This window comes from Malaclemys terrapin, chromosome 4, assembly GCF_027887155.1.
Source record: "Malaclemys terrapin pileata isolate rMalTer1 chromosome 4, rMalTer1.hap1, whole genome shotgun sequence".
Classification (NCBI taxonomy): Eukaryota; Metazoa; Chordata; order Testudines; family Emydidae; genus Malaclemys; species Malaclemys terrapin.
Window position 1 is genome coordinate 73,994,053 of NC_071508.1, and position 134,037 is coordinate 74,128,089.

At 44.2% G+C, this 134,037-nt stretch overlaps 2 protein-coding genes across 8 annotated transcripts; one reads left to right on the forward strand and one right to left on the reverse strand.

The window, feature by feature from the left end:
- Positions 1 to 6,317: 6,317 nt before the first annotated feature.
- PRR5L (proline rich 5 like) lies at positions 6,318 to 76,165 on the forward strand. 6 transcript variants are annotated; one of them, XM_054025132.1, is made up of 10 exons: positions 11,563 to 11,577; positions 11,786 to 12,195; positions 30,225 to 30,528; positions 31,239 to 31,319; positions 36,703 to 36,751; positions 50,055 to 50,112; positions 56,182 to 56,273; positions 59,022 to 59,162; positions 60,943 to 61,069; positions 75,217 to 76,165. In XM_054025132.1, exons 3-10 carry the CDS (start codon positions 30,359 to 30,361, stop codon positions 75,597 to 75,599), a joined length of 1,101 nt encoding a protein of 366 aa, XP_053881107.1. In that variant the 5' UTR covers positions 11,563 to 11,577; positions 11,786 to 12,195; positions 30,225 to 30,358; the 3' UTR covers positions 75,600 to 76,165. The 6 variants fall into 6 exon arrangements, with proteins under 6 accessions (XP_053881110.1, XP_053881111.1, XP_053881106.1 ...); XM_054025135.1 differs by lacking the exons at positions 11,563 to 11,577; positions 11,786 to 12,195 and adding an exon at positions 6,318 to 6,689; XM_054025131.1 differs by having other exon boundaries at positions 11,550 to 12,195.
- Positions 76,166 to 98,032: 21,867 nt separating this feature from the next.
- Positions 98,033 to 127,569, reverse strand: TRAF6 (TNF receptor associated factor 6). 2 transcript variants are annotated; one of them, XM_054027495.1, is made up of 7 exons: positions 127,487 to 127,569; positions 113,730 to 114,060; positions 103,560 to 103,710; positions 102,665 to 102,823; positions 101,422 to 101,493; positions 100,113 to 100,190; positions 98,033 to 99,158 (listed from the first exon to the last, which is right to left on the reverse strand). In XM_054027495.1, exons 2-7 carry the CDS (start codon positions 114,029 to 114,031, stop codon positions 98,277 to 98,279), a joined length of 1,644 nt encoding a protein of 547 aa, XP_053883470.1. In that variant the 5' UTR covers positions 114,032 to 114,060; positions 127,487 to 127,569; the 3' UTR covers positions 98,033 to 98,276. The 2 variants fall into 2 exon arrangements, with proteins under 2 accessions (XP_053883470.1, XP_053883468.1); XM_054027493.1 differs by lacking the exon at positions 127,487 to 127,569 and adding an exon at positions 117,064 to 117,084.
- Positions 127,570 to 134,037: the final 6,468 nt, after the last annotated feature.

Genomic DNA, 134,037 nt, shown 5'->3' on the forward strand with positions numbered 1-134,037 from the left:
CACGCCGCAGGCCAGACACCAGTCCCCGAGCCTTGGCGCCTCCCCCGGGGCTGGAGCCACGAATGCCGGCTTGATGATGTGCCCCTGCAGCCCCTAGGCAAGGGGCGTTCAGGGAATCTTGACGTGCTGCTCCCGCCCCCAGCACCATCTCCGCAGCTCCCATTGGCCGGACACTCCCAGAGTCCACACCCCGAACCTCCTGCTGCACCCCAACCCCCTGTCCCATCCCTGGCCCCACCTGAGAGCCCACTCCCCCAGCTGGAGCTGCAACCCCCTCCCGCACTCCAAAACTCCACGGACCCCACAAAATCCAATAGCCCCGGGCCCACAGGAGAGTTAATCCGGCCCTGGCAGGAAGGGGTATGGTGTGCGGGTTCTAGGAGGGAGTTTGGGTGTGGGGTGCAGGCTCTGGGCTGGGGAACTGGGTTGGGGTACGGGAGGGGGTGAGGGGGTGCAGGCTCCAGCTGGGCGGTGCTTACCTAGGGCGGCTCCCGAAAGCGACTGGCACATCTCTCTGGCAGCAGCTCCTAGGCGGGAAGGACAGGGGATCTTTGTACGCTGCCGCTGCCCACAGGCACCACCCCCAGAGTTCCCATTGGTCACAGATCCCGGCCAATGGGAGCTGTGGAGTCAGCGCTCAGGGCGGGGGAAGCTTGTGGAGACCTCCAAGCCCCACCCAGGGGCCATAGGGACATGCCGGCCGCTTTTGGGATCGGCATGGAGCCAGGGCAGGCGAGGAGCCTGCCTTAGCCCCGCTGCGCCACCGGACTTTTAGCGCCTAAAATCTCCCGGTTTGGCTTCAGTAGCCTCTTGGAGGATTGGCCACCCTAGTTCTGATCCTGGCTTGGACATTGATTCTCCCTGTCCCTTTGGTCAACTCACTTAAAGCTACATTTTTAAAAAGTGGGTACCTCAGTTTTTGGGTGTCCAACATGTGCCTCATTTTCAGAAGCATTGCACACCTAGAAATCTAGTTTGCAGTCAGCAGGAACTGCAAGCATTCTGACAATCAGAACTCAAGCATCTCAGATTGGGCATCCAAAATCTAAGGGCACTAAAAATCAGAGGACATCTTGTAAAACAAAGACCTTAACCTTTCTGCCTTTGTTTGCCCACCAATACAATGGTGATCGTAATCCTACCTCACAGAGAAGTTATTAAAGTTAATGGAAAGCATTATAAATCCTAAATTTACCAAAATATACATAAAACCCTCCTGCAGATGAGGCAGTAGAATTCCACCTATTTGGACAACAGTCCCTTGCAAAACACTTCCCAAATTTTGGCTAATAGGAATAGACTCCAATACAAGCACCCCCTGCTCTGCTTCTCCTGCCACAGGAGCCAGAGGAGCAAATTCTTCAGGTTGGACTTTGGGGGCAGTCAGAGGATAAAAGAAAGGAGTCAGTTATGTTTGAGGGGAATGGAGGTGGAGAAAAATTGTTTCACAGGTGCTCCCAAAACTACTAAGACCAGCTCTGCTCCCTGCCAGTGCTGGATAGTTCTTCAATGTATACGGCCTGTATTCAGCTACTTCTGGAAATATGATCTGTGTGATAAGCTGGAACTGAGTCAATGCCCTAGACTAGGGAACAGGATACAGGAGGACTTTATTACGACTTGGGTTTCCTGGAGGGAAGTCCAGTCAAAGAGGTGGCTTGCATTCTCCCCGGGGCTATTGTTCATTCAGACTTGGACCCTGGCCTTTTCTGTTTATTTATCCAGACTGAGCATCTCCTTGCATGCCAGTCCTCCTGTATACAGTAAACAATGGCAGCTCATTGTAGTGGTAATAAATGCAGCAGTAGCTATGACCTTCCTCCTCTTCCTAGGATCATCTGATAATCTGAGTTCCCTCTGCCCTCTTCCTGCTTGTTGCCAGGGTCAGGCAAGAACACAATAATATGTATTTTCTAGAATTTCATTCCTGGTCTGAACAACTAGATATAGGCACTTTCACCAGTAGAAAAAGCTGTGGTTAACTTGAAATTTTGTTTGTTTTTGTTCAAAGTCCCATTTTCACTTGCTCCTGCCTTTCTCGAAGATTCTCCTTTGGGGTTGGAATTTGCCATACTTGTCTCTGCGATTTGTGTTTGTGTGTGTGAAAGAAAAGTTTGAGGACGATCCTGTTGATTGTTTTTGAAATACAAATGTGAGTATGGGGTACAGGGGAGAGACACGGTGGACCAGATCCTGAGCTGGTATAAATCAGTGTAGCTCCATTGGCTTTTGTGCTCAGTGATGTAAATGGAGGTGCACCGATTTATACTAGCTTGGGACCAGGCCCTTCTCCCCCACTTAAAAAAGGAAAAGAAAAAAAAATCTGACTCTCTTTTAGACACCATGCAGATAACTCCAAATTGGCTGAGCTTTGCAATGCCAACCTGTGAATGGCAGTTTCCCTCAGCAAAGTGTCTGCACTTTGCAAAGTTTTAAAAAACAAGACTGGAGAAATAACAGGAATAGACATCTGAAAATATTTCACCTGGTCTGCACAGTAAGTAGAATGTGCGGATGTGGCCAGTCCTTGTACATACACAGCTCAGAAAGCACATACAATTAAATAGCAATTAATCCCTCCTTAAGAGTCTATTTTGCCATGGTGCCTACAGAACCCAGACTGCTGATAACAGGAAGGGAAGTGACAGTGGTGCCTGTTCCTCTTTCCCTTTATAAAAAATCCAATACATGTAGCTAACTAAAGCTGTGCTAAATCCTCACCATATTCATTTTTTGTATGTTTTAGCCTCATCTTCTACCCTTGGTCTGGTTGCATCTTTAGACTGAAAGCCCTTCAGGGCAAGGGTTTTCCCTTTTCTATGTTTGCACTGTGATCTCAGTCCAACTGTGACCACTCTCATACTATACATATTTAATAATAATAACCATAGTGGCTGAGATGGAAGTGCTGGGCTTTCAGTTGCTTGTAAGGATTTTTTCAGTTGCTTGTAAGGATTTTTAAATAAAGGGGATACGGTACAAGGGTGTCTCACACATATGTACGTTAGAACGCCTCATGCCCTCCCAATCCCCATGTGTATATATATACACACACTGTAACTTCTCCTTCCCCGACCCACTTTAATCTTCTGGTTTCTTTGAGTATTATTTCCCTCCCTCCTTCTCCATTTTGCTCTAAACCAAAGAAATTCCGTGAAACAAACAAACACAAAATCCAACCAAAAATAACCTATGCTAATGCAATAGTCATCAGGAAACACTTAGCTGAGAATGAACTCTCACCTTACCTTAACTTTGTCCCCTTTGTGCTTAGGTATCATTATATGGTCTTTAATTTGCAACATGTTGTGTATAATACTGAATGTCTTTGGCTTCAAGCTTCTAGGATCCATTCCTTCAGGATGCTGTGGATTATTTTCTCAACCCTTCGGCAAGAAAAGGTTTCTCTACATGGGGAAATTGCCCAGCAGAACTATACCGGTGTAATTATACCACTGTAGCGGTATGACTATAATTCCCTGTGTGGACATTCTATTCTGGAATAAAAGTTACTTTTTTGGTACCGCTTAAACTGTTTCTAATGTGACATGAGTTATAATGAAAAAAACTCTCACGTGTGCACGTGGGGGAGTTGTACTGGCATAGCTATAGTGGTATAATATTAATGCTATAGTTCCTCTGGTCAGTTTCCCCATTTAGGCACGCCTTAAGCAGCTGAGGTTTTCCTCTCTCTCATCCTAGCCACTCCCTGGTGAGGAAGAGTTGAGAGTTCTGAAAACCACTGAAGAGCAGACTAGGGAAAGTACAACTATGATTCCTTTTTAGTTTCAAAAAGTACAGTGACTATGGATGTCTGTAGCAATCACAGAACCCCTTTGGGCCTGATTTACAGATGTTAGTGCCTGAGTCACAGTGCCAGTTCTGCATGGGCATATTAGCATGTAAGTGACTAGACAGAAAGGAGTAATGGCAGCTGCCAGCTAGTCTGCAGGAATTTCTATGCTGCTAAATCTGTTGTAATTGTCCTGGTGTTAGCAACCATAATTTAGACAGGGCCTAAGCTAAGGCGAGGGGGTTGTGCTTCTGATGTACCTAGTGGATGTTTTATCCCAGTGTGGGGCTGGTAATTTCAGATAGCTGGTTATATTTTATTGTGCTTCCTCCTGGTAAAGAACACCTAATCATTTCTGCGAGGCGAGGCTAATTTGTCAAGGTGGGATGCCAGCTGTGCTGCTTGTGCAATGAGATAACAAAATGGGAAACTTGCTTAGAGTGGGAAATAAAGGTCTGCTAGTCATCCTGCTTGTGGTATGAAGCCCAGATAGGCTCACGGCTGTCTCCCATTCCTCGCTGAACATAAATCCGTTAGAGGCACTATGATATTTTCCAGTATGACACACTATTTGTTATTGTCTCTGACTAAACCAAAGTTTTCATGCTGCTCAGCTCAGGAAGCGACCAGGCCTGTGCACTGCATCCTCACCACTTTGCCAGCCTCAACGGGCCCTGAAAATAGCATTAAACAAAGACCAATGGTTTCTATTAGACTTTTTAATGAAGAAGCCTTGGGTTCCGGATGTGGCGATCTACCCCCAATGACAAAATAACTATTTTCAATATGCTTACATTTCAGGAACATAGAGATTCATTTCACACACACAAGCATAGCAGCCGTTGCATAGTCAGAAAGGCCTGTGCAGACCTGTGAAGGGAATGCAAATGAATCACAGTGAGACATGGAGTGAGGGAAGGTGTCTTAAGAGCTGTTCCTAAATGATGGGGCTGTTATAAAGAACTCTGTATAACACCCAGTGTGACATTCATTCACTAATCAGAGTCATCCAGCTCCCAGTGAGTCACTTGTTCCACTCCTCTGGAAACATGTCTCATACTGTATCCAAAACCACTTGACTTGTTCATATAGTTTTAAAAGGAACGGACAAACCATAGTGACCAAAAGTTGTTGCCGTCTGAGAGCTGATCCATGAAATGAGTTAACAGACCTCAGTACAGTTGCTAGTTGATGGGAGTCTACATCACAAAAATCACCCCACTACAGTATGCACTTGGCAGTCTCTGTGGAGCAGCATCGCCTTGGCTGGATCCTAAACAATCCTCTTGCTCTTAGAGGTGATCCCTCTATGTCAGGTTGAGGCACAGAGTGGGGAAGGCTGCACAGCTGTTAACTGTGCCTTTTCTTGAGCCTCCTTGAACCAGCCCTGGATTAATTAAAAAGATAAATTAAGAAAAAAAATTAAAAAGAACAAAATAAAGTGCAAAAGGCCAAGAACTCCATAGTACCATTTCCAAATATGCAAGATACAAGAAAAGAAGATGGGACACACTTTTTCAGTGGTTCTCAAACTTATTTGATTGCACCCCCCTTCTTTGTGTCTGTAGTTTATGTCTTCCTCCCCCCCCCGGCATACAAGTTCATATACCAGTTAAAGAAAAATCAACCTGCAAACTCTCACTAAATATTAAAAACGGTAAGGCATTGATTCAAACAGAGCCAACAATCCATTGTAATAAGAGTAAAAGCAAAACTGCGATTGTGGTCAATGCTTCCAAATTAAATGTGCACACTGCGTCGTAGCAAACAGATTAACGTTGAGAGGGCAATGACTTTGTATAATGCTATGCAAGATTAACAGAAATCTGTCAAAATGCACAGCGCCATGTAGAGTCAAATGCACAGCGCTCTCTGAGGACCTGATATGTCCGGATGAATCAGCTTTGCTAGTTATTCATTGCTATGGGTAAAATGTGCACAGTAGGGTTTTTTTCCTCTCCCCTAAAGCTTCTCAGGCCTCCCCAGAATACATTTCATGCCCACCCCCCAGTTTGAGAACCTCTGCTTTACATCATCGTGTTAGGGCCTGGCCTGGCTAAAAGTGCTTTATGAGCCACTGTAAACAATTATCAGCCACTGATGGAGAGGCACTGGGAAGAGTGTGGATGCTACATGCCAACTTTATGAGACAACGGGGGTAAGAGAGAGTGTGTGTATGTGATGGGCCACTCATCGAGTGAGTACAGAAGGCCTGTTAGGTGCAGTCACACTTAGAACAAGGTACAAGTCTCGGTGTTCTTGTTCTACAGTCTGGTGTGGAGTGGCGCTATGGCAACCCAGCCTTGAAAGAAGCATGTCTACATGGAGCAGCTCCTGTCCAGGGTTGGATTTAGGGACAGGTGACTGCCCTGGGTGCTGGGCTTGGGGTGTGCTGGGCTTGGGGTGCTCTTTTTATTGTTAGCGACAAAGGGGAACATAGAATATTTGAAGTAAAATGTTTCAGGTATTCTGTATGTGGATCCATTTTTTACTAATCTCCTAGAATGTTCTGGGCCTTCGTAGAATCTCGTGGAAACTTCCAGACTTTCCGAGAACTACATTTTCCTCCAACCTCCTAGAATGTTGTCAGCCACGCCCTTGTGGGTATTTAAGTGGTGGTGCGTCACCCATCAGTCAGTGAGATATAAGGACGAACTGAAATGAAGTGAGAGCCCAACTGTGACATGAAGAGAAGAAATAGGGGGATCCTCGCACTGAATCCAAGAGCTCTCTTCATGCCTTGTGGCTGCTATTCCTTCAACTGGTTGTGTCAGATGCATCATCATCTTCTTTAGATTCAGTATCCTCTTCGGAGTACTGCAAAGGATATGCTTCCTGTTTTCAGCATCAGATGCAAGATCCTATAGACAGTGGTACAAATTTGACTGTGAAGCTGGTAAGTGACACTCATTATTTTATTACTTGAAAATGCCATTGGCCAGTCTTTGGATCTCTCTGACGCTGTGCTTCAGTTCGCAAGGGCAAAGGCAACAAAAATGACCTTTTTAACTAAAGGACTAACATTCTAAGGCTGTCATCTACTGTAACACTATTTAATACTGGTCCATCCAATGCTGGTGCACAGTTCAATTTCTTGATGTTAGTACATTTCAGTTATTCTTAAAATTAAAAAGTTTCTATAAGCTTAGAGGAAACAATTTTTTTTATTTGTTTATATATGCCATGAATAATCACAGATTTACAGATCCTAGCATGCAAATTTATCATCTTATATGACAGGAATAAAATATGCATGCTGAGTGGAAAGAACGAACAATTTGTGGCTGTGAATGTTTGTCCATGTTCTTAGGAGCTTAACAGTATCATTTCCAGCAAAAGTCTGCATGAGGACAGTGTGTTGCATTGTTTTTTTTTTTTTTACTATGATTTCTGGTGTGACTGTAGAATATTGTACACAAACACTTCTTTGGTCCTTTTTTCTCTTTAGATTTTCCCTCCCAGAGGGCTAGGCTATTTGCCTTCTCTCTTACAGGTTTGCTTCAGACATGCCAAACAGTGTCCTAAAGAGGAGAAAGACTTAGAACCACAGGAGTTTGAGGGATTTTCCATCTCTATGGAAGATCAGTTAGCCCACACACACCATCAGCCAATGCAGAATTGTGCCTAGACACAGATAATCTAGTGCTATGCTCAGTCTCATTTTAATTGTCCCAAGCAATAGGGCTTCCAGAGTGACTATTCTACAGTGTAACAGATTTATTTCATAGCCAAAAGACTTTTAATGGTACTCATCCTAAATTTTATTTTGCTTAATTTCAGTCCCTTATACCATTACTCCTAATTATACCCCTTTGTGCCTCCCTAAATAGTTCTCCTTTCTCCTTGGTGTTTTACACCTCAGATAGTTGTAGACTCTTATTTTGTCCCCCTAGCACGTCTAGCCATATTTAGATCTTAGGTCTTTACTCACAGGGCAGAGTTTCCAAAACCTTGGTAATTTTTGTTGCTATTCTATGAGCAACCCTATACTTTCTGATAATGGGGTGCCTAGAATTGAATGCAGTATTTCAGATCTGTTTGCATCAGGGCTATATAGAAAGGTACCATTATCTCTGTCTCTGTGACTTATGCAGCTCAAAATTGCATAGGTCTTTTTGCTGTCATCTCACATTAGAAGCATGTCTAATGCCCTGTCCACTCTCCAGCTACTTTAGGTCTTGTTCAGCATTACCACTTCTCAGAATCTTCCCGCCCCCTGAATATCTGTGATTCAGAGGATCTCTCACCAGATATAATACAGCCACACTTTTCCATGTGGAATCGCATTTTGTTTCTTGAGTTTTGACTTGCCAAGCTAACAGGATAACACAAACACAGTCAACACTTTCAGATGGCACTCAGGACTTGAACACCACTGCTCCCTTTTGCCAGAAGGCACCTTTAAGCAGCAGTAAATTACATATATCTAAGAGGTGAGTAACTGAGGCATAAAGTGGTGATATGATTTGCACAAAGTCACACAGCAAATCAGTGTCTGAGCCAGGAACAATATTCAGAATTCCTGACTCCTTATTCATTGCTCTAGCTATTAGCTGTGTAGGCAGAGCTACAGTGTGGTCTAACTTCTGGGAAGCGTGTGATACAGAAGACAGGTAGGATCAAATATCCATGATAAAGTTATGCAATGTGCTGCATCCACATGGATTCACTCTTTCACCCGACTGAAAATATAAAATATATTATAAGCCAAACCAATAAAAGGTCATGTTTTTTAGTGACACCTCTTGTGGGTTTGCCCTCTTTAGAACAGCCTGTGTGAGAGCAGGACATCTGAGTGGGTGAGGGCTGCAGTGCTATAACAATCTTGCTGTGGGGAGGACATGTGGTAAAAAACAACAACAAGGTATTGCTGCAGCAATTTCATGCATAGCTGTTCAATATGTAAATGGAAGTGATAACATCTTTGGTGATGCTGATTTGCGTGTTCTTCAATTCTTTTAATGATGCTTTAATCAGATCCTACAGGGAGTAAACTCCTCTGTCCCACAGTCCGTTTGCAATGTGCTGTTTGATCAGGTGCTAAGTATTGTCGTTTTCAGATGATTGCTTTTCTGAGTGGTGTAAGGAGTTTCCATCAGGAACAATCTTGCTGTAGTTTTTCATGACTAAAAGAACAGGAGTACTTGTGGCACCTTAGAGACTAAGAAATTTATTAGAGCATAAGCTTTCGTGGGCTATAGCCCACGTCTTCGGCTGTAGCCCACAAAAGCTTATGCTCTAATAAATTTGTTAATCTCTAAGGTGCCACAAGTACTCCTGTTCTTTTTGCAGATACAGACTAACATGGCTGCTACTCTGAAATTTTTCATGACTGAAGCTCAAAGTCAAAATGAAGCTGCTAAAATCATCTTCCTTGCCCGTTAAACTGACCACAGCACCTCACTCTTTAAATCTTTCCACTGGCTCTCCCTGACACACTATTAAGTTTACATTTCCTGTCCTCCCCTTCAAGGTCTTTCACATCTTTAACCCTCCCTTCTTGTCTCATATCACATTGCAATCTCATTGCCTCCACTCCACTAACAAAGGCAGGCCCCCGGGACTGAATTAAGGCATTTGGGGGTCCCAGGCACACCATGACAAAGGGATCCCTTGTGGCCCCACCCCCAACTTGGAACGGAAGTCACAGGGTGCCCTCCCATCTTTCCTGGAGAGGCATGGACAGCAATAATGGGGTGCTTTTCCTCCCCAGGAGAGCCAGCAGGGACTCTCTTTGACCCCCTCTCCTCCAAAGAGGCAGAGCTGGCAGCAGAGGGTCTCCTCAGTCCTTAACACAGTATATCTGCTTGGTGGCTGGAGTGGGATGATCTACAACCCATCCTGGACAATGATCCCTCACTTTCACAGACCTTGGGAGGCAGGCCAGTCCTCGCCCACAGACAACCCGCCAACATTAAGCATATTCTCACCAGCAACCACACACCGCACCATAACAACTCTAACTCAGGAACCAACCCATGCAACAAACCTCGATGCCAACTCTGCCCACATATCTACACCAGCAACACCATCACAGGACCTAACCAGATCAACTACAACATCACCGGCTCATTCACCTGCACGTCCACCAATGTTATATATGCCATCATATGCCAGCAATGCCCCTCTGCTATGTACATTGGCCAAACTGGTCAGTCACTACGCAAGAGGATAAATGTACACAAGTCAGATATCAGGAATGGCAATATACAAAAACCTGTAGGAGAACACTTCAACCTCCCTGGCCACACAATAGCAGATGTTAAGGTAGCCATCTTACAGCAAAAAAACTTCAGGACCAGACTCCAAAGAGAAACTGCTGAGCTCCAGTTTATTTGCAAATTTGACACCATCAGATCAGGATTAAACAAAGACTGTGAATGGCTTTCCAACTACAGAAGCAGTTTCTCCTCCCTTGGTGTTCACACCTCAACTGCTAGCAGAGCATCTCACCCTCCCTGATTGAACTAACCTCGTTATCTCCATACTGATTTATACCTGCCTCTGGAGATTTCCATTACTTGCATCTGAAGAAGTGAGGTTCTTACCCACAAAAGCTTATGCTCCCACTACTTCTGTTAGTCTTAAAGGTGCCACAGGACCCTCTGTTACTTTTTACAGATTCAGACTAACATGGCTACCCCTCTGATACTTAACTTTTAATAGGTAAACCGAGGCATAGAGCTATTAGAAGCCCATTCCTGAAGCCACTGAAAGTCAATGGCCCCAAGAGACTTGCTCCGAGGATGCACGCGGCATGGACGTTTGTGCATTGGGCTTGTGCTAGCTTAGCCCATTGTAGGATCAAAGCTCAAGTCAGCTGCATAGATGTGACCAGAAGGCACTGAAAGGCAGTAGTCCTAACCTCCAGTCCTGTTGGTCACAAGTGTGCAGGTCAGGTACAGGTTACTTAACAGAAGCAGAACTCTCCTAATGTGTAAGCAAGACGTGTGTGTGTGTGTGTGGTGTTTTTTTTTTTTTTTTTTTTTTTTTTAAACAGACTTTGGGCTTGATCCTGCAAACACATCAGCACCCGAGTAACTTGAATCACCTGGGTAGCTCCACAGAGGTCAGTGCGACTGTTTCTGTGCGGAAAAGCGACTCAGGCATGTGTATGCAGGGCAGGGGTCTGTGGCTTTTCGGAGGCGCTGCAGGACTCTGGCTGCACGTGAATAGCATTTCAGCAGCGTCCTGCCCAACACCGACTGACAATTACTACCGCTAAACAGAACAAACTGCAAGGAAACCTGCCGCCACCGGAAAACCGTAGAGAAAGCTGGAAAACAAACCAACTCAAACCACCTATTGCGCACTGGCTTTCCATTTCTAAGGCAGTCCAGCTGCGTAATGTCCTAGATGCGCCTCAGTTACTTCGTCTCTCACTCCGTAATTAGTGTCCGAGGCAAATTCCTGCCAGCCTTTCCCCTAGGCGTGCAACGCATTTGGGCTCAGACCCTGCCACGCTCTCAATGCTGACTCCGTGGAAAGTTGGGAGAGAAGCTCTCTCTTGAAGTGAGATTCGTTGTTCTGTTGAAAGCATCCAAGATCTGATCATATTAAGGAACCGCCTCCTGCCCCCCTCTTAAAGTCACAAAGCCATAATATTTTGCCTTTCAGTTTCCCCCTCGTGGCGTGCTGTGCTTATCTAAACTCCCACCCACCGGAGGCTGGATGCAATTTCAACACATTGCTGCCAATTAAATGCAGCATTTCAAAAATGTTTGTATTTAGCAACAGAAAGCCAGTGACCAGCTCCTTGGCAGTCCAGGCAGGCACTGTTAAGGGTGAGCTTTAACTGTGCAGACTCACACATCCCGTGCACGGTGCCCCTCATTCAAATCTTTGGTCCCCTCCCTCCCCTTAAAATTTCCTCCGATCGGCTTTGTTACACTTGAATGTCTAGCATGAGCTGTGCCGGAGGCAGAGGTGCTCCAGGAGGAGGAGGCATGTGAAGCTGTTGCATCCTTTTCTCTCTCTTCTTTTTCTTTAAAGGCTAAAGAACTTAAACTTCCTGAAATTGTTGAATAGAAGCGGAGCGGACTTTTCTTCTTCCCCCAAGAGCTGGAAAGTGACTAACAGTTCAAGGAAGGCTCCAAAGCCGAGAGAGATCAGCAGCACACTTCCTTTAGGGGACTCCCTCGACTTTCCCTCTCCCCCATTTGTCTCTCCGGGGAGGAGCCAGCGAAAGGCACATTGTAAAAATAAAAACTGGACCGGAGCCAGCAAGTGTAAAATTCTAAGTGGTATTGGTCAGATCGTGGCGGATAAAGTAGAAACTCCTTCACTTCGTGATGTGAAAAGTCTCAGGAGAGAGCTGAAACATTTCTAGCAGCGGTGGGTTGTTTCATCTCATTTCCTTCTCCAAAATCCGCGATGCAGCCCTAACTTAACATAAAAAGGGGGTGAGTGTAAAATACACTTTCTTTTTTGTCTTTACACTGGCAATCTAAGGTGGTGGGGAATGCATTGTAGTTTAGCGTAATGCAAAGAGGGGAGGGGAGACCTCTGAGGAGCTGCAGCAGCAAATGGCAATCATGTAGATTTCGGATCAGAGTGTCAGCATTTGTCTTGTTTGAACAGGAGATAATCGCAAGGTTGTTGCCATTAAAACGGCCTCTGGTGTGTTAACAAGATGTTTATCTTGAGAGAGAGTTTGCAACAATAACAAAAAAGTTTGGGCTGTGTCTGATCTTCTATAAGAACCGTGTGCTTTATATTTTAGGCTGACACTTTCAGCTCGTTGGGTTGTTTTTGTCCAGTTGTTAATGATTATAGAGGCATGGGATGCACTGACAGCCAGAGCCTGCTTGATTCAAAACAAAACAAAAAAACTCAGCAAGTTCTCCATTAACATAAATAAATAAAAATAGAATCTCCGGGCTTTTGATATCTTTGAAGAGCGTTGCCAGTGTAGACTAGCTCTGAGTCATCCCGAAAACAAAATGCCTCATTCTATCCCTTCCCCTCAGGAGACACAATAATTCTGAAACTGGGGGTGGGAAAAAGAGAATATTCTCTGCCTTTTTCGGTTTGCTAAATGAATTTAATTAGAACGTAGCCTGTTGCAAAGAGACTGAAGCCATGTAACTGTCAGTGAGCCTGTCCCAAAAGGCAGAGCAGAGAAGAGAGATCCATCCCTCTTTAACACCCCCTCCCCATCTTGTCTCAGTAGTTGTGTAAAGTTCATTTGTCTGGCTGTTTTGTGAATGAAAATGGAAAGTTTCTTGTTCCCTAATAACTGCTCAGGGTCTCTGTGTACTGGGAGATTTTTGTACCTGACTGTTTTTAATAGACAAAATGTTAATAAAAACCGAGGAGTCCGGTGGCACCTTAAAGACTAACAGATTTATTTGGGCATAAGCTTTTGTGGGTAAAAAAACCCACTTCTTCAGATGCATAGAGTGAAAATTACAGGTGCAGGCATAAATATACTGGCACATGACTGTTAATATTTTCACCGGAGTTCCTATTAGTAGAAAGAATCCCAATACCCTTCTTTCCCCTGTTCTCTGAAATGTCCCAGCACTTGCAACTCTTGTCACTTGCCGGGGCTGGGCAGAAATGCGAATGTGCATATGCAGGTTTTGGGGGTGATTCAGTTTATAACTGTCTATACTCTTTTTGCTGGCCTTCTAGACATATGAGCTCTGTCCCTCGATTTTGTGTATTTTTGTTTGTCAGCAACAAGTTCTGAACATATTTGTAGACAACACTGTAATTCTGTGGTATGAAAGGTTTCAGTTATGCTGAAGTCACCAGTGTCTGTGGTTCAACACATAATATCTGTTTACAGTGTGTGTATGTATGTTTAGAGTATATAGACAGTTATGACTTCAGCTAGGTTGCATAAATTCAGCACAGAAATTGATCTACAATCTTTCTTTTCCTAGCATAAAAGTCATAGAGAAACTGTATCACAGGCCACAGTGGCATAACCTACTTCTTGGTTAGTTTCATGTCTTCATAGTTCTAATATTTATTCAAGATTTTTCCCTAAAAATCCCCAGACATTCTAATAGCTTTACAAACTATGTCAATTCTGCTCTCTTTACCCATGTGAGTAACTTCATTAGCCTTGTCTATGTACAAAAATGACCTGTGACTGCTCACACACATTATCAATCGGTGCAGCTAAATATGTGCAGTGCTGAACGTAATCTGTCCTGGTCTGCAGTTGCAGTTAAACCATTTCAGCACCAATTCAGCTGTGTCTGTCATCAGTAGTGTGAAACTTCTCATAATACAGACAGTGTTACTGATTTCTGTGTGAGCAGAATTTGTTCCACAACATGTCAGTGCAGCCATCTCTGGGGTGGACCGCACCAATCATTTAAAGGAGTGCACAAGAATAGTATAAAAACAATAATAAATAATATAATAAAAAAAAAAAGGCCATTCAAATAGTTTGGGACTCACAGGAAGAAATACTTTTATCCAAGTGTTTTGGCAGGGGGAATTTAGTTAAGCAGAATGCATTTACCTTTGCTGTAATTTCCCCAGGACAAGGTGGTTAAATCTTCCTTAAATCTTAGACGTCACCTGAAAAGTGACATGGGCTCAATTTTGCAAACCTCATTAATTTATTTCTCTCTTCCCCAAACCATTTAGTTTTTCTAGTGGCTTGATTTTATGTATTAAAGCCCACTTTGGGGGTAGTGTTGGCTGCAGGTTTTAGGGGCTGGATCTCTTTCTCTTCTTCTATCCCAGACTTTACTTTCGTCCTATCTCTTTCAGAAGAGCCTTGTGCTGTCTTTACATATTGCATCTGCCATTTAAAATCAGAAGGAATAGCTTGGCCTTATTAAAATTAATGTGGGAAATCTTACCCATTTCCTGTCCTGACTACTGTAAATGAGGATTCCAGGTGAAGTTTTTATAGACACATTTGTATGAGACTATTAAAATGCTTGTGTGGTGAAACATGTTTTACAGATGTTAATATAGTTTTACTGATCTTTTTTATTGGAAGGGAACTACGTAAAATGTCATATGTATATATTTTTCCTGTTTTATTACCCTCACCACAATGTTATCATGATGTCTGGAGCAAAGAGTATCTTAGACCAGTCTCCAAAGTGGGGTGCGCGCAGTTTTTTTTTTTTTTTTTGCTTCTGCAGTTCGGGTGGGAGTCCGAGTTTTTATCTATTTATTTGCTTCGGCGCAGTGCTCAAATTTTTTTTACTGATGGGGTGCGCGATCAAAAAAGTTTGGAGACCACTGTCTTAGACAATAACTGTAAGGATACCAGTGATAAATATTTTAACAAATCCATGGTCACCTACAATTTCATGGTTGTTGCTATGTTGCTCCCCATGGCTGCTTGGAACCTCAGTAACAGTAGTGATAGAACTATGATCTTCTGCTTCATGAGCATAGGACCCTATTATGGGAACTAAAGGAGAATGTTGCCAGCATAGGGCAACAGGTCACACAGTTCTACGGTTTTAAATTCATTTCCATTAGAGTCCAGTGGTACGTGCAGCCACACACCAGCTCTTCCATTATACGTCATAGGGTATGTACATTTGAGGATATGAAAAATGGCAGTAGATTTTAAGATGGAAATAGAGATTTCATTAGATCTTTATTTCTTTTAATCTAGTAAGGAAGAATATCTAAAAGCACTTTTATTGATAGTGTTTGGGCTCAGTTTCCCTGATTTAACACCATTCATAAATTCTAAGACCATTATTATCTAGTCTGACCTCTTGTGTAATGCAAGCCATAGAACCTCACCCAATAATTCCTGCCTCAAACCCATACCTTCTGATTGAGCTGTAGCACGTCTCTTAGAAAGGTATTCATAATTTCTTCTCTGAGTGAATATGTCTAGGGTACTACATTTTGTATGAAGAAGGTAAATCAGGTTCTCCCATTTACTTTCTCATAATTCAAGAAAAAGGGGACTTCAGATGTAATGCTTTTTTGTTACACAACCCATAATTAACACGTGTCACTCACTGCCAACAGGATGTCATTGTGGCTAAGATCTCACTAGGATTGAAAAAGGGATTAGATGTGCATATAGCTAAGCAATAATGCATTTATAGTATGCTCAGGTTACAAGCCAATCACTAATTGATGGGGTTAGGAAGAAACTTCCCCACAGGCAGATTATTCCATAATTGTACAGTGTGGGAGTTTCTGGCACTTTTGTTTGAAGTGGCTGGTTCTGGCCACTGTCAGAGACAGGACACACTTGGCTAGATGGATTTGATCCAATATGGCAATCCCTGTATTCCTATTCTTCTGCCCATCAATGATGAAAACTTTCATTTCAAAATAGTTTAACTTGGGGATACTGTGGTGGATTTTTTTAAAAGAACTCTTGATACATCAACAAGCAACAAAGCACATTAGAAAGCCTTCTTTCACTCTATACAAGCAAATAAAACTGGAATGTGGATATTTACAGTGTTATTGACAGCTAGCATGGATATCATAATTGTACTCGCCCTTCAAGATAAAGGCTCCTCTAAGCAGTTTTGTGTATAATCCATGAATTGGTTACAATGTCCGTTCAGATGAGTTCAAAGACTCACAAGGTTCATTTTCAAAACTGAAGGACCCAGCAATAAAAAGCTGTGTTGCCATCACTCACAATATTTGGTGTTTTTCTTAAAGTCCCAGCTCCCAGGAAATCTCAGCTTCCATTTAAAAAAAAAATGTCTAGCTCCTATAGTTGTAAGGAAAAACAATTTGAAAACAAGAACCAAGTCTATCTCTAAGGCTCAGAAACCAGACGGCAAGGAAAAGAACTCAAAATCTATGAATTTTTTAAAACCTTTTGGATTTTAAGTCAGTCACATGATTTTGGGAGGCTTGACTCATGATTTTTGAACATTTAGAGTTGACAGTACTGTTAACCACAAAAGTATGACGTTGTTGTCTACACTAGATTTATTGTCTTAACATTTACCACTGGTGAGACTACAAATGTAGATTTTACACATTAAGAAAACATGTACTGTGATCCTGTTCTAGTGTTTGTCTAATGGAGGTTAACAGCCTACTACTGATGCAAGCTGAGAGGTCACCTTTAGTTCAGATGGTAGAGGTCTGTGTTGAAAGTCTTCACATCAAACAAACCCTGTTAAAAAGCCATAGGGAAGGTTGTTATGTAAACAGGCCTTGTACAGCCACTGGTGTTCTTAATGGGCACGTTTTCTAACCCAGGGATAGACAACTGATGGTGAAAACACTGGTGGCTGGTCTGTTCAGGTTCTCCCACTGTTGTTACTAATGGTGGAGCTGCAAAGGTGGGAAATGCTAAGGAAGTGTCCAGTGCAGAAAAGGTTTAATTTTGCTAGATCACTTCTACTTATTGTATGGATGGACCCTAAAAGATTTGTGGTTATTTAAATTGGACTAAGTCATGTCTAAAGAGATCTTGCGTTCTTTCTAATTAGCATCTCATAAGCGATAAAATATGTAATTAAATTTAAACTGACATGGCTTGCTTGCTTTCACCTGTGATGTGGGATTTCTCCATATGCAGAGCAAAGCTCTTCTAATCTTCACAAACTATTCTGTGTGACTGGGACAGTACACTTGTCTGAATTAATACATTTACATGCTTCCTGGAGTTTTGCTGCAGACGTTACTAGTACCATTGGAGAGAGACTGAAAACAGGATACAACAGTTGAAAGTTCATGTTGGTTTTTGAATACATAAATGTACTAGTTATTCCTCCGGCCAGCTAAGGCCCAAATCATGCAAAAAATTTAGGCCCTGTCTACGCTAGAAAGTGTTGTTGCTTACTCATGGTGCATGAAAAATCCACACCCTGGAGAGAGAGAGCTATGCTGACCTAACCCCTGGTATAGACAACACTAGATTGATAGCTGAATTCTTCCGTTGATCTAGCTACCACCTCTCAGGGAGGAGGACTCCTACGCTGACAGGAGAACCCCTCCCATCAGTGTAGGTACTGTCTTCACTGATGTGCTACAGTGCCACAACTGCAGCGCTGCAGCCGTGCCACATTTGAAGTGTCAACAAGCCCTATGTCTTCACTACCAAAAAAAAAAAAGTGTGATTTTGCAGGGAAATAGCTGGAGTTAGATATCTCACGGTAAAATTCTAGTGGAGACAAGGTATAAAACAGTTCCCTCTATGGGTTTTCAGCAAGGTTTGAAGTGAAGACCTTCAGCACAGACCTCTACCATTTGAGTTAAAGTTAACCCCTTAGCATGTACCTTGTAAAGTTAAACCCCTTATCAGTAAGCAATTATCCTTCACTGTACAAGCTCTAGAGAGGGACCATGGCACAGCTTTTGTCAGTGTTTTAAATCTACACTAGCACTCTCACCAGTGGTAAATTTTAAGAAAATAAACCTACTGTAGAGAAGGCCTTACTTCTATGGTTAGTAGTATTGCCAACCAAAAGCATTCAAAAATCATGAATCAGGCCCTTAAAAAGCATGAGATTAACTTGCTGTAGTTAGTCATGGTCAGCACCACCAGGGGGTTATCTTGACTAGCTACACTGTGATGGGAGAACCTCAGATGTTTGGATGCTGCTAAGCTTGCTGCTTGGCAAAGCTATGAGCAGTGGAGGCACTAAAGCTCTCTATCTGCAGACTCAGACAGCATTGGATTGGGTCATGGTTAAAAGGTTACATTAGCCAGAACAGGGGTTCTCCAACTGGGGGTCGGGACCCCTCAGGGGATGACGAGCTGTCAGCCTCCACCCCCAAACCTCACTTTACCTCCAGCATTTATAATGGTGTTATAAATTAAAACACTTTTTTATATATTTAAGGGGAGTGGCACTGAGAGGCTTGCTATTGTGAAAGGGGTCACCAGTACAAAAGTTTGAGAACCACTGAGCTAAAATGTTCTTTTTAAATGAAATCTTTCAATTCTGCAAAAAATGATGGTTTAGCACTCCATGTTTCTCTATTCTCCCCTTCCCCCAATCAGGAAAAGGTTCTTGCTTGTCCCTGACAAATGGTGTGTAGTTTTCTTAAGGCCTGGTACTGGATCTGTATTATTTCAGTTTTAAAATTTGGTTGTATCTTTTTGCCTAAGGTTGTAATCAGTCTCGTATTGTGGTGGTTGCTTAGCGGGAAATCTAGTTTGTCTTAATCTAGATTAAATCAATTCACTTCTCTTAAAGTCTGTAATTCAAAAGTGCTTTTAATTTCAGGCAGATCTGCTATGTGACTATATGGATGAGTTGTTCTTCTCTAGCACTTTCCACCCAAGCATTTTAAAGTGTTCTACAAACATTTTAAGCCTCTTGTCACCCATAAAAGGTAGGCATTATTTCCCCCATTTTTCAAATGGAGAAACTGAAGCACAGGAGTTAAGTAACTTGCCAAAGATCAGACAGGAAATCTGTGGTAGAGACAGAAATAGAACCTAGTTCTCTTGGTTGCTAATCCAGTGCCTTAATTACAACATAATTCTTTCTCTGTATGCTCTGGAGCATGATCTGATCTCTTTGGCTCAAAACTAAACTAACTGGTCATAAAGAAGTTCAGCCTTTTATTTTCTTAGAATTTTCATAAGGAATTTTAGTGCTCGTAGCACATGCGTGACATACACCTATTTCACACCATAGGTTCCAAAGACACCTCTATGGTGTCAGAAATAGAGTGCCTCTTTTCAAACCGTGGTGGGCTACGTGCAAAGATTTTCTAATGCTTCGGTTCAGACTGTTCCTACCACCCCCACCAAGTGTCTTGGTTGGAGTTTCAGGTTGATTCAGCCTCAACAGCTCAAAGCAAAAGTCACTTGAAACCACTGAGTTTCTTGGTAAATTTTGCATGGTTTTGCTGTCAAACCATTCATGGGGCCCAGGTTTGAGAGAACTTTCACTGAATCTGTTTAGAGGCTATAATGAAATCTTTCACCATGGAAGTTTCCTGGCAAACACTGGAGAGATGGTTGCATCCAGCGGGTTGGGAGACCTGGACTCCATTGCTACCTCTGCTGCTCACTCATCTGAGGGAGTCACTCTAGGGCTCTGTAATTGCATTCCCTCATCTGTAAAATGATATCATGATTCTTGCCCTCCTTTGTAAGCACTTCGGGATCCTTGTGGAGTGCTAAGGATGAACACGTCACAAAGCTGTCTGGATCCCTTGTGATCTTTCATGAGATTATTTACCAAAATGAAAGAGGGGTTGCAAAGCACGATATGTTGGAAGGGCTCGTGTGAGGGGTTCAAGTACATGCCAAGACTGCGTTTTGAACTTGTCACTACTCCCATCCACAATCGCATCACTGCTCTTAGATCAGGGTGAGATGGTGGGAGATATAAGCAGAGGTACATGTTTTCCTCTGTGTTATAATTTGGAGATGTCGTCAGCCTTAAGTTAGTTGAGCTTCCGGGCTTTAGTCCAACTAAACATGGCCGCCTTTCACATTCTTTAATCATTAATTTTTGGTATTTAATTATAGTACATGTGTTTTGTCTGGGTCATGAAGCATGTGCTTTGTGTTTCTTGGCTGGCTATTCCTGCATTCTTCTCTGTCTTTTGCTCTGAAGTCCAGCCGGCCCAGTGTAGCACGTAGTGTTTTAGTCTTCTGTATTCCCCTAGCTGGGAGCCTGAGACTTCTAAAATTTTTGGTTCTGAGGAATGGTGAAGCAGCAAGTTCAGTCTTCTTGTTGGGGGCAGCAGAGGGGAGGAGCTGGAGGCGGGGAATCCTGGTCATATCACCCCTCCTACTTGCAGCTGTGAAATTGCATGCAGAAGTTGTTGCTCTGGCACTTTGGAAAGGAGATGCGTATGTATGTACATGTTCGCGTTCTTGACCAAAGGTAAGGGACCTACAACAACATGCATTAAAAGGGGAGTCTGATATTGTCATTTTGTAGGTCTTGAACTTGGATATTTTCTTATATAGTTGTTTTACTACTGCTGTACCACTGGCAAGACACTAACTTCACGAGCACCTAAACCAATTCTTACATACAATCCAGTTCTCTCTCCCCTCCCCCAGTAATTTTGTTTTTCAGCGTACAGATAATTTTGTGAGCATGTTTGTTTTAAGCAAATGATGAGTAGAAGCTTCAGTCCTCACCGTCCAATTTGCTTGTGTTAGTTTTTGGGGGCTTTTATTGCTGTTAAATAACTTTCTAGGAGAAATCAGAACTAACCTAGAGGAGGAGATGTCAGTTACGTGGGTCGGGTGGTGTTAGTACAGTACAAATATTTTCAAACAAAATAGTGGCAAGTGTGGCTTGTGATTAGGGATATCATCTGGCTATCTTTTTTTTTTTTTTTTTTTAATTTGAGAGGGAAGTGACAGCATTTTTTTTTTTTTTTTTTTGAGTGGCAGGTTTTAAATTTTATTTTGTTATATTAGAGTAAAAATGTTCGTTAGCTTAGGTTTGGTATCAAAGCCTGCACTTAAAAAGCTGATTTTGACAAACTGAAAACAGTGAATCTCTTTCTAAAAATAATGATTTGTTATAGCAGCAGTTGCCTGTTTTCATTATGTTGTTTCATTCAGGGTCTACGCTTGTAAAATATCTAGCTGCAATTTGGGTTAGTGGGGGTGCAGTGGAGTGGTGGCATTAGCTCCAGCACCTCCATGGGGGAAGTGATGTTAATACTCGTCCGGTTGAAGTTTACTGCTTTGCAAATTGGCTTGCAACCAGCATTGCAAACTTGAGCCATTGACTTTGCAGTGGTACAGCAACACCGGCAAATAGTGCCGGTAAGATGGCAGCTGGCCATGAGGAATATTTTCTTCCCCCTCATGTTTAATCCTGTTCCGATTTTGTGGAATAGAAACAGGATGAGCCCTAACATAGTCCTTTACTTAGTCTAATGTCTTTAACTACATTCGTTAATTCCTTGAACTAAACTTTCTACTCACAGAATTTACACGCTATACTGGTTTTACCAGCATAGTTGGTGACTAAGGGTATGCCTACATTGGCAGACTTACATCGCTGGCAGTTACATCGCCACTCAGAGAGTGCTGAAGGGAAACCGTTGTTGTGTGTTCCCACTGTCAGCTGTCTGCGCAATAGCAAGTTCACACTTGCAGCGGTATTCAGAGTGGTGCACTCTGGGCAGCTATCCCACAGAGCATCTCTTCCTCTTCTGCCGTTAAGAGTTGTGGGAAGGCAGAGGAGGTCACGGGGCATCCTGGGTCCTGTCCCAATGCCCTGTGATGCATTGCTTCGCATCTCAGCAATCCCTGTGCTTCCGTCCGCATTTGGCGCCATCTTTCAACAGTTTGTGTTCTGCACGCCCTGCCTCTTCAGTCTGTAGGAATGGATCCTGTACTGCTGACCAATATGCTGCTCGCTCTCACTAATACGTCATGAGTGGCAGTGGAGTTATTCCTTAAACTACAAAGGCAAGAGGAGTTCGACATTGATCTTGCCACGCGTAGTAGCTACGACACAATATTGCTTGTGGCATTCACGGAGGTGCTGATCACAGTGGAACGCCGCTTTAGCGCTTGGGAAACAAGCACTGAGTGGTAGGATCACATCATGATGCATGTCTGGGATGACAAGCAGTGGCTGCAGAACTTTCGGATGAGGAAAGCCGCATTCATGGGAGTGTGTGATGAGCTCGCCCCAGCCCTGCGGTGCAAAGACACGAGAATGAGAGCTGCCCTGAAATTGGAGAAGCGCAAGGCGATTGCACTGTGGAAGCTGGCTACTCCAGATTGGTACCGATCGGTTGCTAACCAGTTCGGAGTGGGAAAGTCAACCGTTGGACTTGTGTTGATGGAAGTGTGCAGGGCCATTAATCGCATCCTGCTTTGAAAGACCGTAATTCTAGGCAACATGTGTGACATTGTGGATGGCTTTGCACAAATGGGCTTCCCTAACTGGGGAGGAGCGATAGATGGCACACACATTTCAATTCTGGCACCAGACTACCTAGCCATCGAGTACATTAATCTGAAGGGGTATTTCTTGATGAATAATAGAGCCGGAGCATAAGAATAGTATGGCTTTAAAAAATGCATGTATGGAAATATGTAGAAAGGCCAGTTGTGGTTAAGCTGATGGTTAACTTACCAGGGGCCTCCTCTCCTGTTTTCGCTTTGCTAAGCTCTGACAGCTGTGACTGGCTAGCCTCCTCCGGGGTAGAGAAGAGCTCCTGGCTGCATGCATCTCTGACCTCTGAGTCGTCCTCTGCCCCTCCACATCCTCATCCAAGATTTCCTTCTCCAGGCTCGTTCCACTCTCGACTAACATGCGAGCCACCGAAGTATCCATAGTAGCCTTCGCAGTGGAGGTGGGGTCGCCACTGAGTATTGCGTCCAGCTCTTTGTAGAACTGGCAGCTCGTGGGCACAGCACCAGAGCAGCAGTTTGCCTCCCATGCCTTGTGGTAGGCGTTCTGCAGCTTCTTCACTTTGACCCTGCACTGCAGTGTGTCCCAGTCCTGGCCCCTTTCTGTCATGCATCCTGAAATCTGTCCATAGGTATCATAATTCCTACGGCTGGAGCACAGCTGTGACTGCACTGCCTCCTCTCCCCAAATGCCAATGAGGTTCAGCAGCTCGGCATTGTTCCAAGCGGGGGGTTGCCTGGTGCATGGAGCAGGCATGGTCATCTGGAAAGAAGCACAGAGACCACTGCATGCATCACCGAGCAAACAGGAAGGGGACTTTCAAAATTCCAAAGGAATTTATGGGGTGGGGATGACAGTTGGTCACCTGAGGGCAGGGCAGTAGAGTTCAATCCGATGACTAGAGAGGCGAGAACAGATCTTGTAGGACACCTCCCGGAGGCCAATCGCTGTGCTGTAATCGACCAGGGTGTCTACACTGGCACCGGAGCGCTGTAGCCCTGGAGCAGAAAGCTGTACGCCTCTCATCGGTGTTTTTTTTTTTTCCCCCTAGTGCTGCAACTACGCAGTTTCTGCACACTAAGTGGCTTGGCAGTGTGTACAGCTCGGGATTTACAACGCAGAAAGCTGCTTTACTACGCAGAAACTTGGTAGTGTAGACAAGACCTAACTGGGACTTTAGGAATAAAGAGATAAAGTTCTAATATGCATGAGAAGCTGTTGACTCTTGATGCTGAGAATTTGACAATCTTATCCGAGGGGTGTATTCAAACTTGTAGTGTGACCCTGCAAACCCTTCTCTCATTCTTGGACTGTGAGCTCTTAGGAGCATGGGCTGTGTTTGGTCAGTGTTTGGAAACTAGTCTATACTGAGCACTAGAGTAAATAAATAATGAGTAATCCTTATTCCCAGGAGAAGTCCTATTGAAGGCAATAGGACTGCTTACATGAATAATGGTTTACAGGATTAGATCCTTGCCTTGCTTTTTAAGAGGCTGATCCAAAGCCCTTTGAAATCAATGGTTAGATTGCCATTACTTTCAATGGGCTTCGGATCAGGTCCTGAAGTCACTATGAACCCGATTTTAAAAGGTATTTAGGTGCCGAAAGAGAAAGAGAGAGAGGCACATAGTGGGGTTTTCAAAGGCACCTAGGTGCCTAACTCCCATAGGCACTTATGTGCTTTTGAAAATCTGTCTTTAGGCACCTAAATACCTTGGTTCAATGGGCCTAATTCCAATCCCATGGAAGTCAGTGGGAAGACTCCCATTGACTTTGAAGTTTCTACTTTCACCTATCTTTGAATTAGCTAAAATAATTTCTGATCAGAGCCTGTTGTTTTAGAGTGGGGTTTTGTTAATTATGTGATTTTTGGGGGGGAGAGGGGTGGGCATAGGGATTAAAACCTTAATTGACTTGGTTTAAATTCATTCTTCCTTCTCTCACTCTACCCCTCCAAAAATCAAACTCACATGATGTTTCCTTGAGGAAACTGAGCAACTGGAAAAACAAATGGAAATTGGATTTCTGCCTTAAGGGTAGCAGGCACTATCTGCGCTCACTTTAAAAACACCACAAGTGAGCCCTGGTCGACACTACAGACTGTCAGTATAACTATGTTGCTCAGGGGCATGGAAAATCATGCAGCTATTCCAATCTAACTACCCGTGTAGACAATGCTATGTTGGTGAGAGGGCTTCTCCTGTCAACACAGCTGCCGCCTTTCTGGGAGGTGAAGTACCGACGCTGATGGCAGCTGCACTGGGGCAGCGCTGTAAGTGTAGACAAGCCCTTACGTTCATGCGCATGCCCACATCGTTTTGATGAACTGAAGGGCACTGAGATAGAATTTTGTGGAATATCTGCCTTTGTCAGTGTGGCCCTGAAGTAAATAATGTAAAGAAATGTGATTCAGAAGGAATCGTGACTGGATTGTATCATCTGAACACACATCATTTCATTGATCACGTGTTTTGTTAAATATTTACTGGGCTTGAAAAAGAAGCAGCTAACAAAATTCCAGCCTGGTTCTTTCTGCACCATTTTGTATCTATTTAGGTTGGCTAAGTGGGGTGGAGCTGTGTTTTTACTGAGGGAAGCAATTCATGGAATTATAAAGCTGGCACAGTGGGAAATCCCTTTTGAAATTATTATTTTTCCTAGATTTTTATGCAAGAGTCCTAAAAGTTTCTGGTCTATGTTATTTTTTCCAGTTGCATGAATTTTAAATCCCATTTTAAGTGTGCCTTACAATAATATCTGTGTTGCTTTGGCGCTACCTCTTGAGTCTAACTGTAGCCCCCTCCTCCCCTTTTCTCTGTGGCTAGATTGAGGAGGGCTGTGAAGGTTTTGTTGGGTGAAGAATGCTCATTTGATTTTTCCTTCTGCATCTGGTTTAAAGTTGCTTCTTGGCTTGTGGCGTCTTGGTGTGAATTTACTTTTGGTCTTGACAAATACAAGCGGTGCCAGTTATCCTATTGCAAGCCTTTCTGTCCCTTGTGCTACTGCAACGCCTGCCTCCACTGGCAGCCATCCAACACCCATGCTGCCTTTCCAAAGGAACTTGATTCCAGTGCATATTGGACCCTGCTGCCCTGGATCTGCAGAAAAAATACCAGGGAAAAGTAAAAATAATCCAAGACACAAACGGTCTTTTCTCTTGTTATTTAAATGTTTTTTTTTTTTATCAACGCTGCATCATCTAGAAGATGCATATTCTTGAAGTGCTGCCAACTTTCTCCCTTTGTCACCCCGTCTTTGGTATTCCTGAAGTTCCAACAAGGAGCAAGTCTTTTTGCTGATCTTTCTTCTCTTCCAGGCAGCCAGATGTATTTTGCCTGTTGCAGGGACACCTTTGGCTAAAATCTTTTTATAATGAATTCTTTGGTGGTTTTCATAACTATCAGGAGATAAACAATTTATAAACTAGCATTGGTCCCTTAATTTGACTGTCGGTGAGGCTATTTCTTACCTAATTTTTGGAAATATTAGCTTCCAACAGACATGTGTCTGTACATGTGTTTCCTATTGCCCTGTTTGGAATCTCTAATGGAAGTGTTTTCTGAAATGTAACATATTGCAGATGGATAACATTGCTTCATTGTCAGGTTATGCATATTCTCCAGTTTAGAAATCTGGTGCCCAATCATGCATTGTTTGTGCACTTAAAGACCACAAAACTCTGTGGGCTATCTTGAGTGTGTATCAACTACAGATCTGCTTTGTTTGGGCTTCAAAGGCTTTTTGGCAGACAGATATTAAGCTTATAATTAGGGATGAGTGAATCAGTTTGGGTGTGGGCCTGTGGGATTGGGGTGGGGAGAAGACAACAATAAAACATCTCCTTGAACTTTGACAAGCTTCATATCTGAAAAACATCCAACATAATTAAGTAGATTGGGTGGAGGATCATGTTGCCAAAGAAGACAATGACTAAATTACCATGAAGAGGGCGCTACTTGGTTGCATCTAGAGGTGTTTCACAGCACTGAACCATGTGCTTGTACTGGGATAGGTTGCAATGCTGCTGCCCAGTGCTATATGTGGCCTAGAGTTCCTGAACTTGTGTCTCCAGAGCGTGACATCTTTCATGAGCACTAATAAAAGGCAGTATTGCCTAGCAGCTAGAGCACTAGACTGGGACTTGGGAGGCTTAGGCTCTATTTCCAGCTCTGCCATTGGCCTGCTGGATGACCGTAGGCAAGTCACTTTACTTCTCTATGCCTCAGTTTCCCATCTGTAAAATGGGGAAATGATACTTCCCTCCTTTTGTAAAGCATTTTGAGATCTATGGATGAAAAGTGCTATATAAGGCTGGGTGGCATTATTATTATAGTCACATGAAACATTTTACAGGCATGGAGAGGAAAAAGCTTGGACAGGACTCAGTGAAGAGAAGTAGGAGGGGGGGATACCTTTTGCTGAAATCTTTTTTAATCTAATTGATTCTTTAAGCGTTTTCATACCAAACAGAGGAAAAAGAGTTATAAACTTGTCATACTCAGCATTTTGTTACACACTGTGGCATTCCTGGTAGCCAAAATAGCTGGAATATCATGAAGACTCCTTACAAGACTATAACTATATTAATGCCTCTCTAACCACAAAACAGGGCCAATCCCCAGACAGATTTTTGCCCCAGATACCTAAATGCCCCACTCAAGGATTGAACTCACAACCCTGGGTTTAGTAGACCAGTGCTCAAACCACTGAGCTATCCCAGGTCTGCAAAATTTAATCTTGATCTATCAACAGAATGTTGTCTTGTGAGCATTCTCTTTTCTCCTGCTTTTTGGGGTCTGAAAATAACAAGAGTAGACTGTAGGATGGGGAAAATAGGCTCCCACAGTTTTTGACACTTCCATTTGGAGCCAGGCAACACACTGGCTAATTGTGTTTTGATGCCCTCTAGTGACTGGTGCACGTAAAGGATAATAGCCTACTATTCTTACTAGCTAATACTTGCTGCTTTAACTTAAATGGAAGAGGCTTGTGTCTTTGGGTTCTGAAGCAATGGAATGACTTCAGTGGATTTTGGATCAGGCCCTTAGTGCTAAAGGTCTCAGGTTCAGTTCCTGCTGATGACCTGTAATTAGGATTGTTGCACAGGAATTGAAGATGTGCATGAAAGTATGATTTGGCAGAGGGGAGTATTCATCTTTTATACACAGACCAGAACATGAAGTATCTGTCTGTGTGACTTACAAAAGCTTAAGGAAACCAATATGTAAATTGCAATGAGCAAGAGTGAGCACATTCTTTAGTAAGAGCCATTCAAGAAATCTGTTGGAGGGCCCTGCAAGATTCTGCAGCTGTAGCTGTGGAATTTGCTGCAGAACCCATTTCCTCCTACAAATTTATGCTCCAGAATCTAAGCTTTCATTTTAAGAAAAGTTTTAGCCCTCTTAACTGCAATTAAGAATATGAACCTAATGCATTTTTTAAGGGCCGGCACAGTTGTCTTAACTATGGTTCTGTACACTGCCTTGTGACATAGTGTGGCAGTGCCTGTACCTGGTGTAAAATAATGCTTATACTGCACTGCATCAGCACTGAAAAATGCATACACATATCTTGTATGTATATCCTGAATTAATAACTCTGAGAGGTGTGAACTTACCCTTATTCATTTCAATAGGCTGTTTTAACTCTGAAACCTAAAGATGATACATGTCAACACTTAACTATCTCACTGCTAATCTTTTAGGCAGAAGCATCCAGCTAACTTACTTATTCCAAACCTTTGTTCTAAATGTTAAATCTTTGTTTCCAAAAGAGCTGACTTCCCTGTACCCAGCTACCCAAACTTTCAGCTTCTCCCTTGGCAACTTCTACAATGTGGCTGGACATTTTCAGTACCAAAATCTGTAGTGCACTTAAATGTCAGGACAGTGTAAAACACGTGGAATTTAATATGACACAGTTGTGATACTGTCTTAATCGTATTATTCATTTTCATACTTAACTTATAAAACCTCCATATTTTTAACTGAAATATAGTGGATGCAGAATCTCCAGTCTACCACCCCAAAGCCCCATTGAGCATCTATGTAGAATTTAGGCTCATCTTGCAGCAGATTAACTGGGGTTTTGCATCATTTAAAGGTGCAGTGCCAAGAAAAAATATGAATTGGAACATCACTGCTGTGTGCCACAGAGCTCTTATCAGTTAGAGCTCTTATCCAAACTGTATTGAACCTGTACAAAGGATCTGGGTGAAGCTTCGGACAGAGGCGTATAGACTTTAAGTTCTTTGGGGTGATGACTATTTATTAGTGTCTCGTATAGCACTGAGAACATTCTTGGTGCTTAACAAGAATGAGGTTCAAGTCTTGTTATTTTCTTTAAAATGATTCACCAATCTGTAGTCATAACACAATGTTCTGATACCCTAGTAGTGAATGGCATCTCTGTGGGAAAAAATGCAGTGGTGAGGAGTAACCATGCCTAAGTCAGTCAGGCTCTTTAGTTGTCATAGATTCTGGGGCTTCCTTGAAGTCTGAGACAAGCTCCTGAGGACAAACAAGTCTTAAAGCAGTAGGTCATAACCTGGCAGATGGATACGAAGAGTGGGGGTGGGGAGGTGAAGTCATCCTAAAACTGGACTAGTTTGGTAGGGAAAAAATGTGCCTGTCACCCATGAAAAGGTTAATTTGAAAGCTGCTAGAAATGGGTTCATGTCTTCAGGGAATGACCAGTCAATGGGAATTTGTTGTGTTGGTGCAGTGTTTCTAAACTGGATTTTCACTGGCTTACTATATTGTCTTCATGTCTCCAAATACTACAGGAGGAGACAGGTAGGAGGTGGAGTAGAGAGGCTTCAAAAGTTTTGGCTGAGTCGTGTACGAATTTTTGAGAGTTTATCCAAATTCCACCTAACTTCTGACCCTTCTGCAGTTTACCCAGGGCTACTTAATCATCTCTTGGAAGATGACAGTTGGGAGGGAAGTGCTTCTACATTTTAAACTTGGTCTAGCAGTTGCACCTGGCTGTGTGGAGTAAAACCTTCAGGCCTCCTTTTGTTACATCATTGGTTCTCAACCCACTTTTGCAATCCCCTTATTTTGTTCCTTGCAATGGGTGTTTGGGTAGCCTTCACTTCCTCCCCATCATGTCCTCACGCCCAGAAACGTTACAGATGACATTGTCTCTTCATCTTCTTTCTCCCTGTATGTTTGTTTGTTTCTTCTATTCTCTGTGTCTTCCCCTCCATACTGCCTGGGATGGGCAAAGGGATGCACTAGTGGCTCCAGATTGAAGTGACTCTCACAGAAGTATTTAGGCACTTGTGCTCTCACAGCAGAGCTAAATTAAATGGGAGGAGAGAAGAGATGCTTGGGCCATTGGGCTGCTGGCTTGTACCTGGGCTGGCTGCCATTAGGTACTGCTGCAGGGGCAGGATGGGAAGGTGGGCTGCTTTCAAAGAGCTATCTGCCACTTGTCCTAAGTGTACACTTGTGGGAGGGGCGACGTAGGGGGTATGTAGGTTTCCTTGCTCCCCTCCTGTGCCCTACACCCTTCCTTCTCTTCACCAGTCTTCAGAACTATTTTGTTTCCTAATGCTATCTTGGAAAACACCTGTCTTAAGGCATTTCATACTGTGCATGCTTGTTTAGGCTCAGCAATTACGAATCAACTCTTTGCTTTTGTTACAGGCTGAACCCTTGGATTTGAAGGAAGGAGGCCCAGTTTATGCCAGTGAAATCACAACCTTGATACCTTCCTTAGTTTGACCTTCAAGAGGAGAAGACTTCTGGCCCCCTTGACACCTTTCAGTCCATCTGAATCTATGACTGGGGGTTCCAACCTAGCCCCACCCTTTGCTGTCCCATTCCAGAAAATGGGTTCATTTCGAAGGCCCAGGCCTCGCTTCATGAGCTCTCCGGTGCTCAGTGACTTGCCACGTTTTCAAGCAGCACGACAGGCTTTGCAGCTTAGCTCCAACTCTGCGTGGAACAGGTGAGGCCCTGCCAGTACCAGGCCTGAGGTAGCTCTGTTTGTAAAGATCTCTAGATTTTGACCTCAGGCAACTGATCCAAGATATTTCAGATTTTTTTCAGCTTAATCAGTCTGCTAGTGAGGATGAATGAATTTTGGGTGCTCCTCAGATTTTGTCTGACTGGGGAACTGACTCATTGTTGATACAGGTTGGTTCTAACAATCTGCAATTGTCCTTTCTTTAATGGTGTTGAGAGACTGTGTTCATCTCCACTAACAATTAAACCATTTTACACACTGGTGCTGTCTACAGAACTCGCTCCAATGTGGACGAGAACCCACAAATATTTCAGATGCACTGGTTTAGTTAGTCATCTACCCCAGGAACAACGCTGGATGCTTTGGGTTAGGTGCTGCAGGAATCCAGAAGCACTGGTACAGCCATGATTGTAAGACGTATAGTATGTGGCCACAGCCCAGAACTTTTGTGCATTTTGTTTAATGGTTTTCCCTTTAATCACTGTAGATACATTTGTCTCCCCTGAAGAACACAGACAAACAAGAGCAGTGATTTCCAGGGGAGAAAAAGTGGAAGTATATAAGTGCAGTTAAACTCCCCACCCCATTATGTCCACTCAGCTGTTGGCAGCTAGCTCACATTGCTTGGTACGTTAAATCATCCTGACGTGTGTTATTTATGGATGGTGTACTGTCTTATTTCTCTTTGGCAGTGTTCAAACAGCAGTGATAAATGTGTTCAAAGGGGGAGGCTTGCAAAACAATGAACTTTACACCCTCAACGAAAACATCAGGTATGTTGCCAAGTTGTGTGCAGAGAGCCCTTTTGGTGTCAACCAGGTGGTGAGGTGGGGTGGAGTTTTCTGGGGGAAGGGGAAAGGCTGTGTTCAACTTCCTCTTCTTTTGCCATTGGGGGATGGGAGATGTGTATCTAAAGTTTGGAATCTGCTGTTCTGGCCTGTAGGGATGCACGTAGCTTTGATCAGAGCAAGTTTTGCGTTGATTTGGGTAGAGGGGATTTTTTTCCCTTCTTTGGGATTTTATTTTCTTTGTTAGATACTAAAGCAGTGTTGCCAACTCTTACAATTTTGTCATTAGCCACATGATATTTGGTGTTTTTCCCTAAAGCTCCAGCTCCCAGAGTCATGTGATTATGGAAGACTCTCTGCTTTCTTGTAATAAATAAATAAATAAGCTACTAGCCCTCGTGGTAGTGAAGAAAAGCTTGAAAATGTGAACCCTAATGGTTCAAAACTAGAAGATTCTTTTTATTTGCCTAACATTAGTTATTTTTAAAAGTTCATAATTTTTAGGCAAATCTCATGGATGTTTGAATGCTTACGGTTGTCAGGGTTGATTCAACTAAGACCTCCTAGTCAAGGGTGACTTAAAAACCCACGCTACGTTAGGCGACTTGAATCTTGGCTGAAAACGAACTTCAGCAACAGGTCTGCAAAATGGTTTACTTTCTTATGGAGACCAGACCGAACTATTTTCAGTATAGTTGAGACACTGAGACTGAATCTTGGTTCTACTTTGATTCTGTGGTAGAATCCATTCACCCTTTCACTTGCTGGCCTTTCCTACATTGACAAATTTTCTTATTTCAAAACCTGCTGAATGCAGCTTCCAAACCAGTTCAGTGAAAAAGGCCCTGGCTGCTTGAATCCAGGCCTATACTACAACTCCCAACTGTTTTTGATATCCGTTTTGCTAAACTGGTTTGAAAATGGGTTCAAATTGTTAGGAAAACTTCCCCAATGTAGCTAGGCTAGACTGAAGCTGTACTGAACATTTTTCAGTCTGGTCTACTTGAGAACTTTAAACTGACTTCAGTACTGGTTCAGAAGGATCTGCAGCTTGAAAACTATTTTCAGCAACAGATGAATTTCCTAGTGTAGATAGGACCAGTGGTAAATGAGTCTCTGTCCCAGCCTCACAAAGACTGATTTTCTGTCGGCTTTTTACCAAATGACACTTGGCTCAGATACTTTCCTGAGCCGGACACCCACAGATATTGCTATTATGTGGTGTTTTTCCTTCCATCAGCTATCTCATTACATACATATGTATTCAGTTTGAATGTTGTCACAGAAGGGGAAGTTAACACCTTTTATGTAAAAGATTAACCATGTGGCATTATTGCAGTTCTGTTGTACACTAAATTCAGTCAGCTGTTCCAACTGAAACCCTTATTTTCAGCAGCCTAACCAACCCTTTCCCTACTTTCAAAATAAAACCTAAAGGGCACGAAACTCTTCCCACTTTATCTCAGCCCAAAGGTCAAAGCTTCATAAAATTCCATGCAGCCACTTTTAAGATCCTCTGATTAACAAAACAGTACCTTCTGTGCCTTTAATTACCTCTGTAGGTGTTGCCACAGGAGTCAGAAGTCCCCAGATTTAGTGCCCCATAAGGGGAGCTGCATTTGATCTACATGAAGAAATACAGTTTAGAAATAAACGTCTTAATGATTTCAAAATAGTGTAGTCTGTGGTGCATTTGGTTTATCTTGCTGAAATTAATACAGACTGTAAAGAGCTTGTGAAAGAACAAGATTTTTGGGTGAAATTTAGAAATATTCCTACCACCTTTAAATGCAGAGTGTGTTCCTCCAAATAGAGAGATACTTCTAGAGCTTGGGAGCACAATCATGAAATAAACACACTTACTTTTATTTAACATTCTAAGTGTTCCCAGTGTTGGTTACATCTCAGTGTCAGTTCTTAAAAAAATAGCCTCCCAATTCATTGGGTAGTGTATTAATTTCAACCTATGGAGCAAAGGATATGGATTTGCGCACACACAGATCTGCACTCAGCACCTGTGATTCTAAATCTTTCTTCTGGCAAACTGTCAATAGATGTGCATACTAGCCTGAGACCTGGCAAAGAAACAAACCTGGTGAAAGGCTAATTCTTGCGTGCCATGAGATTGAGTCAGTCTGTTTTCCTGGTTTGTATTACTTGGTTCATGTTACCCACTGAAATCGCCCAATGCAAGATGTTTTTTAAAAGAAAAAACAAAAACACTAACAGCATCCCACTGATGCTTCACGGAACTTGTTTACGTGATATGGGGGAGGAATGAGGGCGCTAAATGGGGTAGCAAAGTTGGAAATAGGGAACAACAGAGTGGTAACATTCTGCTCTGGATCGCTGCCACAGAGTTTCCCATCTCCCTGTCATTTGAGATTGCTTCAATAGCTCCTTTTTTGTTTTCCTGTACTGAAGAGGTAAGGAGCTCAGCAAGAGGAAAGCTTGGTCTATACTTAGGTCGACATAGTAAAAACCAGACTCCTGACCTACATAGTTATGCCAACCATAGTCCCAGTGCAGATGCAGCTTTGTTGATGGTTCCCGTGATGTAAGTATTTTTGTTCGGGGAGGCAGTGTTCCTGCGCCAATGGGAAAAAGGCTGCATCTATGCTGCGGTGCTATGCTGGCATAGCTAGGCCAATATATCCTCCATACCATAGTGACATCCAAGGTGTCAGAATGCTGCAGAGAGGTGGAATTTCAGGAAGCAGGAAATGAGCTGGCCATAGTTAGGCCATGTCTACACTACAGGCCCGATAGCGATGGAGCTACGGTGCCGCACGTATGCAGCTATAGTGCCATAGTATAGATGGAAGGGTTTTTCCCATTGCTGTAAGTAATCTACTTCTCCAAGAGGTGGTAGTTAGGTCAACAGAAGAATTATTGAGCCTCATCTACTCTGGGGATTAGGTCAGTTTAACTATGGTACTCAGGGTGTGAATTTTTCACACTGCTGAGGTATGTAGCTAGGTCCATTTGAGTATAGCCCATGTGTTAGTGTGAGACTGTTACAATTCCCTCAACGCAGCAGGTGTCAAAATGTATTGGTTCATGTCTCACCTTCTTAAAATGTTGTGAGGTGAATGGCTGGAGCATCAGCCTCGCGTACCACCAGTGGTACATGTACCACAATTTGGGACCCCCTGCCTAGAGCCTTCAATTGCAAGGGAGAGGAATTGTCACCAGTGCTTCGCTCTCTGAGTCCTCAGATTCATTCAGCATCCACTGACTAAATATCCTGTTTTTTTCACATCAGTGTTCTGGCTGAAGCCAGTGGGAGCACTTCTGAAAATCAGGCCCCAAAAGACTAACCTTCTTATAGTTGCTGTCCCCTAGAGAAAGAACTTAACAGTGAGTCTGAGTCTCTCTTATTCCAGCTCTGTCCACCCTCTAAGGAAAGTTTCTGCTGGTAAACAGGGATGTTTAATTTTAGTGTTGTGCAATGCAATCACTCCTGCAAAATGCCCGAAATTGCCAAATTAAACTGGCTGACAAAATACAGTCCTGTTCCAGTCGCTCCTGGTGCAGCATTATGGTTGTGTTTTCTCCCTGTCATTGAGCCCATGTAGCATATCCTTCCCCCCCCTCCCACATCCCTTTGCATTAGTGGGAGATAGGTACATATGCTGAAAACTCTGCAGACCTTTGTTATCGTCCAAAAGACCCTCATGTGTGTACATATATGCAGAGATCTAAGGGGAAATATGTACACATAATACACATGTTCCTATGTAGAGACCTTTATACATTCTCAGAGGGTTGAAGCACCAAAAGATAATTTTATGTAAGAAATATTTTATCATGAAAATTGACTTTTTCTGAAGACTGTAAAAATAGTGGTAATATTGTCTAGGGCTTTGAACATGAACCTGGGAGTCAAACATCTCTCTAACTCTAAACTTAGTTCCACTAGAGACTTTCTATATGACCTCTCATGAATGGTGTGGAGAAAGTGAATAAGGAAGTGTTCTTTACCCTTCCCATAACACACAAACCAGAGGTCATCCAGTGAAATTAATAGGCAGCAGGTTTAAAACTAGCATAAGGAAGTACTTCTTCACACAATGCACAGTCAGCCTATGGAACTCCTTGCCAGGGGATGCTGTAAAGGCCAAAAGTATAACTGAGTTCAAAAAAAGGATAAGCTTATGGAGGATAGGTTCATCAATGGCTATTAGCCAAGATGGTCAGGGACACAACCCGTGCTGTGGGTGTCTCTAAACCTCTGACTGCCAGACACTGGGCCTGGATGACATGGGATGGATCACTCTGTAATTGTCCTGTTCTGTTCATTCCCTCGGAAGCACCTGGCATTGGCCACTGTCAGAAGACAGGATACTGGGCTAGATGGGCCATTGGCCTGACCCAGTATGACCATTCTTCTGTTCTTACCTTGTGCACAGTCACCTCTTGGTGCCTCAGTATCCCCATCTGTAAAATAGGCATTACAGTACTAATCTTCTGGGCATGCTGCAACCCCTCCCTCATGTTTGGTTTGAAAATCTATTTAGTAAAAAAAAAAGCATTTTAAAAAAATCCGACAACAACATTCTCTCAATTTAATAACTTTCCCCACACTTCCCCCCTCCCCCCAACTGGAAATATTGTGGGGGGTGGTTGTTTAAAGGGAGGGTAACAACTTTATCTCACTTTACTTCCCCTGTACCCTCCATTCTCCAAATGAAGACTGTGGGTGGGGGAAATCCCCTAAATTTGAAATTAAACAAATTTTTGCGTAGAAATTTTGTCAAGTGGTTTAAAACAAAACAGGTAAAATGTTGATTACAATGAAAATGGTTTATTGTTTAAAAAAAATCTTTCCTGCAGTAAGGAACCATGTTTTTCAGCTACCTCTAGTTGTAAGGCCTTTCTATACAGGACTTTAGGGAAGAGGATGAATTCCTCCCTAGTCTGTACATAACCTCCACTGGCATTATAGGAGGTATGCAGAGACATGAAGGGAATCTACCTTTGACCAGAATGACTCTCGCCTTTCTTCATGGTGTTCCACTTACACATATCAAGATGTCTTTGGTATGACTGTGGAGGTGATGGCAGTGTAAATTTATGTATGAGCGGAGGAGTTATTTCAGAAAAATTCTGTGGGAGGGCAAATTTGTGTCAGAGTATAGAACATTATATGTGATTATATTATACCCTGCAAGGTCCGGGGAAGGTGGGGAAGGACAAAAAATGGAAGACATAATGGTGTGCCATAGACCTATGTAAAGTCTGGGGGTTGGTGGGGTGAATCCATATCGAGGAGGTAACTGCCTCCTTTGCCCCATAGCAAATGACACCGCTGCCTGTGAGAAATTACCTGCAACCAGTTTATAACTCATGTTCCATTTCTTTTCAGACGTTTGCTGAAAAGTGAACTTGGATCCTTCATCACAGATTATTTCCAGGTAAGACGTGTTCCTTAACAGATAACTAAACGTTGCTCAGTTTTTTCTTTGTTTTAGTTTGTTCTTGAAAACTTTTTCATATGTAGAAAAATAAATAGAATCGCTTCTGACAAGCAGGTAGCCTGCATTCAGTGTTCTCTGCCATGCAGGTTCATGGACTCAAATACAGTATTTGGATTTTTTTTACTAAGGGCTGCATAGTCTGATATTCAATAATATTTGTCGTTATACATGGTAAAATAAAAATGACCAGCTCCCATGCTTCAGTGTGTGATGTGATCGCCTGCTGCGATCAGGAAGGAAATGCCTTTCCTGAGCTCTCTAATAGAGAACTGGGTGCACTGATGTTTCTTTTTGCCTTGGGTTGGCAGTGGTCTCTAGTGGTTAGAGCACAGGACTGGCGGGCAGGGGTGGAGCAGGGGGGCAGGAAAAAATGTAATCTACTCCCGGTTCTGTCAATAATTTGATGTATGGCCTTGAGTAAATCACTTCCCCTCTGTAAACTAGGGCTGATGCCCTCCTTTTATAAAGTGCTTTGAGAACCCTTTGAGATAAGTGCAAAGCATGGACTAGATAAACTAATGTGATATGGGAATTCCTTTTTCCAATGCAGACGCTCAGTTTCTCAGAGCGTAACTTAACCCCCCCCCCCCCCCCCGAATATTTAGAAATAGTGGATGAAAGTTTCCTTCGCTAGAGGCGGGGGGGGGGGGGGTGAGTGGAGGAACCTTACCCTAACCAACCCTATCAGCAGGAATTTAGTCTGATCACTATCTGGGGATCCCAGAAATGTAATTCCAGTTTGTGGTGGAGCAAAAATCTAAAGCCCGGAGAAGAGGTAATTAGTCACAAATGTGCATAAATGTAACAACCTTTAACTAATAATGTCATTTTCTGCGGTCAGACATAACCACATAAAAGTGTGTTTGAGATGAGTGCAGGGGCATGCTGATGGTTTCAGTAGTGCAATCATTCAGTGGCACTATTTAAAAAAGAGCAGGACTGCTGAGAACAACAGGGATTTCAGTGTTGGTTTTATTCTCTACCAGTAAAAGAGAAGAAAAAATTGCACCACTTCCTGAGGTGGCTGAAGTAGCTTGTGCACTGTGTCAGTAGTAAAAAAAATAACTGACTGGTGTTGTTTCCTTTCAGTATTAGATTGCATGACTTAAAAAAAAAAAAAAAAAAAAAAAAGCGCCGTTGAGTGAAAAATAAACTCCCGTGTTGCGGGCAGCTGTGTTTCATCTCTTCAGACCCTATCTTCACAACCCTCTTTACTGGAAGGAGAAAACTTTTGCTTCACTTAATGGTAGGACATTTCCTAGAATGTGAGCCAAGAGTCTAGCAGCAGTGAGACAGTAATGCAGTGAGTCCATATTACAAAGAGTTTGGTCTGAGTGGAAATCCACTATTACTGTAACTGGCTTTGGGGTTTTTTGTTTTGTTTTTAGTATTGCAAACCATTATATTTGTTTAGATTTGTGAAGGACTCCAGAAGGGCCTATGCAGGTGGTCAGATATTATGGACAGGCCTGATATAAAAACTTCAACACAAGAGAAAACGTACACTTGAGGTACGTCTACACTGTGATAAAAGATCTGTGTTATGGCCATGGCTGGCCCAAGTGAGATGGCTTGGGCTCGGAGGGCTATAAAATTGAACGGTTGGTGTTGGGGTTTGGGCTGGAGCCCAGGCTGTGAGAACCTGTGGTCCCACCCAAACCTGTACACTGCAATTTTATAGGCCCACAGCCTGAGCCCCCTGAATCAGCTAACCTGGGCTCGGAGACTCAGTGCTGCAGGTTTTTTATCACAGTGTGGACAAGTGTGAAGCAATGCATGCTAGAAGGAACAATATAAAGTGCTAGTATATAAGCATTGATTGGCTCTTAATGTTCTATGTCCTGGACTATACTGAAAGAAGCAAGTTTTGTTTTTTAACTTTGAATAAGATGTGCTTACATTATGCAAGCCAATCAGAAAAGTCCTGGAGGACTCGATGGCTAGAGGCATGGGTCATAGGTTCAAACGCTGTCTAGGCCAAATGGATACCTGTGACATTAATTGATGCTTGCTCGACCTCTCCGCAGTACAGTCAATGATAGAATAGGCCATATAGACTAAAATCCCCTCTCATCCTTATTGACTGGGCCTCCAGTTCAGGGCCAAGTCATGTTAGTAAATGGAACCTTGCCTTGTTTTGTGGATAATATGGGGATTCTTTCACCAAGGTTGTCAATCAGTAACACTGGAACTCAGATAGAATTGTAAAATATATCACTTTGATAGAACAGCAGAGTAATGATATTATTCTATTATTGCCCTCTAAGTCCACAATCAGGATTGGGATCCATATATGCTCAGCACTGTACAAATACAGAAGACATGATGGTCCATACCCCAAAGAGCTGGCAGTGCAAGGGCTAGTCTACACTTGAGTTAATTTTAGGTTGTTGGGAAGGGGATGGGAGTTGCACTGGTATAACTACATTCATGCAGCGTCACCAGTCCTAACACGATGAATGTTTTGCCATTGAAGTCAACAGGGCCAGAATTTTACCTCTAGTATAGTCAAGTACTAAAAATGTGACTTGCCCCAGTCTGGCTCACACTGATGCAAAAAAGCTTCAGTGCAGGCATTCCATAAGAGGATAAGCAATATGAGATGTAGACTAAAGAAGGAAGCAATTTATCTTCCCCTGGTGTATTTGTGAAAGTAGACTTACAGTGCACATCATTGACTATAAAAAGTTGACATCCCTTTCCATGGATCTCAAGGCAGTAGAATGGGGCAGTCTGTGTGTTACTAACCAAACTATCTTGTTGGTATTTCTCTATCAGAGAAGAACTCTTTTCTCATTAGGTTCTCTAAAATTCTCTTTTTTTGTTTTCCACCTTCCTTTGCCTGGGTCACTTACTGGTTTAAACTAGAATAAATGGTGGATTCTCTGTAACTTGAAGCATTTAAATTAAGATTTGAGGACCTCAGTAACTCAGCTGGAAGTTATTGGCCTGTTACAGGAGGGGGTGTGAGATTCTGTGGCCTGTGATGTGCAGGAGGTCAGACTAGATGATCATGATGGTCCTTCTGGCCTTAACGTCTATGAGTTTAAAATGTACAACCTGCCCTTCTCTGTCCCAAAGATAGATCTGTTTTCCCCTCAAGATGATGTGCGCAATACTCTAGTGGCAAGTAGGACAATTACCTGAATCTTCCAAAGTTTGAAAATTATAAAGTGCCTTCAACATTTTTCATCCTGTTACATTAAAGAGTACACTACACTATTAGTAAGTGCTAAGATAATTGTCAAATCATATTTTCCATAGTTTGAGTGCTGGCTCTTACATTATTTTTTAAAGAATTGTTTCAACCATTGAAGGTTAAGAACTTTTCCATGGAACATAGTTCAGATGCTAAGACAAAGCTAACTTTGTGAGTCACTTGAATTGGTTGCTCAGAAGTAATTTTCAGCAACACTCATGGAAATTTCCAGTTCTTACACTTCATGGAATCTTCAAGAATGGAATGAGCTAGTAGGTATCTTCATATTTCTTAGATTGTCCTAATGAAGTCTAGGGAGACTTTATCTTCAAAATCCCCATGGCCCCAGTGTTATCAAGTCTGTCTTGTAGTTAAACCAAACCATACTATAACAGACTAATGCACCCACTCATATAAAGATCTCAGTGGAAATTCAAATGTTTGATTCTGAAGGAGGTTTGTGTTACTAATCTGCTGCCTTAGTAACTTTAGAGGAGATATAAGCCATGTTACTGAAAGTGACTTTTGAGCTTTTAAAGACCAAATAGCCAGCGCCCAGTATATTCCGCCACTTCTGATTTTCTGCAGGATCTACCCTGTGCTGAATGTTTCTGAATCCACATTTTCAGTTATAATCTTGCTAGCCCTCATGGATGTGAAGAAAGCCTTTAAAAATGTAAACCTATTGCAGATTGACATATACCTCTACCTCGATATAACGCTGTCCTCGGGAGCCCAAAAATCTTACCATGTTATAGGCGAAACCACATTATATCGAACTTGGTTTGATCCGCCCCCCTGGAGCACTGCTTTACCGCGTTATATCCGAATTCATGTTATATTGGGTCGCGTTATATCGGGGTAGAGGTGTATTGATACATTATGTACCTGAGTCTGCAGGCAGCCTGAAATGATAGCTTTGGCTGGGGTGAATTGCTCCTTCTCACATCCCAGTGGGTTGCTAACTCTCAAATCCAGAGGTGGAAAATGTAAATGTTAAGTATTTAACTGCTGACCGTTTTAGCCAAAATACCCAGCTAATGTGCTTACCCCAAACTGAGTCCTTCTGAGGTGTGGAAACCCCAGCTGTTCCTTGCCCAGCTGCCAAAACCTCCAGCTTCCTCCAACATCTACATGCAGTACAAAACTGTGGTACTGAAAGCATAGAGACAACATAAAATATATTGACTTTGATATCAAAATCAGTAATAGGATTCTGTACTGATTGAATTCTTATATTTAATTTAATCAAAACCTCAATTTCTTAACATTGAAATGAAGCTGCTGCTGAATTTTCAAGCCTGTGGCAGCAGAGGGTTGCAGAATCCAGAGACCTTGACCCAGGTTTAAGTCCAGTTTGCTGAGGCATATACAGAGCTTTGCAAATAACCAATAGATGGAATAGCTAAATCCCCATTAGGGTGTCCAGATTTTCAAAGAAAATAGACAAATTCATGCTAGAGCTGTGCTTAAAAAAAATCACGTCTTTTCCTCTATCCCACCCAGTTCTTGAAAGAAGAAGATTTTAGCCCGAATGTTCTGTAGCTCAAATCTGCTTTTTCACCTGCTGATGGCCATGACCCCTCTATCCTACGCCCAGCCTATTGGGTTAAAACTGCATAAGGCTGAAGGCTTGAGGAGCCGAGCCAGAGGACTAATAAAATTTCCCCTGCACCTGGCACTTTCCCCTGCTGGGCTCTTAGGGGGACAGCTCCACCAGAGACTCCTTAATATTGGTCCAGCCCTCTGAACTTGGAGGGGCTTAATAGGCAAAGCAACCCCAATGGGCTGTGTGTAGGATATGATCCTACTAGAGGGCCCAGTGCTGCATGGTGCAGGTGACTGTGGAAGGTGTTCACCACCTTGCAGGTCTAGCCCAAAGCTCCTTTGTGGAACTGACTGATTCACCAGCAGGGACTCTGAATTTTAGTTATTGCCACTAAAATTTACATGAAACTGTGGGCCCTGCTTAGTCACTTAACTCTGAATTGCAACCATATGTGGGCAGGAGTGTTGTCTGTTTTCCCTGTAGCTGCTGTAACACTGAAACATTGTGGGCTGGATTCTTACAGTAACACTCTCTTTGTGAATGGCTGTAACTCAGCCTGGCACACACTCTATCCTCTTTACTCATACTTAGGCCTGGTTTACACATCAAAGGGTATGTCTACACTTACCGGAGGGTCCGGCGGCAGGCAATCGATGTTCTGGCATCGATTTATTGCGTCTGGTTAAGACGCGATAAATCGATCCCGGATCGATCCTGGAAGTGCTCGCCATCGACGCCGGTACTCCAACTCGGCGAGAGGAGTACGCGGCATCGACGGGGGAGCCTCCCTGCCGCATCTGGACCCGTGGTAAGTTCGGACTAAGGTACTTCGAATTCAGCTACGTTATTAACGTAGCTGAATTTGCGTACCTTAGTCCGAAGTGGGGGCTTAGTGGGGACCAGGCCAAAATGTTAGGTCAACATAGCTACAGCACTCAGGGATGTGAAAAATTCACACCTCTGAGCACCCATCTATGCCAATCTAATCCCTGATGTAGATGCAGCTATGCTGACTGAAAAATGTTTCCGTTGACTTAGCTACTGTCACTTGGGGAAGTGGAGTTCCTACAGCGATGGAACAACCCACTGTAGGAAACGTCCACGCTAGGGCACTGCAGTGGCATCGTTCTGGCGCCATAGCTGTGCAGACATGGCCTCAGTCACTTTCTCGCTTTGTCTGCCTGTAAAGCCTCCCTCCAATTTCTTTGCATTAAAAGTAGTGAAAGGCTTGCCCAAGCCCCCAGATCTAAACTGCTTTGTATTTTTGAGGCATTGTGACATACAAAGGTGAAAGGTATGACAGAATACAGCCATGTATTCATACCCTACACACTATTGTAATAATCTTTTTGTACAAGGTATGCCTTGTAAGGTATTATTTGAAAACTTCTAATTTGCTGGTCAGTATTGTTCTGGTAAAATATGTGTGGCAACATTGTATGTGAAGTTACAAGATTTCCCTGTATGGTGGTGGTAACATATGTTCCAAACCCCACTGCCCTGCCCAAGCAGAAGTCAGATCTGTCCTAAACAAAGGAAGGAGTGTGCTTGCCTTAATTTGCATTTAAGCAGTAAACAGAGTCATCATGCAGGAAGGGAAAACAAAGGAAGTTCAAAGGGGTGAAAAAACTTGCAGGGAACATCCTTCCACATAGAGTCTTTGTCTCCTGGGTCTCAGCTGGAAATGTTTTTCAAGAGGGGGACTAAAATAGTAAAAAGAAGGGACAAAAACCCCAAGGCACCCCCGCTCCCTCTCCCTGCCCAAATCAGTCTGTACATCTGAGAAGACCAAAGGAAACAGCTATTGGACTTTGGTCCCCTAAAGAGTTTGGTCAGTAACTTTGCTGGAAGCAAGTGGTGAGAAAGTTTGCTTTGCAGCTAAGATCGTTTCTTAAGTAGTTACTAGTAAGCATTTTACCTTTATTTTTCTTGCACCCGTTTCTGACTTTTATGCCTCATTACTTGTACTCACTTAAAATCTCTCTTTGTAGTTAATAAACTTGTTTTACTTTTTATCTAATCCTGTGTGTTGAAGCTGGAGGTCTGGGCACACTATTTATAATAACAGAATTAATATATTTGTACTGTTCAGGAGAGGGCTGGGCAGTACAGGATATATATTTCTCGGGGAAGATCTGGGATTGGGGTGTGTTGGGGTCACTCTGCAGTATAACCAAGGCTGGTCAGAGCCAGGTTGTAGCTGCCAGAGTGCAGTTACACACAGACACTCTGGTGTGGCTTACATGCTGGAATGTTGTTTGTGAGCGGCCCAGGTGGGAGCTTCTACTGCAAGGCATTATGAGGCACCCAAGGTTGCAGGGCAGGGGTTACACAGCCCCAAATAGTCTGGATTGTGCCCTGGTATGTCACAGGTATCTCTTCTGCTTCTGAATGTTGTGGCTTATTCTGTCTATTGGGCCAAAATAAACTCCCATATCCACCCACCTAGCTAAATTTTGGGGAGTTTCAGGGCTGAACTCTGCAGCTAAGGCCCAATTGTGGTTTTAAAGCAACTCTTACAAGTGGGAAGATGTGCATCTACAATCTGGAGCTGTACAGAACTGGCAAATGTCTTTCTGAAAAATTCTGGGAACACAATTTTAGGTGACACTTGTCCCTCAGATGTCCGTTTCCTTGCAAAATTTGATGCCAGAGCTACCTGTTCAAAGCAAGACCTGTGCAAATTGATTAGAGATGGAGCTTGTATTGGGCTAAAGAAATTAAGAAATATGATGTAAAAAATATTCAGTGAAACAGGCTCAATTTTTTGAATTTGATAAGGAAATGAGACTTTCATTTTGAACAGTTGTTTGTCCTTGGCGAGTATATTTTTTAGAAATACAGGACATCTCTAGTGCTGAAATGTGAAGGGAAAAGAATATTGAAGTCGTTTCTGATTTTTTGTGTGTGTGTGTATGTATTTTCTTTTGTAAAGAAGAAGAGAGGCATGTTGAAGAATGTTAATTGCTTTCTTTGGTTAGTTGGAGAATTCCTCCACCCCCTTTTGAACTTCGGGAAGGTGGCCACAGGCATATCCCTCTTCCAGACAAGATGTGAAACTGCTTGTGATGGCTAAAGATTACCCTGCTTCTTTTCGTAAGATTTGGGGTGTTAACTGTAGCATCCTGGCCAATTTCCAGCTCAGGTAATTGCATTCTGCCTACTTAAAATTCACCCTCCAGATACAATTGGAGAGGTTTGCTTCATTAACCTACAGAAGAAAAAAAACTTCCGTGCTTTGTCACTTGGACAAAGAAGCTGTCACCCACCAAGTGACTGCATTTTACTGATGGGCATGTGACTCCCTTTGGGAACTTTCTAGTCCAACAATGTCCATACAGAGCAGACAGGACTCAGTGTTTGAGGCTTTATCCAAAGAGCCCCCCTGCCACACACCTGCCCCCACACGTGCATGCGCTCTTTCTGTCTCTGTCTGTCTCTCTGACTCACTCACTGGAAAATGTATTGCGCTCATCTTCCTTGAGGAGAAAGATCTGAGTTGACTTGGCTGGGATTGTTGGCCCTCTCAGATGCTCCTTTCAGCCACAGACCTGTAACAGAGTTACTGTGATTTTATATGCATTATAAAAACATAGGAGTGCTCATCCTATCAGACTTCATACATCCATTTGTTTGTATCTGCTATCAAACACACACCTTCCCAAACTTACTTGGGCCACGTTTGCTAACTGTTTGGGGGTTAATCTAGGGTCTTGTTCCTTCACAGTCCATCTCCTCTTCACACAGTGAAGTAGTAATACAATGTTTGTGGCACCCATCACTAGACCTACAGCAACTTGTGATGCTCTGACTGTAAGGTTAAGATTTCACTATGGGATCCAGGAGAAAGTTGACTCAGAAGGGGAATAATCTCGTACCCAAGCATACAATTCTTCTATAATAGCAAGTGGGAAGAAGGTGGGTGGGCAATGTAGCTTCCTTTCATATAGACGTGTGTCCTTCAAGCTTGCTTGGTGTGTATGCAGCTTTATGGGGGGAGGGGTAGCTCAGTGGTTTGAGGGTTGTGAGCTCAATCCTTGAGGGGGCCATTTAGGGAACTGGGGTAAAAATCTGTCTGGGGATTGGTCCTGCTTTGAGCAGAGGGTTGGATTAGATTAGATTACCTCCTGAGGTCCCTTCCAACCCTGATATTCTATGATCTGCTTGTAGTTGTATCAGATTATTTTTCCCTAGGCTATATCCCTCTATGTTGCCTATAGCAACCGGGGATAAAGCAGTAATGAGACCTGTAATCTAGATAAGGTCTGGTGCAAACCTTTGCTTCATTCTGTATTTGTTAGAGTGTATTCATTCCTCAGCAGACTACATTGTTGGATTTTTTTAAATGCAAATATATCTGGCTGAGTGCTTGATCTTGGGAGGAGAAGCTTAAATTCAATGTTTCCAATCTTGGTGTCTTTTGGCAGTAAAGCAAAGCAGCTCCTGGATTAATCAACAGAAAAACCTGTTCTGCTAAATTAATCCAAAATCTGTAGAGAGATGAGGTGGGTGAGGTAATATCTTTTATTGGACGAACTTCTGTGTCACTTCACCTTGAGTTGTCCCTTAGAATATGTGCTAACTACCTATGCTTAACTATCTGTTCAGTCTTGTATTTAGCTGTGATACTCTCAGTACCTCTCCCAGACCCATAGAAGAGCTCTGTGCAGGAGCGATGGAAGCTCCCTAAAAGCAGGGGAACATGGGGGCACCGGTGCCCGAACTGTGGCCCTGCCCCCCCTTGATGCCCCTTCCCCCTGAAGCCCTGCCCCTGCGCTGCCCCTTCCCCCCCAAAGGCCCCATCCTCATGCCGCCACTTCCCCCCAAGACCCGCTCCTGCTCACTCCCCTCTGCCCCTGTCCCCCCCCCCCATTGCTCACCCTTGTGGTCGGTAAAAAGTGATGGATCCATGACCCTGTGGCCCCCCCGTTCCAGTGCCCCTTGCTCTGTGTGACTCGAAAGCTTGTCTCTCTATCTCTCTCACCAACAGAAGCTGGTCCAATAAAAGCTATTATCTCACCCACCTTGTCTCTCTCAGATCCTGATCCCAACATGGCTACAACTGCATCCAAAATCTGTAGTGATGTACCCAGAAAAGTGAATGTGTCTCTCAAAGGACCTGTCTTCACCCTTAGGAAATTTTGAGTCAATTAAAGCTCCACCAGTATTTGCAATGTAGGAAGCCTGAAGCTTTGTGGGCAGAAGGTTTGTCTCCACTATAAAGCAGGTTGGAAAATAGGGGGTGGGATTTTCTGCAGAAATGTTTGACATTTTGTCAAAAAAACAAATCAGAAAGTTGAAATTTTTCACAGAAAGCAGACCCTGTTTGCAAAAACCTTAGTTTAGTCAGGCCAGGTCTATAGTACAAACTTACATTTCTATAAGTACATTGCTCAGGGAATTAAAAAATCCCCCCGCCCCCCCCCCCGAGCGACGCACTTATACTGACCTAGCCCCCGGTATAGACACTGCTATTTCGACTGGCGGGCTTCTCCCATCGACATAGCTGCTGCCTCTTGTGGAGGTGAATTAACTATGCTGATGGGAGAGGCTTTCCTGTTGGCGTAATAACGACTTTACTAAAGTGGTTTAAGTGTAAACCTGTTCTCACAAACCCCAAATTATCCACTGGAAAAAAGTTTTAGTGGAAAATGCTTGACTCATCCTAGTTAGCAACCTTTGGAGCTGTAGCATGGATGGGGTGACATCTGCTGCTGGCATTCAAAGCACTGTGTTATCTGACCCTACTAAAAAGCATATTGTAACTGCATTTCTAAATCATGCAAAAGCCTTTGACCTTTGCAGGGCTGTACATGATGCAGAAACACATGTGCCATCTATGATGTATGCCCAAACCATAAATTGTTTCTGTGGACTAAAGCGCTGTTATCTAGTCCCCTAACACCATTGCATCCACACTGATCTGGGTAGCTCCTGCTTGTTTGTTCCAGGGATGTGAAATTGCCTGCATGCAGGGACTAGTACGTGGGGAATGGAGCCCTAAGGGCCTATGCATTTGAATTCCTTAATCTGCTTGCAAATGAGGCACAAATGATTCTCGTTAACCTTAGTTAAAAGCTTGTGGATGCCAACAGGAAAAAGCAATGTGCTGGCAAGTCTATGATTGCAGAATAGCTGCTCTTGGCATTGTGAGAATGGCTTCCAGTTTGACAGCTTGAATTTCTGATCTCTGATGACATCTTTGGCCCTTTCTATGCCACCGATTTCCCCAGTGTTGGCAATTTTGGCAAAGTACTGGAATAATTAGAGCTGCTTTGAACAGGGTCAGATAACATGGTTTTAGAAAGCCAGCAATAGCTAGCACTCCATCCACATTGCAGCTCCCATACATGCTGTCCAGTCTAAATGTCTTAACCATCTCTGGTTCCATCAAATGTATATTCCTGGAAACAAATTCTGTCTTGACTTGTCTTCCTTGCAACATCATTGACTTGAAGGCAGATTTTGGCCCTTTCTGTGTATTTGGGGAACCTTTCTAGGTGAGTTGCGTATGGGACAGCCCCAAATCAAGTTACTGGAGCTGTTCTCTTTCTTAAAGGCTCTTTGCCAAGATTTCAGACTAAAGTAAAGATGCCAAAGGAAGAAGGTTGCTTTTTAATCTCACGTATTTCTAGGGCACCTATCAATGTAGCATGTCAGTGCTAAGCTTTAATTGCATAAGATTCCAGGGCAGAAGGAGCCTCTTGCTGTTTTGAATTCAACGACTGATTTGCTTAGCTGGGAACTTTGGGGTCTTGCTGACCTTGGCAACATTGAAGGGTCAGATTTAACTCACACACGCACCTACATGGATAAATTCTTAAGTCTAGTGCATGCAGATAGATGGTCTCTTACAGCAACAATCACATTAATATTCAGGTTGCTCCCAGTCCCAAAGGACCTGTCACTTACCCCAGGTCAATTGCACTTTAGATTTTTATACCAAAGACAACACTTGTAGCCAATCCTATAATAAACTAACTAAAGATTTGTTAGCTAAGAAAAAGAAAATAGTTATTTACAAGGTTAAAGAAGATAAACATATATATATATATATACACACACACACACGCAAGTTAGTCTTGGATTTCAAAAGATGGTAGAAGCTTCTATAATGAGCAAGCTCTGTATGTCCTTTAGAGCTACTCAGGCCAAGCACTGGCAATTCTTTGCTTATGCTTAGTAATCCTTGTTCCTCAGGGTCCAAGCAGCAGAGTTCAAGCTGATGGGATGAGTCCTCATGCACTTTTCCTCTTCATGTGTGTATGTGTGTGGGGGCAATCAACAAAGTCTTTGTCCTCTGAAGTTCCACAGTGGTTTGTCTGGTGTTTGTGGGCCTTCCTTTGTGGGCAGAAGATAACACCTCCTGTGGCAAACTAGTATTTAACACTTGGTAATGCTTCTCTTCTGACTTTTCATTTACAGTTACAGTGCAAACACTTGGCAGCGTAGGGATGGCTATGTGCTATGGAGGCCTGTGACTCCTGCTGGTCTAAAGGCTGCTTCTGTGTTACAGAATATTGTGCGGACAGTGTACATTGGGCATTCAGACTGGCACTGCTTCCCCATTGGTTAAAGGAGAATAGGGGACGAAAGTTGTGACTCCCACACAATTACCTGTTCAGAGTAACTGATTCTCGGGGATATTATGGCAATGAAAAGAAACAACAACCTGGTAGATACCACACTTTTTGTACAGTGGGAGAGAGAGATACCTCCTGAATATCCATTTTGCTCTGATGGTACAGCATTTCCCATGAGCAGGAGGCACATTCTCTATTGATGCAATGCCTGTGGTAGGGTCCAACCTTTCTGAGATGAGAATATGTACATTACCCATCTCTAGCTCTTCCATCCAAGAATCTCAAATCATTTCAGAATAACTGATTTTCTTCCCACAACAGTGCTAGCGGGTTGGTAAGTGTTAACCCTTTTTACAGGTGTGGAAACTGAGCCACAGACAGTCTAAGGCTGGATTTACAAAGGCATTTAGGCACCTAAAGATGCAACTAGGTGCTTACTGGGATTTACAGAAGTGCCTAAGAAGATTAGGCACCTTTGTAAATTCAGGTGCCTAGATGCATCTTTAGGTGCCTAAATACTTGGGTAAATCTGCCCTAAATGGCTTTTCCCAAGGGCACATAGGAAAGCTGTGGCAGTCCCAGGAAGAGACCTACCTGATTCTCCTGATTCCCAGTCTTGTGGCCTAAAACAAGCTCAGCCTTCAGTTCACCTGAAAGTCCAGTTGTTTTGTGAAATGCTCCATGTATCTGCTGCACCTGTTGTTCTGCAAAAATAGCTGTAGGCTAGGTAGGGGTTAATACCCTGTGTGAGATTCTTAAGGTGCCTAAGTCCAGTGTTAGGGCTGGGAGTGCTCTGACTGAACTTTCGACACCTGCATGTCAAGCAAATAACAGCAATAAAACTGTCTTCACAATTTATTTTAAGTCTTGGGAAAAGCAAATGCATGTCTCTCTCTTCTCTCTTGGCAGAACCAGCTCCTTGCGAAGGGCTTGCTGTTCATAGAGGAGAAGGTTAAGCTGTGCGAAGGCAAGTATAGAGAGACTGTTTTGGAATGGGGTCCTGGAGGGCCCTTGTGAGTCAGCCTTTGATGATTGGACAGCTGAGATTCATCTGTCATAACCCCATCATCTTTGAATGATTCACACGACTGGAAATTCTAAGGCCCCTTCTATGCAACTGAGATCACATGCACTGACTAAGCCCAGTTCAAGCTAGCATACAGCTGAATGAGTTTAACATATCCATGCTACCCTCTGGGAACTACATTGTACTGCAGCTTGTATGTTACTTGAGGGATGTTGGATCTTGTTGAGTCAGAAGCACGACTGAGGCTTTTCCACCAGCCCCTCTCTTCACCAGGAAGACTCACACATGGTTCTGCAGTGTAATTTAAACCCAGTTTCCAAATGGTGCCAATCCTTGATGTGAATCTTGTTTCCCTGCTTTTAAACAGTGTTAAGCCCTTACAGGCTTTTGCCTTATTTCTTAAGATGGTTTGAAACGGTGCAGAAAGGCCTGAACTCATGAGTCTTGTGACCATAACCTTGGTACCACTAATATCATAGCTTTGTTCTGTTGAAAGCCCTCAACAAATGTACTAGAATGTGTGTGTGTTTCACCAGGATGGGGATGAAACCCCATTAGGACTCAAACTCTCCATATGTGAAGAGCTAGTGGCCATTCAAACTGCTGGCCCCACAGTGTCATGCTCCAGTTGCACCTGAAGGTCTGGTGGGGGGAGAACAGTGGGACAGCGGCTGTTATGGTTGAGCTTTGGTGATAAGTCACTTTTGCCTAATTGACTTGTGCAGCTCTGGCTCTTGAAAACTAGATTGCCATTTACTGACCCAGTTTTGTAGCCTCTGATCATCAGCAAGCCAGCTTCCCCATTGACCCGCTTTTTCTGGGTCATTAAATGCCAATAAAGACACATACTCTTGCACTGCTGGATTCCTTAGCACTGCTTTCTTTTAACTTGATATCTCAACCCCTGTGTTGCCAGTGAGCAGGTCAGTAATCCCAGCGTGCAGGAGCCGCAGGGTTTGCTAACCTCCTCCTTACAGGGGCCACCTTCCGTTTGACTTACTGCCCACTTGTTTGGTGCAGTCCTGTAAAGGAGAATACGGGAGGAATGGAGTCTGCACACTATATCTAAGGGCTTGTAGACACGACCACTTGTGTCGGTATAACTCATGTCGCTCAGGGATGTGAATAAGCTATCTCCCAAATGATGTAAGTTACACCAACCTAGTGTAGACATCACTATGTTGGCGGGAGAGCTTCTCCTGATGGCATTGCTACTCACGGTCGAGGGGAGAATTCTCTCCCATTGGCATAGGGTGTCTCTACCAGACGAAAACAACAAGGAGTATTTTGTAGATACAGACTAACACGGCTACCCCCTGATACTTGTCTACCAGACGAACTACAGTGCATTGGTGCAGCTGCGCTGCTGTAGCTCTGCTAGTGTAGACTAGTCCCAAGGGTGTGCTGCACTCAGTATCCGAAACAGGGATCTCTGTCTTGCTTTTACCAACCCCTCCGCTTTCTAAAGAACAAACACTGGCCAGTTAACAAAACTCTAAAACAAACAGACAAAAAACCCCTTGTAAAACTGTCCCAATTTGTGATGCAGATTAAAACATACAGCTCCCGTTGGCAGCGGGTTTGTGAGTCATCCATCATCATGTTAAAATGAAACAAAGGTGCCAGCATGTGGCTGCTGATTGCTTGGGAAAGATGTTCCAGCTAGACAGACAAGGGCCTTCCTGCTGCCCTTTCATTTGTCTGAGGTGGCATTGTAAACACGGTGCTTACAGGAGCTAAGATCACTGTGATGCAGTTAGGAGCCAGATGATTCATGGAATTTCCAAGCATTGATTTTTTTTTTCTTCCCCGTTCTTTCATAAATTTATCGCTTTGTTCCAGCGAATCTTGCTTGTGGTCACTGCAACAAGAGCCACTTGTGCCCACTTCCCAGTTAGCTTTGACTTCCAAAAAGAGAGCTCCCTTCCCAGCTCTGAGTCAAAGTAATGCCCATGCTGCAGAGAGCAGCAACGTTTTTAATGCATGTTTGTCTTAATCAGAACTTCTGCTCTTAATGCAGCACTTCAAATTTCTGTAGGATTTATGATCTCTTGCACAAATACACCACTTCCCCTTGCTAAAGATTACCTTTCCTTTTATTTCCATTCCCACGCATTGCAACAGCTCAGCCCTGAGACAGATAGGAGGGGGATCCTAAAACCTATCCACACACTCATAGACATTAAGGACAGAAAGGGCCATTATGATCATCTAGTCTGACCTCCTGCACATCGCCGGCCACAGAACCTCACCCACCCATCCTGTATTAGGCCCAAAACTTTTGGCTGAGTTACTGAAATCCTCAAATCTTAATTTAAAGACTTCAAGTTACAGAGAATCCACTGTTTACTCTAGTTCAAACCTGCAAGTGACCTGTGCCCCATGCTGACAGGGAGGCAAACATCCCCTCCCTCTTCCCTCCTACCTCCGGTGTCTGCCAATCTGATCTGGGAGGAAATTCCTTTCCGACCCCAAATATGGCTATTAGACCCTGAGCATGTGGGCAAGACCCGCCAGAGAGACACCTGGGACAGAATTCTCTGTAGTAACTCAGAGCCCTCCCCATCTAGCATCCCATCTCCGGCCACTGCAGATATTTGTTAATAGCAGTCACAGGTGGCCCACGTGCCACTGTAGGCAATTCATCATACTATCCCTTTTATCAAACTTGAAAAAAAATTAGGTTTTTTGCCCCCACTACTTTTCTTGGAAAGCTGATCCAAAACTTCACTGTTCTGATAGTTAGAAGAGTGGTCATGTCTACACTGTCACTTATGTAGGCAAAACTTATGTTGCCCCGAGTGACATAAATTTTGCTGCCATAAGAGCGCGTATGCACAGCGCTATGTCAACAGGAGAGCTTCTCCCACTGACACAGCTACCACTGCTCGTTTAGGCAGTTTAATTATGTCGACAGGAGAGCTCTCTCCCATTGGCATAGAGCGGCTACATGAGCGATCTTACAGCAGTGCAGCTGCATCGCTACAGCCATGCTGCTGTAAGTTTGCTAGTGTAGACATGGCCTACGTCTAGTTTCAAGCTAAAACTTATTGAAGGCCAGTTTATATACCTTTGTTCTTGTGCCAACATTGGCCCTTAACTTAAGTAACTCCTCTCCCTCCCTGGTGTTTCCCTCTGATGTATTTATAAAGCGCATTCATATCTTCCATCGGCCTCCTTTTTGTTAGGCTAAACAAGCCTAGCTCCTTAAGTCTCCTTTCATTAAGCAAGTTCTCCATTCCTCTGATCACCCTAGTAGCCCTCTCTGAACCTGTTCCAGTTTGAATTAATCCTTCTTAAACACAGGAGACCAGAGCTGCACGCAGTATTCCAGATGAGGTCTCACTACTACCTTGTATAATGGTAATAACACTTCTCTATCTCTACTGGAAATACCTTGCCTAATGCATCCTAGGATTACATTGGTTTTTTTCATGGTTGCATCACATTGGTGGCTCATACACCCAGGTCTTTCTCCTCCGCTTTCGCTTTCAACTGATACATCCTCGGCTTATAGCAAAAATTCTTGTGGTAGTCCCTAAATTCACTATTGCAGTATTAAATTTCATCCCATTCCTATTAGTTCAGTTTTCAAGGTTGTCCAAATCTTCTTGTATGATAGTCCGGTCCTCCTCTGTACTGGCAATACCTCTCAACTTCGTGTCATCCACAAATTTTATTAGCACATTTCTACATTTTGTGCCAAAGTCATTTAATGTAAATATTAAATAAGATTGGTCCCACGACTGATCATTGAGTAACTCTACTAGTAACCTCCCTCCAGCCTGATAGTTCACCTTTCATCATGACCTTTTAGTCTCCCCATAAACAAGTTTCTTTCCACTTTTTGATTCTCATTTTAATCTCCATTTTCTTCAGTTTAACTATTAATTTCCCATGTGCAACTGTACTGAAATCTTTACTGCATTTCCTTTATCCAACAAATCTGTTATCTTCTCAAAGAAGGAGATCAGGGTGGTGTGGCATGATCTACTTTTTGCGAAAACATTTAGTATTTTATCCCAATTACTGTTTACCTCTATGTCCTTATCTACTCTGTCTTTCAAAATTTGTTCTAAGACCTTGCATACAATTGAGGTAAAAATAACGGGCCCGTAGTTTGCCAGATCACTTTTTTCCCCTTTCTTAAATACAGATACTATGTTTGCAATTCTCCAGGCATAGGATACTACTCCCATGTTTACCGATTCATTAAAAATTCTTGCTATTGGGTTTGCAGTTTCATGTGCAGTTCCTTTAATATTCTTGAATGGAGATTATCTTCGTCCCCCGATTTGGTCCTATTAAGCTGTTTGAGAATGGCTTCCACCTCGGATGTGGTAATTTCTACTTTCATATCCTTGTTCGCATTAGCCACCCTGACACTGCCTCCACGCTCCTCATTACCCTTATTGAAAACTGAAGCAAAGTATTCGGTTAGGTTGGGCCATACCTAGATTATCTTTAATCTCCATCCTATCCTCAGTGCTTAGCGGGGTCCTCCTTCTCTCTTCCCTGTCATTATTGACAGTGTGAATAAAGCATGGCTCCATCAGGGCTGATGGATGAATTTTTTGGTGTATTCTTGCAGTTGGGATTAAAAAGCAGACATAGGACCTGATCCTGTAATCTGTTGAAGTCAATAGGGCCTTTACTCCTGGGAGATAAAGCTTGCAGAATCAGGTCCTATGGTTGCACGTTCTCTTTCTGATGGCTTAGATCACAAGTAAGGTGTGTTACAGTCATGCTAGGGGAAACAATCAGTAGTAAACATGAAAACTGCAAGTCTTTGGAATTTTCCTGCATTTGGAAAACATTTCAGTACAGGTAAATAATATTCTTGTGAGACGCAACTTAAAGAGAGGCAACTTAAATATAAGTCCCTCTGTGAGGAACTGATACAACTGCTACACACAAGTTTAAAACTGAGATTTCCAAGCTGCTTAGGGCAGGGTTTCTCAACCTTTTACTTTCTAAGCGCCCCCCCCCTCCCCCCGGCCCTCCCCAGCATGCTATAAAAACTCTGTGGCCCACCTGTGCCACAACAATTGTTTTTCTCCATATAAAAGCCTGGACTAGGGGATGGGAAACTGGATGTCCAAATCCACTAGGCAGCTTGGAAATCTCAGCCTAACTTTTTAGAAACACAAGAAGCTTTGTGAATTGAGTTTATTCATGAGTTAATTAAAAAATATTCCATCTAAATGACCAAATGTCCCCACTGCATGATCATTTATACATCACCTTGTGATGAAAGCTACATGCTTGCCATGTGGGTTACGGATTGCATGACTTTCAGTCTGCATTTATTTTAAAAATCCAAACTTGTGATAGTTGAAGCTTTTGTTGTGGCTGGCTGGATACAATGGGAGCAGTTGAACCTTGTGAGTTGCCAAGTTTAAAACTTCGCTAGGCACTCTTCTCATTATGGCTTTGTGGCTTGTTACAACCGGTGTGCGGGTGGGTTTGTTCTGTGACTTCTAGATCTATGTTTGGGGCAGGGAGAATCTCAGAATTAATCTAGCTGGTTAAAGAGGTATCTGTACAGCATTGGCTCCCTGACTTCAGCCTCTGGGCTCTCTCCTGTCTGCTTCATTCATAGCTGCTCAGTGAGACCATACTGGAATATCAGCTTAATGTTTATTAGGTGCTTTTTAATCGCAACATACTTGGCCAGTGGAGATAGACCCTATTGCCTAAGGAGCAGCATCACCCTTTTACTTTAATTGGGCTGTTTTACTTTCATGTGGAACTGTGTTCTTAGAGCTGGGAGGGACTCCGCTGTTTCTGATCATAGATTTATGCCCCCTCACTTCTTTGCTGTGAACAAATACCAAGCAAAACTCAGCTAAAGCTGCCAAGACTTGTCTACTTTGGGGTAGGAGACGCTAAATGAGGCGGGTTTGTGATGCTCACCTAGAAAGGTAAAGAGCACTGGGACATTTGAATCTGATTGTAGTGTCCTAATTGCTAAAGGGTTTTTCTCCCTCCAAATTCCTGTGCTTTTAGGTGAGGATCGCATTGATATCCTGTCTGAAATCTGGGATCACTTCTTCACAGAGACCCTTCCCACACTCCAGGCGATATTCTACCCTGTCCAGGTAAACCTGATTAACATATAGTCTGGGAGATGGGGAGGGAATGCAACAACAGTACCTGCTTAATGGTCCCTTGGTGCTCCCCTTCTCTCCCTGCAGCAATTAAGGCTCCATCTCTGCTGGCTAAACAGGTTTTAAAAACTTTAAACCATGGTTTGGGCCAAATGGGCTCCTAGTGAAGTTTGTCCTAGTGAATTATGTAAATGTAACTAGTGTGATAAACTAGGTAACTTAAGGTAGAGTGCAATGTTTTGAATCCTGTTTGGTCCTGTCCTCTCTGGCTGTTAGGAGCCTGTCTGTGGTGGAGTTTAAACAGTGCTTAAGCACTGATACAACCGGACTGTACTTGGGCGTTGTCTAGACTGAGGATTTGTCCCAATTATCGTCATTAGTTCTTTAGTCATTGCAGTAGCTATAGCTCCATCACTGCAAGTAGTGGCTTTGCCTGTCTGCATTAGAGGATAGCACTGGCACAGCTATTCCAATGTCTGGCTGGCACTGGGGCAAATCCTGCGTCTAGTCAAGGGGAGAAATTTGTAAAGATTTCTAACTCCCATTGACTTTAATCGGAAGTTAGGCACCTAATTGTCATTTGTACCTTTGAAAATGTCTCCCTGGGTCTTGGATGCTTTCGTGATGAGTGGACATATATGTACAGTACCTGCAAAGTAACATCACTCTGGTTTCTCTCTAAGTCCCGCTTACAAGGCTAAGCAGCCGAGTGTCACATTCCTGAAGGAGTTTCGATTTTAAACCTATATTTTACTTCTTTAATTTGCTTAGATTGTAAACCATTTGGGGGCAGGGACTGTCTTTTTGTTCTCTTTGTACAGTGCCTAGCGCTGTGGGGTCCTGGCTCATGACTTAGGGCTCCTAGGCGCTACGGTAATACAAATAATAATAGTTTTGGTCAGGATTTCCAGCACCAGCAATCCTAATTGTTGAGGAGCTATTGACAAATGAGCATGTTTATAACTTCTCACCTGTCGTGAGGGAGGCGGTGGAGGGAGGGGTCTGAAAAGGCACCAAAAACACATCATCTGTGTAGGATGGAATTCTTAGAAATGTTAGGCCTTCCCGTTTGGTCTGTCTCTGCTCCTGGAGAACCAGACTCTAGATGTATTTGATTTTTCCTTTTATCGCTTGAAAGTCAGCAGTTGAAATTTGAAGGTTGCCCTTTCCTAATGATTAAAGATGGCATTTCCTAAAAGTGGCCGAGAGAACTTATCTAAAGATGATTGCTAACCGTCCAATATATTTGTTTTTACTCTCTCCTGGCTGTACTTGCTGCAGATGCTAGAAGGTATGTGTGTTTGGGGGGTGGGGTACAGGTGAAATTGTGCAACTGAGAAGTCTTTTTACTCTTTGTGCTATGTGTGTGTGCGCGCACATGTTCATGTGCGTACATATTCTGGAGACATGGAGTGACCTAGTCTAGCAGGGTGAGATGCCGAAACCTGGTTTTTAATGTACTAAATTCCTTGAGGAGAAGAATCTTTCTTTCCATTTTATTGGGAGTTGCTTCTGCTCTCCTTGTATTTTAACAGCTCTCCTGGCTACAGAAAAAGTGATACCGTGTTGCTTAGTGGTGACACCCTTTTCCACTAATGGCTGCAGGGAAAATCTCTTTGCTGCTATACGGTGTCTCAATAACGAGAAACTGAACAAAAGTTACTGTAGAAATTTGTGAATTTTTAAAGTAAATGATATGAAGGAAATCTAGATCCTTTGTATTTTATTTATTTTTACATTTTCCTAAGGCATACATCCCAGTAGTATCGGAGAACCTCATAAACATCTCCTTGCCACTCCCTTTTGAGTTAGGGAAGCACTATTCTCATTTTACAGATGAAGAACTGAGGCACAGAGTGACTTGCCACAATCACACAGGGAATTGGTGGTGGATCTGGAGACTGAATCCAGATCACTGGACTCTGAGTCCAGTGCCTTAGTAACAAGAACAGCCTCCTTTCCCTGCAGAAAGGAACTGTATTGATCCACACATGTGGCACTGTTCTGGAGGAATCATGTCTTTGAGTGAGAGGGTCCCGTCAGTTTTCGGACCCATTCAGCCTGTGACTTTTTTACTTCAAATGCCATTAAGGGTATAGTAGTGGCTTTTGAGATGGGGAAAAGTGTCCACTTGGAATGTAACTGAGCCCTTCAACCATAAGCTACCGAACCTCCATCATATGGAAGTGATTTCTGGAAACTAACACTGTGACGGGTTGGATCACAGAAACCCCCTTGGGAGCTGCCACCCAATGTACTAAGACTACCCCTGTTCCCGTTTTCCCTGCCAGCTCAGGACTCCAGCACCCTGTCTTGCTGAGCCAGACACTCCTGTCTGCTCCAACACAGACCCAGGGTCTGAATCACTTGCCCCAAAGCTGCAAGTTTACCTGAAAACATCTCACAGAAGTGTGCTTGTCTTTAGCACTCAGATGCCCAACTCCCAATGGGGTCTAAACCCAAATAAATCCGTTTTACCCTGTATAAAGCTTAAGTGTCATTTTCTGCTGAGATCATGGCTCATTTTTTGCATAACTGTCACTCATAGATTAGAAATGGGGCAGGAAAGGTGCTCTCTAAATAGGCTACTCAACAGTATAAGGAATCATGAGGCTGAGCAGCGGATGGGTGCTCTACCATAACAGCACACAACAATAATTTGCAAGACAGGCTTTGGGTGTGTGTGGGTGTGCGTGTGCGCATTATGCACACACACATTTCCAAATTGTATTTTTTCAGGGTCAGGAATTAACTATCCGCCAGATTGCCCTGCTCGGCTTCAGAGACTTGGTCTTATTAAAGCTGAAGTTGGAAGAGATTCTTCCTCTAGTCCAAACAAAGCTCCCAGCTTCCATTGTCCAGATGCTGCTGGTTCTACAGGTAGGGAATTTCCTTTCTTTTTTTCTCCTTCTATCTGTCTCTCACCCATGCATACACATCTCACAGCCACCAATTCATATTGCCCCTGAAAAGAAGAAAACCAGTCGGCATGATGAGGTTGGGGAAGGAGTTGTGTGTGTTCATGTGGGGAAGCTGGACATGAAAATGAACTAAACTGAATATTAGGCATTGTGGCTTGAGTTTCCTGAGCAAACAGATGGAAGGGGGTCAAGCTGTCCCAGTGGGAAGGAAATGAACCAAACTCTGGGGTCTTGGGACTTTTTCCTTGGTGACTGAGAAGTCCCAGTGCTCTTGCTTCACTTACACACGGATCTTAGAGCATCTCCAAATGCCTTTCACTTCTGATTACAATTCTCATAGTTGCGACCCCCATATACGAGTTCTTCTAGTTCAACAGCTTTACACTGACAGGGAAGTGCTCTCTCTCACTCACATGAGACAATGGAATCTGATGAGCACTGGCTATTCACTCCTAATATAGGCTTTCTCAGCTAGTTACGGGGTTGAGCTGGGGTCCAGCTTTGCCTGTGAGGGGAAGAGCATTGATGGGAGGAGTACCCTTGGCAGCAGGCAATGGGCTATAGATCTTCCAAGGGTCCCTCTCAAGCAACACAAATGTTCTAAGGGAACCAGCCTACCCATCCAAACCTCAAGGGAACAGGAACAGAATCTTCCACATATGATCTGCACATCCAAGTGTACCAGCTGTGTCATCGTATACAGCCTGATGTGGAAACCATGGAAAATATCCAGATTCCAGACCTTTATGTAGGGTCCTCTGGGTTTTATTTCCATACAGTTTCCATGTTTTTTTTTTTTCCTTTAAAAGGAAGAGAGAGAGAAAAACCAAGAGCAATTAAAGTTTCTGAAGCACAATCAGTGTGGAAAGTGACTAAGTTTGTGATTACCTAAGAACTTTTAGTTTTCCAACCATAATTATTGAAATCCAAGTGGTGCTAACAGGAGCCATCCGAGTGAAGGTTGAATTTCTCTTTTAAAGATTTTAGGAAAAGAAGGTTGAGTGTGGAGGGGCAATTGCCAGAGTGAGGAATTTATTACTAAAAGGAGAAATTCTTAGCTAGTCTTTGCAAGAAAACTATAGAAATCTATAATGAGTTTCTATCATCAAACACCTGGGTTAGATAGGTTTCAGAGTAGAAGCCGTGTTAGTCTGTATCCGCAATTAGATAGGTTAGCTTTACAGATAAAAGAAGGAGAAGAGAGGGGTGGTGACTTACAGTTCCAGTTCAGGGAGGGGCAGTGATTTGCCCAAGTCAATGTAATGGGGATGTTGGACAAATTAGCAAATATTCAATATATGCTGTAGCAGTGCTACTTGTCTTTATAGGGAAATTTATTGGCAGAACTTTACCAGTATAATTATATTAGTACAGTTATACTGATATAGTGGACACTCTTATTCTGGAAGATTAGGGTCTTTATGATGCTTTGCAAAACAGCATAAACTAAACCAGAAAAGACATTCTTCTTGCAGAATAAGTGGGTCCACACATGGAGAGTGCCTTTTTCTGGTTTAGATTGTTGCTAAGTGTCATAAAGGCACTCTTGTTCCAGAATAAGATGTTTACATGTGGAGTTATACTGGTATAACTTCAGTGGTATAATTCTGCCATAAATATCCCCATGTTTCTACTCCTTTAGAACTGGAAGTAGACCCCAGGCATTCTGGCTCCCAGAATATGTGATGGAAGCTGTGTAGTTGTGTGATGACACATTTGCTTTGATGCTTGAATTGCAGGGTGTCCATGAACCTACAGGCCCCAGCAAGGGCTACGTATTGCTGGAAGAGCTGGTCAAACAGGTGGTCTCTCCATACCTGGGCTTGTGTGAGGATCACAGCTTCCCTGGCGGCACCTGTGCACTCGGTAAGACATGCCACACTGTAGCTATTGTAAGTCCTCTTATTCAGGCACCTCCACTGGTTAATGTAAGGAAATGTGCAGCTGTGCCAGACAAAGAGATGGGAACTGACAGATGCACAGCTCCGTGAGAGAGAATCAAAGGTTAAAATGTCCCCAAGTGGATTCCGATCAATACAGCCCTGGATGTAATTTATTCACATGTGAAAGGTTTTAATCTTTTCTCATGCCACAGTGAGCTGTAATGAAACCCCACAACATTCCCCACTCTCAGGTTGCGCCTGTGGGTGGAATGATTAAAAGCTGTCACTGCACTCTGTTTATTTCTAGCATCTTGGCTTTTAGATTGCACACCCGCTCGCCCAGCACAAGATCTGATCTCTCCTCCTCCAACACTCACCTCCTCCCTCTTCTATCTGATCCCCTCATTCCACAACCACTTCCAGTTACCAGTGTTCTCCTCTCCCTCTCAGTTCCTGGAGTAGCTGATACAACTGCCAGATTGCTAAGGCAGTGAGTTTCCAGGTGTTGGTTCTCAATGGTTAAGTTTCTCTTACAGAGATTTTCTACTGTCTTTTGGTGTTCACTGCCTGGGGTTTCTGGGCAAGAAAAGCTACCCCAAAGATTGTGAATAGAAAGGGGTGGTTTAGGTCTAGACTAGTAGGTGGCTATCTAGAGCACTACATTCTGAGTGAGGGTATGCTGTGACTCCAGGAGATGTTCCTCTACAAAAGGAATCTCTCCAATGGGTTACCATGTTCCAGAAGCCCAGCTCTGGATCCTGACTTTCGGGAGAAGGCAGAACTACCAGGAGTGAAAGATCACAATCTGACTGTGCAACCAAAGGGATGGTGTAAAAAAGTGTCCCCCGTTCAGTTTGTAGCATTTCATAGACGATAGGTCTCATTTTAGAAAGGGGTCACAGTTTCAGGGTAACTACACCCATATTCCCCCTCTGTGGTTCCCCAACAGCAACCAATTTAGGCTTCGAGCTCCCGGCCATCATCTCTTTTGGTTGGAGACCTGTGTCTGACTCTCTCTTGGAATTTTAAGGCTGCGCAACTCTGCTCCTTATATTGCACTGTGATATCCACAGTAAGCCATATTGTCTGAAAAATCCCAGTGTCTGTGCTTTGCTTCTCCCTGAGAGCTATGATTGGTGTGTTGCCCTCAGTTATAAGTTACCACACAGCTCCGCTAGGCAAGCACATTTATTCTTAAAGTAAAAGCACTACAGAGAAAACATATAAAAACAATAAGAATTCCTACATGCATGCTAGCTAACCAGAGGTCATCCCCAACTCCAACCTCAGGGTTGGGTAGGTTCAAACTTACAACTGGGTTTTCCCTATGGTTACAAGTTCATATACCTCTTTAGATCCAGAACCAGAACAAAGGCTGGGCACATCAGCCATTTCTTTATACAGCTTGGGCCTTTGATCTTGGCCTTCTGTAACAAGTAATCCATAGACAATGACCCTTTCCTCATAGCATAGCTTCAAAAGGCTGGGTTTTTGCATAAGTGGAGTTGGGGAATTTGCATTAACTTCTCCATAGGACTTCCCCAGGAAATCTACTTAACATTTATTGTCCCAAAAGTCCATACTTGTCTGACACATTTTCAGTGTAGTACTTTAAACTCCCAGGTCTTATATCTGTCACGTCTCCCCTAGAGAAGTTACATACAACCCTGGCCCATGATAATACGTACATTTAATAGAGTAAGGCCATTTAAGGATATTGCAGGAAATTTCCATATCTGTCACAGGACTCTCAATATGATAGCTGGAGACACATAGCCTCTCATCCTCAGTCTCTAGACCAGGGGGAGAAAAGATAGCCTTGTGGTTATGGCACCTGACTGGTACTTGGCCTCCATCCTGGCTCTATCAAAGACTCACGGTTTGACCTTTAGGTGAGTTATTTCTATGGGCTTTTTGTTCCTCCCTTCTTAATAAAATGGGGATGTTGGACAAATTAGCAAATATTCAATATATGCTGTAGCAGTGCTAAGTTGCCATCATTGTTACATCCATTCATGAAGCTAGAAGTGGTTAGTCCACCTGCACTTCCACATGCAAACCCAATCATTGTACAGACTGCTTGTCCTAGATGATTAACCCTTACCCCAAATAGGGTAACTGAGTGTTGACCCGATGGGTCTAGGTGTCTGGTCGCTTATGGGGATTTGCATCCTGCTGGAATAGTTTGAAGTGTAGCCACCTGACCCCTGTGAAAGTTTCTAGCCATCTTGTTTCCTGCCAAATAAAGAAGGAGCTAGTGTCATAAAAACCAGTTAAATCCAATCTGGCCTTGTAAAGTTTGTGCATTTAAAATCATTGTGTTTACTTTGATTTAGTTGCTGTTAATTTGTGTTTTTTTTTTCCCAGATGGTCTTTTTTTCCAGCCCCCCCCTTCCTTTTCTGAACTGGCAGGGAAAACTTGTGTTTGTGTTACACAGTCTTGACAGCAAAGCCGAACTCTTCCCCAGATAATCTTGGCATTTCAAAAGCACACACACATTTTGCAAAACCCTCTCCCTAGTCTGCAGGCTCCCCTCTCTCTTTGGTTCTGAAAGAGCCAAGAAGTAGCAATCTGGGCTCTCAATGTGCAACATAACAGCTGTGAAATCCAGAGGGGTCCATGTGATTGCGTAGCTCTGTAGTAGCCTCTGCGGAATGCGTAGTTGGACTCTGGGTATACTTGCATTCTCAACAGAAGCCAAGGACTGAATAAAAGGGCTGTTGAGCCTGAATTAACCTCTCCTCCCTAGAGCTGGATCCTTCAGGTCAGGATTAGGGAATAAAGCTGGGTTGGTTTATTTGGTTTTTTGAGATAAGGAAGTTTGCACTGGCCAGGCCTCTGTTGTAGGTAAAGAAAGGACTTCAGCCTCCAGGGTTGTCAATCTGCCTACCTTCAATTTACATTAAACTTGATTTTAAAATAGGCAGGGAATTCAGCTGGAACCAAAATAAAAGGGGATGATGGAGACTGGGGATATTAGTAGTAGCACCGAAAGCAGCAATTTACAAAGATAAAATGGGCCACTGGCAGGGAAGACAGGATCTGAGAGCCTGAGCATAGGGAGGCTGGATTCAGCCCTTGAGAACCCATTTTCCTTCTGTCCTGTCATACAGCAACCTGTCAATGTGAATGAGGTTGGATCTTAGCAACGCGACACTGTGTTAGAGATTAGCCTCTCCTATTCTTTCAAGTTCTCTTTCACTGCTCTTGCCTTACCCCCTTCCTGTTTGTAGTTCTGTCCAGTATAAGTTAACCACAGCTACCCCAGAAAACAAGTGTTTGCATTATAAATGTGTAAGAAGATAAGTCCTCCTCCCAGGTGGAACTGCGTGACTGACCCAACATGCAGAGGCTGTTTGGTAGGAATGTCAGTGCTCATCTGGGTATGTATCCAAAGATTCCCTCCAAAAACCTCCCATTCAAGTTCCTATTTCACTCCTAACAAATCAAATGTGAACTAAAATCCCAGCTCAGCTATTCATGAGAATTTCCTCAGGGCAGAATCTTCTGTGGCTTCTGGGAAGATGTGAGATACGGCATTGTTTCTGGTTTGAATCGTCTCCTATAAACCCATGAGTAATGCTGTCCATACCCACAACCAGCGCTCCCTTCACCTTCTGCACAGTGAGTTGGCTGCAAGTCTGGGATTGAGCCCAAACTCATCCTGGCTTTCAGCCCTTGGCTCTAAGCTAGGGTGACTGAGTTTTGGAAATGGAAAACCACAACACCTTTTTCTCCAGAGTCCTGCCCTGCAGGAAAGTTTTGAAGATCAGAAAGGAGTAGAGTGAGGTCTCTGGCGTTGCATGTGTCAGAACTCTACTTCGCACTCCAGAGCCCCTTCTGGTACTCTCTTCGAGGAGCCAGGAAGGAATTTTCTTCTCTCCTACTCCTCTGCATGACAGCCATACACAACTGTCTAGGTACATTGCAACTAGCATTGGCTGGTTGTTGTGGATTTGATGTGATGGAATGCTGCATAATGAGCGATACGTGGGGCTGAGTAGAGAACAAAGCAAAACGGGCTGAAGCACATTTGCCACCGTTGGTGGCAATATTAGACTTGCTGGACTCTTGGTCTAATAAGGTTTAACAAATTCTGGTGCCAGCCATGCTAATTGCTCAGTCTGGCCAAGAGGAGTTGAGCCTTGGTTCAACTGATGGCCACCAAACTCCCTGCCCCCGTCTAGTTTTAGCCCCTCTCCACACATCATCTGCCCAGGTGAATCTACTGATCTCTCTTCTTCTCATAGCTGCAATTTGAGGCTATTCATTTCCAGGTACAGACAGGGGCAAAGAATTATTCTAGCTTCTTTCATAGTAGTGCAGAGTCAGTTCCTTTCCACTACTTGTTACGGTGTGATCCCTTCTGGAGTATATATGTGTTCCCCATTACATTAGTATCTAAGCCCACCACAATCTTTAATATATTTATTTATCTCACAACACCACTGTGTGGTAGAGAAGAGCTGTTATCCCCCATTTCACAGACAGGGAACTGAGGCCTACATCCTCTTTTAGGTGCCACTGACATTTTCAAAACTTCCACCTTAATCCTGCCGCCTGACCCTGTAGGTGCCTACATTTCTGTTAGTTGGCACTCCGAAAGCTGCTTATGCCCCAGTTCCACGCCACAGCTAACAAGCTGCTCAGAGCCCTGGGTAGCCCAAAGCAGGATTCTCAAACTAGGCAAGAGAATGCCTGTCTCACCAGAGAGGCCTGATCTGAGCACAGACCTGATTCCTGGTAGATGCGCTGAAGCATGATACTGTCAGAAAAGACAGCTAGGGGCACAGGGAGACCTAAGGTAAAAGTAAGAGAAGTGTGCAGGGAGCCCCAGGGTGCAGCCTGGGACTGTGGGGTCACTGTGCCCCCTTAAGTCTCCACCCCGGGCTGTCTCTCAATGTTTCACTAGTGACAAGCAGCAAGCCCCTCCAGGCACTGTTATCAGCAAAACCGCATGTGGAGCCCCCCCCGTCCAGCTAGATTGCATGAATGCTCCCAGAGCTGCGCATGAATCACACATTGAAATGCACCAGCCAAATCCCCCTAGCTCCCAGCCTTGTACCTCCGGAATATACCATCGTGCACTGCTCACGATGAGCAATGCAAGTTTATTAATTAGTTCACCACTTCATCAATGGAAAGTGGATATACACCAGTCTTTGTAAACCTGAGCAGATTTACCACACACTTCAGGAAAACTCACTGGTAAAGATAAATAGTAAAACAAGTTTGACTACAAAAGGTAGATGTTAAGTGATTATAAGTGAGAGGCAAAAAGTCGGAATTAGTTACCAAAGAAACCAAAATACCTGCACATTCTAAATCTTAAGCCTGTAAAACACTAGGCAGTATTTAGAGCAGGGGTCTCAAACACGCGGCCTGCTGCGGCCCGCGAGCGCCTCGCAGCCCCTCCTCCCCCCCCCCCCGCCCTCCCGCAGTGTTTACCAGAGCGGCAGCCGGATGTGCACCGGGAGCAGGGCAGGCTCCTGGCCAGGCTCCTGGCCTGCCTGCCCTGTCCTGCGCAGCTCCGGGAAGAGGCTGGAACGTGGGGAACAGGGGGTGGAGGGTCTGTGTTTTTCTGTTGCTTTAGGCAGCGCCCCCAGCAGCTCCCATTGGCCGGGAACGGGGATCCGCGGCCAGTGGGAGCTGCTGGAGGCGGTGCCTCAAGCAACAGAAACACACAGACCCTCCGCCCTCCCCTTCCCCACGTTCCAGCCTCTTCTCAGAACTGCGCAGGGCAGACAGGCAGGGAGCCTTCTGGTACACGCCGGGCCAGATCCTGCCCCCCAGACTCCTCCTGCAGCCAAACCCCCTGCCCTGAGCCCCCTGCTATATCCTGCACCCCGACTTCCTGCCTCACCCCTCACCCTTCCTGCATCCCAACCCACTGCCCTGAGCCCCATGCCGCACCCCTCCTGCGCCCCGACTCCCTGCCCTGAACCCCCTGCCATACTCCACACTCCTCTTGCACCCCAACCTACTGCCCTGAGCCCCCTGCCGCACCCCACACTCCTCTTGCACCCCGACCCCCTGCCCTGAACCCCCTGCCTCACCCCACATGCCTCCTGCACCGTGAGCCCCCTGCTGCACCCTGCACCCCGACCCCCTGCCATACCCTGCACCCCTCCTGCACCCCGACCCCCTGCCTCACGCCTCACCCCGCACCCCTCCTGCATCCCAACCCACTGCCCTGAGCCCCATGCTGCACCCCTCCTGTACCCCAACCCCCTGCTGTACCTTGCACCCCTCCTGAGCCCCCGCCGCACCCTGCACCTTGACCCCCTGCCCTGAGCCGCCTGCTGCACCCCACACTCCTCTTGCACCCCAACCCCCTGTCCTTAACCCCCTGCCGCACCCCGCACCCCTGCTGTACCCCAACCCCCTGCCCTGAGCCCCCTGCCACACCCCACACTCCTCTTGAACCCCAACCCCCTGCCTTGAGCCCCCTGCTGCACCCTGCACCCTGACCCCTTGCTGTACCCCTCACCCCTCCTGCACCCCACACCCCAACTCCCTGCCCTGAGCCCCCACCACACCCCACACCCCTCCTGCCCCCCCCTGGGGGCAGGGAGGGGGCAGAGTTGGGGTGGGGATTTCGGGGAAGGGGTTGGAATGGGGGCAGGGAAGGGGTGGGAAGAGGTGGGGCGGGGCCTCATGGAAGGAGTGGAGTTGGGGCCGAGGGTGGCGGGGGGGGGAGGGAGGTTTCAGTAATGCGACCCTCGGGCCAATGTACTAGTCCTTATGTGGCCCTCATGGTCATTTGAGTTTGAGATCCCTGATTTAGAGCAAGCAGTTTTCTCGCCCCACTGGATGATACAGTTCATAATACACAGGTTTCACCCTTGAAACCTGGGCCAGTCTCCTCTGTTGGACTCTTCAGTCTTCTGCGTGTTCTTTTTGCTTGCAGCATAGGTGGGGGGAGGAGGAAAGGCAAAGCATGGGGCCACGCTGTTCTGTTTTATCAGGGCTGGCTCCAGGCACCAGCTTGCCAAGCAGGTGCTTGGGGCAGCCGCTCCGGAGAGGGGCGGCACTGTCCAACTATTCGGAGGCAATTTGGCGGACGGTCCCTCACTCCCGCTCGGAGCCAAGGACCTCCCGCCGAATTGCCGCCGCAGATCGCGATCGGGATCACAGCTTTTTTTTTTTTTTTTTGCGCCGCTTGGGGCGGCAAAAACCCTGGAGCTGGCCCTGTGTTTTATACCCTTAGTCCATGTGCTTGGAGAACATAAGTCTGGGCATGTCTGGTAGGCATTGCTGAGTCACCAGGCAAGGTTAAGCAATTCCTCTGGTGTGCCTTGTGCAAGTGAGTCATTGCATTGTAGCTCCCTTGCTGGACAATGGCTGTTGATAGTAGTTTGACATCAGCCCGGGTGTTGGTGATGCCCCTAGTTATTGTCTTTGGGGAGCTAGTATCTGGGTGCTTCCCAAACCCACTGCATATTTTAGTGACAACCATACAACACAGTCTCGTAACTTCATAGGCACTAATGATATACATATTTAGATGGAACAGTGGGTTTTAGCAGATCAGAACCTTTCCCATGATACTTTACAAAGCATGCTTTATATGCAATATCACAATTATGTACTAATAATGAATACAGGGAGTATAGGGTGTACCATGAGTGTCACAAGAGGTATTAAGCATGAGCAGGAGAGAGGGGGTTTCAGTTGCTCAGGTTCTAAGCTGCCTTGGGGGCCTACTGCCAGCAGAGAGTTCACAGCTGAGGATCCTGCACAGAGAGAGGGGCTCCTCTCTTTCGACCTGGCACAGCAGAACAGACACTTAGGTGTCTAAACCCTGCCCTCTCCCCAGTATTTCCCTCCTGTGTTAGTTTATGTGGCTCCCTACTCAGTTTGCTGGCTTCTGAGGAGCCCTTTCTCTAGCAGGACTTAGCCCAACTCTCCCCCTGTATTTAGTACACCTAAGTGCCTGCTGAGGATTCCACAAGGCAGCAGGCCAGATAGCCATTAGGGGTTGCAATGCCAAAGTAACCTTTCAGGATCTGTCCTGAGAGACTTTAGGCTCCTAACGTCCATTGAAATCAATGATCATCTTTCAGGGAAAGTTAGGAGCCTAAATACCTTTGCAGATCTGGGTCTAACTGACTGGCTCAAGATCATAGAACTGAACCTGGGTCTCCCAAATCCTAACCACTGGTCCATCTTTCCTCCCTTAAGCTCAGCTAAGATCTTCATTGCCTCTATACTTCTTCTGAATGGGCTCTTGCCCCTTCACCTGGCTCCAGTTGGTGTAACTATCTGCTCTGTTGCATTTGGGTTGGAGAGATCTCATCATGCCTTACTTGCCAGCTTCACAGAGGTTTTCTAGCTGCCTTTGTTGCTGTCCTTCCAAGCTGGCAGCTGGAAGGGATAATTGAAGGTATGGAATCCAGAGTTCTAAACAAATGAGAGACATATGAAGCCACTGCAAAATCTAATTTAGAAAAGTGGGGTCATATGCTGGCCCAGTAGAATGCTGCCATTCAGCTCTCTCCTTATCCCAGCTAACTGCAATAAATAGCCTACAGTTTAAACAGCCTCAGTCCTAGCAAATTCCAGCAGCACAGGAGATCTTAGCCCTGTAATTTTTGAAGCTGTCCCTTTCTGTTAAAGTCCACTTTGCTTGGTTATCAAGTCTGTTGTCATATGCTTCCCATTATGTACTATTGCACTGCAACTGGCTCATAATACCAACTTGAGCAGCACTTTTCATCCCAAAGCATTTTAGACTGCAGGAAGAAATCAGTGAAATGCAGCAATCTGTGGGGTGGAATGCAGCAGTCTGTCTGCATCAGCAGCTATACAGAACAATTTTTAGCAGAGAGAGTTAGGATTAAAACACAGGAGAAGGAGTTTAGTCACTGGCAATAAATTACTGAAATTTGGCTACCTATGTTCTTGCAAAGGATATTTTGGGAAGGCTGACTAGCACCTCGGCTTTGGTCCTCACACAAAGGACAGCAGCAAAGCACCCTATAGCCATGCTGAGGCACTGATTTAGGGCTTACTAAGAGCACCACCCATTGAATCACTATCACCACTTGTTGCAACTCTTTTTATTTAAAATCTCCCAATCCAAATTCTGACCAGGCTTGACCCTATTTAGCATGTGAGAGCGGATGTGGGTGGGGACTGGCTGGCTGTCCACATGACAGAAATTGCCAACAGAGAGGCCAAGGAGTGAGAGGCAAATGCGCTGTCTTTTGAGTCCTGGAATAGCGGGAGCATGGTTTGTGGGGAGGCTTGCATTGCTGTACTTGCTCTGGAAGGACTTTAATCCGCAGGGTTGTCCGGCTTGCCTCTTTCAACAGAATGAACATTTCCACACACTCAAAACCCAATGGAGCTTTATTCCTAGAGAAGTAATTTTTGAAGTGAACACAAGAGGCCTATTTGCTTGTGACTTTTCTCCTTGTGTTGAGTCCCCTGTTTGTTCTGGCTGTGAGTTTGCCAGGTGAACTGTCTTGAGCTTGGCTAGTCCTCAAATCTGCGCTGCTATGATGAAGGATATAACAGTTTTTTTAAAATGGAGTGTTTAGAAACAGAGAAAAGAACCAAAATTCCATCTTCTAATGCAGAACCTGCAACAAAACAATCAGGGAAGTGGGCAGCATTTTCCATAGCTTAGTTCAGTTTGATCTCCTGGAGACTAAGTACTAATGCAGTAAACCCTGGGGGTTGAGATGAACCTCCCCTGTAAAAAGCAATTGAGCCACCTTGCCTCCTGGCCCTTGGGGTTTGTCAAGCCTGAGAGGGTTAAAGTGTAGCGGGATTGAAGTTACTGAGCTAAGTAACTGTTGCGCTGGCTTCTGTCTCTCACTGTGTCAACCTTTGGGTTTCTTTACTTCAGTCAGAAAAGCAGAAGCTATCATATGATTGCTCTCTATAAATACACTAGGGGGTAAACACCAGGGAGGGAGAAAAGCTATTTAAGGTAAAGGACAATGTTGGCACAAGAATGAATGGCCATGAGCAAACTTAGCTAGAAATTAGGGTTCTAACCATCGGAGGAGTGAGGTCTTGGAACAGCCTCTTGGTAGGGATATTGGGGGCAAACAACCTAACTAGTTTTATGATGGCACTTGATACATTTATGAACGCTGATATGATGTGGTTACCTGCAATAGCTGGGGACTGGACTCTATGACCAGGGAGGTCCCTTCCGGTCCTAAGTCCGGTGTTTCACCAGGAAAGATGGAGAGGCAGTGACTGCCAATTACCACTGTGTAGTTTAGGTCTTGTCTATGCTAGACTAATTTTCCTATGAATAAAAATATCACTCAGTGACCCCTCCTCCCTTGGGGAGCACTAGGGTAAACCAGCCACTCACAGCCAGCAGCACACTAGCACACTTAGATGACCCAGGACATAGTCACTGAGTTTTCTTTTTCCCTGGGGGTACTCCACCCCTGTTCTGCCCACTCCCCTGAGGTCCTGCCCCCTCTCTGCCTCTTCCTGCTCCCCCCCCCGCTCCACCTCCCTCTGAGGCTTCACCGTTGCTCCGCCTCTTCCCTCCTCCAAGGCCCCGCCCTCAGCCTGCCTCTTCCCACCCTGCTCCAAGCCCTCCCCCAAGGCCCAGTCCACCCACCGCTCCCTGCTCTCCGCCCTCCCCCAAGCTCCGCTCCCAGCCACCAAACAACTGATTGGCGGCAGCTGCCTGAACAGCTGATTGGTAATTGCCACTGAACAGCTGTGGCTAGAGGGTGCTGAGCACCCACTATTTTTTTTCAGTCCTGGAGCACCCATGGAGTTGGTGCCTATGACCTAGTGGTTAAAATGCTGTTGGCCAGTCTACAATAGTGTTGCCCATTGTTACTATCATTGGAGGTGCACATGTGGTGGCAATGGTGAGACATTTTATGAGAAAAGAGCTAATGTGGACACCCCCAACAATTCTCCCATATACCCAGTCCAGCTCGCAGTGGGGCTAGCTGGAGTTGGGTCTGAAATAATGCATTTACTGTGCCTGTAACATGCCTAAAACTGATTCCACCATTCTCTTAAGCCTGAAATGAACCTTTTTGAATGAGCAACAGAGGGTCCTGTGGCACCTTTAAGACTAACAGAAGTATTGGGAGCATAAGCTTTCGTGGGTAAGAACCTCACTTCTTCAGATGCAAGTTTTCTTGCATCTGGGTGAAGTTTTGTCATAGCCTGACTGCTGCCAGTGGTGGAGTTTTGGCTGCTCCCCCATCCCTCCCTGTCACAATATAGAGTTTGTTTTGTGCCTTTCTTACTGATGCAAGCTTCCAAAAATGTTTCATAACCTTCAACGACTAGTGCTTTGCAGTTTGTTATTCTGTGTCTCATGTTTTTCACTTTTTGGCTGGACAGATTTTATAGGATCTCAAAAGTGCTGCCTAAGAATTAATTGTTCCTTGACACTCTCTTAGGTCATAGGTAGGAGAGATACAGGGATCCACTTTAACTGCTATTGGAATACAGCCACTTCTGGGGTAGTGCACACCATCTATTTAACAACGCATAGCAACTCTGCACAATGGTTTAGAGCAGGAGATGAGAAAGAATGCTGTGTTCAGTTAGAACTGCTGGGGGAATTTAGCTATGCAGATTGGAATTACCTGAATGGCAATTAGCCAGGACACAGGAGTTAAAACTCCATCTCCTCCTAAAAATACCAAAGTCAGTATTGAATCAGTGCCTCAGAACGCTGGTGGGATGCACTGTGATGCATCTTAGATGTTGAGTTTAAAATTAAGGGGCTCTTTTCAGCCATCTTGAATGTTTTGCAGAGAAGGTGGTAGGCCCCAAGTCCTGGCTGTTCTGATCATTCCATTCTGCATACTAAATTTCCCCCAGCAGTTCTAACTGAACACTGAGTTTTTCACTTCCTGTCCTAAACTGTTGGCCATGGCTGGAGATGGGACACTGGGCAGGGTGGGCCAAAACTCTGAGGTGGCACCAAATATTCTCTGTCTCAGTTGCTTGGCTTGCTGGTTCTTGCTCACATGCTTAGGGTTTTACTGATCACCATATGTTGGGTCAGGGAAGAATTTCTCCCCAGGTCAGATTGGCAGTGACCTTGGTGGGGGAGAGGGAGTCCATCTTCCACTGCAGTGTGTGGGTCTGGGTCACTTGCTAGGATTATCTGGGTATCTCTCATTTAACCATTTACCTGCAATTTTGGGGGCCTTGGGCACTGCTACATCTCGGTCCCTCCTATTCTTTGCCTGTGGTACATAATAGTCTAGTTTCCTTGGATATCATTTACTTTGGCTAGGGTGATCAAACATCCTTTTATAAGCCCGGTCCTGGCCGGCCTGCCTTTTTTGGCAAAAGTGGGCAAGAGCAAATAGGACAAATGCCTGCTTTTGTCAAAAAAAAGTGGGGTGTGGAGCAGTGTTCCCTCTAATATTTCCCATCCATGTGTGGAATGAATTTTGTTAGGTGCACCAATATGGAGGTGATGTGTGACACATCACCTCCATATTGGTACTCCTAACAAAATTCATATGGTGGGGTGAGGCTGAGGGGTTCGGAGTGTGGGAGGGGGCTCAGGGCTGGGGCAGAGGGTTCGGGTGCAGGGGCTGGGCTGAGGACTTTGGCTTGGGGTGCAGGCTCTGGGGTGGGGCCAGGGATGAGGGGCTCAGGGCTGGGGCAGAGGGTTGGGGTGCGAAGGGGTGAGGGCTCTGGCTGAGGGTGCAGGCTCTGGAGTGGGGCTGGGGATGAGCAGCTGGGCAAGGATAGGGAGAGAGGACTCCTCCCCCCAGCTCTCTCTCCCTGCAGCATCAGGAGCACCTGGGCTGTGGGGAGGGAGAGGCATCTCTCCCCGCTGTGGCAGGTCCCGGCTGCATTGGGCCAGGGGAGGGTGCCTGTCCCTCGGCCACAGCAGCTCTGGGCCAGGCTGGGTCGGGGCCGGGGGAGGGGCTCCTGTCCACCGGCCATGGCAGGTTCCGCGCTGGGCTGGGTTGGGGCAGAGGAGGGGCACCACAGCAGGTCCAGGGCTTGTGGGGAGGCATCTCTCCCCCGGTGCAGCCCTGAGTGCCTGCGTGGCGCTTAATAGACAGCTGCACAGCCGTGCAGTTTAGGGGGAACTTAGGAGCGGAGAAACACGTGCGGGGGGGGGGGGGGGCATGCGGCAATGCCTAGTGGGGGGGAAGGCAGGGCTCAAGTGAGCAGCGACACCAGCCCCAGTCTTTGGGAAGTATGCTAATCCTATTCAGTATGTGCATCGCTGCTCACCCGAGTCTTGCCTGCCCCCTGCGTGGGGAGAGGGGCTTGGGTAAGTGGCCCTGGCCAGCCCCGCATGGGGGTGGGAGGAGGCTCGGGTGGGGTTGGGGGACTCGGGTGACTAGCTCGGGCCAGCCCCGCATGGTGTCCTATTTTCCCTTTGGGAAATATGGTCACTCTAACGGCCTCATTTCAGTGTTGGGTTTAATGTGTGGGTGTTGGTGGTGGCCTGTGAAACACAGGAGATCAGACTAGATCTAGTGGTTCCTTCTGGCCTCAAATTCTATGACACTTTGTATCCCACCCCAGGAGTGGCCACATTGCAGCAGCGAGTGACATTCTTGTTGCACATGTAATCTGTATAGTACACGAGGATAGTGCTGGCACCACAGGTGTGTGCAGCTGTGACAAAACAACCTGAGCCCTGCCCCAAATAGTGGACTGCACAAGTGTAGTGTGTTTCATATTGACTTTATCTGATGACAGAGCATTTTTTTTGCAATACATTTGTTAGGCCAAAAGAATGGCTCCCCAAATCCTCTCTGTGGTTTCCTTGGAGACAGTTGAGGAGGGAAGTTAGGCTTCCATTGACTTTCAGTGGAGGTTGGGCCCCCAGGTGCCATTTGTGTCTTGACAGTCTCCCCCAGAGAGCCTGTTTACCACTTGTGTTTATCCCAAGTTAACTCATTGGCTTCAGTGCAGCTACACCTGATTCCCACTTTCATAAGTAAGAGGGGAGTCAGATCCAGACACTGAAGAAGTGTCTGAGTTGCAAGCTCCCTGTCCGTTTTTGTCCCACTATCCCAGCAAGTGGCATTGCCTCTGCTGCATGCACTTTCAGGATACCCTAAGGCAAGCTCTTCAATTCAGCAGGACACTGTTGGATTTATCTATGCCCTGCTGATCTCTCCTGCTTCATTTTTATTTTCCAGAGAGACGGTATTCCAGATCTCGTCCCAAGGCAAACCTGCTGAGCTACTCTTCCCATAGCGTGACGGTTCGGCAGCCCAGTGAGACGGCCCTGACGCCACTGACGGAGCAGGAGGGTGAGGCTTACTTGGAGAAATGTGGCAGCATCCGTCGCCACACTGTTGCCAATGCTCACTCAGATATCCAGCTCCTGGCCATGGCCTCCATGATGCACACAGGGATCGTGATAGAAGAGCCAGACAACAGTGACAAATGCCTCCTCCTGCAGCCCAGCTTCAATCACAGGCAATGCTCCAGTGAGCCCAGTATTGCTGATGGGCCGGAGGGACTGGTAGCAACGGGCAGGCAGGAACCTACGGAACTGAACTGCACCTCCGTCAGCTAGAAGGGATGTCCCCTCCAGGAGAGAGAACCATGTGCACTAAACCAGACGATGGGCGGTTGTGTTCCTGCTGGGAACGGTGGAGAACATGAGCCTTGGGAATGTATTTGCTCATGTTGTGGGAGTGGTCTATGTTCTCATGTCTCTTGGGAAAGGCACCTTAGATTTTTATCTCTGACTTTCTAGGATCATTGTCAGTGGAGGTACCAGGCTGCTCCCAGCAGAGCATTCAGGACTGCAAGGGTTTCAGTGTTAAATGCCACTGTCTCTGTATTCTGTAGAGTTTCTTCCTGAGCTGCTCAACATCCAAGTTCCACTGCTGTAGCCTCAGGTTCCCTCCCTTTTCTTTTTAGTGAAAGAAATTAATCTGAACGTTTTTCAATCTCATGCCTAACTCCTTGGTCTCATTAAATGGAGCCCTCCTCCAACTCCCAGCAGCAATTGGAGAGACTGTGCTAAAAGCTCACTTGGTCCTTGCCCTCTGTTGCTAGGATGGTGATGCCTGGGGTTGGCTTTTTCTTTTAAATGTATTGTACTCAGGGATTAAACTTTGTGAGTCTTGTGGAGAACTCTGCCCCAGATGCTTTGTGGTTTCTGAAGGTGGGGGAGGGATTTCCTTTCTTCTTTGCTCCCACTGCATACAGGGGAGAGACTTCATCTGACTTAGCAAAAAGCCCAAATCAGAGTGAGCTAAAGCTCTGAATGGTTTTTCCTCTGAGAGTGTTGCCTGTCCATGTTCAGCCCCAGTGTGCACTCCCCCTTTGAGGTCAGTGGAGTCTTATGGGGAGTAAATAAGGGTAGGATTTGGTCCCACGTGCCCTACTTGGACTTTGGCATCAGGCGTGCTGTCAAAAATGTTAGCATTATCAGGATTCCACCATAAGGAGAAACCTAAACAGCTGGCTTCCAAGAGAAAAGGGGCAATACGGTAACTGGGGGTATGCTCCTGCATTCGAAAGGTGACTTTGAAAGTGGCTTTTTGAGCCCAGGCATCCATGGGTCCAACCCCGGAGCTAACATGGGGGAAATCAGCTTTGGATTGGTGCCTGAACTTCTAGCTCTTACAGAATTTATGAAATCAAAAATAACCGTCTGGGTTAGAGACAGGAACTCTAGCTCTGTTTGCAGTTAGATTTGGGTTTGTTTGTTTTTTGTTTTATTTGGAAAGCTACAACTTGTCCAGTTCTTAAGCAATGTTAGTGTCTGTCTGACAGTGGCATACAGTGAATTCCACTCTGACCGCTACAGAGGGACCGATAGGTACTCCAGAAGCTGCTCCCATAAGAGTGGAGTCAACCTGCTCCACAAATCCCCCTAGATATTCTGCTGATGTCTTGCTAAACAGAATTGTAAGTGTAATTACAAGCTGCTTTGAATTTCAGACTCCATTTAAAAAGGAGACACCTCCCCATCATCTCTCAGAGTGTTGCCTGCCCATGTTCAGCCCCGATGTGCACCCCCACTGATGTCCCCATGGTCATCAACATGCACATGTAGATGACAAATCCGTGATTGGAAAGGTTTTCTCTACCTGCCAGGACCTGAATTCAGGTCTCTGTATTTCTCATGCTATAGGTAATGACTTTGTGTAAGGTCGGCTTTTGCAAGGCGGTGAGCACAGCTCCATTCCCATTGACTTCAATGAAAGTGGAGGTTGCTGGGCATCTCTCAGGATTGGGCCTCAATCGCCCAAGCAATGTCAGGAGTAGAGATTCTTCCGAGGCTGCTGTTAGCATCAGAAATACCAGGGAGGAGCCCTGAGCTCTGGAGCTCTTTGCAGCGCCTGTGGTTGGTAACTGTCGGTCTACAAATGCATTTGGCAAGGGCCTGCTCCTGCCCCTGGTCAAGCTGACTGGAGTTTCGCTGACTGCTTTAGCAAAAGTGCACTGATCTGGGAATGCAACCAACGGTTTGGACTTTAAAACCCTGGTCTACCGTTATGTTCAAGCCTCCCAAGGAGGAGCAGCACAGAATGTGCAGCCCAGCAGGAGGAGGGGCCACTTTTGCTCTACCTGGATTCCCCGCCTGGCCGTTATTTGGCATGCCCCCTACATTAAGGCTTTCAAGGTGGGGTGCAGGATTGGTCTCATTATGTTGGCCCTACACCAAGATTATTATTCTCTGGCCACTTGTGGTACTTTTATGGCTCTATTGGATACCAGTGATGGGATGTGGTGCTGGGAAGATAATCTCTCCATAGCATTTCAGTTCAACCTCTTCCCCCTATTTAGTAAATAGCAGGAACGTTTTTCAATAGCGCGTACGAACTTCTTTTTATGACTAAACAATGAGAAATGGCTGTTCGTTTCCTGACGTACTCTGGGATCATCATCCATTTCCCTCTCTGGGAAGGGGAGTCTCTGAGGAGTATAGGACTCCATGCCTGGTATTAACTTGAATTTCTTTTTTATCTAGGTCTATCCACTTGTTTGACTTTTTAAAATTTGTGTGGGCCTGCTACTTTGCAAAAATTTGTACCAAGACGGTCTGAGTTGGGCACGCCCCACGTTTGATTTTGGCAGGGGAGGGAAGGGTAAAGCTGGTGGTTCCATTTTGTAAACAACGTGTGAGGCTCAAGGAAAGCCAGCGAGTGTGTTTAGAAATGAGGTGGGAAAGGTGATGCTTACTGGGCCACCAAATGAACATATAAGGTGCACAAGCTTTTGGAAGCACAAAGAGGCTTGGTCTCCTGTGAGCAGCTAATGCAAACTAGTTTTGTAGAAGGTGAGTAGCCTGCCTGCTGTGACTTGCATGATAGGCGAGAGGAAGGGGTTGCATTGAAGGGCAGGACACTGCTGAGTGCTAGGGCATGGTTGCATCATATTTGCCCAGTGGATGGCAACAGGCTAGGAGCTCTAGGAGTAAAAGGAGCCAATGACAACAGTGATCCCTGCTGCTCAATAGAAAATATGACCTGTGGAAGGTTTCTAGCATGCAGTGATCTATCTTGATTTAAACAGCCAGACAGGGCTGCTTTGATATTGGTCCAAGGCAGGTCCTAGACCTCCTATCTACATGCCTTCTTGCATTGCTATGGACAGTAGGGAAGGTGAGTGGGAGGGGTTCAACTCCCCTGTATCCTGCCATTTGATGCAAACCTCTGTAAGCTGCCAACAAGTGATGAAATGATTCCCCTCCTACCCCCCAAGGTTGTACAGTACCTTCTGATTGGATTAACAGAGAGAGTAAGTCACTTCCCACCTCAGTTGCTCTGTCTTACTCCTACCGGATTCAAGACCACGTGGACAAGTAGTTTGTTATCACATCCATGTGTCCATACAGTTTTGCTGTAGTCTGTGATGCAGATTTACTTAAGGGTCCAGATTGAAACCTAAATTTTAGTAAAACTTCTCATTTTTCTACCACTCTCATGGGTCAAATGGTATGGTTTTGTCACTAGCAAGTTTAGTCTCCTCCAGTCCACTACTGGGATGGGCAGCAACCTGCTTTTATATTTTAATTCTCAGTCCAAACACAGGCAGTAAATCCTGTTGCTATTAAAACTTGGTTGTCCCTGACAGCACATGAATTGCAGCTGGGTTTGGAAAGACCTTCATGTAGTACTTTTTCTTTAGGTTTCCACCCTTCCCAATCTTATTGCTGGGGTTCCGTTGGGAGTAAAATTGTTGAAGCCTGCAACTCTATGTTGAACCTACAGTGGTTTTGGTCCGCATACTATGTCTAAGATTTCCAAAGGGTTCTGAACCTCCATTTGAAATTTTTTAGGGACCCGCAACTGAAAAAAGCTTGAAAACCACTGCTGTAGTCTGAAAACTCTCATTTTATGGATTGCTTGTACATTGACAACCTTCTTACTCACTACACGTTGTTTTACACTAGCCACGTGTGTCTACTTTTGCTCATAAAGTTCAATTTTTATACGGAATTGTTTTTGAACCATGCAGTTCTACTGCAGCCCCAAGGGACTTGTACTTCCAGCTCTACTGCCTGCCATGGCCCTGCTCTGGACCACCTAAAACTGACCCGCAAAGGACACAAATTGGCCTTTCTGGTAGGAAGACTGCCTAAAGGGCTCATTGTTTATGGGCTGGTGCTGTACAAGACAGAGTCAGCCCCTCCTGATGCAAGATGCATTGGAAGAGTCAGAGATCAGCTGGTGTAAATCACCATAGTGCTGTTGAAATGAGTGCTAGCCTGACTCATAGGAGCTAAGGATCTGGCCTTTTTCATCCAGTTGCCCTCTCCACACTCCTTCAAGGGGAGGATAACATCTCTGGGGCTAGGGTTTGTGTTTGTCAGGCACCCTCCCTCTCCCCACTTTGGGAACATCTAGTGGTTCCATGCAGGGAGGGATGGGAGGTGGGTTTGGGGCTAGTACTGTGCCTGGAGTGAAGGGGCCATCAGCTGACACAACAGTCTGGCTGAAGGCCAAAGTGGAGTTGGATTGGAACAGGAGGGTGAGAACTGTAAATGGTGGGGAAGGTGATTTGGAGAAGGAAGTGGGGCAACAATGATCCTTTTAGCCGCTGTGCCTGGGCTTGAGGCAGTAGCCAGGAGCAAAGAAATGCACATTTTTTTTCATAGACTCTTTCAGCACCTGGTATAATCATATAGTTTCTGCTTGGCAAATGTCAGCTCTCTCTGCACTCCTCTGGAAGGGCTCCATGGGCCTTGTCAGCAGCCCTTAGCCTTGTCCCAGCTGCAAAGCCCCTTTGGGTAGCCTTCATAAGGAGGTCCAGCTGGCTGTGCAGGCTAGAGCCTAGGAAGTGAGGGAGGATGTGTGTGTCCCTGGTGGTGATGAAGCATCTACATTGCTCCCCTCCTGCTGCTTAGATGCAACTGTCAGGGGCTCACTAGTAAATTTTTAGCTTTACATCCTCATTGCAGCTGCCTCAGAGCAGTATGAGGAAGTGCTGCCTCCGTATTTTGGAGTTGAACTCCAGCTGTTGCTGCTGCCCAGTGTTGTTGACTCGGTCAGTGTATGTTTGTTTGAAGCTAGAGCCATTTTGGTAATTGCTACTTCCTGTGAAAAACAACCTGTCAGTAGAATTCAGGAAACTCGTGATAGAGAGTGGAAAACAAGCCCTTTTCTAATACAAAATGTGTCAGGAAGGACCTAGAGGTGGTGTTAGCTGCCCAAGTCTGACACTTCCATTGTAACTTAACTCAAAGGCACCTGCAGAGACACGTTGCCGCTTGCAAGCAACCAAGGACCACTATATTCTGGGACGTTCCTAGAGGGCAGCGTGCCTGTAGCCCATGAAGTCAATGGAATTTTGACTGTTAATTCAAGAGGAGCAAAATGAAGGCAATGCTGAATGCTTTTGAAGAGCTCACCCCGCTGGGCCTCCTGGGCTGTCCTCAGCCCAGTGTGGATAATCAGATGCTTTGCCTTCATTTAGAGAAGGCAGGGTCTCTCAAACTGTTGTGTGGGCCACTCTTTGAAATAGTGATGGTTGCATAGAAACTCCCCCCCACCCCCCCGCGCACACACACCCCCCCCTCCCCAAATGCATTTCACAGAGCACCTGCCCTCCTCCCTGCAGTCATAACCTTGGATTGATGATAGCAAATGACTGGCTGAGAAAATAATTACTAGGGTTTAGCATGTGGAGCTGAGGGGAGGCTCACTAGCAATCTGACAGTCAGTTTGAGAACTGGTGCCCTATATTATCTTATGTTCTAAATGCCCTTTGTAAAGCAACTGCCAGCTTCCACCCTAGAGCTGGCTGCATTCCCCTATTAAAGGGTAAAGGGAGGGTGCAGTTGGTGTAGACTCCTCAGCCATCACATACCCATGGTACCTCTCTTTAGTGGGTTCACAGGCCTGGGTTGTCCCCCCCCCCCAATAAAGGGTCAGCATCTACCCTTTGTTGGGACCACTGCAGTGTGTGACGTCCTCCCCTCCTTTTTCACCTATGTCACTTATATACACTGTAATAAATGGGATGGTGTTTTTGGGGCGTGCTGCCCTGCTTGTAATTCTTTCTCTCGGGAGGGTCCTGATTAGCTCACTTCGCCTGACCAACTTGATCTCACTTAGCTCCCACAGCTGTGGCAGCTTTGGTTGTACTATAGTGTTCAGCTGGTACCCTGAGGCCAATCCCTAAACCAATCCCAGCATTGCAAAACTGAGTAATATTAGGAGATTTGAAAATTACTGTCATGATGTGGAGAGTTACTGGCCTTCCATAACAATTTCAGGTTGGCCTGGGCGATCTGCCTATGGGGCGAGGGGGGGGGGGGGGTGATATACATACTGAGCCAGCTAAGCAGCGGTATGCTCTCTCCTCACATAATGATGGAGGAGAAAGTATAGCTCAGATACAGCTGTTGAACTGGTCTCTGCCCACAGTCCCTACATTAAAGGGAAAGAAAAACCCAGCTAAAATAGTAGCTTGAATGCTTTCAGATGGAAGGTGGAGTGATGTATCTCTTCCCCCACTCTTGTAGAAAAGCTATAGGATTTGGCTAGAACAATCAGAGGGTTTCCTGTTGTAGCTCTAGTCAGTAGGCTTGGGAGTTAATTCCCACTGTAGCTCAATGGGCTTCATCTCTGTCCTCCAGTAAGTAGTAGAGGCTGTAAAGCAGTAACCTGTCCGAGCCAGTGAGATGACAATGGGCCCTGTTGCTTTTAAAATTGTAACCCACAGCAGTTCTCTTCAGTACCCACAAGCACTACGTCATTATTACTTTTGTAAAATGAAAGCTTAAGTTTGTATGAACTGACAAGATTCCCAACAACACACAGAGGCCCCCATGCTTAGAACTAAATCCAACACCTGTAGGAGTAAACAAACTGATACTAGTCCCCTTTGGCAGAGGCATTTCATGGCTTACTGTGCACATGTATTTGTACTAAAGAACTGCAGATAATAGAATGAAAATTCAAGCTGCTGAAGTAAGAGCTGTTCAAACCTCTGTAGAATGTGAGCCTAATCAGACTTCATTTGAGGGCTGGAGTGATGCTGCCCCCTGCAGGCAGATGTTGCTTGCATCTCTCTGAGCAGAATAAGCCTTCAGTTTTTTACTATAACCTTGCTCCACTGGGTGACTGCAATGCACAGTGAGTACAGATCCAACAGCTGTTCCTGCTGCTCTGCCTGGGAGCCTGTAGTTTTAACCCTAATGAAAATGGTTTAATGGCTCATCCTTAATATTCTGGCATTAAAAAATGACAGCAGTTGAAGAGCTCTCGGGTTATCTAATTGCTCCTCTCCTGAAGGAAGATTATTCCCTACTGTATGTCACCGATTGGCAGCGCCTGTATGTGCCTGTTGTACACAGTCACATATCCACAGGGTTGGTATTACGCTACCACTTTTGGAAAAAAGTCTTGAGGAAGAACCTGTAGGCCAGTCCCCAAGGGCTCTCACTCTTCCTGCACAGGGTAGTCCATATGGCTTCACTGCCTCCTTACACGGGATCCCCTGCTTCACCCTGTGAGCTATCTCGGTTGGACTTGCTGAACAGACGCCTGGAAGACACTTGTACATGCTTCAGGGATTAATGCACCGTGCCCAGCATTTGCAGTAACGCTCAACAAGCATTGTCAAAACAATAGGGTTTATTAGTCACCTGGAACACAACACACAAAGTCCTTAGGTTAGCATAGGGAACTGAAAGTTAAAGCCTTGTCCATTCTGGTTAGCCCAGAGCCCAGTCATGCTTTGGAGAACCCCTGTGGTCAATCTCAGTCTCTCACTCTGACCTCCTTTCGCTTCTTGGGTGACACCCCAGCTTCTAGCAGCCAACTCTTATCTTCTACCTCACACCTCTCCAGTCCTTTGTTCTGGAGGTGGCATCTTTGTAAAACAGCTTCCCTGCTGAGAGGTGGAGAAATCCATCTCCCTCTGGGCCACTGGATGCTAGTGTCAATGTCCCGCTGATTGGATTTACCATTGTTTTCTCAGATTCTCCATTGATATTGGGTCAGTCTCAGCCAGTCCTATTTTAATGACTTGTTCAGGCTCAGACAGCTAGGTGACATTCATACCTGTCTTTTAGGCTATGTCTACACACTACCACTTATGTCCCTCAGGGGTGTGAATATTCCACCCCCCAAGCGACAAATTATGCCCGAATAAGTGGTAGCATGCATGGTGCTATGTCGGCAGGAGACCTTCTCTCGCTTACATAGCTACTGCCGCTTGATGGAGGTCGTTTAATTATGTTGACGGGAGAGCTCTCTCCAGAGGCATAGCGCAGCTACACGAGAGATCTTACAGCGATGCAGCTGCAGCGGTTCAGCTGTGCTGCTGTAAACTCTCTAGCGTAGACATAGCCTTAGGCCTGGTCTACACTATGACTTTAATTCGGATTTAGCAGCGTTAAATCGAATTAACCCTGCACCCGTCACACAATGAAGCCATTTATTTCGAAATAAAGGGCTCTTAAAATCGATTTCTGTACTCCACCCCGACGAGGGGAGTAGCGCCAAAATGGATATTGTCATTTCGAATTAGGGTTAGTGTGGCCACAATTCGTTGGTATTGGCCTCCGGGAGCTGTCCCACAGTGCACCATTGTGACCGCTCTGGACAGCTATCTGAACTCGGATGCACTGGCCAGGTAGACAGGAAAAGTCCCGCAAACATTTGAATTTCATTTCCTGTTTGCCCAGCGTGGAGAGCACAGGTGACCACAGATCGCTCAGCTCATCAGCACAGGTAACCATGCAGGCCAATAATCGAAAAAGAGCACCAGCATGGACCGTACGGGAGGTACTGGATCAGATCGCTATATGGGGAGAGGATTCAGTGCTAGCAGAACTTCGTTCGAAAAGACAAAATGCCAAAACTTTTGAAAAAATCTCCAAGGGCATGATGGAGAGAGGTCACAATGGGGACTCAGATCAGTGCCGCGTGAAAGTCAAGGAGCTCAGACAGGCCTATCAAAAAACAAGGGAGGCAAACGGTCGCTTCTACGCCGAGCTGCATGCAGTTCTAGGGGGGGCCGCCACCACTACCCTACCTCTGACCGTGGATTCCGAGGCAGGGGTAATCTCAGCAGCTACACCTGAGGATTCTGCGGACGGGGAAGAGGAGGAGGACGAGGACGAGCTTGTGGAGAGCACCCAGCACTCCGTTCTCCCCAACAGCCAGGATCTTTTTCTCAGCCTGACTGACGTACCCTCCTAACCCAGTATCCAAGACCATGACCCCCTGGAAGGGACCTCAGGTGAGTTTACCTTTTAAAATATAAAACTTGTTTTAAAAGCAAGCGTTTTTTAATGATTACTTTGCCCTGAGGACTTGGGATGCATTCGCGGCCAGTACAGCTATTGGAAAAGTCTGTTAACGTGTCTGGGGATGGAGTGGAAATCCTCCAGGGACATCTCCATGAAGTTTTCCTGGAGGTACTCCAAAAGCCTTGCCACAAGATTTCTGGGCAGCGCAGCCTTATTCCGTCCTCCATGGTAGGACACTTGACCGCGCCATGCTTGCAGCAAGTAATCTGGTATCATTGCATGACAAAGCCTGGCAGCGTATGGGCCCGGTGTTTGCTGGCATTCAAGCAACATCCGTTCTTTATCTCGCTGTGTAATCCTCAGGAGTGTGATATCGCTCATGGTAACCTGGTGGGGTTAGTTTGGTTTCTGCAGGGATCGTCCCTGATACCAGCCACGCGGTGGGGGGAGGGATAAAGCGATCATCCCAGAGAATTGGATGGGGGGGAGATTTAGTTTGTTTTCTGCTGCTGAAGGTTAACAGGAATAGGGTGACCAGATGACAGAAGTGAAAAAACAGGACGCAGGTGGGCAGAGCAAAAAAAAAAAAGTCCCTCCCCCGTGTGCGCCTGGACCCCCCCCAGCGCCAGAGGGTGTGCTCAGGCCACGTCCCCCAGCCCCCTCCCTCCGCCTGCTCTCGGCCAACTGCCACTCGTCCCCTCCTGCTCCCCTCACTGCAGATGGGGCTGGGGAGCCGATGGCCAAACACGCGCCTCCCCTCACACCCTGCACTGGGGCTGGACCGGCACGTGTGGGAGAACCCGCCCCAAGAGCACTGCCTCCACCCCGGCCTCCCCATCGGTCTCCCATCCCTGCAGCATCATCCCCCCACCCCGCACGGGCTACCCAGAGCGGCATCGGACCCCCCCGTCCTCCCTCCCAGAGCCTGCCTGACACAGCCCCCGCCCCACCGCAGTGCTAGCCTCAGGATCCAGCAGGCACGTCCCGTCCGGGGACCCCAGCACCCCACACCCACTTACTGCTGCACTCTGGGTCGGTGCAGCGCTTGCACTCGCTGAAGCACCGGTCCAGGTGCTTGGCGGCCAAGCAGAGGGGCCACTGTGTGGGCAGGTGCAGGGCAACTAGGGCGAGGAGCAGGAGGGAGAAGCACGGCCGTGCTGCGGCCATGTTCGCAGGGCTGGCAGCGGGGGGGTGGGGGAGAGAGCGTCCCTCTGGCTCCTGTCTGCGTGCCTACAAGCCCCGCCTCTGCCTTTGTGCGTGCCTGGGAAGTGGGGCTGCAGCACTCTGTAGGCACCTGCCGGCCGGCCGGCAGAAACTCAGCTGCACTGCCCCAGGATCCGGAAGAAGAGGTGAGCAGTGCTGGCTTGCCGCGGTCCCCCGATATTGGAACAAAGTGCATCCCGACTGCTGTAAGGCCGGGACGCGGGACAAGTCTCCTAAAATCGGGACGTCTGGTCACCCTAAACAGGAAAATTGCAGCAGTCAATGGGCTTTGCTTGGTATGTGGGAAAGGAGGGCGCAGAAGTCGAAAGACAATGGCTTACCATGGCCGCATGCAAGCTGAATTCTGTTGCCCGGACCTGCGTCTGTGATCTCTAACACCAAAGCCACAGGCACTCAATATTAAGATGGAAAATGCGACCTTGTACTGAAATCACATGTGCTATGTAATGTGAATAGTATTGTTCACCATGAAAGAGTATAAGCATTGTTCTGTAAAATGTATCATTTTAAAAACTTCTCTCCTTTTTTTCCAACCCTCCCTCCAGCAGTTGCAAATTTTTCAAGCCTCCCTCCTCCGTCCCAAAGGCTATCTCAGATAAGGCGGCGGAGAAAGAGGACGCGAGACGAGATGTTCACGGAAATAATGGAATGCACCCGCAATGAAAGAGCTCATTTGAAGGACATGGTATCTAAATTTAGGAAAGATGCCAGTGAACGTGAGGTCATGAGAGACGCTCAAGATGAGAGGTGGCAGGCTCCAACGCTGGGGTTGCTGCGCGATCAAACTGACATGCTCCGGCTTCGGGTGGAGCTTCAGGAATGGCAGCAGGATAACGGACTGCCGCTGCAGCCGCTGTATAACCTCCCTCCCCCCTCACCATGTTCCATATCCTCCTCACCCAGACGTGTAAGAACGCGGGGTGGGGGAAGGCTCCGTGCACCCTCCCACTCCACCCCAGTGGACAGCCCAACCACAAGGCTGTCATTATATTGAATTTTTTCAGTGGCTTTTTACTTCCCTCCTATCCTCCTTCCAAACCTCACCCAGATTACCTTGTCGATTCTCTCCCTATGTTTATAATCAATTAATAAAGAATACATGATTTTTAAATGATAGTGACTTTATTTCCTTTGAAAGCAAGCTGGGGGAAGGGGGAGGGTGTGTTCCTTACAGAGAATGAGTCAATAAAGGGGGCGGGTTTTCATGAAGGAGAAACAAACAAATTTCACACTGTAGCCTAGCCAGTCATGAAACTGGTTTTCAAAGCTTCTCTGATGCACAGCGCTTCCTGGTGTGCTCTTCTAATCGCCCTGGTGTCTGGCTGCGCGTAATCAGCAGCCAGGCGATTTGCCTCCGCCTCCCACCCTGCCCTAAAGGTCTCCCCCTTTGTCAAGGCTGTATCCCCACTTTGAACTTTAGAGTACAAATGTAAGGGCCTGCATGAAAACTTCTAAGCTTAACTACCAGCTTAGCTCTGGTCTGCTGCCACCATCCCAAGAAAGCCTTGAGAAACCGTCACCAATTCCCTGGTGAATACAGATCCAACCCCCTTGGATCTTAAAACAAGGAAAAATCAATCAGGTTCTTAAAAAGAAGGCTTTTAATTAAAGACTCCTCAGGGAAGCCATATACTGCATTATAGTCTCCCCTGGTTTCTGCTCATGCTGGCGAAACCTGTAGCAATTAGCTACTACATTCACTTTTGGCACAAAAAAGTTCTTTAATGCAGTGAGTGCAGTCTCATATTTAGCATCTGCAAGGGGAAAAGTGTAAAATATATGCTGCCCTTCTGCTCCAAGGCAGTGGATTAGCAGAGCATGCTTTCTTACTTCAGAAATCTCTGTAGCACTGATTGCAAGCAGATAAGTCTCAAACATACGGATCCAGGCAGTAAAAGCAATTGGAGGTGCACCTGGGCTTTGCAGAAAGGGTGCAGGTGGGTTCAGAGGCAGAAGATCCATCCTTGTCGCCAAAATGTTGTACCCACCAAGCAAAGTATTAACTTCAACAGGACTTTATTTACAGTGGAAGTCTCTTTTCCAAGCTGTAGCTGCACACTCTGTAACTCTCCCAGCCTCCTCAACTCCTCCCCCTCCTTCCTGTTTCCTGTCCTTTCCAACTCCCAACAGCCAGTGCTCCCAGTTCTAATAATCACATGCAGCCTCTAAACACCACACCTATCAAACAAGGCAGCAGATCGAGTAGCTGTAATCAGCACCTGATACTGAATAGAAGTATACTCTAAGTGGCTGCCCTGCAAATTTGTGATACAGGGACATTCTTCAAGTATGCCAAGGACATTATGTAGACCATAGTAGAGTGTGATCTAACATAAAAGAGTGTGGAGCTAATTTATTTAGTTCATAGGAGATCTTCATGCACTCTTATATGCGTTGAGCATCTCTGCGTCAGGATTGCTTTGTTGCTAAATACTACGAAGAATGTGAGTGACTTGTACTAGTGCTTTGTTCTATGGAGGTAGCAGGAGAGTGCCCTCAAGACATTGAGCATGTGAAGTCTTGCTTCTCCAAGAGTCAAATGAGGTTTAGGGAAAAACCCTAGAAGACACACATTGATTCAAATGAAAGTCTGAGACCACTCTGGGTAAGAACTTAGGGTGAGGACTGAGGATCACCTTGTCTTTGTGTAAGGAGATCCTGCCATTAATGCCCGAATCTCTCACCCTTAATGCAGAGGTAGCAGCCACCAAAAATGCTGTCTTGATGGAGATGAAGGAGCACAATGCTCAAGACTCAAAAAAGGGATCCAATAGGACCTAAAGCTCAAACTGCAGAGCCTCATGAAGGGAAAAATCCCTCACTAGAGGAAATCCATGGATTGGATCTTTCAAGAATGTAGCCATAATGTGAGACTATAGTGTGACCTTGAATTGGAGGGTGACAGGCAGATATTGCAGCTCAATGAACCCTAGTTAAGTTGATTAAGAATCTTGAATGTTTCAAGTACAATAGTCCACGTCTACCCCTCTGATAATACTCCAGAATGATGTCTCAGAGTTGACAGTCACCCTGAACAGCCCCAGGAGAAAATAATTTCCATTTGGTTCTATACATTAGTCTTGCTTGGAATCAGAATGTCTTGTACCTCAGTGAAGCAGCTCCTATCTATAGCACTTAATCAGCTAGCACCGATGTTGTCAGATGTAAAAATAAGGAGTCTGATTATAGGATAAAGTCTTGATTCTGTAAAATAACATCTGGGACAGCTGAAAGAGACATGGGCGGCTGAGCTGATATTGGTTTCAGTTCTGAATGCCATGCTGGTGCTATCCATCATAGCGCGGTTTATCCAGTCTTACTTTTGTGAGGACTCCAGGGATACATCAGTTCTCTTTTCCACTGGATTTGGAATGGCTTTGACAAGGGGCCTGTACTCATGCCTGTTCAGGAGCAAAATGGCAGGCACTTCATGTTCAAATTGGTGGGAGAGAGGTCCGTGGTGCAAAGACCCCATCCGAGGAAGATTTGACTGAGAACAGAGTCTTTGAGGGTCCATTCATGACTAATGAAGCATTACCAGCTGAGTTGGACTGCCAGGTTGTTCTGAAGATCTTGTTAGCATAGGACTATGAGATTGTCCTGGTTTTATATGCATCAATCCTGACAGAGAGGGATGAGCTCATTACACCTTGCCTGTTGAGGAAGTGCATCACTGTAGTATTGTCTGTCAGGACTTGAATGGTGATCCCTTTGAGGAGGGGCAGGAAAGCTCTGCATGCTAAACATGGCTCTGAGTTCTAACAGATTTATCTGCAGATAAGAATCTGTTACGAACCACCAGCCTTGAGTGTGAAGATGGTCTAGATGTGCTCACTAGTAAAACTGTAAGTTCAGCAGGAGAAGAACTGATACTGTGCAAGACAGACAAGTAGATTGGTGGTACTTCCTGACCTTCTGTACACTGGTCACAGGTTCAGTAACTGGCTAAATAATAGCTTTATAATATCTAAGCAGTTTAGCAATTATATAGTTCCTTTCATCCAACTCATTTGAGTTACATGGCAAAGTGGGTCACAGAACAAGAGCTGAAGCCTGCACAGTATCAAACTCCTTGGTATGTGGTAACCTAATAACTAGGTAAAGCCACACCAAAAAGCAGCTAGCCCTGGGGCTTCAGTTGAAGACCTTATTTTGACAGAAAGTCAAGAAGGCACCAGCTTCAGCCTCTCCAACAGCTGAGCTGAAATCACCATATACTACCCCCTACAGCTCAGAGAGCTGTTTTATTAGTTTATGGATTAGCAAGAATAGCAAACTGGGCAGGGGAGGACTCCATAATTCAAGGTTTCAGCTTTAGAAAGCACCTTTGGGGCAAAAACTGAGGGCAGAGGTCTGCATATACACAATAATATTTATGCACCCACATTTGCACACAGACTGGGGAATATGCACAGATGAGCTAGATACCTTGTAACTGCCTCTTTACCTGAAAAATAGCTAGACACAGGTGCAGGTGTCATATTTTACTGCAAAAAGTGATCATATTTCTCTTCCATCTATCCAAAGGTACATGATTACACACTTTGAAGTATGGGCAAAGGAAATCATGCAACAGATGAAGGTATCTGGAACCCCATTTCTGTAATAAGCAAATTTGACCTCCCCTTTTTATTAGTTTGACAACTGGCTTTCTAGGTGTATGACATTTATAATTACACAATTATCACATTAAATACATTCATAGTAATCAGGATCGTGTTTCTTGCTAACAGCCAGAAACCTTAGCTCTTAAAGACAAATGCGTTCTTCCAAAGAGGACAGAAACTTTAGAACGGTTTTAGTATTTAAAAATGTTGAAAGCAGAATACTCTTCCCCCACCCACCTTGAAATAAAGCTGAGGAAATTTAGCATTTACGCAGAGATTAGGAGCACGGGTCTGAGCAAAGCATAAAGCAAACAGGCTGTGTCCACTGTCAAGTTTGGAGTCAAGGCTCCTCACAATGAACCAACCTCCATGATCTCTCAGAGCTGGGCCTCTGCAGTTGAAGTGCTTATCACTAAGCTTATCAGGAAGCCAAAGATGGGCTCACTTTCATTTTAGCCCAAAATGTTCTGCCTATAGGTTAAAGGTTAATTGCCTAAAGTAGGGCTGATCGTAACTTTTTTCATAGCTCAACCCACATCAGACAAAGGATGTCCAAGGCATGAGAAAAATACACAATTAGTATTGGAAAAGTTTAATGAGTTTATTTTTGAAAAGTTGTTTGACTGAAATAAGCTTGTGCATTAGTTACAAAATATATTAGAGATACTTCAGTGAAACCAGCAGAGTGTGCATTGTGTTCAAATGCAGATCAGAGCGTTTCTTCAATAATACTGACTAGAGTACTTGTTTGCACCAAAGCATTAGTGCACATTTGATGAGAAAAAGAACGTCTTCTAGTAAGGCAAACAAAGGCCATCCATTTTGTTTACTACCAGATTTAAATTATTCAATAGGCAGGACCACTTGCTACATAGCCAGCCCATAGAATGAGTTTTTCCATCTCACAAATATAGTTGCCTGCATATAATTACGTGCTGACAATTTTTAAAGAATTACTCCCCCTGCCCTGCAGGGGGACACTGAGCTAAAAAGAGGAATCTCATATGCAATATATTATACTCAGAGAATTCTGAGAGCAGCAACTTTGCAAGTACACCCATACATAAAGAATACATAGCAGGAATAAGGGAGACACAAGAGAGAACATGGGAGGAGGGAGGGGGAAATCAAATAAGTATCTTAGATGTCTGTACACTAATGTAAGAATAGGGAATAAGCAGGACGAACTAGAAATGCTAGTTATTGAAAACAGCTACGACATAGTTGGCATCATAGACTTGGTGGGATAATACACTACTGGTATATTGGTATAGAAGGGTACAGGTTGCTCAGGAAAGACAGGCAGGGAAAAAACGGGAAGGGATGTTGCTTTGTGTATATATTAAATGTATACACTTGGAAATAGGAGACAGATTTGTTGAAGGATAAAAGGGATAAAAAACAAGGGTGATGTCATGGCAAGGATTTACTATAGACCACCTACTCAGAAAGAAGAGGTGGATAAGACTTTTTTTTAAAACTAACAAAATCATCCAAAACACAGGACTTGGTGGTGATGGGGGACTTCACTACCCAAACATCTGTTGGGAATATAACACAACAGGGCACAGATTATCCAATAAGTTCTTGGAATGTATTCGAGCTTTTTTTATTTCAGAAGGTAGAGAAAACGACTAGGGGAGAGGCTGTTCTAGATTTGATTTTGACAAATATGGAGGAACTGGTTGAGAATTTGAAAGTGGAAAGCAGCTTGGGTGCAAGTGATCACGAAATGGTAGAGTTTGTGATTCTAAAGAATGGTAGGAGGGAAAACAGCACAATAAAGATAATGGATTTTAAGAAGGCAGGCTTTAGCAAACTCAGGGAGTTGGTAGGTAAGATCCCATAGGAAGCAAGTCTAATGGGGGACTGGACTACAAGATCTTTTGAGGTTCCTTTCAGTCCTACAATTCTATTATTTTAAGACTGTTTGACACAGGTAACAGAAATTTGATTTAAAAAATAGAAGGGGAAAGTAATCCAGCTTCTAAACATAAGATGATATATATACACACACACACACACAATATTGCAAAAGCACCAAGAGTCACAGAGAAAGAACTATACACAAAACCTAAATTCAGCATTTCCCTTAAAAAGTTAACAGTTGAAAACTAGGCTAATCATTGCAACTCCACATTTGTTTTAGATTGCTTTATTCCAGAAATTTTCATAAATCTGTGGCAGTTGTGATCCATAATCCATTCTCCTTTTAAGTATTTTTCAAGATCATTCTTCAACCGTCATAGCATAATGATATCTTAAAAGAGAAGAAAAACAGACCACTAGGGGAAAAGGTGAAGCAAATACACTATAAAGCTGTATTTTATCACGGAAATTGAACTCTCAAACAATGCCAACTCAAAAAGAGATTAAATAAAATAACATTAACAACTGAGATTGTACATATCTGGATGGCAACTCAATCCAGCATTTAAGTTCTACGAATTTCTTTCCACCAGCTGAAATTACATTCCCACGTGTGTATGACAGACAATTCTGGAACTGCACTGTAGCAAAGATAATTTGAAAAAAAAAATTAAGTAGTTGAGTGAGGTCTGCATAGATAAGTACGTAAGGTTAGTAAAACAGAATATATTTGGCTGATATTTAACATATCAGCTCAGAAAGTCTCCCATGTAAGCTTTGTGGTTAAATCAGCTTGGCATTGGGTTAGAATTCCATAGTGCAACCTTTAATAAGTACACAATAGATACAATATCAGCAGCAGCTAAAACTGTTAATGTTACATATTTTTTTCTGCCAGTGTATCATGCACCAACTTTTTTATTTCCTATTAGGCTGCGCTATTTTACATTATCCAATTGAAATAATAAAAACTTATGTATACTACAGAGCTGCCACCATGCTGAATTTCATTCAAGTCAAAGTAGACTAGATTGAGATTTTTAAAAAGCCGATAGTTGTGCCTGGGAATTGACGGTCTTTTGTAAAAACAAATCTTAAGGATTTTGAAAGGGTGATGAAAATGGAACTCCTAGAGGTGTTAAATTGGCACTTCAAAGACCCGTACACACACACAAAACCACCTGTTATAAGATGGTGCTCCGACAATGAGTTTGTAACAGAATGGGCCTTTGTGTGTTAACTGTCCTCCCTCCCTGTGGTTGGTCCTTGTTGAGCTGCTTAGAAGGGGACTGATACTTGGGCTGCCCTGTAGCAATACTTACACAACTAGAGGTGAGGCAAACCCCACTTGCCAGCTTCCCCATCTCAGAAAAATACTCCATGCTGACTGGGAGATATTCATACATTTATGCATGGCCTGGTTCCGTATTTTCTGTATCAGATTGTCTATATGCCTAACACAGGAAAAATAAGGCTTTTTTTGTGTTTTAAAAAAGTAATCTCTGTGTTTATATACAAATCTGAAGATATTGTAGAGTTGAAAAGAATTCTATACATTAAAATCCATTATTTTTCGATTAGCAGCAGAGAGTTTGGACTAACCAGCTTCTAATGCACAAGACTACAACATTAACACGGGATGCAGACAATCAGTCTAGAAAGCCAAGAAATAGGCACAGGAATCTCCAAGGTTGTTTTTTTTTTTATAAAGTAAATGTAGTGTTTGTGAAAGATGCCACTATAGAAACTAGAATGTGCTCGTTTATTATAAGAGCACATAGCAATGCAAGTTCACCAACACTGCCCTACTAGCGGGCTACCATCCTGTTCTTTTCTAGGTGGTGAGGGTGGCTAACCTACTATGTCCTGGAGCTCTCTAGCTGAACAAGCCACCATCACTTTTGGCACTATATGGACAATTGTTTACTAAGAACTAGTGATAGACCTCCACCACATTTCACACAGGCCACCCGAGTGCCATTTTTCATAGATTATAGGACTGGAAGGGACCTCAAGAGGTCATCGAGTCCAGTCCCCTGCCCGCATGGCAGGACCAAATACTGTCTAGACCATCCCTGATAGACATTTATCTAACCTACTCTTAAATATCTCCAGAGACGGAGATTCCACAACCTCCCTAGGCAATTTGTTCCAGTGTTTAACCACCCTGACAGTTAGGAACTTTTTCCTAATGTCCAACCTAGACCTCCCTTGCTGCAGTTTAAACCCATTGTTTCTGGTTCTATCCTTAGAGGCTAAGGTGAACAAGTTCTCTCCCTCCTCCTTATGACACCCTTTTAGATACCTGAAAACTGCTATCATGTCCCCTCTCAGTCTTCTCTTTTCCAAACTAAACAAACCCAGTTCTTTCAGCCTTCCTTCATAGGTCATGTTCTCAAGACCTTTAATCATTCTTGTTGCTCTTCTTTGGACCCTTTCCAATTTCTCCACATCTTTTTTAAAATGCGGCGCCCGGAACTGGACACAATACTCCAGCTGAGGCCTAACCAGAGCAGAGTAGAGCGGAAGAATGACTTCTCGTGTCTTGCTCACAACACACCTGTTAATGCATCCCAGAATCATGTTTGCTTTTTTTGCAACAGCATCACGCTGTTGACTCATATTTAGCTTGTGGTCCACTATAACCCCTAGATCCCTTTCTGCCGTACTCCTTCCTAGACAGTCTTTTCCCATTCTGTATGTGTGAAATTGATTTTTCCTTCCTAAGTGGAGCACTTTGCATTTGTCTTTGTTAAACTTCATCCTGTTTAACTCAGACCATTTCTCCAATTTGTCCAGATCATTTTGAATTATGACCCTGTCCTCCAAAGTAGTTGCAATCCCTCCCAGTTTGGTATCATCCGCAAACTTAATAAGCGTACTTTCTATGCCAATATCTAAGTCGTTGATGAAGATATTGAACAGAGCCGGTCCCAAAACAGACCTCTGCGGTACCCCACTCGTTACGCCTTTCCAGCAGGATTGGGAACCATTAATAACAACTCTCTGAGTACGGTTATCCAGCCAGTTATGCACCCACCTTATAGTAGCCCCATCTAATTTGTATTTGCCTAGTTTATCGATAAGAATATCATGCGAGACCGTATCAAATGCCTTACTAAAGTCTAGGTATACCACATCCACCGCTTCACCCTTATCCACAAGGCTCGTTATCCTATCAAAGAAAGCTATCAGATTGGTTTGACGTGATTTGTTCTTCACAAATCCATGCTGGCTGTTCCCTATCACCTTACCACCTTCCAAGTGTTTGCAGATGATTTCCTTAATTACTTGCTCCATTATCTTCCCTGGCACAGAAGTTAAACTAACTGGTCTGTAGTTACCTGGGTTGTTTTTATTTCCCTTTTTATAGATGGGCACTATATTTGCCCTTTTCCAGTCTTCTGGAATCTCTCCCGTCTCCCATGACTTTCCAAAGATAATAGCTAGAGGCTCAGATACCTCCTCTATTAGCTCCTTGAGTATTCTAGGATGCATTTCATCAGGCCCGGGTGACTTGCAGGCATCTAACTTTTCTAAGTGATTTTTAACTTGTTCTTTTTTTATTTTATTTGACAGGAATGATTTTAGAACTCTGGTAAGTTTGGCACAAGTCAGGTGTGACCAAGAGGTAAAAGTTTCCATGATCCCTTAGCCACCTACTATATATCTTCTTCCTCTCTGTCGAACATATCTCACACCAATATGATCTATCACCACAAAAAGCATCCCTACCAATGCAGAACTTTAACCCATCCAGCACCACCTTAGTTATAGTGGAAGAGCGTCAGCCATGTTTTTACACAAGTGCAAACAAGGTGAACACAAACATTTTGGGAGGGGGGAAAAAGAATAAATAAGTTACAGGGAGGCCTAAAAGCCATAGTTTTTATCAGCATTTCCTCAGTGATCTCAGCACATTCAGCAGAAACATTTGTTTAGCCTTTTCTGGGGCTGTATTGCATGGGTTTTGTAGAAAACTTTTCAGAAGTCCAAGATTGATTCAACACCATCATGCGGGTTCCTGTTTGAATGTTCCCGAACATAATTCCCCGGGAGAAAAAAAGATAGAGACAACCGACAGATGTCTAGGGACTGTGGACTGAGTCCTAATCTTACTTCATATTCCAAAAGGAACACGGTAAATTCAAAGTGATGGAGTTTCCCTTGCTGTGCATTCCCTGGCTAAGCTATAAAGGCACTAAAATAGTTTGTACTTTTGTTTCCTTCCTCTATTCTTGCCATTTGGATTTAAGTCCTTTTAGAAATGGTCTATATTGCAAGGTGAATATCTCCTGATTTGTAGCATGAGAGCACCTTCCATAGCTGAGCTAGTTCACTTCCGCTACAGTATGTGCGTTGCATCCCCCTGGGCAGTGGTGTAGTCACACTGGAACACCATTCTGGTACTATTAAGCAGCAGCTGTGGCAATGAAGTCAATCCACCTCATTCTGAGGGAAACCCTCATTCTGAACTGTCCCCCTTTGAGCAGCCCCACGACACCTCCCCCTTTGGGTCCAGTCTGTTCACCTATCCTGCCTGGCTCAGCCCCTGCTACGCTGCTGCTTCTCTCAGTGTTTCTGCTGCCTGGCAGCAGCTGGTCACAATGGGAAGTGCTTTGCATGCTGCTGCCACTTGGTGCCTGTCCCAGCACTGGCACCACTGACAGCCTCCTGGAGGCTTCATATGTATTTTAGTTAAAGCAGATGCTCAGCAGTGATGGTGTAGCGCAGCTCAGATGCTCCCAGGGACAAGAGGCTGCCGTGTCTGGTCAAGAGCCCTGAGCAGCAGCAGCAGAGTTTTGGCCCTGGTGCTTCAAGCTTCTGGCTGAGATAGGTGAGAGGGAGATTGACAGACAAAGGGACAAACCAGCTGAGACTGAAGGGCAGATGGGCAGAGAGCAGGACAAACAGGGGGGAAGGTCTATGGGGTAGGAGCACAAGAGGTCAATCAAGAGGACAGAGGCACTTAGGCAGGTGCACAGGCACAGAAAGGATCCCACAGGACAGAGGGGCAGACAGGCATATACAAAGTGGTCAGTGGGGGCAGCTGCTATTTAGCCCTCAAGGACAGGGAGGGGGATGATCTCAGAGCACCAGCTGAAATTGGAGCCAGAAGCCGGAGGTGCCATTTTCCAGGAGCAAATAGGAGAAACTTCCCTGGGATTCTGGGTCCTGTTGCGTTAACTCCCCAGGGAGATGTGACCTGGACCAGCCTGAACTAGTTGTACCTCTCTCTCATCCTGCCTGTCCCCTGGCCCTTAGCCTCCTTATGCTAGATACTGCTAGCCTGAGCGCCAAGTAATCCCCCTGCTTTATCCTCTACCACCCCCACATGACCCCCACTCCTCCCAGCTGCTTCCCCATCCTCATCCCCTGCTCTCTTTTAGTGGCATTCCAATAGTTTCATATTTAGGACATCTGGGGCATTTAGCTTCGATGCTCCACTTTCTCACAGACTTCTAGAAGTGGAATTTGACCCAACCTCCCCCAGTGTAGGAAGAGAGTTGCTTCAATAAATTCTTATTGAAGAATTTCACCTTTGATAACACAGCAATACTTCTCTCAGTTAGCTTAATACAGTAACAGAGAACAAGAAGAAATATTTAATACATGATCCACAGAGGAAAAAGCTTGTATACCAAAGACAGCAAATTCTATTCCGTTAAATCAGCTGTATTAGCCTGCAGAATGGCATTGTTCAACCCAGATAACTGCTCTTATCATGAAGCTTTTCCCCTCTGGAAAATCCCTTCGTTCATGCTCTTATCCTTCCAATCTGTTGTGGAAGAACAGCAGTGCGGGGCTCCCTTAGTTAGGGCACAACAGACTATACAGCCCCATCAGTACTGCGAGGTTGAAAGCCCTCTTTCCGTACAATGTTCAAGTCTAAACGTGTTACAACCTCACAGCGCACCAAAAGAGTATCATCTTTTACATAGGTTCTTTGCTTCAAAGCTTGCAGGTGCATGAATGTCACATAACCAAAACCTTTTGGGTTGCGGTGGATTGCTGGTCTCTGGAAGGCTAGAAGCTCAGGTTTGGCTTCCATTACTTCTTCGTGATTCTGCCTTGCAAGTCCCTCTGATTGATCCAAAATAGAAAGTCGTATGGTGCCCTGAAATGGCCAAGGCAGATGACTGTCATAGTCTCCTTGCATAGTATGGACAAAGAGGGATATAAAGTTAGCACAGCGCTGAGAATTTGGTAACTGGATATGCAGGCGCAAACACAGTTTGTAGCCTGGTTTCCCAGTGTAGAAGCCAGGGCTGTGGATCACAACAGGTCTCTCTTCTTCTTGGGCTCTCAGATGTATGCTGAAGTTCTCAATCTTCCAGATGTAAATGCCGTTACATTGTTGTGCCTCCATTTCGGCAATTTTTTCCTCTAGATTTTGGATAGTGCGTTTGAGGTCTCCCACGTGAGCGCTCTGAGTCTCCATTTTAGCAATAAGCTCTCTGATCTGGTGATCTTGTCTTACCAGGCGACCTTCCAACTGCTGAATGGTTTCCTTGAAGTTCTCAACTTCTGGGTTGCAGTCATATGTGGCAGGTGGGACATGCGAGAAGAGAGATGGCTCAAAAGATAGGCCACTGAGGTAGGACATGGGAGTTGTGGTAGTAACACTAATACTCCGGAGAGTCTGAGCCATCATTCTCATGTGAACCTGAGTGAACTCTTGCATATGACGTGCCAACTCATTCCTCTGCATCTAGAATTTAAAGAGACATGGCATCATAAACTCTCGAGCAGCAAAAACATTTCCTGCAACTAAGCCACAAAATATTGGGCGTCAAAGATAAACTGCAGTGCATAATAGAAATGGCTTTAGCTAACACAAATCAGCTGGAACAAAAACTAAGACAAAACAAGTGATGTGACAAAGTCAAGTCAAGTCCAACTGAGAGGACCTTGTTTTGGACCAGCCTTAAGATCAGATAACTCAGAAAAATAACCAGTCCAGGTGCCTGTACAGACAAATAGTGTTTAAGTCAAAATGATTTGTTAAAATCATGATGTAAAAGGTAATAGAATTCCTCCACTACTTTGCATAAATTTAATACTGCCATAAATACAATCCTGTTAGCAATCAGCAATATATTCCCTACATTGCACTGCAGTAGTGGCACTAGAGCCCTGAATCTGACAGTGTATTCAGGAAAGGCAAGGAGAGCAATCGGTTGAAGATGAGAGAAACGTACCGTTAAAAGGAAGTACTGTAATTAGAAAACTTGGAACTTCCCCCACAATTTGCACTACTTCACCAAAAATCATGAGTTTGAGGATTATGTGGATTTTAAGTAGTCGCCACTTGCTTTCCCTAAACTACAGGAGTTACATACCTGGCATTTAAAAACTTTCATACGGCAAAGTTACAGAAGACAATTGGTATTTAAGCTTAAAATATACTCTGAAATCAACACAGGTAAGAACAGCAAAATAAAACCACCCCAGAAAATTATTAGATTTAGGGTAGACTTTGCTAAAGCATCCGGGCACTTGTCTAATCAAGCCGTCGTTGCCTTCAACAGAAGCGGAGTTAGGTCAATGCTGACAGCTTTTGAAAGTCGAACTGTAAAAATCAAACCCGGGAAATCTGTGACACAGACTGGATGAAAGGTACTGAGAAGTTCTTTGCATTGATGCGCGTAAAAGAAAGATTTACCTTTTCAGGACATCCAAAGGCACTGTATGTACATGGTACTGGGGCGGTAGGGCAGTCATTATCATAATGATTAGGCATCTAAAACCAAAATGAGAGTTAAGGTTAATTTTTCTTTAAGATGAATAGTTTACATTCTCCTCTTCAGATCAAAGTCTCCTTGTTTCAGAAAAGAAATTATGCCATTTGATCACAGAACATGATGAAATAATTAGCGACTGTTTGTGTTAAGCGCACAGCAACATTCCAACTCTCAGGATCCAGCCTAAATATGTGGCTATACTTAAATACAACAGATTTCAACATTTTAATGGAATAATGAGCAACCACACACCACTAATTTGCACTTCAATAGACACTAAGTGTTAAAGGCCATTTAGTAAATTATTGCAAGTTAATGCAGCAACATCACAGGAAGTCACCCCAGTGTAATATTCCTTGATAACTGTTATTCTCCATAAATTTGAGACTCCAGGAAAGAGGGATTAGTTATGTTGACCTAGAGGGTGACAGGACGTCTCCAATGACAGTCACCTCAGTGCACATTCTTATACACAATATGTGTACAGTTGACTTTAGAACTGATCAGAACCTTGAACAAACTAGCCTTTCAGGATCAGACATAAGTACAAGCAGTTGCTTGAAGTCCTATTTGACGCCACTTACGATCACCATAATAGCCAGGCACTTTGCGATGTACTCCATGGTTCCAATCCAGATTTCTGCATAACAGAGTTTGCTGTCAACAATCCATGTGTTTAAAGTTCACCTGAACTGCAACTGCAGACAGGAACACCATTTAGAGCAGTGGTTTTCGATCAGGGATCCCGGGGGTGGGGGGCGATCAGGTTTCAGGGGGTCTGCCAAGCATGGCTGGTGTTAAGATTCACTAGGGCCCAGGGAAGAAAGCTGAAGCCCCCGCGCACAGGACTGTGGCCCAGGACCCTGAGCTCCAGCATCCGGGGCTGAAGCCGAAGCCTGAGCAACTTAGCTTCGCGGTGCCCCTAGTGGTGTGGGACCTAAGGCAATTGCCCTGCTTTCTACCCCTTAATGCCAGCCAAGGCTTTTATATGGAGAAAAACAGTAGTTGTGGCACTGGTGGGCCGTGGAGTTTTTATAGCGTGCTGGGGGGGACCTCAGAAAGAAAAAGGTTGAGAACCCCAGATTTAGAGGAAGTTTGACATGTGATAAATCAGACACTTACATGGGTTACCATAAAATCTTAAATTGTTTGCAGCTAGATAGGTTAAATATTACTTAGGATGCACTCCAACCTGACAGACAGACATATGGCGAACAGGTAGGCTCTTACCTGTTCTCTGATGAGCACTGTATTGCAATATTCACAAAACACATTTGCAAGTGGACAGTTCTGGTCATGAAGCTTCATTTTTTGAAAAGGTGAGAAAGAAAATGAGAACTATTAGTAACAATTAAATGATTATTAAAAGAGAAGGGAGCATCGATTTGCCTGGGTTCTAAATGTCTATGTAAAATTCTTGATCATTTATTTTTTAAGTCTCAAGCTTTGTATCTTGCTGGATTTAATTAGGTAATAGGAAATTACCCTCCTTTTTGATTCCTGAATGAGTCTTTTCACTTTCTGGAATTTTATTCTGGTCTCATCAGAAACTCATAGTGATAAGTCCTATTTCTGATTCTACAAAATTCGGATTCTAAAGTTGCCCAAGATATTGAGAAGTTTGGGTTTAATTAACTGTATTAAGGATGTAAACATTTTAAAGAATTTTCTTGTGTAACTGATATTAATGAATATATTAAGAAGTCTTAACATTTGACAAAAAGGGTAAAAAGGGTCACAAACATGATGTGCATTAATGTGGGAATTTTCAATGGCAGATTTTGAAGTGCTTTTCAGATAAACCTAATATACCCCTGAGACAGATTATGTCTATATAGAGATAAGGAAATGAAAGCTCAAAACACAGAAGCCAGATGCTCAAGGTCACCCAGGAGTCAGAATCAGAGCTAAGAACACAATCCAGAAGTTTTGCTCCAACTCTCTTGTTCCAAGGAAAGATTTAGACATTGGAGCACAGCTCTCCCTCTCTACACTCCATGTTTCCAGCAGGTAACGTGTTTGTGTGCAGAGCAAGACAGCCTGCCAAACACCAGTATTTTTGTCCTATCCTGTTATCCTGGCCCCTCCCCCTTTTCTTTTTAAGGTCATTGTGGGATGCTAATGCTGACATCTCTCTTTGTAAGGTCAAAATTAAAGGTCCCCTCTTATACAAACTCTTCCACCTCCCCATGCACCGTAGAGTCTCCAAAAAAAGTTTAACCAAGCATGACCCCATCTTGACCACACACACACACACACACACACAAGGGGGGGGGGGGGGGGACTAGTCTTCAACTGTCCAAGAGAGGACAATCTGGAGGTCACAACCTCCTAATGTCCAGCAAAGCAGCACAGAAAGCTGTTTCTGGATCAATTTACTATTCTGATGAACACCCTCCAATGATATTGCATTAACAAGCGAGGACAAATATTACAATATTTTTCATCCACTCTAATATGTTTCAGCACGTGCCTCTTTGTCTTCATAAGCCATAGATGTAGCACAGTTTGGACAGCAGACCTGCCGCCGTGGGCATTCCAGTGTCATGTGGTTTTGCAACTGGTTCTTCGGGAAGGAGCTCTGGCATTGTAGGCATTCCACAGAGCAGAAGTCACAATTCAACTGATGCTCCTGCATAAGGAGCAACAAAAGGATGTGGTATTAGAAACCCCCAAAAGTGCTCCAGGTACCAGCTACTCATATATCTCCAAGATGGACCAAAATGGCTCCAAGAGGAATACAATTGGCACCTTTAATATTCTTTCAGGCCCCAATCCTGCAAAAGGATTTGCCCGCATTAGCCCTTAAACCCAGAACCTCAATGACTTTTATTGCAGTCCATACGGAAGAGCTCTATAGCAGAGCCAGGGTTTGAACAGCACTATAAATTCAAAGCTCTGCACAAACATTAATACTGAAGAGTTTTATCATATGGCTACTTTTTACAGTTTAACACACTGTTTAATTGGACAACTTCCAGGACTATTTAAAAATTGTTTATATTTTATTCAGATTGCTTTGAGCAGGTATTAACTGGCATTTTGGACACTGGATATAGAAAGCATATGGTTGGTGACAAAGACAGGCCAAAGGGAGACTAAAATGATGAAACTAATACCACTGTTTTTAACATTATAGGCACTATCTTTTGCTGTATGCAAGCTGTGACACACGGCTTGTGGTAAGGTAACTAAGATCAGCCACTTATTTCTTTCAATTAGAGAAACAGAACCAGCCTTGATCAAAAACAGTGGATTTGAAACCACAACCACCAAGAAGATGAAGACCATCTACATAGAGTCATTTTGGAGATTTTTTTAAAATTTCAAAATGGGAAACTATTTTCCATTTTTAAAATGATTCTTACCTCTAGATGTCTCAGCTCCATCTTCAGAAGACAGCCCTTGTTGGGACATCTCACCTTCAGTGAGAGGATTTCCCGTTTGGCAAAGTTGTCAGGGAAGAGTTGGTTTTCAAGTAGAATTTCATTGTCTACTGGACATTTGTGACCTGCATCTCTACCATAAAAAGAAGAGGATGAAGTGATATGTATGCACAAGAGAAAAAAAAATCTAGAAAATCTCAGACTTCTTTCCCTACCCTTATTTTAAAATCTTCTCTTACACTAATGAAAATTTCATAATAAAGTGTTAAGGCAGTCATTAGAAATAATGGCAGTTACACAGCAACTAGCATGAATTATACTATAAAATAACCTGATAACTAATGTTACCAGAATACTACATGTATGTAGGTTTCAAAATAATTCCATTTGTAGTAGCATTCCTTTGGGTTAGAATAGTGTTAAATTTGCTCAGATCCAGCTGGATGATTGCACTGGTAAGCATTCTGGGAATAAACCTGCAAAGAGGATACACAAAGGCTAATAATTTAGGTTCCCATTTCTGCAGCCATTTCATGAACAATTCCTATTGAAGTCAATGGGTGTTTGTTCCACACACAAAAAGGATTTGGAATCAAACATTTAAAGAGTTCTGCACCTTTTGTCCCATCTCCTCTCACTTTTTTTTTTTTTTAAACATGAAAACATACCATTGTTACAAGCAACACCCACGACTACCATAATTAGAAGTGGAGAAGCAAGTATTTCTATTTTTTCCAGTTTGTTTACTTTATATTTGACAGCACTTTTGTCGAGTCAGTTTCCCTGTTACCTTTGTATAATCAGTTTGACTCCTTTATTTTGTGTCTTTCACACACCAACAGGAATGAGAAAAGCCACTGGTAAGAAGCCTGAAGTAATGCTCAAGACATAAAAACGACAAGGGATTTGGGGCAGGTGTATCTGAAGCCATTTTAAGAAAAGAAATTGAAATTGACTAGATTTCAAGTGGTGCCCCTTAAAAGTTTAATGTATCATTTTCCTCGTTTTACACTCATATATGCACAGGACACATTTAAAAAAAGAGCCGCTATGTAATGCAATTCAAATAGCAATTCACCCATACTGTCTCCCATGCCCCAATTTTTGTCTGGAACAGCAGAGATTACCTGGCACCTGCCTTCAGGTGTGAACCAACACATGCATATGGGAATGTACAAAGTTAAGTAATACAGTTAAACAGAAGAATTCTGAATTGTGGTGCTAATGGACAATACTGCTAGTGTGAAAAAATGTGGATTAACAATACTCTGAGTGGGTTGTGAGTCAGAGGGCCTTTGAGGTTCAAATATCATTGGATCTGGGGGTGGGGAGAGGTAGATAGTGTTGTTCACTTGATAAGGAAATCATTGGCCAGCACCTACTCTGTTACCTCCCCTTTCTGTAGCAGTAATGCTAAGTTTAGACTTTAGAAAGAGACCATGACCTTCCTTTTTATGGTTTTGATTCAGGAGATGGTTTGCCACAAGAATCTCACTCCTAAACAAACGGAAAAAACAAAGCAGTGGTCTGCAGTTTCAGATCTCATAGCTCCCCAGTCCAAACACTGGTCTCAGTGTCACAATACACAAACATTCATTCTACTTACAACCTACAACCGGAACCTGGTTGTTACAGGTACAATGTGGTGTAACGCATTACAAACTTCCTGCTTATAATTAAGTTTATAGTTAGCAACTGGACCACATTAAATAAAAATCAGCAATTTTTCATGGCCAGGGGAATGGGAATTGCCTCAGCTCTAAAATGGGTATAACACACACCCACCCCTTTACAATGACGGGATAAGGATTAGCTAATCAATGACTGCAGAGTAGTATATAAATGCCAATTATTTACAACAAATATTTTAAGTAATGTATTTGTGAATTTGATGCACTTAAGTGTTTGCAAATGTGACATCAAGACTGGTTAGAGCTGGGCTTAATGTGGAAAGATGCTATACACACTTCCCACACACAGTTCAATATATGCACCCTAGTACCAATTTGCCCTGCTTGTTATTCAAGATTGGGAGCTTTCCTGCAGAGGCGCTAACTTTCTGATTTCTCCGGGGGTGCTCAACCCCCAGCTCACCCCTTCCCCCAAGCCTCCACCCTGCTTCTGCCTGCCCCCCCCTCAATGCCTCCTGCACACCGCTGAATAGCTGCTCGCCAGTGGGTGGGAGGCGCTGGAAGGGAGGGGGAGGAGCTGGGGGCCTACCGGCAGGCGGGAGGTGATGGGGTAGTGGTGGTGGAGCTGAGGCCCACTAGTGGGTGGGAGGTGCTGTGAGGGGGTGGGGAGGAGCTGATCGGCAGGGCTGCCAGTGGGTGCTCAGCACCCACTATTATTTTTCCATGGGTGCTCCAGCCCCAGAGCACCCACAGAGTCGGTGCCTATGCTTTCCCGAACAATGACTGAGAATCATGGTAAATTGTGCCACAATGAGTGGTTCTTGTGACATGGCCAAGAATCTACTAGTAAGTACATTGAGAATATTATATTCACTAGTGATCTAAATTCAAAGCCAAAGCACCATCTAGCCTCTAAAAATTGCTCAACAAACCTTTGCATGTCTGAGCAGCTTAACTGAAGTGTAATGGTGCCTCTGTACACGATTGCTTTATTGTGATTGTATCTTACATATGCCTATCCATGAATATTTAGATTGGGAAAGAGGCAGGAAGCTTAAAGGAAAAAGACAGAAAGTGAACTAGCCTAGTCAGGCTATAAATAGCCATTGCTACTAGAGATAGCTCAGTAAGATACCCAATGGCAAAAGTTAATTGGAGAAACCTGAAAAAGAGAAAAAGGTCAGATTTACTTCATCCTCAGCCTGATATTTAAGAGAGTAGCCTGTTTAAGATTTTTTTTTTTTAAGCCCCAGTCACATTCTGGTTAGGTCACAGACTTCCTTGGCAACGGTTCTCCTAACACCACAGGCAGGCAGGTCCCTCACCTATAGCAGTAATTGAAACGTTAGGATTTTCAGTGAAGTTACGGAATTAAAAACATTTTGAAAACTCTTCAGTGTTTTAAATGTCACTAGTAAAAAGTAGAAGCATAGTGTGCATTACACATTCAGATTCCTTGAGGAGTTTTAGATGAGCTTCTAAAGAGGTTTTACGACTATTGCTACTATAGCTTCAGATTGGATAATATGGATGGATGCACTGACCAAGGTAGGCATGTCCCTTGAAGTACAGTCCCATATTAAGGATGTGCAAGAACATTTTAATCCTATATTCCAGATGTTTTGTGGATGGGGTCTTGGACAACGTGAGCAATGATGCTGCACTGGAACAGCTATAGGCTTGGGAACCTTGGTTTGCTGAATCCCCTTTGTTGTTTTGCCCTATAAATAAGAACTATATGGTATGACCCCTAGCTCCGATTTGCAAGTCATTTGACTAGTTTTTCCTTTCAGCTGTTGAATGCATTATTTGCAGATATCTTTTTTCCTACTGTGCAGCTCTACAGATTGTTGGAAGTTATTAGTCAAATTATTTGCTGCTTTTTCTGGCAGTTTTTCAACCAGCTGTAGTGGCTGTTTCAGAGATAGTCTCTCTTTTCCTGTAGTATCACAGCACGTATAATCAGCTAAAGTGCTTCTGCTTATGGCCCCCCAAACTGAAATGGGAGGGAAAGTGGAGGCAGTGTTTTTCCAGTGAGGGGCATTTGACTGTAGAACTCAAGCCACTCATTTCTGTTGGTCCATCAGATGCATAATATATCAAATGTCAGAAAACTAGTCAAGTGCTACATAAGTTTTGGCAGAATGAGATTATAGGGGACAGAAAACTGGAGTCACGTTTTATTTTTTCAGTATTATATTGGTGCTTACAGATTGTTTTTGGTTAGCAAATTTTAGAAGTAAAAATAAAAGCCAATACCTCTAATGTGGAAACACACACTAACAGTAACCTAAAGAAGCCATTTTCTTTGCTACTGTATGTCACATAAGCCATCCCTTAATAGTACCTAAAGGTGTTTTCTAATGCTTTACTTACAAAAAAGCCAACACTTTCTGAGAAGCAATGTAATGTACTGCGATCCAACCCACATGATGTATTTGTAGCCTACATGACGTAATCTAAAGTTCATTTTTAAAAAGCTTCTAGCCCTGGATGCAGAGATAGTTTTTCAAATGTGGACTAAATGTAACCAATGTAGTAACATCTTCCCAAGTCTGCAGAAAGCTTGAAACAATGCACTGAGGTCTGAACTCCTCTGCCCCTTACTAACTGGATTAGAGTATTAATTCTAAAGCCCAATGATGGCACTTTCATGTCAAAATTAACTCAGAGGCATAGGAAAGGGTAAAACAGAGATGGGGAAGGACAAGAAACAAAAGACAGAAGTAGAGATGGCTTAAAAGGGGAACAGATTTTCCCACTTAGTGATGACTGTGACAATCACATACTGAACAAATAACTAAACAGTTACTATATAAAAGTCAGTTTTCCCCTTGATCTCTGTGGGAGCCTCCTGTTGATATCAGTAAGTGTGCTGTGGAAAGTATGCACCCTGAATTAATACCCTGACTGATGGGCCACAATTAAGTATGGAATTCAGCCCTGTCCTCCAAATGTTTGACACTTGCACTGCAAATCCCATTTTCACTATCACTAGTCCCCACTCAAACCACACTGCAGAGACAAACTTCAATAGCAATGAACCAGAGAGGGAATTACTAATAACACTCAAAATATCATGGGGATGATCTGCAGTTTCCCAGATCTAAAAGATGTGGCACCTCTGTTTGGTATTCACTGAAATAGTCAGCGCTGAAATGAAAGGAAACAGAAGTAGGAAGTTCCTTTTCTGTGAAATAAAAGCGTTTTGTTATTAGTACCCTCTTACAGGTCAAATAGGTGTCATTTTAGACTGAGCAACTGCACTGTAGTTATAAGGAAGAGAAACCAGTTCCCATGCACTGAGGTTTAGAATGGAAGTTTCTCCACCTGTGTTTTCTTTTGAACACCTTATTTCCCCATGTTCCACATTAAGCAATATGATGGCAAGCACCTATTAAACAGAATTTGGGGTGCAGTCATTAAGTGGCAGACTATAAAAGCATCTCAAGAGCAGAAGGATTGGAAAATAACACAGTTTTAGGTATGCAAGGATCCTAAAGTAAAGTGAATATGAGGAACCTCTCACCCAGTGAGAATTTTCTGTAATAATTTTTATGATTCCTATGCACGCTTCAGTTTCAGTATGTATTTTGCATCGCTTTCTGGGGGCACAAAAGGTTTAAACACATGAGATGTTGGGTCACTTAGGTGTGGGGTGGAATGAATGGGTTATTAAAGGACTGGCTGAAACCAACCTATATCAATGGAGAATGGAAACACAATGGAAGCCTCAAGGACTAAGCAACTGACACTTATGGGAATCTCTAGCAGGCAGAGCATGTAAACTCAACATGGGCCAACAAGCTCTAGATAAGAGTTGGCTTTTGGGATGGGGTCAGCAGCTCTCACCTGGGAATGACCATGAGACAGAGCCAGCCAGAGACAGAGCCAGAAGCAGATTCCATAGCAGCTTGGCCAGATGGAAAGCTGACTTGCCCAGAATGGCCTATGTTTTAATCTTTATTTCCTCGATGCTAACCTAAGGACTTCCTCATGCTGTGTTCCAGCTGACTAATAAATCTGACTCTGTTTTGAAAGGCTGCCAGATGGCACTTCAAATACTTGCTGAGGTGTACTGGTCCCTGAAGAGAGTAAAATTCTGACCAGAAGTCTATCTCTGTTGGATTCACTGAGCAGAGCTCACAGTGTGAAACAGCAGCGCTGGAGCCCAGATGTCTTATAGGTGCTAAGTCTATGTGGCCTACCCTCAAGGAAGAGTGGGACTTCTTGAGGGTCTGACACAGAACGGTTCCTCCGAGGGTCCTGTTTAAAAGCTGGGACATAGCAGAGCTCTTGTGTATCCGTGACAGAACTCTGACAGAAAATTTTAATTAAAAAAAATCTGCCTTTTTATTCAGTGAAGTTGTTTTTCCTTGAAGTGGTTGGGAGACTAAGGCATTTCTAAAGCTCCATATTCACCTAAGTATCTAGGTGATCTGCTTGCAAGATCAACAGATACTACATCCCCTTTGAGTGTTTTGATTCCTTGTGCAAACTTATTCATAAAATCCTAAAACTAGTTTGAGCAGAGGATACGTGCTGGTGCTACTGCACACAAGAAGTCAAGCAGAAATAAATCCTGGAGTCCTGACTCCCAGTGGCCTGGCCTAACTTCATATAAAAATACTTAAAAGCCTGGTATCAAAGACTTGTAAGTTATCCAGGTATGTATTGGATAACAAACTCCGTTCTAGTGAGAAGTGTATACTGTATATAAATTGCACACAAGAACTACATTAAGAAAATTAAGATTGCAAAGTCATGCACCCAAAAGCAAAAGTAGTAAGGTGTAAATTATTGACAGTGAAGGTAATTAACCATTGGGACAATTTACCAAAGGTCATGGTGGATTTTCCATCCATCACTGGCAATTTTAAAATCAAGACTGGATGTTTTTCTAAAAGCTATGCTCTAGAAATTATTTTGGGGGAAGTTCTATGGCCTGTATTATGCAGGAAGTCAGACTAGATGATCACAACGGTCCCTTCTGGCCTTGGGATCTATGAAAAAAAAGCAAGTGTTAGAATTAAGGTTACCTATGCAACTGTGCATTATAAAACAGTCTTTAATTACATGGTCATATACTCCCCGCTCCCGCACATCTGTAAGTCCCTGCCTTATTCAGTGCACAGGACTGACTGTGCTCATTTAATGAGCAGCTATTTGATATTTCATTTTATACTTGTTTACTGCTCACCATTCAAGTTCTGTTATGAATACAGAATTAAATTCTTCATGGCTTTTCTATGGCTATCATCACTATAGTACAAGTGCTTCACAAACATTAGTGCATCTATCTTCATAACAAGTCAATAGTATTCACTAATTTGGGTGTCAAGTTTGAAAAGTGACTAGGACCTGATTTTTTCAGAGTACATGGCACTTTACACATTCAAATACAACTCCCAATGACTTCAGTTGCAGCTCTGAGCATTCAACATTCTTGCAAATCAGATCCCAGGGTCTCAAGTCAGGCATCCAGAAAATGAGGAACACAGTCAGTGGCCACCTGTGAAAAGTTTGGTTTAAGTAATTTGCCCAGTGTCACATAGGAACTCTGGCAGAGATAGGGATAGAATCCAAATCTCTAGGGCAGCATTGAACTGCCTAAGCCATGAGACCATCTTTTCTCTCCCTGTAATTCCCCACCCCATTCACTACACATCTTCCAACTTCTACAAGGAGTGAGGCCAGACAATAGCCTCATATTGCAATACAACTGATTAATTCCATGAGCATTGTCCATCCCATGCACAGAATGGGGCAGGGAACCTGCGGGAAAGACAGTATGTGATCATGTAATTAAAGACTGTATCATAATTAAGGGTGGTGAAGCACTGGAATGGGTTACCTAGGGAGGTGGTGGAATTTCCTTCCTTAGAGGTTTTTAAGGTCAGGCTTGACAAAGCCCTGGCTGAGATGCTTTAGTTGGGGATTGGTCCTGCTTTGAGCAGGGGGTTGGACTAGATGACCTCCTGAGGTCCCTTCCAACCCTGAGATTCTATGATTCTATAATGGGCACACATGAGGGTGACAAATTAAGGTGGCACAGGCAATCTTAATTCTGGCATTTACTAACTTTTGAGTGCTTGATTTTGCAGCCTTAACATTTTAATGTAGTTTTTATGAATGTTATTTCCTAGGTTTTTTAAAAAGCAAACTAAAACCCCTCACAAATTCTATCAAGTGGAAGCCCACTGATTTTTACATGGGTCATCTAAAGGTACTAACCCTGCTAATCCCCAGCACAGATCTCAGCTACTCACTTTGCTCAGTGGCAGAGAGCAGTAGTAGTTTGTCATCCTCTATGTAGGATGGGCACATTTTACTAATGGCTTCCTGTGACCAAAAGCACCCGTGTTCACACACTACATACTACTGTAATAATCTTGGTACAAAATACACCTTGTAAGGTATCGTTTGAAAACTAATAACTTGCTGCTCAATATGAAATGTGAAATGCTTGTGAAATGTATGTAGCAACATTATATATAAAGTTATGAATTCCTCCTGTGTGATGGTGTTAGCACATCTTCAAACTCATGCAGTCCTGACTAGGCAAAAGTTATTAAGCTGGTCTATCCTAAACAAAGATATGTAAATTCAGGTAAATACACATTCAAGTAGTAAACAGGGTCCTTGATCCAGCTAGAGGGTGAAACAGCAGGAGACAAGCATACACAGAGGAGAACAAAGAGCATGCAGCCACCCTCACCATCAGCCTCCATGTTGCCTTCTTTACTGTTTGAATAAACTTTGCTTTGATGGGTATTCCTCAGAAGAATCCAATTCAAAAGAGTGGCTGGACTACAAAACTGAGGGCCAAAAACACCCCAAGGCATCTCTCCCTATCTCTCTCTTTTACCTAAGATAACAAAGGAACCAGCCCCTGGACTTTGGGGGAGATCCTGACCTCAGAATTTGGTCAGCAATGTTGTTGGGAACATACCAGTAAGGATTTTACCTTGAACCAAGTCTAACTTGTTAAGTTTTAGCTACCAGAAAGCATTTTATCTTTATTTCTCTTGGAATCATTTCTGACTTTAATACCTCATATTTGTACTCACTTAAAATCTCTCTTTAAAAATAAAACAAGTTTATTTAGCTACAATCTAAACTAATTCAATGTTGTGTTTCAACTCAGCTGTTTGGTAACTCCAGTTAAAGTAGCAAACTGTTGACCAGTGACGCGTCACAAGGGCAATGAACCTCTAATATCTTAACTGTTCAGGAGAGGACTGTACAGTGCACGACACAGGTTCTGGGGGAAAATTTTGGACTGGGAGTGTGTTGGGGTCACCCAGCAAGTAGTAACCAAGGCTTCAGGAAGCAAGAGTATGTCTGGTGTGTTGCTGACAGGCTGCTGGGGTCAGAGTTGCTGGGTCAGGGCTGTATCTACCTATACAGAGACATGCAGTGTGTGACCTGTAGGCTGTTTCTGAGCAGCCCAGAAAAGCATTGTGAGGTACCCATGGTTGCAGGGCAGGCAGTGACAACTTCTCATTGGTCTGGACTGCACCCCGGAATGTGACAGTTCCACAGTTACTTGCTGACACTCAGGAATTCTGGGTTCTATTTCAGGTTCTGAGGCAAGTGTATTCCAATAGAAAGAGACTCTTCTGCCCTACTCCCTGCCCCCCCAGCCCCAGCCTGCTTTTGTTCCAGTTCTTTCCACCCCCTAGCTCGTCATTTAAGTCCCCCAATGGCTTTGTCCCAGCCTGTTTTCTCACCTCCCCCCCCCACACACACACACCTTATCCCTCTGCATTCCAGGCAGGCATCCTCCTCACTGCCTGGGTACCACTATGGAGTGGGAGGGGTCGGGCACCGAAAGCAAAGTAATCATTCTGCTCAATTCCTGTACCTGGTGTCACAGTGACCCCTGGCTATAGGAAGGAACTGAAAATCCTACTCAGCCGCACAGCATGCCTAATGCAGATGAAATCAGAGAATTTACTTGCCAAAGAAGTTTCTATTGAGCTTGTACAAACAGATTTTCAGAGGCTCATAACTTGCTCAAAGATGGGCAAATGTTCACAGGGATGACTCCAGGGTGACCTCTCTGCCAAATTTCAAGTCCTTGCTCCAAGGCAAGGAGGCTCTAGAGCTTCTCAACAAATGTTGACGCTCATGGCCTGAGCATCTTATCCTCCCTGCCCCCCCGAAACCTAATTCTGAGAAACAGCTGAATTGTTTTTACTGAAAGTTTCAGAAAACTTCATTCTGAGGCAGACACCAAATATGGAAATTTCAGCCTGAACAGGTAAAGTCTGGCAAAGATATAAGCAATTAAAAATAGGGTCTTATAATGGGGCAACATTAACTATAGGCATTGCTAACTAGGCCACCCATAATATAACATCTTTAAAGACATGCTCAGTCATAACACATTGAAAATATAGCAACAATAAGATATATATATTTGCCCTCACAAGTTGCACTTAGTTATGTTGCCACAGAGCTGCTACACTCAGGTCAACATTCTTCCTAAATTCAATTCCTATGAGCACTCCTTTACCTTATTGATTTGACAATGCAGCCTTTGCAAAACCGGTGTCCGCATGGCGTCTGCACTGCTTCCCGTAGAGCCATCAAACAGATTGGACATTCATATTTACTTTCCAGGGGGGGATCAAACTCCACGTCATATCCTTGAGTCTCCTCCGTGAAGGAGTTTGGAAGGTTTCCAGTCCCACTGCTGACAGAGACACCTAGGCTGTCTTCTTTAGCTCCAGCACTGCACGCACTGGCCATGGCTGCACAGCAGCCAGTCTCCAGATCTCTGGCTCTATAGCTGTTGTCACTCTGTATCAAGCTCATAGTAACTAGCTGAGTACCGAGGAGACGATCTGGAAGAACAAAGATATGTTAAATTAAGAATTCTAAAAGCTGGCTTTCCAGTGCCATTCTCCCTCCCACACTCAGCCCTCATCTTGGACTTAAAAAGGGGGTCACTGGGTCCGGAAATGTAAAACCTTCAGCCAAGTTGTTTCAGCTCATGGACTACCTTTCTATTGCCCTAACTTCTCTTCTATCTCACCTCACAATCTTACAGCCTGTAGGGAGAAGCAGCCTTAATTTGTTTTTAAACCACTCTTGCAGTCTGCTCCATCTCTGATTTGCCATGTTATTTCAATCTCAAAAGAAAACATCTTTTCTCCCTATTAGAAGGGTCTCTCTCTAATATTATTTACCCCATAAAGCCTTCTGAGATAGTTTGTATGAAAAATGCTGTAGAAAACCGTTTTATTATATGAAGCAATCTCAGCTTCACATTCTGTGCCACTGTAAGTCATCTTTGACATTTTTAGGAAAGTAAGATTCATGGTTTAGGTTTCAAATTATTTGATATGAGTATTCTGGATGTACATCAGTGAATAAAATAGTACAAGAAACAAAGTAGATGTTCAGCTGCAAATGCAAGTCAAACAATATTGCAAGGCTGATAAGATTTTATATCAGCAACAAGACGTTCAATTTAGTCAGAATCTACAAAACATGAGATAAGGGTCAAATTTTTGCAGTACGATCTGGAAAGGCTAGACACAAGCTAACAGTACTCTAAATTGCTTTCCTGCTCTTCTGTACCTCCACCAATATAGCTGGAAAGACAGCATCAAAACAGGAAATGAATCCTATTTACCTGCAGAAGGGAGAATATTGTTAGCAAAGTTAGTTTTTCAAATGCTACTCTCAAACATGTTGAATTCATTTAGCAATAAAGCCGATAAAGGCTAGTTCCTAGTGTTCAAAGCTTTAGGGATACTGCCAACTCTTCTCTGATATTCATCACTTAAGTACACTGCTACCTCAATATAACGCGACCCGATATAACACGAATTCGGATATAACGCAGTAAAGCAGTGCTCCGGGAGGGGGGGGAAGGGGGGGGGCTGTGCACTCCGGTGGATCAAAGCAAGTTCAATATAACACGGTTTTACCTATAACGCGGTAAGATTTTTTGGCTCCCGAGGACAGTATTATATCGAGGTAGAGGTGTAAGTTTCTTTAAAGCCCTCCTATCCTTTTTAACAATACTTTTACAAGCCTGAAAAAGTCTCTCTGCACCAATTTTGTCATTTATTATTTCACAAAGATTGTTTTTCTTCCCGTATGTGTAATGATGATGGTTGGGTCCCCCCTAGTTTTTGTTTTTATATTATCACTTCTCCAAAGGACATGAAGTCCACAGAAGCATGGCACAAGGGAGCATAGCTAGGGTATTACATAAAAAAAGAAGAGAATGTTAAGGTTGAAAAGTCAAGCACTCAAAAGTTAAGGAATGCCAACATTAATGTTGCCTGTGTGAACTTAATTCAGCTTCAGTTACCTACTTTTTAATTTATTTATTTTACTGGACCCCTGCCTCAGTCAGCACAAAAGATGGATGTGCTCTGGAGGTTAATCAGAGTTGTGTACAGAGTGAGGCTGTTGCCTGTAGACCCCTGCCTCACTTATTACAGAAGCTAGAAGGTTAATGATGAATGAAGCATGGGATTGCAGGAAGAGACAGGATGGTTTTATGGTTAAGGAAGTTGAATGCCATCCTGGATAACTGGATGATATCCCTGCCTCTTAAACCAAAATGTTAGCAGGTGGCCAGTGATTGCGTGTTCCTCATTTTCTGAGTGGCCAAACCTGGGGGTGGGGGTGTGGGTGTGTGTGTGTGTCAGATTTGCAGAAGAGGAGCGTGTTCCCAGATGCAACTGAAGCCGATTGGAGCTGTGCTTTGAACACAAAACACTACAGAAATGCTACCAAAAATAGGGTCTACTAATGGAAAGTGTTAGGCAAGCTAAAATATAGGCATTGGTGGCGTTACCAACACCACCTACAATAATGGGATAAGTAGTATAATTTTGGCCAAACAACAAAACAAAAGTTTCTAATAGTCAAATCTATTAGATTCCAGAATAGTCATTAAGTTCCCATGTTTGGTCACTTAGAACTAGATTGGAAATGGTCTTATGGGATATACTTTATCAGTCAACCACTGGTGTAGGGAATGGTATAGAAAAATGTAATAGGGCTTTCCGTTCCCAGGTGCTAATTTCTAGGAGATCTGGCTATACTATTTATAATTGTCAGCAGGAGGACGTAAAAGGAATATCCACTTTTTTGGTGTAGTCTGAGTGGTGGAATTTTAATAACTTCATATCAATTAGTTCTGAGATATGTCATTTAGGATAGACTACTTGGAATATTATAGTACAGTAAGTGGTTTACAGGTTTAATTCAAGGTGCTTGTTTAATTTATACTACTCTATGATTTCGGGTTCAGGCTACTAGAAAACCGCAACCCTACATGCACACCTGGCAACTGAGATCTCCTGGGATGCTCAAGTTAAGAGCCACTGGATTTGTAGAACTAGGATTGGGGGTTCTCAGTAGGCTCTTATCTCTGGAATTCTCCATCACTGACAGTTTGAGTTTGCTGAACTCAAAGGCAAAGTCTAATCTAGCCATTCAGTCAGTTGCTTCAAAAGCTAGGCAAGGCCAAGTTGGCAGGATGGGGTGTAGTTCTCAAGTTTGAGACCATCTCTTGTGTGCTTTTATATTCTGTACAGGCATGCTGAGGTGCTGATAGGCAGATTCTGAATAATAAGTAATGCTTCTAAAAGGGACTAGTACCAAACCACTTAAGATACTGATAAGATCAATAGTGTGATGGATCTGGAGTTTTCTGTAATAATTTATTAACATTTGAAATTGACCTGGTTATTGTGATATTTACTGAATGCATATACTGAGTTAATACTGCTGTGGAATTGTCAGGAAATGCACTGAGGAAGGGTGGATCCATACATAGGCTTCTCAGTACACATTTGAGGCACAATGCAAGAGCCATTCACCTTGATCCTTCAGTGAGCCCTCCTGGGTAGACTGGTCAGACAGGCTTTTCCAGGTACAAATCAGTACCTGTGAAGGGGGAAGGGAGAAAAATAAGAAGACTCAAGAGGGCTTAAAGAATCACACTCACGGGGACACAGGTTTTTGAGACTGACCTTACAGCTACATTATAGCTTAAGTCGACATAAGTTATGTTGCTCAGTGGTGTGAATTAGTCCCCCCCCCCCCCCCGCCTGAGTGACACAATTTATGCTGATTTAAGCGCTGGTATGGACAGTGCTATGTCTGCGGGAGAGCCACCATCACTGGGACTCTCTCCTGTCACTAGAGAGTTTACTAGTGAGGCCATATAGCAGGGGTAGGCAAACTTTTTGGCCTGAAAGCCACATCGGGGTTCCAAAACTGTAAGGAGGGCCGGGTAGGGAAAGCTGTGCCTCCCCAAACAGCCCGATCCCTGCCCCCTATCCGCCCCTCCCACTTCCCACCCCGACTGCCCCCCTCAGAACTCCTGACCCATCTAACTCCCCGGCTCCCCGCCCCCTTACCATGCCCCTCAGAGCAGCAGGACTGGCAGCCGCGCCGCCCGGAGCCAGCCACGCTGCTGCGCTGCCCGGCAGGAGCTTGCAACCCCGCCACCCAGAGTGCTGGTGTCACAGCGAGCTGAGGCTGTGGGGGAGGGAGGACAGTGGGGGAGGGGCTGGGGGCTAGCCTCCCTGGCCGTGAGCTCAAGGGCCGGGCAGGACGGTCTGCGGGCCGGATGTGGCCCGCGGGCCGTAGATTGCCCACCTCTGCCATATAGCCTGAGAAACCAGTCTGCTGTGTGGGGCCTTCAGAAATTAGACTCCTGGCATCCCCTCAGAAGGGTGTTTAGACTCTAGGTAAGCTAGATACGCATGTAGACCTTTTGTTATTTTAAGACCCTTTTCTCTGAAATACTTTGTTTCTATGGTTATACAAACAATACTTCTGTTTTAAGAAGGCTGTTTTGGCTTATTAATTCACTGGTCACAGCTCCTGAAGGGAAAAACCACAACTGCCCAAACCCAATCAAACCTTCAGGGTAAGAACTAGGGCCATGGCTACACTCGAAACTCCAAAGCGCTGCTGCGGGAGCGCTCCTGCGGCAGCGCTTTGAAGTGCGAGTATGGTCGTGCGCCAGTGCTGGGAGAGCACTCTCCCAGCGCTGCAGGTACTCCACCTCCACGAGGGGATTAACTTACAGCCGGGGCACTGTCTACATTGGCGCTTTACAGCGCTGTAACTTGCTGCGCTCAGGGGGGTGTTTTTTCACACCCCTGAGCGAGAAAGTTGCAGTGCTGTAAAACGCCCATGTAGCCAAGCCCTAGTACTGTAGACTAGTGCCTAATTTGAGAGAGAATGACAGGATTCCACCCCAGGAAAAGGGAAGGCATAAGACCTAAGGGGGTGCACTCAGAAGAGATGAGGAAACAGACAGGGATGCAGCTAATCCTGTAACCATGACACACAGGTATTCAAGAAGTCAAGCTGAAAGGAAGAAAAGAAATAGAGTAGGCCTTGTGCTTTCATCACAAGTATGAGCATTCTATCTAGTTTATAGAGCAGCATCTGTTAAAGACAGATCTCTTCCTTGTGATCATCATTTTATCCTTCTGGAAAATCCTACTAAAGTAGTACTCCAGGAGAGTAGGATTTTACCCAGTATAAGCCTAACAATTTATCATTTACAGCACTTCACAGTTTCTACAGGAGTTTGAAGCATTACACTTATTCCTCTCCAATTTGAATTGCTTTCCTGTAACCAGAGTAGCTATGAACCATTCAGTCTATGGGGAAAAACATCAGAGTCATCTTAATGGATGAGTCAATGAAACCAATCAGCATCCTATTATTGCACAGAAAAATCCCTAATTTAAATTATAAACTAATACTCCTTTCTTATATGGAGCTTTCCATCTGCACACCTTGAAGAGGTTTATAAAAGGTGGCCATCTGCTTTACCTCTGTTTTATGGGGAAACATCAGGCACAGAGAGAATACTTTAAACAAATTAATCAAGTCAGTTTTAAGTGAATTGCGGTGGGGTTCCTTCCGACACCCAGTCACTTAGGGCATGTCTTCACTAGCAATGTTAAAGCTATGAGGGGAGTAGCTCCCAGCGCTGGTGCACTGTCTACACTGCCACTTTACAGCGCTGAAACTTGCAGCACTCAGGGGGCTGTTTTTTCACACCCCTGAGTGAGAACGTTGCAGCTCTGTAAAGTGCCAGTGCAGACAAGGCCTTAGTTTTATTTTGTCTTAAAGGGAAGTCCCTCCCCACAAGGGAGAGGATGTTTCTAAATCTTGAAGTTTACAGTGTAGCTGTAGACGAACAACTGAAAATTAACAATTACTTCACCCTAATTTTAAACAATTCCTTCATGTCCTTTATAAAAAAAATTGAGATCCTTTATTCTTTGTGTGTGCATCTGTTTCCTCGTCCTCCAATACTGCACCTGTACTCCAACTCCTGCACAATAGCAGTACTGGAGCAGCATACCAGAGGGAGATAGACATAAACCTAATCTCTTTTACTGTAGGATCAGACACTTCTCCCTTGGCTGAGCTGGGGCAGACAATGAAATGAACTAACAGCGACTTAGTTATGGAAGCAGTGCATGTGCGCTAGCATGATTCTTTCCTGGGGACTTTCCCTGCAAGGGGAATTTTAAATTGCTTGTAGTTCAGGTGAAGAGGATAGATTTGAAAATGCAGGTTATTCCCAAAACCAAGTCAAATTTAACCCTTTCTTCGCCACTTCACTGGGAATTTATTCTCCAGTCTAGAAGTCTCAGGAATCCTTCCCAGATATTTAGCTCAAATTTTTATCCCCTTCCCTCCTGAACAATACTTCTCTGGTCACATATTAGCACTCATATATACAGATTAGTCTGGAAAAATGATGGTTTTGTCAGCCATGATATTCCTTTAGCCCAGCACCACACAGCTATAGTCATCAGAATAGCTTTGAAAGGGGGTCGTACCACCTCCCCAGCAACAAGGGCATAGAATTGAAGAACTGTTCTCTTCAAGTTTACCTACTCAATAAACATGTCCATAGACCAGAGCCACCAGAATTTGTCTGCAATTCAGAAGCCTGGACAAGTTATGTGGAATGCTTTATACGCACACTGTGGCTTAAACATCGGTCATTTATTCTTGGTAACTAAAGGCAATACCAAACTAAGCAGTTCAGGCTATATTTTGTTCAATTAACTGAACATCTGAAACTAAATTGGAGTGCATACATATGTCTACAAATCCACAGTAACTATTTAAAAAAAAAAAAAACAAAGTGGAACAAGCTCAGAATTATTTTCCGTAATGCTTCTCTTTTTAAGGAACTGTGTAGAGTTTTTAACCTGTGTGTAAAATACAGTAACTCCTCGCTTAACATTGTAGTTATGTTCCTGAAAAATGCTACTTTAAGTGAAACTATGTTAAGCAAATCCAATTTCAAACTGCAACTGAATTTTTAACCAGCAGGTAACTTGATGTTGTGAAGCTACTTGCACTCCTGCACCATGAAGCAATGAGACTAGACGGGTTATCTCAGTCAGACCAGAACAACACGTCTCATGATTTACCCTCCCCCCCGCCAAAAGGCTCAAAATACCAATAGCCGTTTCTTTAGACTATCTATGCAAGATAAGAGTCTACATTCGAACTTAAAAACTTTTGTAACACGGTAAAGATGTTTTAAGTAAAACAAAAGAAAACTCCAAGTTTAGGTAAAATAATTTAGATGCCCAATCTACAAATCACACGACGAGTCCTAAATCTCTTTTGTACTCAAGACTCCTGTTGAAGTCAGCAAGCATTTCGGATGTACAAGGAAGGCAGAATCACACAGTAAATGGTTACACTCAGAGTGACTAGTGAAAGAAAAAAAATGTAAGGAGGTAACAAATCCTATTGCTCTCTCTCTCTACACGTTGTATACAATTTATATTCTACATATTTGGTATGTACCTTGCTAGTCTTTCTAGAATCAATATAAGAGATGTATTAGTCACTATAACAATCTGTGCCTGTGACTGCTATGGGTACCCGCATGGCCCCATAGTATGCCAACATTTTTATGGCTGACTTAGAAGCTTCCTCAGCTCTCATCCCCCAACACCCCTACTCTACTTGCGCTACATTGAAGACATCATCATCATCTGTATCCATGGGAAGGAGGCGATGGTCACAAACACCACCCTAAACCTACTGACCGCTATACTTACCTACATGCCTCCAGTTTCATCCAGACCACATCACATGATCCATTGTCTACAGCCAGGCTCTAAGATACCACTGCATTTGCTCCAATCCCTCAGACAGAGACAAACACCTACAGGATCTATCAAGCGTTCTTAAAACTACAATACCCACCTGGTGAAGTGAAGAAACAGATTGACAGAGCCAGAAGGGTACCCAGAAGTCACCTACTACTTTCTATGTTGGGCCTGTCTTGTAACAGAACGCCCCTAGCCGTCACCTACAGCCCCAACTAAAACTTCTCTGGGGCATCATCAGGGATCTACAACCTATCCTGAAGGATGATCCCTCACTCTCACAGACCTTGGGAGACAGGCCAGTCCTCGCTTACAGACAGCCCCCCAACCTGAAGCAAATACTCACCAGCAACTACACACCACACAACAAAAACACTAACCCAGGAACCAACCCTTGCAACAAACCCCGGTGCCAACTCTGTCCGCATATCTATTCAAGGGACACCATCATAGGACCTACCACATTAGCCACACCATCAGGGGCTCGTTCACCTGCACATCTACCAATGTGATATATGCCATCATATAAAAAAAAAAAAACCCCTTCAAAAACAGACTCCAATGTGAAACTACAAAACTGGAATTAATTTGGAAACTGGACACCATCAAATTAAGCCTGAATAAAGACTGGGAGTGGATGGGTCATTACAAAAACTAATTTCCCCCTACTGTTACTCACACCTTCTTGTCAACGGTTTGAAATGGGCCATTAACACTATAAAAGTGATTTTTCCTCCCTTGGTATTCTACTGTTAATTGAATTGTCTCGTTAGAGTGACACCCCTCCCTCCCCCCCATTCGTAAGACAACTCCCATCTTTTCATGTACTATGTATATATACCAGCTACTGTATTTTACACTCCATGCATCTGATGAAGTGGGTTCTAGCCCACGAAAGCTTATGCCCAAATACATTTGTTAGTCTCTAAGGTGCCACAAAGACTCATCATTGTTATAACAATCTGAAGTCATGAATACTAGACACTAGGAATTTTCTATACACTTTTACTATTATTTCTCTGCCTCATGTATAGGGCTGACAAAAAGAAAAATACATATTGACTAGTCATGATATAAGAAAAATCAATAAAATGAAAACAGGTCAGAATAGTTATGGAACAATATTCTTCCAATGCCATATTCCAGTGGCCCCCACCTTTTTGTGGCCAGTAGCACATTCATGTTTTCAGAAGAGTGTGGCGGGCGCCAACAATTTTTCAAGGCTTATTTTGTATTTGTACATTAAATAATATGAAAACATCATATTTAATATTACATAATATATGAATCCATAAGATAAAAAAAAGGTAATTTTACATGTAAAAGGTATTAATTAAATTATTCGGCAATTACTCTTTCACCTTACCATGTGAATTTGCTCTTTTTTAATCTACCTGTAAGAAAAATTAAGCTTCGAAGCCGGAGAGAAGCCGCAGCCCCGCGTCTGCCAGGGACAGAGAACACCGGCGCCCGCAGCCCCAGAGTTCTCTGTCCCCGGCTTCTCTCCCCTGCTGGGCACTAGGCGGGCGCACGTAAATGCCCTGGTGGGCACCATAGTGCCCGCGGGCACCGCGTTGGGGACCACTGCCATATTCCTTATATGGCGTTACTAAACCAAAATTTAACCCTGTTGTTTCAACCCTCCAATCTATACAATGTTGCCAGCAGAGGCAATTACTTCAGTGCAAGGAAGGAGATGGTTTTGATGCAGATGCAGGTTTGGAAGTCAAGAGATTGCCATTCTAATTCCAATCTTTGCCGCAAATTTGCCATGTGACTTTGGGCACCTTACTTAGAGCTCAATCCCATAAACACTATTACAAGGCATATTAGTCAATGGGACTACTCACTACTTTAATGCGCACTATATCCAGAGAAGGACTCACTCACTTTCATCCCATTTGGCCAGTGGTCCCCAACGCGGAATGGTCCGAATGTTTATGATATTTATTTTGAAAAAACTCCTTAATTTTGCCAAATAATTTAATTAATATCTTTTATATGTAAAATTACCTTTTTTACCTTATGGATTCATATATTATGTAATATTAAATATGATTTTTTTGTATTATTTAATGTACAAATACAAAATAAGCCTTGAAAAATTGTTGGCACCCGCCACACTCTTCTGAAAACATGAATGTGCTACTGGCCACAAAAAGGTTGGGGACCACTGCATTTGGGAATAACCATGCAAAGAGTAACAGGAGTACTTGTGGCACCTTAGAGACTAACAAATTTATTAGAGCATAAGCTTTCGTGGACTACAGCCCACTTCTTCAACAGGAGTACTTGTGGCACCTTAGAGACTAACAAATTTATTAGAGCATAAGCTTTCGTGGACTACAGCCCACTTCTTCGGATGCATATAGAATGGAACATATAATGAGGAGATATATATACACACATACAGAGAGCATAAACAGGTGGGAGTTGTCTTACCAACTCTGAGAGGCCAATTAATTAAGAGAAAAAAAACTTTTGAAGTGATAATCAAGCTAGCCGAGTACAGACAGTGTGATAAGAAGTGTGAGAGTACTTACAAGGGGAGATAGAGTCAGCCTTGATAAGATGGTGCTACACAACCATTCTATTAAAAGAACAGGAGTACTTGTGGCACCTTAGAGACTAACAAATTTATTAGAGCATAAGCTTCCGTGGACTACAGCCCACTGCTGTTACTCTGAAACTAACCATTCTATTGTTAAACAACTGAAATATCCCTCCTCTTTTTACTCTGATATTTACTTTTATTTCCACTTTGACAGGTGAAAGCAAGAGATCATTGGTGTTGCACTATGTGTTTGTACAGCCACTAACACAACTGAGCTCTGAAATTAACTTGGGCTTCTGGGCACTATTGTGATACAAAAAGTTATTTTTCTGGAGGTTCTGGATTAATTAAGTTCACTGAACTGAAAACATGTACACTTCCTCTCCAAAGATTTTCCATGGAATGGATTTTTAGTAGCAAAACTATTTGCAGTATGATTTAAAAAACAAACAAACAAAAGAAAACCAGCACAGCATATTAATTTACAACATTAAAACATGAGGCCTACATGGTATTTCCCTTCTCATTCACTAGTACCTGGTGAAACTCCAGAAAGAGTTTAATTGTGAGGAAAAACTGGAGAGGAACATGGAATGAGCAGCAGACCGGCGTATATGTACTGTGGGCAAGAGACTCATTTGCTGGCCATCACCAAAATAGTTCTACTGTTTTATCATCCTAAGAAGTGGGCTGTAGTCCACGAAAGCTTATGCTCTAATAAATTTGTTAGTCTCTAAGGTGCCACAAGTACTCCTGTTCTTCTTTTTGTGGATACAGACTAACACGGCTGCTACTCTGAAACCTGTTTTATCAAGTGTATTTAATACGTGAATAAGTTCTCTGCATGGTATTGAGACTAATTTTGTGGTCCTTTGATACTACAACAAAAGTGAAATAACATGAATATAAAGTCATGGACTTGGATAACTATGGCTCTTGATATTAAAATTTATTCACAGGATCTGTAGAGAAACGCAGTTTGCTAACACTCTTCTCATCGCCTGTAGCTTATAGAAGTGTATGGAAACAAGATGCTATAGCTTCAATGCAATTATAAGCAGAAAAATGACTTAAAGGGGTTCCATGTTTAGAACTTGCAAATCAAAAGATGACCTTCTAATGTCAAGCACTGATTCCCAAACTATATATTTTTTATCTTTTCCATCACTGAAGATGGCATTCAGAACTTAACCATTCTGTTGATATGAGACAGAACAGAATCCACATTGCTCATGAATAGCTGTTGGCTGTGCAGTGCTAAACATCTGTAAGAGGCATACTTTGCCTCTGACAAGGTGGTTCCATTAATCATTTGTAATAGTCTGTAATCATAGAGAATTAGTGAGGTCATAATATCACTTAATAGGAGGAAGGTTTCCCATCATCTTAAACAATGGATGCAATCCAAACTGGCCTGACAATCTGATCAGTTTTGCAACTCTCTTGCCTCAAATCTAAAGAGGCATGAGGTTACCTTGTTTGAGACAGAATTTATTAAATGAAACCAGTGTTATTGCACTCATAACTTATTGCACAGATGGAGAGGGATACCAGGTAAGGCAAGTTATACTAGGCAGGGTTTCCTTTCCTTTCCCCATACCACCAAGAATAATCTTCACATCTAACACAGAGAGCTGTAAACTCACATATACACAGCTAAGTCAGTCTCTCTTTTTGAAGACCATTATTTGTGTTGCATCCTATGAATGTCAGAAAAATACCATAAACTATGGCCTCATTAATGGGGTTAACAGATGAAAAGTTAGAAAAAGCTCAAAAGAGAATCTACCACCAGTTTCTAGGCTCAAAGAACTGAACAAAAATACAGGATGATCATTTTTTAAAGCCAGCATTGGCATGAGCAAACTAATAGAAGGCAGCAAGGATCAGGATCAAGTGAGAAAACACACAGTATCTATCCCAAGAATTTACCCCAAATAAAAACCCTTCAAGCTATTATACTTGGCAAGGGAAGTACTTAAAATATTTGTTATACATATCAAATACTGCCTGTCTGTACCAGACAGTAACTATCATTCTTGCAAGCAAATTGTATGCGCTCTCAGATTTCATTTTTAAAGCACATATAAATCAATTAACCAATTCCTAAAGCACTTAAAGTAGATATTATCCCCATTTTACAGACAGGAAAATGGAGACCGAAATGGAAATCAAGTGATTTGTCCAAGACTATACAAGGACTCTGACAGAGTTTGGGTAGAACTCAGGATGCAAGCCACTAGATCACACAAAAAGAAGTCCATCTGGATATCAGGGAGCAGGATCAGTTAATTAGTGGCCAAATATTCCCCTCATGTAAACCAATACAAACCTAATCTCAATGGGACTGGTGCTTGCTGTAAAGAGTGAGGGAAGAATCTGGCTCACAGTGTCTACAAACACAGCCCAGACTGAAGGCGTAGTTTCCATTGAAGAAAAAAATCATGCTGCTTTAGAGATTCCAAAGCCAGAAAAAGGACCATTGGAATCCTCTAGTCCAGTGTGGGGCAACCTGTGGCCTGCAGGGTAATTCACTGGCGGGCTGCAAGACAGTTTGTTTACATTGATGGTCCACAGACACGGCCACCTGCCCACAGCCCCCAATGGCTGTGGTTCGCGGTTCCCAGCCAATGGGAGCTGCGGGAAGTGGCACGGGCTGGCTGCCGCTTCTCACAGCTCCCATGGAACGGCGAAGCGCAGCCACTGGGAGCTGCGGGCTGCCATGCCTGCGGACAGTCAACATAAACAAAATTGTCTCACGGCCCGCCAGCAAATTACCCTGACAGGCTGCAGTTGCCCACCACTGCTCTAGTCTGATCTTCTGTAGAACACAGGACACAACTTCCCCAAAATAATTCCTAGAGCATAGCTTTAAAAACCATCTAATTTTAGTTTAAAAACTGGCAGTGATGGAGAATCCCCACCCACCCTTGGTAATTTCTTCCAGAGGTTAACTCCCCTGTTAAAAATGATGACAAATTCAGACAGGAAATAAGGCTAGTGTCAACTTCCAGTAACCACTGGAATGGGTTATACCTTTCTCTGCCAGACTGAAGCCCATTAGCAAATATTTGCTCCTCATGCAGATACTTAACTGACTGTGACCAAGTTATCCCTTAGCCTTTTCTTTGTTAAGCTAAGCAGCCCCCAGGAGCTCCCCTATCACCCTGAGACAGGTTCTCGCCTTCTCTGCTCGTTCTCGCGGCTCGTCTCGGACCCTCTCGCGTTTATCAACATCCAGGATTTTGCCCTTTCACCCTCTGGGAAGACCCCCCAACCCGCGGTCAGTCTGAAACCCAACTGCCCAGGGCCACGCTAAGCCCGGGCCACGCTCCTAGCCCCCCCTTTCCGCCAGCCCCAGTGTCCCGCTCTCTGCGGGGCTGCCCCGGGAGGCAGGGAGACGCCGCGGGCCCCTCTCCCAGGCCCGGAGCCCGGGCACGGAGCTGGGAACAGAACCCAGCGGCCCCGACCCCGCGTCAGGACTGGGAAGCCGGGTCCGGGCGGAGCCGCCTGGACAGCCCGGGCTGCGGGGAGGGGCCGGTGGGGCCCAGCGATCCCCGCCCGGACACTCACCTCCGACCGAACCGCCGCCTTCGCTTTCTGGCCCCAGCCAGGCCACTGCTTCCGGCTCCGAGGAAGGCCGGGCGGGCGCCGCGGCCGAGAGGAAGGAAGGCGGCCAGCGCTGCACAGCGCCCCCTGCGGCCGGTCCGCCCGGGCAGGTACTTCCCCCGCACCGCAGACGGCAGCGACGCCGCCCAGGATGGGTGTCCGCCCTGGGCAGCACAGGGCGGGGAGGAGCGTTTGTGCGCCGCCCCGCTGGAGATTTACCAGCCTGAGCCTCGCTGCGCTGGAGGCTGGTGCCTGCTCTGGCTGAGCCTCCCCTTGTCGCCCACCCCCCAGCAGCGCTCCAGCATTGGGGTCAGCCGCGGGCAAGTCAGGACTCAGAGCCAATGCTAGCCCATTGGGGGCCCTAAGCAGAATATTTTGTGTCCCCCTCCCATAATACTAAAACAGGCAAATAAAAAGCAAATGGGGGTTGCATGGGCTACCTAAACAGCTGATGAGGTGTAGGTGCCTCACACAAGCTTAGGGTTTGCAATTGGAGACTCTGAGCAGAAGGAGCCAGACCACCCAGCACCAGCCCATGAGCCAGGTGCACCCAGTCAGCTACTTACATGTATAAGCCCCCTCTCCACTCCCTGCCCCTCTCCTCAGCTTTTCCTACTAGCTAATGTAGGTAGCTTCCCGTTCAGCCTTTATGGATCTCTTTCTTAGGTGCCTAACTCTCTCCATGCATTGTATGGTGAACCTGGGTGCTTAGCTCGGGGCTGAGAATTTCCGTAGCTAGCAGGGCACCTAGGGGATAGGTGTTTCAACCCTGAGTTGAAGAACACTTAAGTCCCTTTGGGCATCTGGGCCTTCCCCACTCTGTGCCTCCTTTTCTTTATCTATAAAATGAAGGTAAGAACACTTTTCCACTCACAGAAGGCTTAATTAATTAGTTCCAAAAAATGTCTTTTAAAAAGGCCCATTTGTTCATACAAAAATACACATACTTACATTTCTACATGGAGTAACACAACTGCAAGTTGCAAAATAGGCACTTGTACAAGCAGATGGTTATTTTTTCCCCCATTCCTGCAAACACATATATGCTTTATTTTAAGTAGGTACGTAGTCCCACTAGTTTCCAAATAAATGTTCGTAGGATGTGGGCCTTTTTGTGCATAATGACCATCATTGTGCACCTTTTTATTGTAATGATGTAAAGGTGTTTTGAGACCTTTGTATAAAATACACCATGCAGTGGTGTGTGTTAAAGTGGCCAGTACTTCTATACTCATCCAGCCACATAGCTAACATACTCCCTGCAACTAACTGCACTGTGTATTAGGTACCCACCACTCTACTGCACCACACAGGGCCGGCTCCAGGCACCAGCTTACCAAGCAGGTGCTTGGGGCGGCCACTCGGGAGAGAGGCGGCATGTCCAGCTGTTCAGCCGCAATTCGGTGGACGGTCCCTCACTCCTGCTCGGAGTGAAGGACCTCCCGTTGAATTGCCGCCGCAGATCACGATCGCGGCTTTTTTTTTTTTTTTTTTTTTGGCTGCTTGGGGCGGCCAAAACCCTGGAGCCGTCCCTGGCACCACAGATCAAAATGTTGACCTAGCAATTATCTTGAGAACTTGTAAGCACTTGTTCTAGGAAGTGCTTTTGCAACCACATCTTCTTGGGTGGGCAACTGGAAATTTTTTAGCACTGTGATTTCTGTGTCTTGCACTACCACTGGCTCAGCTCCACTGGTACTAGCAATGGGCAGAGAGATAACATAGACAAGGCACAGGCTGGTCTACCACAGTACCATCTAACCTTGTTTAAGGGTTGCTGATAGATTGAATGAAAATGTTATTAGGAGAATTACACCTGCATCTCTTTTGTACGTCAACAGTGCCATCCTGCGGTAGACTTATAAAACTTCAGGCAGGGGGAATGAAAATGAGAATTATTAACAGCTCTACTTAGGAAACCCTAAATTGTCTTTTACATTTGCAAAAACAGAGCAGTATATTTACTTTTCCATGCTCAGCGGTCGTTTTTAGAAGCTGTTATTTTTCCATTAACCTCCTCCTTTGCTTTGGAATTCATATCATATGTGTATTTTATATATAGCCTCTCAAACTGCATCCCACAGCATTTAGATGAATAACACTGGCATAGAGCTAAACAATAAATCACAACGCAGGGAAAGAGCCATTTGAAAAGAAGTGTGAAGGCTGATCCAGATGGCAGGAAAGAGGAATCTTGCAACTACAAGGACCAGGACTGAGAATACAGCAACTTCCTCTAGTCCAGGGGTCAGCAACCTTTCAGAAGTGCTGTGCCAAGTCTTCATTTATTCACTCTAATTTAAGGTTTTGTGTGCCAGTAATACATTTTAACATTTTTAGAAGGTCTCTTTCTATAAATCTATAATATAAATAAACTATTGTTGTATGTGAAGTAAATAAGGTTTTTAAATTGTTTAAGAAGCTTCGTTTAAAATTAAATTAAAATGCAGAGCTCCCCTGATTGGTGGCCAGGACCCAGACATGTGAGTGCCACTGAAAATCAGGTCGCGTGCCGCCTTCGGCACCTGTGCCATAGGTTGCCTACCCCTGCTCTAATCAACTCATTGATGGGATACAGAGAGCTGTGTTTGGCTCTGTCCGAGGGAAAGTTATTTTGAGGGTAGGGGCTGAATGAAGAGTTTCTAGGGGGGGTGGAGTATCCTACTGAACAGAAAAAGGAAAAAAATAATATTTTTTAGTTCTGTTGGGATTTTTATCCCAAAGGTGTAGGGATATTAAAGAAGGTACTAACAATGATTTCCCCAAGTGACAGTGACCGCCCAATAATTTGTCCCCCACACTTTAAAATCCAACTGTTTCACCAAGTACAAAAATCATTTGGGTCATCTGTTAAAACTTGTAAGCTACTGTCTGTAGAAACCATTGATTGTATCTATCCTGTGAAAGTTACTTTATTACTATGTAAAACTTAGACCCCCAGCCTCTGTGATTAAAAGGCCGCGAGTCTCAAATGAATTAGCACACACCCTAAAAGTGGTGGAGACAGTAAATTAAAATATGGTTAAGTTATGGAATGTATGTTGATGAATGCTTGATGTACATGAATGGTTAGGGGGGTGCCAGCCTAGATAGGGAGTATCCATCGGCTGAAGAATGTGTAAAGTGGACCACCAGAACCCCCCTGGAGGGTAAACTGGGATCCACCCCATCACCTGGAAGGATGAGAAACAAACTTTGGACAGTTTGGAGCCACCAGGAATGTGCCATCTGCTGATTGAGTCAGCAACAGCAGAATGAAACAGCTCCCATAGACTAAGATAGGAATTAATTCCTATAAGAATAGACTCTCAAGACTGAGGATTTTGAGTCTCTGGTTCTGCTGTCAGCTTCCAGGAGCATCAGGTGCACCTGACACAGACTCGGCTCCATCCTCATGCCCAAGATACTTGGCCAGTAACTTGGCATGAGAAACTTCTAGGCTGGTAACTATAACACCTATACAGAACTTGAATGAATGATTGTGTGGATGAATCATATATATGTGTGTGTGTGTGTGTATAAGGAATAAGTAGTGATAGGAATAAGTAGTCAAACAACGTTGTTTACTTTTATCTTTTGCTTTATCATTATATTTACAATAAATGTGGCATCTTTGCCTTATCCCTCTTAATAAGATCCTGCTGGTTTTTATTCTATTGGTATAACAAAGGATGCCAAAACATTTAACCCACCACTGAAATGCAGCCACCTCTGCAATGGAACACAGCAGAGGACAAGAAGTACAGAAGAATAGAGTGTCCAGTTGAAATTGCAGGGGGCATTTAGGGAACCAGAATGGAATTAATAGAGATGGGAGCTCTCCACTTTCTCTCTCTGATCAAATGCCAAAGAGTAGCCACCGGTATTTGGTAAATAGGGACTCCACATCAAAAGTTATCAGCCTTTGGATTTCACAGGATTGTCAAGATTTAGACTTTATTAGCATGCACTCAAGGGACATGTAAGGTCTCTGCATGTGTCTGCCCCATTAAGGGTAGCTGGTAAAAATGAGGACTGAAAATTCTTAACCTTCTCTTCCAAACAGGAGAACAAGATTTGCAAAAATGACTGATGAGCTGCTATAGATTTCTGGTAGCCCTTGAATTAGCACCTTTGCCTCAACAAGGAATTTGGCCGTAGAGGAAGGGAGTTGGGTCCATAGAGTAGAGGCGATCAAAATTGGTAGTAAAATGTAGTTTTAACACAAATTTCCATCCAAAAAACATTGTCTTTTTTGTTAAAATTTGAAATTTCACTTACATCTTGCACTGAAATGTTGAATTTCAAAAATCTGCAACCAATTCATAGATACTTTTACAATTGTGTAATTCAGTCAGATTGATTTTCTCTCAATCCTTCCACTGTCAGGGGTCACAGGAATTTAAAAATACATAGGGCAGCTTCTATGCCCAGCTTCTGGCCCTAGAGCTATGAGTAGTCAATGCTTCTTTCTGTTCCTGGCTCAAACTTTGGAAAATCCAAACTTTGGAGCTGGTTGAACTTCTCAGAAGTCTACATCATGAACATTTTTGAAGTGTTAAAGTTGATTTTAGTTTGCAGGTCTCAATACAGAACCATTTTTTCAAAAATGTTAGTGACTTTTTCTTGAGATTGTTAGTGGAAATATTATCAAAGTTATTAAAATGGTTATTGACTTTTTAAAATACCAAACCTGTGTTTCAATATATGCAACATTTTGATTACCACTTCAGTAATGTTTTTGATAAAAATCTCAATTAAAAATGTTTGAGGAATGTTTTGAAAAGCAAATTTTTGTTTTAAAAATAATCAACATTCTTTTGGAAAATGTGGTGTTGGGTTTTTTAAGAGAACAAGACCATTTTTTAATTGAAAAATGCTCTGAAAATTTTCTACCAAATCTACATTAAGTTTAAAAAAACAAACAAAAAAAAACACAAAAACACAGGATTCACATGTGGCTCAAATAAGTATGTGCACGGATGTCAAAGGGAGCTCTTTGTGAGGCTTGAGACCACAATATGCAGTAGGGACAAGGCCACAGTACAGTTTGGAAGGGACATGTGACATTTGCCCTATGGATGTTCATGGTGTAAGCTAATTCACCTTGTCTGATTCCAAGCAGAGATGGCTCTGAACCAACACAACAGTCCAGATTTGAAAATGCACACATTCTGAGGGATTCAAGAATTGAAGCCTAGATACAAATCTCAGTGGTTATGTCTCTTGTGAAAGAGACCAGGGCTGGCGCAACCCATTAGGCGACCTAGACGGTCGCCTAGGGTGCTAACATTTGGGGGCAGCGACCGTGGTGATGGATCTTCGTCCGTCCAGGTCGTTGTCGGCATTTCGGGGGCGGGACCTTCTGCCACCTCTGTCAGTGGCGGCATTTCAGGGGCAGGACCTTCCGTCGCCTCAGGCGGCAAAAAAAGCTGGCAGCGCTCCTGGTAATGACAGGACGCAGCTGTAATTAACAAATTCTTTATTGAGGCTTTTGGATACAGACAGAGTCTGTGGTTCTCCCTGGCTCTTTAGTTCCCAAACATAGCTTCTGTTGCCCAGAATCACCACAAGTCCCTAAGACATATCTATATTGCAATGGGAGCTGCCCCCGTACAAAGCTGTTATGCAGGGGAGATTAACAAGTGGTTTATCTCTCTGTTAATGGGATAGTCAGTTCCATTCCAAGAGTGGAGGAATGCAAAGCAATGGCCTTACCTCATTAATTTTCAGCTTGTGGTTCCAGAGCTGGTGTGACTTGTCAGGGCATTGAAGGTGTTCTTCCAGGAACCCACACCAGAGTCATATTTCAGGCAGACCAAACAGAGTGCTGATTACTGGAATACTCTTCCCGGATACCTGATGCACACCAGGAGCTACAGGGAGCAGTGCACTGAGCAAACATACTAGATCTGCCAGCATCTATCTCAGCCAGCCAGGAAGGACGGGAGGAGAAACACACCACATTCCTTCCCAGACACAAAGGAGATGAGTGAGAGGACACCCTATGTCAAAAAAAGCCACCGAGACACAAAATAATCCTCTTTGGGAGGCACCATTGGTCAGTAGTTGGAGCAGGGGAGTTAGGCTCTGTTTCTGTTGGGTCTCTTTAAATAGTTAATGACCCTTTCTGTCTACTGTATTTCACAAGGCACCAGAACCCTGCAAGAGCAGCAATACATATAGGTAGCTGTCAGGAGACCAGTTTGTAGGTGGTCAGACCTAGTGGTCAGAGTCCAAATGCCAGCTCCAAGGGTCAAGATAACAACATAAGACCAGCCATACTGGGTCAGACCAAAGGTCCATCTAGCCCAGTATCCTGTCTTCCAACAGTGGCCAATGCCAGGTGCTTCAGAGGGAATGAATAGAACAGGTAATCATCAAGTGATCCATCCCCTGTTGCCCATTCCCAGCTTCTGGCAAACAGAGGCTAGGGACACCATCCCTGCCCAGCCTGGCTAATAGCCATCAAGACAGAACTGGAGTTAGGAATATGAGCCAAGCATCAGAAAAGATTACCAGGAGTCAGGGAAGGC

Excerpts from the sequence above, each read along its gene's own strand:
- PRR5L (XM_054025135.1), top strand. The coding sequence starts at position 30,359 with ATGACTGGGGGTTCCAACCTAGCCCCACCCTTTGCTGTCCCATTCCAG. Across the intron at positions 36,752-50,054 it reads TCATCACAGATTATTTCCAG|AACCAGCTCCTTGCGAAGGG; the intron begins GTAAGACGTGTT and ends CTCTCTTGGCAG. Across the intron at positions 50,113-56,181 it reads GAAGGTTAAGCTGTGCGAAG|GTGAGGATCGCATTGATATC; the intron begins GCAAGTATAGAG and ends CTGTGCTTTTAG.
- TRAF6 (XM_054027495.1), bottom strand. The coding sequence starts at position 114,031 with ATGAGCTTGATACAGAGTGACAACAGCTATAGAGCCAGAGATCTGGAG. Across the intron at positions 101,494-102,664 it reads TGGCTTATGAAGACAAAGAG|CTTCATGACCAGAACTGTCC; the intron begins GCACGTGCTGAA and ends CAAAAAATGAAG. Across the intron at positions 100,191-101,421 it reads CAGTGCTCATCAGAGAACAG|ATGCCTAATCATTATGATAA; the intron begins GTAAGAGCCTAC and ends TTTTGGTTTTAG.